The sequence below is a fragment of the Rhinatrema bivittatum genome, chromosome 5, assembly GCF_901001135.1.
Source record: "Rhinatrema bivittatum chromosome 5, aRhiBiv1.1, whole genome shotgun sequence".
Classification (NCBI taxonomy): Eukaryota; Metazoa; Chordata; class Amphibia; order Gymnophiona; family Rhinatrematidae; genus Rhinatrema; species Rhinatrema bivittatum.
In genome coordinates this window covers 386,656,874-386,801,052 of record NC_042619.1, presented here as the reverse complement: position 1 = coordinate 386,801,052, position 144,179 = coordinate 386,656,874, and the positions used below count along the sequence as shown (strand labels likewise).

Below are 144,179 nucleotides of genomic sequence, written 5' to 3'. Positions count from 1 at the left end.
AATATGGATGTTAAAAATTTTTTACATATAGCCTAGAGTCGAGCAAATTTTGGCGAGATAATTAGCGGTTCCATTAATTTTATCCAGATCTAGCGAGGCAAACCCCAAAAAAAAAGAACGCAATGAGATAAGAGCTTTTTTCCTTCTGAAATTCTCATGTAAATGTATCATTAAGTAATGGAATGTGTCCTATATTTTTTTTTTTCCTACTGGCACAACTTTCAGCCTTTTTGTCTGATAAAGTTTTACCTGCTACTAATCTTGCCTCTTCTCCTAATGCCTTAGATGGAGTATAAAAGCCTAGCATTGACCCTATTGCGAAATAGGTATGATCCCTGAATGCCTGTCTTTCTAATTATTTTGGTGTTTCCTGAGGTAGTGATATGGATCCTCATGTAGCGGACTTGGTTAAGAGATCATAATAATAATAATAATGATAGTAATAATTATCATTGTTTTATTCTTTTCTGTATATTCCTGGAATGATATTCATGTTATCTCTTATTTACAATTCAATTGTATTTCTTGAAAATTATGTAAAAAAATTTCAAAAATAAAAAATTATAAAATAAAAAAAATGATGTCAGCTGCCTGAAGGATGTGCCACAGTGATGTCTTTGTAGTTCCTCTTGAGCGGATAGCACCATTTTGATGCTGGTCGTTGAAATGTACGGCCATACATCAAAATTGTGTTGTTTGCTCATGTTGAAAGTGGTGTCAATGCGGTGCATCCTTCTGGCCAACATCATCATTTTTAGGCAATGAAAGAAGAAAGAAAACAGTTGAAGGTTCTACCCTTGGCCTCCAGGCCTGGGTCTCAACGATAGGACCCTGCACTGGGCTGGCTCCTGCCGTAGAGCCTAGGCCTAATCCTTGTTGATGGGTTACAACCTCAGACAAGTTCCTGGTGTCAGGCCTGGGCTTGTATATCGATGATGGGCTTGTGTATCCAGTGTTGGGCCTGGGTCTTGGCAACTGGACCTAAGTGATGGGACCTTACCTCAGGCCAGGCCCAGTGTCAGGCCTAAGCTTGGGTCTTGGTGATGGGATCTGGCCTCAGGCTGAACCCTGGGATTGGTCATGGCCTAACCCCATGCCTAGGCCCAGGTCTCAGTGATGGTATCTGGCCTTGCGCTGGTGTCGGTCCTGGGTCTAGGCCCTTGTTTTTCTTTGACATTAAAGTCAATGGGACCTATGGGTTACTTCCTTCATTGAGTTCAATGTAAAACAAAAAAATGACTGACAAGAAGAAATGAATTTTTTTTGTTTGAGATGAATGACAAATGACTGAGACCTACAAAATGAATGAACAAAGCGAAATCATTTTTTTTGTATCTGCACATTCCTATTATGGCATGTATTTAGAAACTTCTTTCCCTCTGAGACATTTATAATAATAAAGTGAATAATGTGCTCCATAAATGCACATGCAGCTTAGATCCTGGGCGGAAAGATATGTGTGGCCAATGGCAAGTGAAGGACTGGGGGCAAGACGGTGCTGGTGAAAACTGCACAGCGGGGAAGAGATGGTGGCAAAAGGTAACGATTGCGCGGAAGGCATGATGTTGGCAAAAGTTGACCAAAGATGGCAGCGGTACAGTGCAAATCGCTTCTTCCCAGCCAGCCCTACCTTTCAGTCAGTCAGCTAGTATGAAACAATTGATTGCAATACCAGCAAATATACGATTGACTGGCAGGCAAGTAAGGCCATGAAGTCCAGGACCTACTGATTAGCAAGTATAGCACCTATTTCTGCAGAGGGGCCTTGTTCAGCATGAGACCTAGGGTGCATTTTTTAGGGGCACATGGTATGTAGATCTGTACATACACTTCTCCTTGCTGACAGTGGGGTACTAAGAATCACTGAAAGCAAGAATGCTCATGAACGGTCCAGTGATGATGCATATAGTCTTGGTTTGCACGTCTTAGATTGGTACAATATTGGCAGCTATAAGAATGCAATCGTATTAACCCCAGTCTGCAGTAGTTACCATGGGGTTTGGTTTTTTTTAGTGCAGTCAAATCAGAATTCTTTCAGACAGGTCACAGTTGTAATTGCAGTATTACATTGCTCTAAAGACATCCATTTTAACTAATCACATTTAACAAATAACTGTCCCCCTCATCATTCTCCCTCCTCCCCCTCCCCCAATCTATCCTCCACCTTCAGACAAGCTATTCATCATTTTAAACCTTCCTGTTGACTTTGAACAGGCTTCCCTGCTATTCTGCCGCAACTGAAAAATAATTAGCCATGCCCAGACAAATTCTTCATGCAAATGAGGGAAAGCCGTTTGCTCGGCCTGCAACAAAGGCCTTTGCTTCCTTCCCAGCCACGGAAGGTTTTATTCAAAATATTGTTCCTGTCTGTGAGTGAAACACTGCCCTTCTGCCCGTTCCCATAACCCACTGAATCAGCTCCAAGAACCATTGGAACGGTTTGCAGAATCAATACGAGCATTTTATTGCTTGTTATTTCTTTCAGGGCTACTTTACCTCTTCGTTTCCCACTGTGTGTGTTGTTGTCCCATGAGTTCATGTTACTGCCCTAGTGCTTCGGCCCTTCCCCCTTTGCTTTTCTGACAGCACCTCAGTGAACATCCTTTCGGGGGCTGGCATCCAGTTTGCCTTACGCCTTGAAGAGAGTTATTGATGCAAAATGACTAAATCTGATTATTATTTAGTGGCGCGAAGGCTGGGATTGCACTCGCTGAAGGGGGTATGTGTGTGCGCACATGGGTTTTCCGGGGATGAGAAGGTGCATTGTGTGCTGCTTGGCTCCCGAATGCCCACTGCGTGTTCATGAGCAACGTGGAAAACTCCTGCCCCCTCTCTGCTCACAGAGCGATTCCTTCAAGTAGGAGGGCATTGACTAAATAAAGGCTGAAGAATGGGCTTCTATAAAGGCCGGGGGGGGGGGGGGGGGGGTAAGTCGGGCTGACAAAAGAGGAAGCTGAGGATGCAAAGGAGGTTGGAATTAATCATAGGAATTAAAGAGCCTGGTGTGTGGGGGTGGGGAGATCTCCACTGTAGCCCTCCCACGGAGCTCTTCCTTTTAACTCAAGGTTTTGAACAGAAGGAGCCACACAGGACGTTGCCAGGCAACTAATTAGTGTGGGCCCATGCAACCGAGGGTGCGTAAAGACACCACGAGAAGGAGGATTTCCCGCTCTCCACATAAAACCAAGCAAGCTTATTAAACGAATATGAGATTCCACCCAACCTTAGTTTATGGGTGGGCAAAAGGTAGAGAAAAGCTGCCCTGAGAAATATGGGCTATACAGAGAGAGAGCCGACCCTGGGAGAGGAGATTGACGGGACTTGTCCTGAGGAGTTAGAGAGAGAAAGCAGAAAAGAGCTGTGGGAGATTTTAATCTTTTGGATGTGGATTAGATCCTTGAGGGCCACCTTCCCATGTCTTCTTTTGAAAAAAAAAAAAAAAAATAGTTTGAGTGATTTATGTAATTATTGTCTGATCCCATGGCTCCTGTTTCGGTCCAAAATTATTGAAACTGTTGTTTTAAAACCACTGCAGTCATTTACTGATGATCTAACATAAAACAACAACTTGTAGGAAATTACACAGATATTGGTTGTTGAACAAGTGACAATTATTAAAAGACATAAAGAGTATTAAGACAACTCACTGACTACCTCGTGAAGGTTATTTAAAAGGAACTTATCTATCGTGAATTACTTTTTGATGTTGGTTGAACTTTAATGTGAAAGTTGCATTTGTAAATCATTGTGATCTTCTTTTGGAACAACAGTATAATAAAACGCCTAAATAAATAAATAAAAATTAAAATAAATTGACGATCAGAATCTTCTTGACGTTCATCAGTTTGGTTCTTGTAAGGCTGATAACACTGAAGTGTTTCTGTTATTGAATTTTTATGTGTTTTGGTAGGGATTTGATGGCAAACAACACTTTTCTTTTTTAGTTTTATTGGATGTTTCTTCTGCTTTTAATATATTGAACCATGATATGTTATAGAGTCGGTTCCAACAATCAGGAGTTGCTTCTATTGTGTTTTCTTGGTTAAAATCATATTTATCTGATTGTTCTCAGTGGGTGCAACTAGACATACTTATTGTATGCCTTTATCTACTAGAGTTAGGGTTATATATTTTTGGTGTTGAGTGTCCAGGCCGTGTAGGTGTCGTGACCGGGCCTGCTCACCTCGAGTTGCCCTCGACCAGCTCCGGTCTCACCGCTGCTGCCAGCTCCTGCCATCCCCTTCAGTCACCATGGCCTTCTCCATCTTCCTCCACACCGCAGGCCTCGCAGGGGAGCTCCGTGTCTTCGGCCGCCTCGGCCCTGCCCCTAGGCATGCGCAAGGCCGACATGCTCCAATTTAAAGGGCCAAGCATGGGAACACCGATGGGGGCACGGATTGATGACATCACCTAAAGGCCCTATATTTATTTATTTTGAACTTTTCTATACCGACATTCATGTGGCAAGATACATATCATATTGGTTTACAGTGTAACACAATATTGCAACAAGCATTACCTATATATAGCGAGGTCCTGTCTCCAGGACCTCGCCTTGGCAATTGGGTCGACACCATGGTGTAGTAAGCTTGCAAAATCCTTGTTCATTCGTTTAATTCGTTTCATACGTTTCCCATTACATGTCAATTAGATGTGCATTCGTTTCATACGTTTCATACGTTTCATATTACATGCTTGTATAGGAAACGTATGAAACGAATGCACATCCCTAGTTTACGTGGACTACCACAAGAAATCGTATCCAATCGTGGCCTTCAATTTTCTGCTAAATATTGGAGGTCTCTCTGTAAAAAGTTAAATATATTAAACTTAACATCAGCCTATCATCTTCAAGCAAATGGCCAGGCCGAGAGGACTTTGAAAACCTTCCTGCGATCATATGTCAACGACCAGCAAGTTAACAGGTCGGACCTCCTGCCATGGGCAGAACTATCCCATAACACTCATATCGCTTCTGCCACGGAAGTTTCACCTTTTGCTGTAGTCTTTGGCTGGCAACCACGTCTACCCCTGCCAGTTCCACTCACTGTACCCTCGCCTGCAGCCGAATCTATAGCACAAACCATACGCCGCCTCTGGAACCAAGTAAGGGAGCGGCTCTGCCAAGCAGCTGATCGGGCCAAACCCTTCACTGACAGCTATCGTCGGACCGCGCCTATGTTCCTGCTGGGACAAAAAGTCTGGATCAGTACTAAACACATCAGGTTACGATTAGCTCCAAAATTTATTGGCCCATTTCCCATCCTTCGACGCATAGGAGCAGTCACCTACCAGCTCAAGCTTCCAGCCTCCATGGGAATTCACAACACGTTCCACATGTCACTCATTAAGCCATTGGTCCTATCCTGGCCTTCCCAAAGGCCTCCTCCACCTACACAACTTTCAGCGAAACCTGAAAACACCTTGAAAGTCAAAGACGTCCTGGACATCCGACACCATTGAGGCCACTGGGAGTTCCCCTGTCGTGGGAGCCCTCTCACCATATTTTTGACAAAAACCACCAAGATCATTCAGTAAAACCCAGACCAGTAAGGGGGAGGCCTAGAAGGGGGGGTACTGTTGCATGTCCCGGATGTGTGGGTGCCGTGACCGGGCCTGCTCACCTCGTGCTACTCTCGACCAGCTCTGGTCTCGCCACTGCTGCCAGCTGCCGCAGTCCCCGTCGGTCACCATGGCCTTCTCCGGCTTCCTCCATGCTGCAGGCCTCGCAGCGGAGCTCCCATCGGGGCTCCGCATCTTCAGCTGCCTTGGGCCTTCCCCTAGGCATTCCAGGCCGATGTGTTCCAATTTAAAGGGCCAAGCGCGGGAACACCGATGGGGGCGCAGATTGATGACATCACCTAAAGGCCCTATATATAGTGAGGTCTTGTCCCCAGGACCTCGCCTCAGCAATCGGGTCGACACCATAGTGTAGTAAGCTTGCTTAATCCTTGTTCCAGTGTTTCCTTGTTCCAGCCTCTCCTTGTTCCAACGTCTCCTTGTTCTAGCGTCTCCTTGTTCCTGTCTCCTACTCAGGTAGTACCTTCTCAGACTGATCTCTGGTACTGACCTCCATTCTCTTGCCTGTGGTTGGAACTGACCTCTGCCTGCCTGACTATTCTCTTGTCTGCCACCTGGAACTGACTTCTGCCTGCCTGACCATTCTCTTGTCTGCTGCCTGGAACTGACCACTGCCTGCCTGACCAATCTCCTTGTCTGCTGCCTGGAACCGACCACTGCCTGCCTGACCACTCTCTCGTCTGCTGCCTGGAACCGACCCTCGCTTGCCTTGACTACACTCAGACTGACCTTGGTATTGACCCCTGCTTTGTCTGACCACTTCTGGACTGATACTCTGGCTCTGACCCTTGCGCTTCACTCGGATACTCTCTTCTCGCCTACTGTGACTGCCAGACCAACCTGCTTGGAATTTGCCCATGGCCTTCACATGACTAGACCCGCAGGCACCGTCTGCCTCATCCGGAGTAGCTTCCTGAACTGTTACCTCCCTGAGGTCTCCGGAGCTTCCAGTTCGGGTCTAGTCCAGCCTCTCTTCATCAGCCGCGCACCCTTGCTCATGGTGGGCACACCCCTCCACTACCTCTCCGGGAGACCATCTGAGGCCCACCTAAGTCCAGGCGGTCCGGGTACCCAAGGGCTCAACCTGCGGAAACTCCGGACTGTTATTGGCGAATCTCCAGCTAGCCTCTGCTCCGCCTCCTGGTGGCAGGCGCTCTCTGGGTCCGACCAGAGGGCCGTACCAATCCTGTACTAAGCCAAGGGTCCACCTCCAGTGCAACATTTGGCAATTCTTTTTTAATATTTGTCAACTATTAGAAATATCTGGGAGTCAGTTATTGCTTGTACACCAAGAATACCCAATTTTTTGTTCTACTTTTGAAAAAGCTTTGCCCTCTAAAATATGTTAGATTGATATATAATAGATTGATATTAAATCTGAAAAAAAAAATTTTGTTTTTGTCATGTTTTCCTGTTGGGGGTCTTCCGGTGAGCTCGGCTGTTAATGATATCTAAATCTTTAGTTCGTAATTTAGGAATGCAGTTGGATGGTGCTTTATCACTTTTGCCCCAAGTGAAAGCTGTCGTAAAATAGACATTTTTTAAGTTATGGCATTTATATTCATTTCTGTCTAATCATGATTTGTAAACTAATTCATGCACTTATGTCCACATTTGACTATTATAATTCATTGTATATTGGTTTGCCATAGGTCACTGAGTGCTATTCAGTTGATTCATAATGATGCAACATGAGTAGTGACCAGTGTTCATACTCGTAAACAAATCATGTTTATTTTATTTAAGTTACACTGGTTAACTGTAATTTGGTTGGTCAAGCTTAAGATTTTAATGTTAGTTTTTAAGCCTTGCAAAGGCATGCTCCTCGTTGTTTTAATTTGGTTTAAAAAAATGTATCAATGTGTATGATGAGCTCTGCGTCTTGTATTGGATGTACTTTCCTTCAAACTAATCAGACTTGAAAAGTTGCGGGATCGACTGTTCTACCTACCTGACAGCCTTAGAGAAGAAACATCTGTAATGTCTTTTTGGAAGGTCTTGAAGGCTCATTTATTTCTTTTTAGCATTTGCTGATTGCTTTGAATACGTGTGGCCTGTTGAGCTGGCTTGGTTAAGCTGTATTGACGAGGTCAGTGGCTGATGCTGTGGTAGCGGGCTGATGAGATTTTGGTGCAGAAAAAAATGGGAAGAGTAGATCAAAAGAGAGGATAAAGCACAGGATAGTTGGGAAAGACTCATGGCTCCACAGCTCAGAACAGTTTTGTTTCTGATAAGGAGCAAAAGGAAAGTGCCAGGCTATAAAAACCTCCCTTTTTCCTCAACTCTATTACTATTGCTTTCCAAGGTGTTTACATGTAACAATTCTAGTTAGTTAGGTGGAACTGACTTATCCAGCCAAGTTTTTAGCTGGATAATTCAGGGATACGTTTGCCAACTGGCTCCAGATTTTCAGGACAGGTTGATCCAGTCCTGGTTTTACTCCCCCTGCATGCAGGTACTTAGAGTCTTCATTTTCTTAGGGAATGCAATAGGTAAATCAGAGCAAGTCCCAGCATGCCATGGGGAAAAAAACCAGGACTGGATCAACCTGTTCTGAGAATCTGGAGCCAGTTGGCAACCCTACTCAGGGGTGGGGAATGGGTGGATTGGGAAGGAGTCAAGTGAGTTGGATAAGTTGTCTGGCTAACGCCAATATTCAGGAGTTATGTTTTATGTATTATGTTTTATTTATTTCTAAAGCATTGTTCTATGGGACTATCACTGTGGTTCACAGGCATTTACATTCATAAATTAAAAACATGGTAAGAAAAACATATATATAATCAATGAACATTGAGTCTGATGCTTCCTTCAATAAAATACAGTCCCTTTTCCCTTTTTTATTGATGAGCCTAGTCTATTTCAAAAGCCATTTTAAATAGCCAGGTTTTTAATCCATTTTTAAAGGCTTTAAGATCTTTTTGTGCTCTTAGATCGTCTGGTAAATTGTTCCATAATGTTAGTCCAGCAATTGAAAGAGCTCTGTCTCTCACCTCAGAATCGATGGAATGCTCAATAGGCCCTTGTTGGCTGATCTTAGATTTCTTTGTGGGGTGTGAAGGTGTAATGCTGCTCCAAGCCAGTCTGAATCTTTATTATTTATGATTGCATGAATTATCAAAACCTTATACTGTATTTGATGTTTTATTGGAAGCCAATGTAACGACCGCAATACTGGAGTGATGTGGTCATAATTTTCCCCTTGGTGAGCACTTTTGCTGCAGTGTTCTGTAGGAGTTGTAAAGGTTTTAAACTCGGAGCTGGTAATCCTAACAATAGGACTTTACAGTAATCAAAACCAGAAAATATCATGGTCTGATTTCCGTAAAACTGTACGGAAATCATTTGTATCTAGCAATGGTTTAATAATTTCAACAAGCGGAATTTATTGTACCCCCATTTGATTGTCATATTGATATATTTTCTCATAGCTAGATTGTGATCAAGTATGACACCTAAATCCCAAGTATGCTCGACAAACCATATCTCATGTGTTCCAACTGTAGTATGAGGGAGAGTTAACATTTTTCTATTTAACCAGATATTTATGTTTTTTCATGTTTAATACTAATTTAAGATATGAACATTTCTGAATAGTAGATAGATAAATGCTAATTGTCTTGAGTTCATGATCAATATAGTTGTCTACGGGGATGATAAATTGTATATCATCAGCATACATGTAGAAACTAAAGCCTAATCCAGATAGCAATCTACATGAGGGTAGGAGGTGTATGTAAACAAGATAGCTCACAATGATGATCCCTGAGGGACTCCTGTAGACATCCTCATTATGTCAGATAGTGTATCACCTATTTTAACTTGAAAAGAGCGATTCGTTAAGAAGGATGTAAACCATTGGTTATACCAATTTCTATCAGTCTTTGCTTCAAGATAGTGTGATCTACGATATCAAATGCCATGGTTAAATCAAGTAATATTAAAAAATAAGACTGACCTGAATCAAATCCTCTAAGTACTGTATTGGATAAAGAGAGTAATAAAGATAATGTGTTATTTTTTTTTCTAAAGCTGTATTGATTTGGACAAAGAATGTTGTTTTCAATATATTCAGATGTTTATATACTATTTTCTCAATGAGCTTAGTTAAAAATGGTAAGGTGGATATGGGTCTAAAATTATTCAGATTATTTATATCTGCTGAATTTGTTTTTTTATTGGTCTAATGGAGGCACATTTGAAAATTGCAAGTAATTCACCATCCTGTAATGATGGGTTAATTATCTTTTCAGGGAGATGTGTTATGTATCTTGTTAGTATAACATCTATCAGATGATTTGCTGGATTGATCTATCTTTTAAGACATTGAACTTCTATTTCAAATGAATAGTCAAATTCAGAACAAATGGTTAGGCCACATAGTTGTGTAGAATTTGGGTTTAAATTGGTTGGTGCAAAAGAATTAACTAAGGCCTAGATTCAAAAAAATGCAATAAATTTTGCGTGTGATATGGAGAAAGAGAGAGAAAAAAAACCCCTCTTTATAAAGCTCTCATAGTAGTCAATTATTTATATCACTATAGGAGGGCAAGCTAGTAACACAAGGTGAGGTTTTGGTTGTGGTCTAGGGTTTTATGGACAGTTTTAAATGCACAGTGAGATGACGAACAGCACAGTATACCTCAGTGAAGATTTGACAGGATTTTTGAGTGAGGAAAGTCACACAAAGATGAGATTTCTACAATGTTTTCTTGCCCTAGCTTGATTTTATTTATTTAATATTCCGCTTTTCGCACTTTTTTCAGTGCTTCAAAGTGGATTACATTCAGGTACTGTAGGTATTTCCCTATCCCCAGAGGGCTTAATCTAAGGGTTTTTTTTCTAATTCGTGTTATGGCATTTTCGCATGCGTAAGACACCTTAACGCATGTGAAAAGCACCATAATGCAATGCTAATTTTTAAAAGGGAGGAGTCAGGGGCGGGATTTTTGTAAAAGTGGGCTGGCTTCACAAAGTGCGAAGCCATAACGGATGATATAGCACAATTTTAACACCAAAAATAACTGCACCTTTTTCACTGACTTTAAGCTGTGTGATATGCCCATAACACAATTTGCATTTTTAGGCTGGGTGGGGAAAGAGAGAGAGAGAGAGAAAGAGTGTCTTCTCAACCTGGCTTGATGGACTCTAACTGGGTAACATCAAGCTAGGTTCAGAGAACGATGAGATTTGTACAATGTTCTCTCAACCTAGCTTGATGGACTCTCTAACTGGGTAACATCAAGCTAGGTTGATGTTATCTCATCATTGTGTGAGTTTTCTCACTCCAAAGGACATCACATCTTCACACGAGAGCACTGTTCTGTACACATCTCACTCTGCATGTCAAAGTGGCCCCTAACCCCTACGCTACCTAAACCTCACCTTGAGTTACTAGGTGGGCCTCCTATAGAGATATAAATAGCTACTACAAGGGCTTTATAAATAGGCTTGCTCTCTCTTCCTCCTAGTGGTTGTAGGTAGGAAATGTTATGATTGTGGTATTACGTCAATGTCCAAGGTCATAAGGAGCAACAGTGGGATTTGAACCCTGGTTTCCTGGTTTGTAGCCCACTGCTGTAATCACTAGGCACTCTTTACCAGGGTAGTATCAAGCTAGGGCAAGAGAACATTGTAGAAATGTCATCTTTGTGTGACTTTCCTCACTCAAAATCACATCAAATCTTTACTGAGGTATACTGTACTGTTTGTACATCTTACTGTGCATGTAAAACTGCCCCCAAAACCTCACCTCGAGTTACTAGATAACCCTGCTATAGTGGTATATATAGATGACAATTATGAGTGCCACCCCAAAGGCTCTCTCTCTCTTTTGCACAGCTGAATGCCAGGAAAAAAAGGTGTGGTCATTTCCAGTGATAACATGTTATGCTATCACATGCTGTGTTAATGCCCCTCATTTTCATAGATCCCATCCCAACTTCTCCCCTTTTAATAAATTTGCATTTGTGACATGAATAATAATGCATGTGTTATCATGGGTATTAATGTCCTAATGCATTTGATGAATGGTCCTGTTAGATATTTTGTTATTGCAAAATTTAGCAAATTTGTGGCAGGAAGTGTTGCATTAATTTCTACATCAGAGGAATTATTTTTGATCAAGTTGTTCACTGCATGTGAGAGAGCGCATGTGACAGCCTGTGTTTTTGTGTGGGAATGTAAAACTGTGTGTGAGACAGAATATAAGATTGAGAGCTTGTGTGTGTCTGTGAGGGGGAATGGGAGCCTGCATGTAAAAGGCAGCATGTGAGAGTGAGAGCTTGTGTGTGTGTGTGTGTGGGGGGGTGGCAACCTGAAAGTGAGCATGAGAATCTGCATGCGAGCGAGAGCATATGAAAGTGGGAGCCTGATTGAGAGAATCTGCATGTGAGAGAGAGCATGAAAGAGAGGGAGCCTGTGTGAGAGAAAGCATGCATGTGAGAGAGCTTCTGTGGATGTGTATGAAGGAGGAAGGAAAGAAGACAAGAGGAGAGAGAAGAAACAGAATGAATAATAAGAGACCCTGAAAAGGAATTAGGAAAAGACAGACAAGGGGAGAAAAGAGACTGGGACCAACAGATTAGAAAATAAGATCAGACAACAAAGCTAAATAAAAAAAATTATTTTGACTTTCAGTGATTGAAATATGCCATCTTTGGGAATGCATTTCTTATATATTTGCATTTTGCTGTTTCTTCAGTATTCCAGTGTTCACAGAGTTGTTTTTCTGCTTGATGAGTTCTTTATCGAGAATATTGGCTGCAGGCTCTCAGCTATTCTCTTCGGGCCCAAAGCCCTCCCACGAGATCAGATATTCACATCATCTTCCTCGCTTCAGTACATCCAGGATGTCCTATACTTGATATGTGATGTCCTCCTCCAACGCCAGAGGTTGAGGTTCCGGTGTTTTTTTTGGAAAATTTGGACAGGATGAGAGGCTTAAATAATGAGACGTGGAAGGCATTATGAAGCTTGAGTGATGTGGGCATAAGAACATAAGAACATAAGAAAATGCCATACTGGGTCAGACCAAGGGTCCATCAAGCCCAGCATCCTGTTTCCAACAGTGGCCAATCCAGGCCATAAGAACCTGGCAAGTACCCAAAAACTAAGTCTATTCCATGTAACCATTGCTAATGGCAGTGGCTATTCTCTAAGTGAACTTAATAGCAGGTAATGGACTTCTCCTCCAAGAACTTATCCAATCCTTTTTTAAACACAGCTATACTAACTGCATGAACCACATTCTCTGGCAACAAATTCCAGAGTTTAATTGTGCGTTGAGTAAAAAAGAACTTTCTCCGATTAGTTTTAAATGTGCCCCATGCTAACTTCATGGAGTGTCCCCTAGTCCTTCTACTATCCGAAAGAGTAAATAACCGATTCACATCTACCCGTTCTAGACCTCTCATGATTTTAAACACCTCTATCATATCCCCCCTCAGTCGTCTCTTCTCCAAGCTGAAAAGTCCTAACCTCTTTAGTCTTTCCTCATAGGGGAGTTGTTCCATTCCCCTTATCATTTTGGTAGCCCTTCTCTGTACCTTCTCCATCGCAATTATATCTTTTTTGAGATGCGGCGACCAGAATTGTACACAGTATTCAAGGTGCGGTCTCACCATGGAGCGATACAGAGGCATTATGACATTTTCCGTTTTATTCATCATTCCTTTTCTAATAATTCCCAACATTCTGTTTGCTTTTTTGACTGCCGCAGCACACTGAACCGACGATTTCAATGTGTTATCCACTATGACACCTAGATCTCTTTCTTGGGTTGTAGCACCTAATATGAAACCCAAAATCGTGTAATTATAGCATGGGTTATTTTTCCCTATATGCATCACCTTGCACTTATCCACATTAAATTTCAACTGCCATTTGGATGCCCAATTTTCCAGTCTCACAAGGTCTTCCTGCAATTTATCACAATCTGCTTGTGATTTAACTACTCTGCACAATTTTGTGTCATCTGCAAATTTGATTATCTCACTCATCGTATTTCTTTCCAGATCATTTATAAATATATTGAACAGTAAGGGTCCCAATACAGATCCCTGAGGCACTCCACTGTCCACTCCCTTCCACTGAGAAAATTGCCCATTTAATCCTACTCTCTGTTTCCTGTCTTTTAGCCAGTTTGCAATCCACGAAAGGACATCGCCACCTATCCCATGACTTTTTAGTTTTCCTAGAAGCCTCTCATGAGGAACTTTGTCAAACGCCTTCTGAAAATCCAAGTATACTATATCTACCGGTTCACCTTTATCCACATGTTTATTAACTCCTTCAAAAAAGTGAAGCAGATTTGTGAGGCAAGACTTGCCCTGGGTAAAGCCATGCTGACTTTGTTCCATTAAACCTTGTCTTTCTATATGTTCTGTGATTTTGATGTTTAGAACACTTTCCACTATTTTTCCTGGCACTGAAGTCAGGCTAACCGGTCTGTAGTTTCCCGGCCCGATGTATCTGGGAGCGAAGCAGACTGAAGTTAGTTTTAGGCGAATAAATCGAGTACCAAACCATACTTTATCACCAGGATTGAATTAAGGGGCTGCCCGATGATGGGTATCATAGCATTTCTTGGACATCTGGGCAGCTTGTTGTAGAAGTCATTTAGTGTCATCCCAAAGTTGATGCAACTCTTGGGCAGTGGCCTGCGCCGCAGGAGAGGCCACTGACAGCAGTAGCAGAAGCGGAGGCAGGGGCTGACATCCATATACCACTTGGAAGACCTTTTTGAGGAGCTTTGGTGTCTCACTCTAGTGAGAGTCCCCATTGGGTTTGCTACTAAAATTCCTGAACTTGCAAGCCAGGTAGGCCGGGCCCGTCTGATATTTCCGGCTCAGGAACCTGCTATACAAATTGCCTTCATTTCATGGCTTGTAACACCTTCCCTTTTCCGTTTTTATTCAGTTCTGATTTTTATTCATCTATGATTTTTAATGTTACTTATTTTATTTTCTATTTATTGGTAAGAATTGAATAAAAATATGTTTTATCTATTACAATGTTTTTTAATTAGTATTTTTATTTACATTACATTCTCTACCTATTGGATGAAACTGAATAATCCTTAAATTTGTATTTTGTGGGGGGTTTTTTTTTGTTTTTTTGTTTTAGATTTTGCTTCTCAGTGCTTCAAAGCAGATTACATTTAGGTAGTTCTCTGTCCCCAGAAAGCTCACAGTTAGGAGGAGTGAGCGAGAGAGAGAGGAAGAGAGAGTGGGTTTGGGGATGGTGGCTTTACATACACAGTCAGAGGAATTAACTGCACATTTGATATGACTGATGAATTCCTATCATTTGAATCAATGAAAGGTACCAACAAGAGGAGTAGATTTGTACAATGCAGTAGAGACCAATCAGAGATGGTGAGGAAGTTTGTGACTTTCTCACTCATGTGGCCACTCCCAGATGCTCACCAGTGTGGCCTGAAAGATGCTTGCAGAATTTCAAAAAAAGGACATTTACTATTTTCCTCGTGCACTCTTAAACATCACACAGGAGCTGTCTCGGATTTCTTTTTAAAAATGGCAAGGTTCCAACATATGAAGGCCTGTCTAGTTTTAAGAGAGCTGTGTTATCAAAGACTTACACGCAAGGCCGTCGCAAAGAATGGGGACAAAGGGTTACTGCCCCGGGTCACCAAGCTGAGGGATTGCACGCAAACCGCCCTTCTGCGTTAGCCCTGCGAGCCTGCAAGATCGAGAGGGAAGGGGGTTGGGGGTTTTGAAGGCATCTCTTATCTGTGGCACCATTTTGTTCACCAACTGCCCTACTTGCACGCCAACAATAGTGTTATTGTGGTGCACTCACCTGGGCCACTACCTGTCCTCAGGTCATTAGCATGAGATGCCGTGACTTTGCGATCGTTAACCCTTTTGATTGCCAGAGGACTTAAAAAAACTTATTCGAAAAGGATATAATGGAGAAAAACCATCGTTGAAGAGAATGATTAAATATTTTGGGCCGGGTATCTTCTCAGCCGCACTTTCATTGTGATTGAACTCATGCATCAACGACAGCGATTGGTAGGGGATTTTATTACATTATCTATTACAGGATTCAGATGGTATATGCTGTTTTGCCTTCAAAGATGGCTTTGAGGGAAAATCATGCCCATGTGTTTATGGTGCAGGTGGGAGGAGGAGCATATACGTTGTGAACATTGTACAATATCCTTGCAGTTTCATGCAAAATGGTGAATAATAGAGAGCATTGTCTTATTGTCTAATACATGTGGAGGGGAAGGAAATAAAGCTGTGGGCGTTACGTTGCACTAATAACAGATTACAAAAATACCACAGGCTTTGATTTTCAGACTTTTTTTTACTGCTTTGTTATGGGCTAAATGCTCACTTAAAAGTCAGAAGCAGCACCATTGTAAGGAAAAATAATGGCCATTCTACACAAATATAAAGAGTTCGGAATAACCAAATGCCCTCATTCCCCCCCCCCCCCCAAGCTTTTGAGGTTTCACTAACTTGTGTTCTCCAGAGCTTCAGTTGTTGACATCCTTAGCAGAAGGAAAAAAACAAACAAACCAAATTCTTTACTGAGATGAAAGAGCCGTGTTCTCTGCATTCTCCGCATTGGCCCTTTGATGTGAAGGGGTAATGTTGTGTGATCCCTTTCTCCTTCCAGCAAAAAGAGAACATGGGATGCACGGGAGGGGGGTGGCAAAGCCTTCATTTTAGTGTTGTACCTGCAGAAAACGTGACGTGATGCTCTTTTTCTATGATCACAGTAAACACGTATGTACATGCACACACACACACACACACACACACACACATATATATCTATATATATGCACCTTTGCACAGGGCTTAATCTGTAGACAAAAAGCGAATGGAACTGTGGAGCGGTTTGTTGGGGTGGGAGGCGGAGCAGGGCCAGGGCCAGGTACGATCTGTACAAAAGGGTGTGCCGGGACAATGTGAACTCTTGCTCTCTCTCACACACACACATAGACGTGAGCACGCTCGTCCTCTTCCTTCTATGAGGAGCACTGGTGGGCGAAGGCTGGCTGTGGGTTTGAATAGTGGGAGGAGCTGTGCATGGAAGAAGAAGTAGAAAGAATGGGGCCTTTTCTCTCTCTCTCCTCCTCCTCCTCTCTGCACTGATCCCAGTTCCTCCATGATTCCTCCAGTGGTCCTTGCCCCCCCACCCCACCCCCCCGAGTGGTCCTAGAGCCCACAACTTTCACCCCCAATCCTTGGTGATTCTCAAGCCCCCCCTCTCCATCTGATGGTCACTAATTCCCTCTCACTGGAAAATTACTCTCTCCATCAACTCCTATCCATCCTTGGCCAGGAATCAGCTGACTCTCATCTGCCTTGGGGAACAGGACAGACTGGTGTGCACTACCCGCGTGCCTAAGCCTCCTTAGATGGGAGGTAGGGAGGCCTGGAATTCAAAAGCATGGCTTGGTCTTTGTCTCTTTGGGGGACAAAGGAAGGGGGTAGCATCGTGCGCTCTCCTCACTCACTACCTCCTCTTTCTCTTCCCCCTACCACACGCCTCCTAACCCTTCCCTTTCCCTCATTCATTCTTTACCCACTCCTTCCAATCAAGTCATTTACAGACTGCCCCCACCCCCACTCTGATCACACCCCACAATACCTTCAATGCACTCTTGCACTGCCCTCCATCGCAGCCCCTCCACATCCCCTCAGTCAATCACCCTCCCTTCCCTCCAATCTCCTCCATCTCCCCCCACCTTCGCCTTCTTCTTTTCCACATCTTCTCACTCATTCCTTTACCCCCTCTGCTAGTGTGGCCACCAGTAGATGAGGCAGTGGGGCCAGGAAGCTGACACGGCCAGCAGTGACCCTGGCCATTCTCCCTCGTGGCATCCTCAATTGTGCTGGGAAATCACACCAAAAAAATCAAGACCATCCCAGGGTAAGCAGCTCCAACGCTCTCTGCTCTGCTTCCTCCAAGGGTTGAGGCGGGGGGGGGGGGGGGGGGTGTTCCTTAAATGATCCATGTTGCCACCAGCTCTGTTATGTTTCTGTGGGGGAGCTGGAAATGATCTGTACTACTGGCACCCAAAATTATTTATTCTGTTGGTTCTACTCTGCTTCCTCTGGTCATAGAAAAAAAGATGGCAGCATGCTGTTCTGGGCTGTTCCACCCGAAATTAACAGACACAAAAAGTGATTGAATTAGCACAAGTGTAAGCAGTAGTGTCAATCATCAAGGCAAGGGTTTAAGCCTTGAGTCACTTGTGCTAATTCATCCCTTTTTTTATGTCCATCCTTTGCTCTGCAATATCTGCTCCTCTCCTGCTCCTTGCAAAACAGGAGGAGGAAGGGCTGGATTATAGGCAGCAGAGTGATTGCTCTCTGTCCTGTCTGCTCCGGGCTTACCCTTTTCCCTTCTCTTCCATACAGGGTGCCTGGAGGAGAGGGGGATGGAGCAGAACACCCCTGCTGCTTTGCCTCTTAAGTCTGAAAAGATGTGGTCTTTCCCCTAGAAATTAAACCATGTAATTATATCTCAATATTTATCTATCAATCTATCTAAATATATATAGAGTAGAGAGAGATATCTACACACACACACACACACACACACACATATGATTTGTGCTTAGCTTTGCATCCCACTTGGTGTGCACCTATGAGAGCTGATAATGCATATGCCAGATTTAAAATTGAGCATATTGTCAGTTGTTCAAGTCCCTGTGCAGATGGATTCTGGGAAAAAAAAAAAAGCAAGTAAAAAAAATTCCCCTCCAACAGCAATACGAGATTATGCGCAATATTTATTTTAGAAAAAAAATGACATATTCTAGCATGTAGGCAGTTTCTCATTACATCTTTTCTTTACCGTCTCGTGCAAGATTCCTTTTCCTTGGTAGGGAGATTGGGAATGAAGGAGGGCGGGGGTGTGCTGGCTGTCGGAATAAGCACAGGAATCTTGTTTGCTTATCTAGCCTGGTTGGCAGAGAATAAGGATATACTTTTGATGGTTTCATGTTTTTTACTGCACCCTATTTTTTTTTTTTTTTGTGTGTGTACTAAATCTAATTAGTGCACAGTAAATGGAAAGAAAATGAAAAAATATGAACAAAAATAAAACTAGTATTAATAATAATAATAATAATAATAATAATAATAATAGATATTTTTAGCCACACACTCTTAGAAGAGAATCAACGAGGAAGACAAAAAAAACTGATTTCTGCAAGGAGTGATATCCTGAAAACAAACCTCTACCGCTGGCAGCTGGGATTATATCCTTTCAGTGTGGACAGGATTAACTGAGCAGGCTGGACGGGTCAGTTGGTCTTTTCGCTGCTCTCAGCTACTGTGTTACTTTGTACGATCTTTTCCCCTCTTATTTATTTATTTATTTTAAACATTTCTATACCATTTTACCAGTAATGTTACTGTTCAAAGCGGTTTACAATAATAACATAAAATAGGAGTAAAGTTAAGTAATAGTAAAAGCTAAAAACCAGAAATCAAAAGTTACGCAAAAATAAAACAAGAATGCCATAAAGTAAGAATAAAAATTACAACGGGGGAAGTTATCAATAATATAACTTATCGTGGTATAAAAGAAAAATTGGTGACTATTTTATAAAAAAACTCAAAGAGCAGAAAAACATAGGAAAAATAATTGACTTAAAAACTTTTATGTAACTAAACAAATATTAAATATACAATACTCGTCTGAAATTGTTATTCCGGTCTAAGAGTGGCCATATCTTTAAAAGTTATCTGAAATAGATGAGTTTTCAGTGCTTTTTTAAACTCCTTTGCGCTATGTATTTGCCTTCCCACAAAACAATGGCAATCTCTACTGTGCCAGGCTTAAAAGCATCAGCCTTCCAACTGTGACAATTAAACCGCTCTCTGGTTAGCACCAGGTTATACAAGATGATGGAAGAGATTGCATAGGCTGTTTTCCTTTTCCCCATGGGGACAATCACTTTCCTTGTCACAAAGGCAATAATCTCCTCCCAGTGCATCTGTCCACAGACACCCGGTAATAAATACGGAGCATTTGCACTGGGTTATTAATGCTTCCCATTAATAAATTTTGCTGTGCTGCAGTAATAAGCAGGAACAGACGACTCGATTCACCCAAATTGAGGACTTAGAAAAATTTCCCATCCAAAAATTATTCGCTGACTTCAGCAAAGAAAAATAAATCGCATCCTAATGTTAAGAAAGAGATGTCACTTGGAGGCCCCTGCATATCTCAGGAAAACTGGTTTTTAGATTGGCCCCTATTTTGAATCACGGGATGCGTTATACGCTTCATCACATAATGCAGGGCCATCAATGTCCCTTTCTTGATAGGCAGAGTTGCTGACTTGAAGTCACAAATATTTGGAAATGGGTAAAAAAAGGCGCCAGCAAAATATGCTCCAGTTGTGATGTCAGGTCAGATTAAGGGCAACACACCAACATTGTTACTGTCTGAATATAGTCCGACTAATTTGCACGGGATATTCAGCAGCACAGAAATGCCGCTGAATATAGCCAGTTAAGTAATAAGTTAGCCTATCTTATCCAGCTAACTTACAGGTCGATCCAGTAAGGCCGCGGTAAAAACAGTGAGGTAGTGTCAGGCGCACCCTTCCTCCCCGCACGCACAGTTCTCTTCACTAACTCCCCGATACTCTCCTCTAATCGCATGCAAATGCATGCCGCGGCTGTGAAGCGTTAGGGAAGGGTTATGCCCGCGCAACCCATTTTACTGTATAGGCGCTGTAACAGCGCCTATACAGTAACCTGGGTGCGCTGGTACCTGTCATTTCAAATGACATTTGAAATGACAGGCACCAGGAAGTGTAAAAAAGTTTAAAAAGTGTAAAAAACAAAAAACCTGTGTGTTATATAAAAAAATAAAACAATTTTAAATACCTGTCGGAGGGCCGTGGGTCCCGGTGGGCGGCGGGCAGCCATCAGCGGCATCCGGTAGTCCCTTCTCTCTTCCTCCCTCCCTCCCCTGCCTGGATGAGCGCCAAAATCGCAGGGGGGGGGGCGGCAGCAGGATCCAGGAGCGGCGGGTAGGCGGCAGCGGGGTCCGGGGGGGCAGCGGCAGCGGGGTCCGGGGGTGGCAGCGAGATCCGGGGAGCCAGCAGCGGCAGCATGTTCGATCGGGCAGGCAGCTAGGTGGCAAAGTAAAGATGGCCGCCTGCACGGGAAAATCGTGCAATTGGCCGCTGAAGACGTGACGTCACACCCCGTGACGCCAAACGTCGTGACGTCACGTCTTCAGCGGCCAATTGCACGATTTTCCCGTGCAGGCGGCCATCTTTACTTTGCCACCTAGCTGCCTACCCGATCGAACATGCTGCCGCTGCTGGCTCCCCGGATCTCGCTGCCACCCCCGGACCCCGCTGCCGCTGCCCCCCCGGACCCCGCTGCCGCCTACCCGCCGCTCCCGGATCCTGCTGCCGCCCCCCCCCCCCGCTGCCGACCCGCCCGTGCGATTTTGGCGCTCATCCAGGCAGGGGAGGAAGGGAGAAGGGACTACCGGATGCCGCTGATGGCTGCTCGCCGCCCACCGGGACCCACGGCCCTCCGACAGGTATTTAAAATTGTTTTATTTTTTATATAACACACAGGTTTTTTGTTTTTTACACTTTTTAAACTTACCATAGCAGGCCCGAGCCTTGCTACTTTTTCGTTTGTTTTTTTTTGCCCTGGTCCCGTCCGGTCTCCTGCAGCCCCGTCCGGTCCGGACGGGGCTGCAGGAGACCGGACGGGACCAGGGCGGGTAAGCAATGTTTTTACCCTACACTACACTACACTAACTCCTACTAGGGGGAGGCGGTAAACTAGCAGGTTAAGGCCGCGGCAGAACAGCGGGTTACGGAGGAGATAATATCAGCGCCCGTTACAGTATCGCAGGGGAATAGCTAATTCCTTCATTATACAGCTTTTTCGTTCATTTACATGCCGGGTGCGGAAAGGGTTATGCGTCTGTTTTCAGAAGCGATACGGACGCGTGAAACTGGAGACTGTATCGCCGAATTGCCTTGCGCGCCCGAATTGTGCGCTACGAGCACGTTACAGACGGGCAATCCTCGAGCGGACGATACTGGATCGACCTGTTAACCAGACAAGGCTGAATATCACTACTTAGCTGGATAAGTAGCGTCGCCCATTTACGTCTACTGACTTATCCACTGACTTATCCACTGACTTATCCGGCTAAGTAGTGTTTGAATATGGACCCCAATATGTCATAGTATTCAGCAACTACGAAGGAGTAGCCTAAAGATTAATGCTGCAGTCTAAGAGCAAGGAAGCTAGGGTTTGAAATCCTGTTGAACGCTCCTTGTGGCTTTCAGCAAGTCACTTCTCCCCGCATGGCATCAGGTGCAAAACATCCCGCCCCCCCCCTTCCCCACTAAGATGGAAACTTTCAAATGGGTACACGGGCACACACATATACGCATACGTGTCCGCGCCCCCAGAGACGCAGCAATGTTATACCACGCGCGCACATACACGCACGTTCTAAAGTAGCCTAAGCACGTGTATACGTGCGCCCGATTTTAAGCTTCTGCACGCCCAGCAGTGTAAGTCGGGTTTGAGCCCCATATGTCAGGGAATTTTATGGCAGGAGAACATCCACGGCGTGACCAGTTCATCCATCAGATCCCCCAGCCTAGAGCAGGTCCTTCAAACCTCCCCCCCCCCCTGGTTCTAGAGCCTGCACTCTCTCCAGTTACCCCAGACCCCTTAAACCCCTCACAGATGCCTGGAAATAAAGACTTACGCCTCCTCCACTGCAGAAGTAAAGTTACGCGGCACCGGCCCTGAGCGGGCACCCAGGCGCATAGGTTCTTGCCTGTACATCTCTTGGTGCCGCCCAGGAATGCCCACGCCCTGCCTACACTGCAACCCCCCTTTCTCGGCCGGTACAAGATATGCCTGCATCGGCAGTTGCACCCGCATCCGAGATTCTCATAAAATCAGGTGGGCACGGGTCAGGGCCAGGATGTGCGCCCATCTCCCGATTTATTTTTTTTTTGGTGCCTGCCCAGCTTTTAAAATTCTCCTTTATGCATTTTTTTCCCCCGTAACGAGAGGAAGCCTTTCGTAAATAAACCCCTTAGGTTGCAAGCTCTCTGGAGACGGGGAGATACCCTACAGTACCTTCATGTAACTTGCCTCGAGCTGCTACTGATAAGGCGTGAGCTAAATAAAAACATCTTCATTATAAAGGCATCCTTGGGCGGCATGCACCGAGAGCTCTGTACAGCACTGTACGGAGAATCCTGTCGCAGGATAACTAGGGATTCACATGGCTGTCCAGGACCACACATATATACATGAACATTTAATTATAGTTTACATTTCTTATAGTATGGTCGTGTCTCACCAATTGCACTTCTTATATTCAGAACTAGTCTCTTTAGGCAGTAGGACTTGATGACCAATCAGGTGCTGTGAACTGCTTTTTGGTAGGGATGTGCAGAGCAAAATTTTATGTTCATATTTTTTATGTCCGAAAGGGGGTCCCACTTGCGGCAAATATGGACATAAAAAAAATCCAATGAGTTGGGTATATGTACATATGTGCAAAAAAAAAATTTAAACCCCCTCACCCTCCTTAATCCCCCCCCCAGACTTACCACAACTCCCTGGTGATCGAGCGAGGAGTGAGGACGTCATTTCTGCAATCCTTGGCGAGAAGCATGTGACGTCGGTGGCACGTCGAGTGACGCGGCGTCACGTGATTCCCGGCTCGTTCGCGCCGGACGGCTCGTTCGGCCCAAAAAGAACTTTTGGCCAGCTTGGGGGGGCCTCCTGACCCCCTCAAGCTGGGGGGGGCCTCCTGACCCCCTCAAGCTGGCCAAAAGTTCTTTTTGGGCCGAACGAGCCGTCCGGCGCGAACGAGCCGGGAATCACGTGACGCCGGCGTCACTCGACGTGCCGCCGACGTCACATGCTTCTCGCCAAGGATTGCAGAAATGGCGTCCTCACTCCTCGCTCCATCACCAGGGAGTTGTGGTAAGTCGGCGGGGGGGGGGGATTAAGGAGGGTGAGGGGGTTTATATTTTTATTTTGGCTCAACAATCGCGATTTCCCACATATCAAACATATCTATGTTCGATATGTGGGAAATCCGATCGTTTATGTCGAATCAATTTTTTAAGTAAAAAAAAAATATGAGTTGCGTTTTACTAATGCGGTCAATCCGAATGCACACCCCTACTTTTTGGAAAAGCCACAATTATTAACTCATTTCTGTTACCTTTTATAGCTACTGGGTTCTAAAAAATACATGCTCATTACATTGGTTTCCACTATTGCCTGCACTGCAAGACCTTTCCGACTTCTCCCCAGCTTCATTTGACCTCGGATCCTCTGATGGCACTCCTACCCATACTGGTACAGAGTTATATATAGTTCCTCTGCCCTGTTTTTGAAAGGAGCTGATGTGCAGATAATGCCTTGATCCTAGATTATTATGAAGGCATGGAATAAATGTTGTGATATGCTACGTCTTTCAATATTTGTCGTACAGGTAGATGAAGCAAACACACTCAGGTGGAGGTTAGTACGGGGAAGGACATAGAGAGGATAGCAGGGTGCTTCTATGGTTGCAGGAGTAGCCGAGAGGGATACCCTGCCCCAGATAAATTCAAGTCACATGTCCCTTTCTCCCTCCCAGTGAGTGCTTACTTGAGTGTTTGCATAGCTGTATTTGTGCAGATGTTGCTTTGTTTTCATGTTATAGGTCTTTTTTTTTTTTTCAGAAAATGACCACTGTGGATAGTTTCTGTGGCTGAATCTGTGGTACTTTGGCGGCAATAACTATCACTATATTTTGTGATGTAGTCACAGAAACATTTCAGCGTTCTGAATGTATAACTTTAAACCCTTTCATCAAACTTCCTGTCTCGGTTCATCTGTTGCCCTGAACGCACTGAATATGCACGGCTGTACACAGCACAACCATATTTCAGCTCATGCTGCTAGCGCCAACAGCTTTGGACAATGGGGAGCTGGGGGGGGGGGCAATGGAGGAGGCGGTGGCTATGCATATAGATATGATAGAGGTGTTTAAAATCATGAGAGAATGGGTAGATGTGAATTGGTTATTTACTCTTTCGGATAGTAGAAAGACTAGGGGGCACTCCATGAAGTTAGCGTGTGGCACATTTAAAACTAATCGGAGAAAGTTCTTTTTTACTCAACGCACAATTAAACTCTGGAATTTGTTGCCAGAGGATGTGGTTAGTGCAGTTAGTATAGCTGTGTTTAAAAAAGGATTGGATAAGTTCTAGGAGGAGAAGTCCATTACCTGCTATTAAGTTCACTTAGAGAATAGCCACTGCCATTAGCAATGGTTACATGGAATAGACTTAGTTTTTGGGTGCCAGGTTCTTATGGCCTGGACTGGCCACTGTTGGAAACAAGATGCTGGGCTTGATGGACCCTTGGTCTGACCCAGTATGGCATTTTCTATGTTTCTTATGTTTCTTATGTAACTCTCCTTCCTGCCCTCTCTTCCTAGGTGCCTTCCTAAATCCCGGTGACTGATCTACTTCCAAGCTCTGGTCCCCCCTCTCCTCTTCACACCTATGATACCTCTCAGTATTGCTCCTCCTCCGTCTCACGTCCCCCCAACTATCTTCCTAGCCTATCCCACCCATCCCAATGAAAACTCCCAATGCCGGTACCCATCAAGTCCATTCTCCCTTCCGGGGGAGAAAAAACGGGCATCAGTACTGGAAGGGGAATCGAAGAGAAATATTCTTCCCATTACAACCCTAAAATTATTATTTTTTTTTTTACCCCCAAATCATTTTTATTGTCATAATGGCAAAGAACATATAATCATGATATTTTACCTATCCCGTTCAATTGTCCTCTGTGAATTACAAAGAAACACATGCATAATCATATTATACAATGCAAAAAAAACAAACAAAAAAACCCAATTCTGACATGACCGCAGACATTATAAACCAAGGGAAGCCCATAAAGACGACTGATCCACGTGAAGATTGAAATCTCCGAACAGTATGGCTGGCGTGTCCGAGTTGATGTGTCTAGCGATGTATTCAATTAATGGAGAAGGGTCTGAATCGAGACGGCCTGGAGGAGAGTAGATGAGGCCTAATTGTAGGTGAGGGGATTTGAAGACAGCAAATTCTAGAGAGGGGGAAGAGTTAGTTGTGATAAGGGATAATCCAAGAATTTTTTTAGATGCTAATAGCAGACCGCCTCCTCGTTTTTGTGGTCTAGGGATGGAGAAAATATCAAATGTTTGGAGAGGAAGTTGGTTGAGCAGTACTGTGTCTTCTGGTTTTAGCCAAGATTCGGTGATGGCACAAAGATCTGGTTGCTCATCCTCGAGATAGTCATAGAGTAGGTGGGGTTTTTTTGTTAGGGATTGAGCGTTCAAAAGGGTTACTGAGAATAGGGTAAGACCAAGGAGTTGGTTTAGAGGAGAGAGCATGATTGGTAAAAGCCTTTTTTGTCGAGATTGTAGATCGGAAGGTGCGACTTGTTTATTTGGTGAGTATCTCCTTCTTTTGTATATGATTGGAATAGCATTGAGTCTCATGTTTGTTGAAAGAGAAGGATGGATGGGATGGGGAGTGAAGAGTGAAAGAAAGATTTTAGTGGGGGAGCCGAAGCAAGATATCAGGCAGTTAGAGTGGTGGCTAAGCAGTAAGACTTCTGTGTGGTGATTCGGGGCTTTTCTTGGTGCTGTACGGAGGGGCGTACACAGGTGGCGTAAACAGGTGCAGGCCCCTTTAATCTAGTGGCCAACCTATAGGGGTGCCACTCCTCTATAGCTGCAAGGTTACTAAATAATGCTCAGTATCACAAGGTTATCTAAATTTATGCCACTGATATTCTATCTTACATAACTGATACTTTTCCTTGTTTCTTTGTTCATATTTTCATTTGAGCAATAAATCTACAAAGTAAAAATAAATTCAGTACTTATAGCAAAAAAATAAGCAAAACTAATCAAACAGAAGAAAAAATACCTTCTTTCATATTGCATAACTAGTTCAAGTAAACAAAAGGGGGAGGAGGGAATTAAGAAGAAAAATAAATCTAAAAAGAAAGGAAAGCTAGCAATTTATTTTTCAGGGAGAGGAAATGTCTCCTCTTAGCCTGAGTGGCTCTAGAGACATCAGGAAATATATATATTTTCTGACCACAGAAACTAAGATCTTTATGTTTAAGAAAATCCTTAAACAATCTGTCTTTATCAGACTCTAACTGCAAAGATACAAATAAAGTTGCCCTTTTCTGAATAAGGTCTATGGATTCTTCTAGAAATGTTGAGACACCTATAGATGATGTCTCTATTTTCTGCCCTCTTTGTACCTCAGCTTTATCTATAAAATAAAAAATCTTAGATACCAAGGGTAGATCTTTATCCTCATACTGTAATATGTCTCTCATATACTTTTTAAACATTTCCATTGGGGATAATAGCCTAGTCTGTGGGAAGTTGTTTATACGTAGGTTTTTATACCTCATCATATTTTCCAATCTCTCCATCTCCCTATGTACAGATAGACTATCTTTTATATGTGCTGTTTCTGTTTCCTCCAACAATCTAATTTTAGAATTTACCTTTCCTAGATCTTCCTTTAAACAGGTAATATCCTGTTTTTGTTCACCAATTTGCAACTTATTTGAATTCACTATGACCGATAAAGACATATTCATTTGGTTAACATTTTCATTCATTTTTGCCATCATTGTCCAAATATCCTTTAAAGTAACTTCTTCAGGGGGGTCAATAGGCCATTGATATGGCACTCTTGACTCTCCTTCCGGGTTCTGTAAAGCTTCTGCATCACTAGGTACTGCACAGTCCTTTCCCTTAGGTTGACTAGCAGTCTCTAGATGAAGAAACCCTTCTGGTAATGAAGGCAAAGGTTGGAGGGGGGGTGATGGTCCCGCGCCAGGGCTCAAGGAGGCTGAATACTGACCTCCTGAGATATCCCCTATTGGCGATTCTACACGTCGAAAGACGTGATTGTCCATTGGGCCCTTAGGTGTTATAGGGGATATGGGGAAACTTTTGACTTTTCTTTTCCTCCCCATTACATGGATCGAATAAGATGTAAAAAGTTTCCAATATCCAATCTTCAGTGTTGAGACTCACCTATAGGTCTTCCGGGCTTCCGGTCTTCACCGGGCTAAGCCGGGCAAAGCCGGGGCTAGTTTTTTCCTTAAATATCCAAGTACATGTTATGTAACTTTTCAGGGAAATAGATTTAGTTTTTCTGACCCGTCACATTTGGAGATGTTTTTACAGGATAAAAATACAGAAGGTGGAAATGTAGATGGTCAATAAGTAAGAGTATTCTCCCTCTCCTCTTGAATCTTTTTTTTATGTTATGAATTAAATATTTGGTTTTTTTCCCCCAATTATGAGGCGTAATTAGTGAAACTAAACTTACTTATGTTGATGTAAAAGAATTATTTTAATTTTATTGTATTCACTATTACATACGGTATATTTTTGTTTGAAATTGTTTTGAATGAAAATTGAATAAAGAATAAAAAGAAAGGAAAGGGAAAGGCATCTAAAGGGAAATAAATCTAAAGGGAAAGGCAAAATTGCTACTTTTCTAAGGCAAAATCATGAGACAATCAGGGGGGTCTTCCTTTTCAAGGCCACCAAATCATAGGATTAAGCTGGAATTTGGACTCAATGGTTAACCGACTTAGGGCTGGATTCATCGTTCTTCACAGAACGATGAATCCAGCGAAAAAGGGGGCAGGGGCGAAGGGGGGTGGAGGGCTTGCGAAAGGCCGCAGCCGTTCACACCCCGGCGGTGTGATTTCGTCGGCCGCGGTGTGACCGGCTGCAGCCTTTCGCACAAATAGCGCGCCAGCGTAAAAGGTGGTGCTATTCGCCGTGCTACTGCCGGCAATACCGTCCGTCACATTATCGCCGGCAGCGGTGCCGCTGCCGACTCCTCTCCCCTAGCCGCCCCGACTCCTCCCCTCCCCGCCTCCTCCCCTCCAGCTAATTAACATCCTATTGCACGCATTTAGAAAATAACCGCCCTTAGTGACAGAATCAGAAACTGTAGTAGCAAACAACCGAGACCACTGCTCTGAAATGTTTTTAGTTTGACCTTTGCACTAATGGCCTGATATTGAAAAGCATCAGCTCTAACAATATTAGTCATATCATCTTTACGTTCAAGTAAAATCAAAAGTTGAGTTGACCCATCACTTGAAGCTACAACTGATGAATAATGCCAGCAGGTACCAGAGCATCTTGACAAAACAATGAATCAAGCACATGACCTGTCTCATGTGTGAGAAATGCAATTAATTGAGCCATACCCGCAGTAACCATAGACACCAATAATTCCTCAGCAAATGGTGCTGAGTGATTATCTATGTGTAAATTAAAGTCCCCTATTGCAAATAGGTTCTTAGTATTAATCTGGAATAAAGCAAGAGCCTTAACTAAATGCTTTTAATTAATAGCTTGAAGGCTTGGAGGACTATAGATCAAACATAATGACCACGTTAATGCTTTAACTAAAAGGCCTTCAGCCCCTGATTCTAATTCCAATGGTAAATGAGCTATTGCCACAGTTGATGGAAAACCAACACATTTTCCACCTCCATATTTACCAAGATGGGTCATAATTGCTTAAGTAAAGGAGTATCAGAAGGAGAATGCCAAAATTCTGTTATACAAAGTATATCTAAATTAGAGTCCAGTATCAGTCCAATTCGCAGGCCCTTATTTCTAACTGAACGTTCATTGATATAGCCTATCACCAGGCTCAGAGGTTTAGACCTAGGCAGAAGTATTTAATTAATATCTAGCTTGGGAAAGACACTGTTTTATCGTCGTTCGTCAGGCTATTATAATGACCCCACTAAGTTAAAGCAGCAGTACCTTGTCCTTCAAGAGACTTAGACATCACAGCATATAATGATATAAATATTGAAATGACAACTAAATATATTAACACAAAATGACTCACCGAAGCATTCTGCCATTTGCAATGTGCAAGACCTTTGATAAGCGGTTTTACTGCTTTGTTTCTGGCTATTTTATACATTTGCTGTCTCCCAGTACCACGGGTCTTTCTTTCAGGTCCTTCCGTTTAATGTTACCATGCATAGGAAGAGGCATAACCAGCAGAAAAAGAGAAATAATAATGCCTCTTTACAGTTTGTTGGTGAGGTCTCACCTGGGGTGCCACGTTCAGTTCTGGAGGCCATATATCAGAACGGATATAGAGATGCTAGAGATGGTCCAGAGAAAGGCAACCAAAACAATACAGGATTTGTGCCAAAAGTCCTATGAGATGAGACTAAAGGAACGTAGTATGTATGCCCTAGGGAATATGATACAGATGTTTAAATATATATTTACTATGAAAGTCAATCCACACTAAATATTAACAGAAAACAAGAGAACCTTTGATTGATTCTGTGCTCATTTCTTTAGTATAATCATCAGTCCCTTAGGTTTCCAAACTACTCTCCACCATGAGCAACCAAAAAATGTAATTTGAGACGTTGTAGAAATAATCCAATACTTATCTTGTCTTATTATCCCTTTTACAGATCCCAAAACGAGACCATATTTCTAAACCAGTTCCTGCTTCAGGGGGAATTTATTATCTTCTCAAAACAGTGCCAAACCTCACAGGTGTTTTCTATAATAAGATAAAAAAATGAAGTCAAACACAGTTGTAGAGTTGGAATGCTCCACCGATAGAATAAAAAAAATGTCAAAAATGGAAGTTATACACATGTGGGTACATTTTAAAACCCGTTCGCGTGCGTCCACGTGCGTGCGGTTCCCAGTGCATGCACATGGACGCACCTATTTATAATCCTCCTTCTCCCAACGGGGGGAGGGATTTTCTAAAACAACGAGCGGCGACGCGAGTAGGCCTTTCCCAGTTTCCTCCCAGTCCACTCTAATTAAGAAGTGGACTGGGAAGGAACTTCCTATCCCCTAACTACCCTTCTCCTCCCTGACCCCTAACCCTTAGCTATCTAGCCTAATTTTTGTTTTTTGTTTTTCAGCTTACTTCATCCTAGAAGTTGAAGTAAGTTGTGTGCGCTGGCCAGCTGCTGGTGTGCAAATCACCGGGAAAGCACAAAATGGCGCTGTCCCAGCCGGCCCCCACCCTGCTCCCCCCCCCCCCTCGGCCCACCCCTTTCACTGAGCCTGGCACTTCCGCTCGTATTGGGAGACACGCGTGGGGATGGGCCTTCTATGCTCGGCGCGCGCACGGGCTGGCCACGCGTTCTACCGCCCAACATTTTCGCGCACCGGGCTTTTATTTGGCCCACACCTGCTCGGAAACACAAAATTTAAAAATAAAACATGGGTTATTAACATTGCCCCCATCTGCAAACAAGATTATTAAATTGATGTTCAGCCAGCAGCGGAGCAATGTGACTCTGGCATTGTGTTTGGAGCAGACCAGCGCATTCAGGCTGCAGTTTCTAGTCAATTTGTGAGTTCATCGGGTTTTTCATGTGGCCCTTCTGAAGCCTTGAAAAAAACTGAGCCCTTTCCAGGAAGATGGCCCTCCTCCTCCTCCAACACCAACCTCCCACACTAAAAGGGCACCAAGAGATTGTTGTCCACCAGATGCTGGATGCCAGATTTCTCCAAGGACGCTTACTTTATTATTTGCTGGAGTGGAAAAGGTATGACCCGGAGGACCTTTTGGGAACTGGCCCAAAATGTCCAGGCAAAAAGAACTGGGAGCACAATTTTACTGAGAGCACCAGGAGAAAACAAGAATGAGATCCCCACAACAAGCTACTCCGTATTCATAACCAAGGGATCTTGCGGTGGAACCACAGGGACTCAGGCTCAGCAAGAATCCTCTAGAAACCGTGAAGCTATTTTCTTTTTCCTGATGTCTCCAGACTTACTCAGGCTCGTAGGAGACATTTCCTGACCTTGAAGTACAGAGTTTTAGGTATTGATGCTGCATTCTTTCTGAAATTTCCTTGTAGATGTTTCGTAACATTTCAAGGTAAGAAATTCACATTTTCTGACCAGTCACATCTTGAGGCTTTTTTGACAGATAAATCTGAGGAAAATGTGAGTCCATCTGTAGCAGCTCAATTTAGGACCTAATAGGACACTTTTGTCCTCTCTCCAAGATTTTTTTTCATTTCTTTGATATATTTTCCTAAATTGTCCCCCATTTATTGTTGGGTCCTTGTGATGCAGTAAATGCATTGTTGCTTTTAATGTGAGAACTGTATACAAGTTTTCTTGTACAATTTTTAATGTTTGTTATTAAAAAGCTTAATAAAGAAAAAAACAAAAACCATGAAGCTAAACAGCTTTAGGCAGACCCACCCCCAAATGCTCCCTATTGGATGAGCATTAGGTGTGTCCCAAATAGAGGGCTATTATTTATAAGGAGCCCTAAGCTGCCACAACCTTTGCTGGTCCAAAAGTCCTCATAGAGTTTTGCTCTTTGAAACCCTGTTGCCTGGCTTGTTCATGAGTAGTTCCTATTGTCTGCTGAATCCTGACACCTACTTTGCTCCTTATCCTTGGCTTCCACTCTGTTCTTCAGCTCTGATCCTGGGTCCTGCTCCAGTTATGGTTTTCCATTCTACCTGGTAAGTCAATGCTGGATGTCTGTACCCAAAGGCCCAACCTAAAGAGAATGGCAGCTACTCCATGCAGAAGACAGCGGCTCCAGGTCACTTGGCCTCTCTAAGGTATGACCTTGCCAGGCTATGATACATTTTCCTTGTTCCTGTCAGAGCGGGCCATGACACCTTTTATTTGCTAACCAAGAAGTACTGCAGAGACCTACCAAATGTGTGTCTTTTGAAGTGTTATATGGGCATCGCCTCAGGCGTCTCTTAGATATTATTTGAGAATCTCAGAGCCAAAACTGTGAAACTGCTTGTGCAGAGCTGGCCAAGCCATTATTAAAAACTTGAGAAGGAACAGAAGTTCCAGCACATATGATGAAAGAACCAAAGCACGATTGCATCAGTTGGAGACCAGGTGCTGGTTTTGCTTCTCCTCCTCTGAGATCAAACTATTGGCCTTCTAGCACGTGGTACTTAACATATTTGAAAAACGTAGCCATGTGAACTACAAGGAGAGGGGGGTCCAAGCTCATCATTTCAATCTACTGAAGAAATATATACCACCAAGATGGAGTCTGATCCAACAAAAAGCCTTAAGGAAGAGTTTGGAACAAAAATATCCTAACAGACCAACAATCCTGCTTGGACTTTGAAGACCACCTGTCCCCTCAATAGAGGTAGGACATACAGCAAATTTCCCATAGTACCAGCAGGCCTTTACAGAAGTCCCAGGTCAAATCTTCATTGTTATTTACTCACTTTGTATCCCACCTAGGGTAATCATAGGACAGAAGATGTATAGGATCCCTGAGGTAAACAGAATGCCATAACCTGCGAGGTAGCAAAAATGCTATTCTTGAAAATCAACAAAGAATGTTAGTGCAACTGGCTTTCCTCCATCATCCTTGTGCTGAGGCTGGACAATACACTGCACTTCTGCATTGTTTTTCAGTGGGTAAATGAAGTCTTCAAACTTGATGCTTTCCCTATGCACAGGGTCAATTGTTAGTTTAATGGATGATCCGAGCCCAGTTTATATCTGCCCTTCGCATAACCAAAGACTATTGGCAGGTACACCTCAATCCTGAAGCAAAAGATAAAACAGCACTTACTATGCTTGAAGACCTTACATAGAGCCCCTGCAAACTTTCAGCACTCCTATGAGGTCAGTAGGATTAAGTGGTCATTTAGCTAGATGATATAGTCATAAAGAGTCAGGAATAAGAGAGCGATATATAAGAACATAAAATATTCCATACTGGGTCAGACCAGTATTCTGTTTCCAACAGTGGCCAATCCAAGTCACAAGTACCTGGCAAATACCAAAACATCAAATAGATCTCAAGCTACTATTCCTTATTGATTAATAGCAGTTTATGGATTTTTCCTCAAAGAACTTATCCAAACTTTTTTTAAACCCAGTTACACTAACTGCCATAACCACATCCTCTGGCAATGAATTCCAGAGCTTAACTATTCACCTGAGCTAAAAGATTCTAATTTATCTCTGTCAACTCAAAATACAAACAAAAAACAAACTTTGAAATGTTTGTATGCTAATGCCAGCTAATACCAGCGCGTAAACTTTGTGTGACCTCAATACTCGCAGAAGTGCCAGACCTGAAGAAAGGGGCAAGCCGGGGGGGGGGGGGGGGGGGGGGGGATCTGGGTGGGGAGGGGAAGTGCGGGGGGTTAGGCCAGGACAGTGCCATTAGACGCTGTCCCAGGAAGCATGCGCAGGCAGCCGGCTGGTACGCGGAGTTTACTTGTGCTCTGGAGGAGCAATAAGTAGAAAAACAAACAATTTGTGGATAGCTAGGGTAGGTGTAGGGGTCGGGGAGGACAGGGGAAGAGGGAGGAAGGTTAGGGAAGTTCCCTCCCAGTCCGCTCCTTATTTGCCGCGCTCGGAGGAGGCCACCCGCCCACACAGGCTCCTGCGGACATGAAAATCCGGCGGGTGATTGTTATAAAATCGGTGCGCCTTTTTAAAATCGACTCCATAATAAACTCTCGGAAGGCACACACAGTGCTGGTCCAACAAACATCTTGGCATCCGCACCGTGGAAGCTCTGCTTGTCTGACATCTGATTCCCTTTCCAGTGTTCCTGCCCTGGAATTCAGTTCTGCCTCTGTCTCCTGGCTCCTATTCGGCCCCTGGGCTCCACTGTGCTAGGCCTCGGGCCTAGCCTTTCCAGGCCTGCGTCTCCTGACCGGCAGTGGCTCCTGATAGCCGAGCCCTGCTAGCCCGACTCTCCAGTCGTATTCTAGTCTTAAAAACTGACAAAGACCTAGTGTAGGTTATTGTATGCATTCCACAAACCAAATGAAGAAAAAAAATACGTCAGGCAGTTAGAGGTTGCCAATTACCGCCTTCCTGGAATTCTTTTGTTGGATGTGCTTCGTGGTCTCTCTTGCAGGCTGATTTTAACATTGTGCAGTTTGTTCACTTTTTTTTTTTTTTTGTTATGTGTTCTGAAGTCAGCTCTGCTATTCTGGGCCATCCTTGGCAGAGATCTTGTCTTAACTCCTTCTTTGGACTTCACGGGGTGTGTGTGTGTGCGCGCGCGCGAGCTTGACAGGTGAGGGAATCTGCTTGACATGAGCGTGGCGTATTTGCTTTTAATTGCCGTCCCCTGCATCATTAGGGCTGGCACAGCGCCTTGTCTCCTGGCGAAGCTTTTGTGGGCTTCCCGGGCTGCGTTTGAAAGCCCCCTCGCATTGTTCTTCCTGCCACTTTCTCTTCCCGTGGCCTTTCACCACACGACACACTCTTTCGACTTTCTTAGCACATTTTCCACATACCCCTTAAAGCCTGCTTGTAATTTTCCCTTTTTGTTCTTTTCAACCTGGCCCCCATTGCTTCGTTACTCGGTTTTTTTAGTGAATTACCGGTTGAACCTCATTGCTCTTCTGCAGCAGGATATACTTCCGTGCACACGTCCCCTAGGTATGTGCCCTTATCCTTCATTAAAAACTCTCGTTCCCGGCATTTCATCAGGAGCAGCATCATTATCTCTTTTTTCTCTGTTTCTTTAAATCTCTGAAGCAACCTTACTTCATTTTAGTTATCTTAAGGCTGCATCATGGGATGTCGGACACTTAAAAGAGAAACGTTGTGCCTTGCTAAACAATAAGGAAGGTACCCAAGAAGGTCTCTTAGAATTGTCTTGCGGTACAACATGCATGATAATGTAATTGAACCATTGCAAGCTACACGTAGATAATTAAGCATAATGTCATGAGCAAAATGAATTATTTTCTTCTTTCACAAAATGTGACAAGATGCAGCTGGGTAAAGTTCACAAGGAATGTGCATAAATGGCTATTAGATGATGGTCATAAATGCCATAATATATTCCAGCGATTCCCAGCCCTCTTCTGGAGGCACACCCAACTGGACTGGTTTTCAAGCTAACCATATCGAATATGCACGAGATAGATTTGCATACTTTGGAGACTCAGTGTATGCACATCTATTTCGTGCATATTCATTGTGGTAATCATGAAAACCTGACTGGCTAGGTGTGCCTCCCGGAGAGGGTTGGGAAAACACTGCTATATTCTGCCATTGGTGCTCCTCAGTACTGTAGAAAATAACTTACATGGTTTCAATGGCCAGGCCCGAGAGAGCTTGTAATCCAAGGCTGAGCATAGGGAGGTTAAGTGACATGTTCAAGGTCATGTCGTAAACTAAATCCTGGCACGCTGACTTCCACATGTTTTTTATTTTAAACATCTTTTCTGCTGAAGAAACCCTCATTCATAATATCATCATTTGACATTTGGATTACTCTAATTTCCTGCTCCTCGCTCCATGAATCCAGAATGCTTCCTCCCTACCCACTGATGAGTTTCTGCCAGGTCACCAAACCTGGCACCTTTTTTCAGCTTGCTCCCTTTTCCCATTGGGACAAAAGTGGAAGGTGGATGCCGCCGCTGGACCTAGCCCAGTACCTTTTTCACTTCGAAAATGGCCACCAAATGCTTTGAACCTCCTTTCTTGAACCTGTCCAAGGGCTGCCTATTTCTACTTAAATTCAAATAGCCCATGATCTCTTTCGAAGTTCTCTTCCCCATTGGCCCATCCTATATTTCAATCCCAATCTCTCCACATTTTTCCTTTCTCCTCACCTCCACTCTGGCTTCCTTTCCCTCAGCCCATTTTGTTTCTTCACCATTGTCTCATATAGAAAGATGAGGGCAGAAAAGGACCACATGGCCCATCCAGTCTACCCATCCGCTCAATGAATGTAGCTTTACAATTCCTATCACTCCCTCAGAGATCCCCTGTACTTACCTCATGCTTTTTGTTCCCACCACCTCCACCGGGAGGCCACTGCATGCATCCACATTCTGTCTGTAAAAAAATATTTCCGAAGATTATTCTTGAGTCTACCCCCCTTTCACCCTCATCCCATGACCCCATGTTTTAGAACTTTCTGTTGAAAGAGGTTCTCCTCCTATCCATCTAATCCTTTGGGATATTTAAATGTCTCTATCATATGTCCCTTTCTCACCTTTCCTCTATACATCTTCAGATCTATGAGGATCTTTGAGGATCTTTAGATCTTTGAGTTGATCTATGAGTTGATCTTTGAGTCTATCCTCATATGCTTTACACAAAGACCAGTGACCATTTTAGTAGACACCCTCTGGACTGGCCCCCAACTAGTTTACATCCTGTTTTACATCTGCCCGGGGCAGTCATTGGACCTGGATAAAAGTTGCTTTCGTCACCCTCACATTCCGTTTTGGGCTAGCATGCTCACAGATTCAGAGACCAACTCAAAAGGATAACAATAACATAGCGCCCCCCCTCTCCAGCTTGGCACCTAGGGTAGTTGCCCTTCTTGCTCAACCCTTGTGAAGGCATGCAACTGCCTCCATTCCTTCCTTTCCACTTACCTCTGGAATTTACTATCCTTTTCTGATCACTAAACCTCTCTCTCATGCTACCTTCAAATCCTACTCTTTTGCAAGCATTTTGCTAATCCCTAAATCATTACTCCCCAATTATTCCTGCTTTTACTGCTGTCTCTTCTAGTCCCTCGGTGTCTTATCTGTTACTATTATTTTCTCTTAGATTGTAAACCCTTCAGGCAGAATCATACAACTTTTTGTGGCCTATTTGGGCTTTTATTGTAAGTTATAAATTTTGTTTATTTTATTTAACTCCTGTCATTCTGCTCCTCTTACATACATACGGCACTGTGCAGATTGATGAGGCTATATAAGTCTTATAATAAAAAGCCAGTTTCTGTCTTTTTTTTCTTTTTGTTCTTTTATCTATTTGTCAATAATGCTCGGTACCAGATCTCAAACCAATTCAAACCAGCAGCATAGGAGCCACAAAGTCAGGGGGACCATGTCAAAAGGGATAGGCCGAATCAGTCCTTGTTTTACACTACTGCATGCAAAGAAATAACATGTAGACACATGTTTATGTAAATGTAGTTACCTCCATTCCCCATTACAAGAACAGACTTTTGATCGGGTTGGGTAGTTTTGTTAGAAGTAGCATTTGCACGTGGTCAGTTGTGTGTTTCACGAGCAAGACCAAGATCAAAAGGTAAGACGGAAGTGTTTTGTTGTAAGCAAAGGAATCAAGGGGGCCGATGAAATAAAGTGTGCTCGGCCTAGCGCACAGGTAAGCGCGCGGTCGGACGCATGTTTTGGACGCGCTAGACTAACTCCTGATGCAATAAGGGAATCAGTGCATCCAAAACATGCATCCAAACAAAGGCATAGCTAATAGTGCTTATCACGTGTAAATGCCATGTAGATGAGATTATTAGCTATCACTTCCCGCCGCGGAAAAACGCTATTCACCCAATGCACCCTTTTTAATGTGGCAAATTTAATGGCAGCCCTGGAGCTGGTGTTAAGACATACCGCGAGCCAAGGGTGCATGAAAAAAACAAAAATACTGCTCTCTTTGGTTCCTCCTACTTAGTATCATTGCGATACTAAGATCTACTTGCTTGCAGTGATGAAAATTAAAAGAAAATGTAATGGGCTGATAACCAAAAAAAATAAAAAATTTCTGGTCTCACAATGCATCCGCACAATATACACGCACCAGAGCAATGCTATTGTGGGTGTATATTGTGCGTGCAAATCAACTGTGGGGCAAGAAAACCGAAGCTTGTATTGAGTGCCCGTTTTCCTGACGCGCACACATTACAGCTCCTGAGCGCCTAATGCTTTTGAACGCTAGGGACGCACAACTTCTCTCTAGCGAGCCCTTTTTAAGTGCAGCAGCTCATTATAATATAGCACGAGAGCGGGAGATTGGTCCCCGCACCCCCACTGAACCACCAGGTAATCGTAAAAAGTTTTGGGGGGGTTCGGGAGGGTGGGGGAAGGTAAGGGGTTAATTTTAAAGGGTCGGGCCTCACTACAAAAAAATAACGATGTGAATTGGAACCAATTCCGATTCACATCACCCACGATCAGATTTTTCCCCCCCTCTAGCCGAACCCGATCGTTAAGACGATCGGGCACACGATTCACATCTCTAGTTTCCGCAAGTTCTTCAGCACGGAAACCCTATTAATCTCCCTCACTGACACTGTCCTCAGAGGATTAGATAAAGGATATTCCTACATTCTAGCAATGCTAGATATCTCTGCAGCCTTCGACACCATTAGCCACAAGATTCTCATTGACAGGCTAATCGAAATTGGACTATCTGGCATCGCACTACAATGGTTCATATCATATCTGGAAACAGATATTACAAAGTCAAAATTGGCAATAGTGAATCTGAGCCCATCAAACTAACTCAGGGCATCCCCCAAGGCTCCTCCCTATCATCCACGCTATATGCAAACTACTAACTGACCTAGGACTCACGTTCTTCATATGAGCAGACAATGTCCAAATTCTCATCCCCATCACTGAATCCATTTCTAAATCACTCCAACTCTGAGGCAGCTATCTTACTTCCATTAACCAACTACTCACTCAAATGAACCTAGTGCTAAATACCACCAAAACGGAACTCCTAATAATAAGCCACAAATCAAATGAGAAAATCCTCTCTGGCATCTCCTCCAACCAAGCAAAACTCCCAATTGCAAATGATGTAAGAAACCTAGGCATCACCCTAGACAGTGAATTGAGCCTAAAAAATTCATAAACACAACAGTGAGGGACTGCTATTATAAACTTCATGTTCTAATAAAACCAAGGCCCCTCCTTCATCACAATGATTTCAGAACAGTCCTCCAGGCACTTATCCTCTCCAAAATAGACTACTGCAATTCCATACTCTTAGGACTCCCAGCATCAACACTCAAACCTCTTTAAATGCTACAAAACGCCGTCGCTAGAATCCTTACAAACACAAGAAAAAACGAACACATCACCCCTATACTAAAAAACGTTCACTGGCTTCCTATACATCTCAGAATACACTTCAAGAGTCCTGACACTAATACACAAGACCCTATATAATCAAAATATACACTGGTTCAACACTTCCTTCCACTTTCAATCCCCTCGAAGAGCCACCAGATTCGCCAATATCGGCACATTACCTATAACCTCACCCAAACTCACACACCTATCCTCGACTCCGGAACGTGCACTATCCCTTGCCAGTCCTTCCATCTGGGCAGACTGGATGGGCCGTTTGGTCTTCTTCTGCCGTCATTTCTATGTTTCTATGTTTCTATGGAACTCAATGCCCCAAGACCTAAGACTAGAGCCGAACACACAAAACTTAAAAAAGAAATTGAAAACCTGGCTGTTTAAACTTCCACACACACATGCACCCAGACCCACAAGCTCTAATACCTCCTCGCAAGCCCTTATTTAAAGTTGTCGTTTCCTCCTCTACCGGGTTATTATCTCTACAGTTATGAACATTATAGTTACATGTTCCTATTGTCTTCCTACCTCTAAACTCATGACCACTTCTATACCTCTCCTGTAACCCCTCTGCCCTAAAATACTGGGAAGTTTAAAAGGTTAAGATGTAATTTCCTTTCATGCCTTAAATTGTTTCACTGTAAACCGATGTGATGTGCAAACGAATGTCGGCACAAAAAAAAAAAAAAAGCGATAAATAAATAAATAAACAAACAAACAATGCTCTGTGTTTACAGAAACTTTGATTTAGCAGAGGTGAAATGGGTCTGATGAACGCACTGCTCTGGTTTGCATGGAAAGCAGAAACTGAATTTTCTTTAGCACAGTCAAGCTGGAGTGTTATCACCATGGCAGCACTAGCTAAGAAGAGATCAGAGGATTACAGAGCATTTTGACATAATAATAGCTAATCAGTTGGGCAGGCTCAGAGTGCCCATGACCAGTTGTAATGGGTAATGGGATTACTACTGAAAAGCAGAAAATTAAAATGCGAGGCACACTACCTAATGAGGAAATGAATAAAAGGCAGGAATGTCTTAAAATATTACAGCATTACCATACTGAAATATTTATGCAGAAACTTAGCACTTTACTATTATTTATTATTATTTTTTTTTTTAGCAATTTGCAAATAGCTTAAGAACAGGAATGCTTCTGCAATGTGCTAGCTCTTTGATATGATGTATCTTACGTAAGCAGAAGTACAAGCCCCAGCGATTCAAAATCCGTCACCTAGACTGAATGGAATGCCAGTAGTCTGCATGCTCATTTTAAGTCTGAAAACCCCAAACCGTGGCCTGCAGGCTGGATCCAGCCCTCCGAACATGTTTTTGCTGTCTTACCTACCTTCCTGGGACAGCATCCAGCCTTGCATGGCTAGGACAGAAACGTCATGGCAACATCACAAAAAAAGACACCTTCCTCCACAGGAAATAGTAGTTGCAGGTCTGCAACCTGGACAGCAAGTCATCGGATGGTGCCTCATAAGAAAGGGGCCACCAGGGCAAGCGCTTCATAGGAAGAGGCTGCCAAATGCCTGTGCGTTGTCAGAATGGGGGCTGGTCAGGGTTGGCTATATGCTTGCATTGCATATAGCCTGTTTATTCCCCCTTTTGGTCCTGCTGCCGCTGTGCATTCTCACCAGAGAATATCGGCTGTATCCCAGGAGAGCACATGAACGAAAATAATCAGTGGGAATCACAAGAAAGACAAAGAGCATGGAAGCAGGTGAGGGTAAGGAAGAGGCAGAGGAGAGATGCGGCAAGGGACGGGAACATGCTCTGTAAACTACTGGCAGGTTTAGGGATAACTTTCTTCTTGTATGCTGATATAAAGATTTACATTCCACTCTATCGGCTGGATTTTGAATTGGCCACGTGCGTAGAAATGGCCACTCACGAGTGTGGCCGGGCCCTGCGCGCGGTGCACGCATTTTAAAAAGAGCCCAGCCACGCGCGTAAGTGGCCATTTGCTCATAAGTGCCGGGCCCTGACAAATGGGCGATTGGGCCAGGGAGCGGGCCGGGACAGTGCCATTCCTCGCTGTCCCGGAGCCTCGCGGGTGATTTAGGTCAGATGAAAACCTCACAATGAACATCAATAACTTAGTTAATATGGGTTACACAACGTTGCGCATGCTACATCGGTTGAAACCTTTATTAAAAGGATTTCATACAGTATTACAAACTTATTTTCTCAGATTAATATAACTCGCTATTACTGGGTCTTCCCGCATGCAACTTAAAACCATTACAATCACTTCAAACCGCTGCTGCCAGGAAGTAAGTAATTGGACCACATAAAACCAAGATCCTTGACTCGCCTGCTCCGATACGCCCCTTCCCCCCTCCCACAATTTAACCTTAACAAATAGACTCCAAGACTTTATGGATGAAGAGGCCGCAGCTTTATTTTATAACATCAGACTACCGTATTTGGCACGAGCTGCTAACTACCATCTGACACCAACCGTATCACCGGTGCCACCCGCCGTGTCTCCTAGCAAGCCATCCCATCCAACGCAGCCCCCCTGCCATGGCTTCTGAGCAAAACCTACCAGTTAGCCCTGGCGACTCATGCCCTTGCCACTGGCATGAGGTAATACCACTTGCTTCATACCCCCCTAAAGCTGCTGCCTCTTCAGTTTAGGAATTTATCAATAGCTTCTTGAATTGCATTGTTAAAGAGGTCGTGCCCAATGTCCAACAGGTGAATTTGGTCCGGCCTATCGTTTGCCCATTCATGGAAGATGTGACTTCCGCCTAACCTCTGGGTCCACCATCCCACCTGCCAGTTGACCTTTTTGCAACCTCTTTTCTATAGCTTGCTGTCTCGCCATTTCAAACGATGAATGATATCGGACCACATGAAGCATGTTTTCGGGAACCATGACACCAATTCCTTCAAGTCATTCTTCATGCATCGTATCAGCTGGACACACGACTTCCCCAAGTTATTTCCTCCTAGATGAATGACAAAGACCTCTGGCCATTCTTCTTGAGCTGTATATACGGCAGCAGCTGATCCCACGTCATTCCTCGTTCCCCCAACCAATATATGTGCACATTCCGTGGCATCAAACCCAAATGAACTCAGTACGAGCAATCCTGGGCCTTTTTTGCTGCCCAATGAACAAAGGAATGTCTGACGATCCAGACATCCCTTTGCCGTTTTATGCTCCTGTGAAGAGAGTTCAAGAAAGGTTAGAAACTCCTAACCGACCTGTTCTGATGAATGTGTATACCGCGTCTGACCTCCATCTTCCTATTTTTTGAATGGTTTCTATCGCCAACCCCGCCTTGGTGGCAGCTCCTATTCTGAAGGAATATATCCCAAAGTCTTTCAGGTTACAGCCAATTTCCACTAAAGCTAAGTTTAGAACTGCCACAAATTGATATCTGGTAGTGCGCCAAAGAAGGCCAATGTGAACGCAGTTCTAAACAATTTGACTTCGAAGTCAGAGTGGCACACGGCTGGCAATCCTAGCCATAGCCACACAAGCTAAGCCGTTCATGTGTGATTGGTTGTCTTGGAACGATTGCTGGCCCTGTCTTCCTAGCCCATCCCGTGAGCATCTTTTTAATTAAGAAGCTCCTTGTCAGGTCACCCCGACCTTGTACTTTGGCGAAGAAGGTGAACCCTCCCAGCTGTTTAGTTACCGCACCCCTAGATTTACCACTCTCTTTTGCCCAAATAAACCTGGTAACAAACTCCTCGGGCATCGGTCCCTCCATCCAGCCCCGCTCTTTCAAAAAATTTAGATGTGTTCTCATAGGCCCTACGGTAAGTGTTCCATGTCACTGGGGCTATTGATCACTGCATGTTGCGGGCGCTATTAGCTTCGGGGGCATTGTATAAGGGGTAAAAATAGCGCATCGAAAATGAGTGGCCATACCGGGGCTAAAGGTGCGCTCCATACTGAATCGCACCATACTGAATTGCACCATACTGAAGCGGCCAGTTAGAAAATAATCGGCCCTGAATTTGAAAAGCATTTACATGCTTAAAACTGGGTTTTACATGTGTAAATGCACTTTGTTCATGAAAGTGGGCTTCTGAAAATTGCTATAATATATGCCATTGAATTGTCCATAGGATTTTCATGTGTAAGAGCACTTTTCAAAATTGCTATAATAGAAGTGTAAATGTTGCATACTAACTCCTTTTCAAATTACCTCCTAATCATGTAAGTCTTGGCTCCACTCCAGAATGCCGCTAGACCATCCCTTATTTGAGCACGTAAATGTGATAATGAAACTGAAAATATGAGGTGAATTTTGAACGAGAAGCCCACATCCAAAATCGGAAGATGGGCGTGCATCTAGCACCTGATTTTATAAAGCGGGGAGATGCGTGCTCATGTGCCGATGTGCGCACACCTCGCATCCGAGAAAAAAGGGGTGTGGTGTGGCCAAGGGATGTGCGCGCAACTACCTTCTCATCTGGGAGCACGCCCAGGTCCAGGGCTGTGTAAGTTTACTTCTGCTACGGAGGGGGTTTAAGTTAAAAAAGAAAACAGGCATCCCTGAGGATTTTAAGGGGTCTGGGGTAAGTGGGGGGAGTGCAGGCTAAAAAGCGAGGGGGGCGTTTGGAGGACCTAACTCTAGGCTGGGCGAACTGGTGAAACTGGTCATGGCATGGACGTGCGCCTGCTATAAAATCCCACCACTTGTGCAGCTCAAACCTGACTTTATGCGGCTGTGCGTGCCCACTTGCAAAATTAGGCACACACATATGCGCGCCCAGGCTGTTTTATCATTTTTATGCATATGTTCAAGTATATCATAACATTGCCGTGTCTCTTGGAGCGTCAACACACACACACACATGTACATGTGCGTCCGCCTGCCCATTTGAAAGTTACCATTCCTGCGCGTACTTTTGATGTATCTAAAATAGCATATACACCAATACAAGCTACTTGCACGCATATATGTTAATTTTACTCATATATGTCCTTTGAAAACTAACTTAATTTTTTTTCTAAGTATGGGCCTGATTTTAGAAAGAATTTGCATGCTTGAAACTTGTTTTTACTCATGTAAGTGGACTTTTGAAAATTGCTTTATTATTTGCCATTGAATTGTCCATAGGATTTACTCATGTAAGTGCACTTTAAGCATGTTAATGGGTTTTGAAAATAAGAACATGCCATACTGGGTCAGACCAAGGGTCCATCAAGCCCAGCATCCTGTCTCCAACAGTGGCCAATCCAGGTCATAAGAACCTAGCAATTACCCAAAAACTATCCCATGTTACTGTTGCTAGTAATAGCAGTGGCTACTTTCTAAGTCAACTTAATTAATAGCAGGTAATGGACTTCTCCTCCAAGAACTTATCCAATCCTTTTTTAAGCACAGCTACACTAACTGCACTAACCACATCCCCTGGCAACAGAGTTTAATTGTGCGTTGAGTGAAAAAGAACTTTCTCTGATTAGTTTTAAATGTGCCCCATGCTAACTTCATGGTGCCCCCTAGTCCTTCTATTATCCGAAAGAGTAAATAACCGTTCCATCTAACATTTTACCAAAGCTTCAGTGAATTCCAAGGTGGCTTGTGAAAAGGGCTGACGATTAAGATATGCAACACTCTTGTGTTGCTCCCATGTTATCTCCCTCCTGCACCAACTGCAGTGGGGGGAGAGGTTGCCTGGATTACCAAGAACCGAGGGGGGGGGGGGGTAAAACGTTCCCAGCTGATGTGCCTGGCAGCGGGGCCGCTCGCCGAGATGCAAGCCTGCGCCACCTGGTCTCTGCCTTGCCCTGTCAAGAGTTTGAGCAATCCTTTAAGCTAGAATTTAATAAAGAAACGAGCACGTATTGATTTCTAAGTGCTTGCCCTTTGCAGGAGGCGTTGACGTGAGGCATGCCTCGTGGTTCTACCTTCTCCATCACAACTATATCTTTTTTGAGATGCGGCGACCAGAATTGTACACAGTATTCACGGTGCGGTCTCACCATGGAGCGATACAGAGGCATTATGACATTTTCTGTTTTATTCACCATTCCCTTCCTAATAATTCCTAATATTCTGTTTGCTTTTTTGATAGCCACAGCACATTGAGCCGACGATTTCAATGTGTTATCCACTATGACACCTAGATCTTTTTCCTGGGTGGTAGCTCCTAATATAGAACCTAACATTGTGTATCTATAGCATGGGTTATTTTTCCCTATATGCATCACGCTGATGGCAGTGCACTGTAGACCAGCTTGATTTTATGCAGCCAGACGCGGTGATGTTGACCTATACCTTGGAAAGTAAAGGAGGTACAAGAGCTAGTCAGGGTTCCTGCCCCAAAGAGTATAAATAATATTATGGCCTCACCCATGCTGGACCTGCACACTGGGATGGGGTTACACTGGCTTCCGTAGAACTGATCAAAGGCTTTTACTTACTGAATTTTTAAAGATGGCGTGGTGGAAGGCGTATATAAGTGGGGAAGACTGATGTCTAGAGCACCTCTGTGTCCAGCTTCCGACCCAGAACACCTCTTCTCGAACTTGGTCCTTGGGCTCCGGTCACTGGACCTGATCTATGCTTGCTTTCTTGCTGGTGGTGCCTTTCCTCCCATTCTGTCCAGTATGACATCTTTTTCCATTCAGAATACCTCCAGTCTTCCAGAACTTGGCCTTCCTCACTCCTTCCTACTGGTCTGCTTGCACTTTATAAACCTGGATTTTCTGGCTTTGGAGTGTTGCTGGTCTGGCTGGAGCTTGGTCCTTCCTTCTTCTGAAGCGCCACCCAGTGATGCCTTTTTAGCTTTCTGTCTCTCTTTTCTTTTATCAAACTTTATTGGCATTGATTTCTCACCAGCAAAAGTCTACCCAGAAATCAGACTGGGTTCCTCCTAAAACACAAAACCACTAATCACATCTTTACCTTTCAAACACTGATCAAGAAAGAACACCTTATTAGGGAGAATATTTGCATATTTTATTGACTTTACAAAAGCCTTCAACTCTATCTGGAACCCTGCCCTCAACTTTAAATTACTACAAACTGGAATTGGGAGAAAAATTGATGATATATAATTGATATCCATGTATCTATCCATCAACTGTTAGGTAAGAATAAAAAGCATGCAAATAGACATTCAGAAAGGAGAAAGGAATGAGAAAGGGATGTATCCTGAGTCCCATCCTCTTCAACATTGACATCAATGATCTCCGTACAATTACTAGAGAGCTCCACAGATCCAGGGCTAAAGCTAAAAGACTCGGAAGTCACATGCCTGCTTCGACGCATGGAGTCTTTGAAAACTTTCAAGGCACTTCTTAAGACCACCTTATTTAAGGTTGCCTTTGACTGATGGATCTTTTAGAGTCTGCTCAAGGACATGGTTTTATCAGTTTAATTGTACTTGTCTTATTTGCATTTTAACTTTGGTTTTGTTATTTTGTACCAGTTTTGACATTTGAGATGTGGTTTTGTGCATCCCCTCTTGTTTCGGTTGAGGTGATCAATAAATCCTAATAAGCATAAACATGCAGGTTTGATCATTCTGTCCCGCCACTGCAGAAGGTCTGGAATCTAAACCTGCTAGAGACCTATTGTAAAATCTTGGGCCCTACAACTAAATCCCGGACTAAACAAAAATTTAGATTTTTCTAGGAAAGGCCATAAATCTTCAACACAAAATTCAAACTCTTCCCAAATAAACAAGAAGATCATACCCTAAACTGTATATTCCATGGCTTGAGATTAAGTGCATCTGGAGTTTTAAATTGCCTATAAAGACATTACAAGAAAAAGCTCTACCCTTTATGTAACAAACAAACCTCTGGCCAAATACAACCCCTCCTCCCCCAGTAAAAGTACTAGAAAAATAATTTGCTAACATTATTCATACAATCCTCTTATATGTGAGTGAGAAGTGGGGTCTATCATTAACCCCAAACGATAGAGGATGAGATTGAAATCCTACACTTCCAGTTCTGCAATCAGAACATCTCTAATGAGCGCAAAGCTAAATAAGGACACTTCCCCATACTACTCACCATGCAAAAAAGAACATTTACATGCTGGTGTCATCTCAGAAACAGAAATGCTAGAAAAAAACACAGTCAGCACCCATGCAGCAAACCTGCCATAAGAATCTAGCACCAACATCCAGAATTCAAAGTACTACAACCCAGCATACAGAAAGACAGCAATGCAAATAGTGCAATGTGCTCTAGAACACCAATACAATTGGGTGGAGCAAATTCAAAAGCAGCACACGCTGGACTGTTACTGATCCCTGCATAGAAAATGCATGCTAGCAGAATATCTCACCTCATTCACAAATGCAAAAAAAAAATAGGCAGATCCTCACCAGCTACAGGATACATGATCACAGACTAGAAATAGAAACATTCAGACAAAAACAGAACTGGAGTGACCCCAGGAAGACATTCTATATGCAATATAACACTGGAGAAATGGAAACAGAAATGCATTTCCTCCTGTGCTGTGCAAAATACAAATCGAGCAGAGATGCACATTTTCCAAAGCTGGCAGAGCTGATCCAAGAATTCCCACAGCTGCAGATATGTGGAGGTCGATATTCAGATATCAGGTAGCTGGATAAGCAAGACTTATCCGGCTAGCGAGTGGCCACTGAATATTTGGTTATATTCAGCAGCTGCTAGATAGCCAGATATGTAAATTATCCGGCTATTAGCCGGTTAAGTTGTGGGCGGGCAGTGGGCAGATCAGGATGGCATTACTTAACAGGATGAGTTATCCGGCTAAGTAGCAATGTTCAGTCTTAGACAATTTAACCAGCTAATAGGGTCATTCACTAAAGCTTTATCGCGTGCGTTAGGGTCCTAACGCAAGCGATAAGGCCATATTGCATGCGAAAAGGGACTTTTCGCATGTGATATAATGCTAATTAGGGGGAGGGGAGGAGTCGGGGTGTGGAAGGGAGGAGCCAGGGCAGGGGGAGGGAGGAGTCGGCAGTAGCGCGCCGAATAGCGCCACCTTTCACGGTGGCGCTATTCGGTGCGAAAGCTGGCAGCGATGACACCGCGGTGGTGCGAAGGCTGTGGGCTTTTGCCGGCCCTCCCCCCCCCCCCGCCCCCTGTTTTCGCTGCTCAACTGCTTCCATGGAGATCTTCAGCAGTATAGCCATACTGCTGAATATCCCATCTAACCCCTGGAATCATCATTCCACTAGAAATATAAATATAGTGGAATGATGAGCTGCGGCCAGAAACAGGGTGTGTGTGTGTGTGGGGGTGGGGCGATAGTAAGCAGGCGGCACATCGCAGCGGTGCATTTTCGTCCCACCGCAGTTGCGGCCGCACTGCACATTGTCGCCCGCCGCAGCCCCCTGCTTTGCCTAAACCCCACCCAAACTCCTCCCTTTTCCCTAATTTGCATTTTGAAATCGCGACGTGGCAGTCACCGCGTGCGTTAGAGCATTATCGCGATTTGATAACGGCCCGTCGCGATTTGAGGAATAACCCCGTAAGTTAGCTTGTTAACTTAGATAACCAGCTAGGTTCTGAATATTGACCCCTGTGGTATCCTGCCATCAGGACAGAAATGATCCCTGACCAGGGACAATATGAACCAGTACCAAAACCAGAGCCTCGTCCCTGATCCTGTACTTTCTGAAATCTGCATCTTTACTTGACTTATTACCATTCTGTAATTTTTCCCCTTCTTTTCCTATCTTTAATTGGAATCTTGCTGTATATTATTTTGTCAACACATGTAAAATTGTCAATGCAATAAAGGTGTCTGAATCTGAATCTCTGGGCTGCTGTGGCATTCGTTCCAGCTGTTTGTCCCTGGTTTCTGTGTGCATGCTTGCTATAGGGTATGTTTTTAGTTTTCAGCACACTGGCCATGTTTCTATGTAGGATGGGCATAGCTTGATCAGATGAAAAAGAATTCTATTTTTCGATATAATTTGTATATATTTCCCATTCACTTAGCTCTGAGTCCTGTGTTGCTACCTTAAAAGATAAATCATGATACTGTATATCAAATATAATGCTGAAGGGCAGAGACATTATGGTTGCCAAGTATCGGATAGAAAGTATACAAGGCATTCACATTAATTGAGAACCTTTTCGTTACCTTTTGAAAGGCTGCAAAACGGTTCCACCCTTCCAAAATTTGAATCAGTGGGTTATTTTGCGTTTGAGAAATGTTTTGTGATTATTTAGTGAAAACTGCATGTTTGTGGAAATATTTCCAGTGCAAAATTCATCACAGTTTACAACTTCTTCAGCTATTTGGTAGTTTAAAGAAAAAAAAAAAAAAGAAAAAACAAAGGGTTAGGAAAGTCAGCAGGCAAGCACTGCATATTTTACGTTTGTTTGGCTTGTTTGTACTTAACCTTTTTGCATTAATTTTTATGTTTAAAATTAGTCAGCTTAGTTCCACCTTTTGGATTTGTGAATCTTGCTCTCAAATTTACCTGGGTGAACAGTCAACTTTGACCTACTTTGCAGCTGACTTAGGTCAGGATTCATCTAGAAGGCCCACCTAGTAACTCGAGGTGAGGTTTAGGTAGTAGTGTAGGGGTTAGGGGCCACTTTGACATTCAGAGTGAGACGTACGAACAGAACAGTACACTCGTGTGAAGATTTGATGACCTTCGGAGTGAGGAAACTTAGATAAGGATGAGATTTGTGCAATGTTCTCTCAACCTAGAATGATGGACTCTCAACCTGGGTAACAGTCATGTCGCACAGCTTAACGCAAATGAAAATGGTGCAGTTATTTCCCACGTTAAAACTGTGCGATATGGCTTCGCAAATTGCGAAGCCAGCCCACTTGGCCAGAAATCCCGCCCCAAACCCCTCCCCTTTTCTAAATTAGCATCACAGCATGCGTTATGGTGCTTTTCGCATGCATTAAGGCGTTTTTCGCATGCGAAAAGCCCATAACGCAGCTTGGAAAATAACCCCTTAGATTGTTTGATTTTATTTTCCCTAACTACAGAATTGCCTGGATTGACTCAGACGGATGTAACTATTTACACATTTGTATTGAGATAGTGAATTTGTGAATAGCTACAAAAATGGCTAGAAAGATCCATACTGGGCAAATAGTCACGAGTCACGCCACAATTACTTGGATATCTCTTTTTCAAATGTCGGGTGTCTCGAGCCCCTTTCCAAACTGGGCCTGGATTTAAACCAAGCTTGCTCCCTCGTTCCTGGTAATGACCCAGCAAGCGTTGAACCAAGCAGAAACAGATAAAGCACTTACAGTTGCTTCTTTTTTTTTTTTTTTTACAAATAGTATTATTGATTTTATTAAATCCTATTGAGATAAATATTAGTAAGTTGGCTCTTAAATAAATAATGAAGAGTTGCTTGATTCACATCCTACATTTCTCTGTCGGTATGTTTTTGTACCTCAGTGTGAAATATCCTGTTTGCTGACCTCTCCTATGAAATAAATACGCAACAATAAAAGTAATAACTTGAAAATGCAATTGTGATCTCTCTCTCTCTCTCTCTTTTTCTCTCTCTCTATCTATACATAGAGAGGTAGAAATATTGTATTCACACGGAAGCTGACTAGACAGCTGTTGTTATACACAGAAACTGGCAAAACAGGTTCCCATTTTAAAAGAAATCAATGAGTCTCAGCTGATCTGAAGACATGCTGCGGAAAAGCTTTTAATAGCCAAGAACATCCTGGTGTAATGATGATCTTCAGAAATCCAAACACTCATTTCCCATATGACTTCCAAACTCCAGGAAAAGAAAGCGAACGCGTTCCACCCCCCCACACAGCCCCTTGGAACTTTGCGAATACGGTGAACAGCTCTGTAATGAAGGGGCAATAGGTCACGGCAGGGTTAGCAACTCAATCTTATTTCCCATCATTGTGGAATTAACACTTCTGTAAACAATGCAACTGGGAATGACAGCACGATGCCAGAAAATGCAGAATGGAGCATAACACATCAGAAGAATCTCCCCCATACATTTAGGACTGCTTCCAAAACATGGTGCCTCCACTCAACACGTTCAGAGACCTTTTCTTTCTTTTCTTTGGTCTGATATGGTTCCTCTTTTCTCCTTTTTCTTCCAGCTGAATTGGACCTGGTGCCAGGATCTAACACCATGAACCTTCATATGCAGCTACTCTGGGATTTTTCCCCCTACCCTCCCCACTGTTAAGAATATAAGAACATGCCATACTGGATCAGACCAAGGGTCCATCAAGCCCAGCATCCTGTTTCCAACAGTGGCCAATCCAGGCCATAAGAACCTGGCAAGTACCCAAAAACTAAGTCTATCTCATGTTACTGTTGCTAGTAATAGCAGTAGATATTTTCTAAGTCAACTTGATTAATAGCAGTTAATGGACTTCTCCTCCAAGAAGTTATCCAATCCTTTTTTAAACCAAGCTACAATAACTGCACTAACCACATCCTCTGGCAACAAATTCCAGAGTTTAATTGTGCATTGAGTGAAAAAGAACTTTCTCTGATTACTTTTAAATGTGCCCCATGCTAACTTCATGGACTGCCCCCAGTCCTTCTATTATCCGAAAGAGTAAATAACCGATTCACATCTACTCATTCAAGACCTCTCATGATTTTAAAGACCTCTATCATATCCTCCCTCAGCCATCTCTTCTCCATGTTGCGTCGGAGGTGAACCCTTGGGCCGAGGTGGGGTTGACACAACCCGTAGGTGAGGACCTATGGGTCCCTACCGTCGGCAGGTGGAGTGGGCTGAAAGGCAGAGGCCGCTGGAGCTTCATATATACCAGCCCTCGTTCCCCGCGGGTTGAGCTTTTGGGTGCCAGGGCCGGCAGGACTTAGGTGGGCCTCGAGATGAAATAGCAAGAGAAGTTGGTTCAACCCAGAGACAACAGACGAGGGATGGTATAGTCCTACTCTGGACTGGGTAAGGTTCTGGATCTCAGGTGCCAATGGAACAAAAGCTGACTGAGGGCGCTCTAGCAAAGGTAGGCCGAACCTAATGTCCAAATCCAAGGAGTAGGCTGAAGAGGCATCCAATGGTAGGCTTGAATCAGGGCCTGCGGCAATCCAAGGGCTGTGACAAGCGATGCTCAGGTCTGAACAGGGAAAAGTTAAATATTATAAATCAAAGCGAAGGTCAGGGTCTGGAGATAGGCAACACATGGTCAGGCGAAGCAGAGGTCTGGGTCTGGAGATAGGCTGCACTGCACATTGTCGCCCGCCGCAGCCCCCTGCTTTGCCTAAACCCCACCCAAACTCCTCCCTTTTCCCTAATTTGCATTTTGAAATCGCGACGTGGCAGTCACCGCGTGCGTTAGAGCATTATCGCGATTTGATAACGGCCCGTCGCGATTTGAGGAATAACCCCGTAAGTTAGCTTGTTAACTTAGATAACCAGCTAGGTTCTGAATATTGACCCCTGTGGTATCCTGCCATCAGGACAGAAATGATCCCTGACCAGGGACAATATGAACCAGTACCAAAACCAGAGCCTCGTCCCTGATCCTGTACTTTCTGAAATCTGCATCTTTACTTGACTTATTACCATTCTGTAATTTTTCCCCTTCTTTTCCTATCTTTAATTGGAATCTTGCTGTATATTATTTTGTCAACACATGTAAAATTGTCAATGCAATAAAGGTGTCTGAATCTGAATCTCTGGGCTGCTGTGGCATTCGTTCCAGCTGTTTGTCCCTGGTTTCTGTGTGCATGCTTGCTATAGGGTATGTTTTTAGTTTTCAGCACACTGGCCATGTTTCTATGTAGGATGGGCATAGCTTGATCAGATGAAAAAGAATTCTATTTTTCGATATAATTTGTATATATTTCCCATTCACTTAGCTCTGAGTCCTGTGTTGCTACCTTAAAAGATAAATCATGATACTGTATATCAAATATAATGCTGAAGGGCAGAGACATTATGGTTGCCAAGTATCGGATAGAAAGTATACAAGGCATTCACATTAATTGAGAACCTTTTCGTTACCTTTTGAAAGGCTGCAAAACGGTTCCACCCTTCCAAAATTTGAATCAGTGGGTTATTTTGCGTTTGAGAAATGTTTTGTGATTATTTAGTGAAAACTGCATGTTTGTGGAAATATTTCCAGTGCAAAATTCATCACAGTTTACAACTTCTTCAGCTATTTGGTAGTTTAAAGAAAAAAAAAAAAAAGAAAAAACAAAGGGTTAGGAAAGTCAGCAGGCAAGCACTGCATATTTTACGTTTGTTTGGCTTGTTTGTACTTAACCTTTTTGCATTAATTTTTATGTTTAAAATTAGTCAGCTTAGTTCCACCTTTTGGATTTGTGAATCTTGCTCTCAAATTTACCTGGGTGAACAGTCAACTTTGACCTACTTTGCAGCTGACTTAGGTCAGGATTCATCTAGAAGGCCCACCTAGTAACTCGAGGTGAGGTTTAGGTAGTAGTGTAGGGGTTAGGGGCCACTTTGACATTCAGAGTGAGACGTACGAACAGAACAGTACACTCGTGTGAAGATTTGATGACCTTCGGAGTGAGGAAACTTAGATAAGGATGAGATTTGTGCAATGTTCTCTCAACCTAGAATGATGGACTCTCAACCTGGGTAACAGTCATGTCGCACAGCTTAACGCAAATGAAAATGGTGCAGTTATTTCCCACGTTAAAACTGTGCGATATGGCTTCGCAAATTGCGAAGCCAGCCCACTTGGCCAGAAATCCCGCCCCAAACCCCTCCCCTTTTCTAAATTAGCATCACAGCATGCGTTATGGTGCTTTTCGCATGCATTAAGGCGTTTTTCGCATGCGAAAAGCCCATAACGCAGCTTGGAAAATAACCCCTTAGATTGTTTGATTTTATTTTCCCTAACTACAGAATTGCCTGGATTGACTCAGACGGATGTAACTATTTACACATTTGTATTGAGATAGTGAATTTGTGAATAGCTACAAAAATGGCTAGAAAGATCCATACTGGGCAAATAGTCACGAGTCACGCCACAATTACTTGGATATCTCTTTTTCAAATGTCGGGTGTCTCGAGCCCCTTTCCAAACTGGGCCTGGATTTAAACCAAGCTTGCTCCCTCGTTCCTGGTAATGACCCAGCAAGCGTTGAACCAAGCAGAAACAGATAAAGCACTTACAGTTGCTTCTTTTTTTTTTTTTTTTTACAAATAGTATTATTGATTTTATTAAATCCTATTGAGATAAATATTAGTAAGTTGGCTCTTAAATAAATAATGAAGAGTTGCTTGATTCACATCCTACATTTCTCTGTCGGTATGTTTTTGTACCTCAGTGTGAAATATCCTGTTTGCTGACCTCTCCTATGAAATAAATACGCAACAATAAAAGTAATAACTTGAAAATGCAATTGTGATCTCTCTCTCTCTCTCTCTTTTTCTCTCTCTCTATCTATACATAGAGAGGTAGAAATATTGTATTCACACGGAAGCTGACTAGACAGCTGTTGTTATACACAGAAACTGGCAAAACAGGTTCCCATTTTAAAAGAAATCAATGAGTCTCAGCTGATCTGAAGACATGCTGCGGAAAAGCTTTTAATAGCCAAGAACATCCTGGTGTAATGATGATCTTCAGAAATCCAAACACTCATTTCCCATATGACTTCCAAACTCCAGGAAAAGAAAGCGAACGCGTTCCACCCCCCCACACAGCCCCTTGGAACTTTGCGAATACGGTGAACAGCTCTGTAATGAAGGGGCAATAGGTCACGGCAGGGTTAGCAACTCAATCTTATTTCCCATCATTGTGGAATTAACACTTCTGTAAACAATGCAACTGGGAATGACAGCACGATGCCAGAAAATGCAGAATGGAGCATAACACATCAGAAGAATCTCCCCCATACATTTAGGACTGCTTCCAAAACATGGTGCCTCCACTCAACACGTTCAGAGACCTTTTCTTTCTTTTCTTTGGTCTGATATGGTTCCTCTTTTCTCCTTTTTCTTCCAGCTGAATTGGACCTGGTGCCAGGATCTAACACCATGAACCTTCATATGCAGCTACTCAGGGATTTTTCCCCCTACCCTCCCCACTGTTAAGAATATAAGAACATGCCATACTGGATCAGACCAAGGGTCCATCAAGCCCAGCATCCTGTTTCCAACAGTGGCCAATCCAGGCCATAAGAACCTGGCAAGTACCCAAAAACTAAGTCTATCTCATGTTACTGTTGCTAGTAATAGCAGTAGATATTTTCTAAGTCAACTTGATTAATAGCAGTTAATGGACTTCTCCTCCAAGAAGTTATCCAATCCTTTTATAAACCAAGCTACAATAACTGCACTAACCACATCCTCTGGCAACAAATTCCAGAGTTTAATTGTGCATTGAGTGAAAAAGAACTTTCTCTGATTACTTTTAAATGTGCTAAATGCTAACTTCATGGACTGCCCCCAGTCCTTCTATTATCCGAAAGAGTAAATAACCGATTCACATCTACTCATTCAAGACCTCTCATGATTTTAAAGACCTCTATCATATCCTCCCTCAGTCGTCTCTTCTCCATGTTGCGTCGGAGGTGAACCCTTGGGCCGAGGTGGGGTTGACACAACCCGTAGGTGAGGACCTATGGGTCCCTACCGTCGGCAGGTGGAGTGGGCTGAAAGGCAGAGGCCGCTGGAGCTTCATATATACCAGCCCTCGTTCCCCGCGGGTTGAGCTTTTGGGTGCCAGGGCCGGCAGGACTTAGGTGGGCCTCGAGATGAAATAGCAAGAGAAGTTGGTTCAACCCAGAGACAACAGACGAGGGATGGTATAGTCCTACTCTGGACTGGGTAAGGTTCTGGATCTCAGGTGCCAATGGAACAAAAGCTGACTGAGGGCGCTCTAGCAAAGGTAGGCCGAACCTAATGTCCAAATCCAAGGAGTAGGCTGAAGAGGCATCCAATGGTAGGCTTGAATCAGGGCCTGCGGCAATCCAAGGGCTGTGACAAGCGATGCTCAGGTCTGAACAGGGAAAAGTTAAATATTATAAATCAAAGCGAAGGTCAGGGTCTGGAGATAGGCAACACATGGTCAGGCGAAGCAGAGGTCTGGGTCTGGAGATAGGCTGTAGCGTAGTCAGGCGAAGTGAAGTCAAAGTCCGTGTAATCAATCCGAAGCATGGACAGGGCAGGAACGAAGAAACAGGAACCAGGAACAACGAGGATCAGGAATGAAAAGTAGAGATGGATCTCTTAGTAGCAATGAATACGCGAGTAGCGATGAGACCTATTGCAAAGGCCTGAGCTTAAATACAGTGAAGAGGTTGTCGCCATCATCAGGGGCCATGGCCAGGTTCCCGCCACGGTCACTTTATAAGGATCAGCGACGTGCGCGTGCCTAGGGAGAGGCATGGCGCCGGTAGTGGCGTCTCTCCGCGGGCCACGCGGAGAGGCCCGATGAGCAATGGTATCCTGACCTGGAATGCTGGGGACTATGGCAGAGCCGAAGGCACCGGAGGTGACCCTAAGTCAGAGCTGGCGGCCCACTGCCGCTAGCGAGGAGGAACCAGAGGCTGGATTTCTTGTAAAAAGGTGAGGGGGCCATGCCGCGGGTCTGCCACGGACGGCACGCGTAACACTCCAAGCTGAACAGCCCTAACCTCTTCAGCCTTTCCTCATAGGGGAGCTGTTCCATCCCCTTTATCATTTTGGTTGCCCTTCTCGGTACCTTCTCCATCGCAATTATATCTTTTTTGAGATGCGGCGACCAGAATTGTACACAGTATTCAAGGTGCGGTCTCACCATGGAGCGATACAGAGGCATTATGACATTTTCCGTTTTATTAACCATTCCCTTTCTAATAATTCCTGTTTTTCTTTTTTGACTGCTGCAGCACACTGAGCCGAAGATTTCAAAGTATTATCCACTATGACGCCTAGATCTCTTTCCTGGGTGGTAGCTGCCCCTTGTCTGGCCATTGCAGTGACGGTGCTGGATCAGGGCACATGCACCCGAGACTTTGAATCGGAATACCCCTTAACGATGACCATGACATCTTCATCCAGAGAGAAACGGTGTGAGCACTTCTTCAACCGTAGCTTCCCCAGCCCCGCTGCCCTGGGGACGTGGAAGACATAATCTGGAAATGGAGCCCAGGTCCCTCGGCGGCGTGGCAGCACTGGACCTGCCAGGCCAGCATCTTCTTAGGATTTTGGAGCAGTTTAGGGATGTCCATGTTTTCCACCATGAAGAAAAAAAAAAACACACTAGTAAACATCAAATTGTTGAATTTTCTGAAGAAAACCACTACTAAAATAATCTTTTCCTTTCGCGCAAGCCTTCAAAGCAGGAGCTTGCATGAAGAAAGAATAGGCCAAGCAACATGATTTTCTTTTTTTTTTTTTTTCCCCTTTTGCAAACTGACCTTGCAAGCTAATAAAGTCATCCTGTATTTTTCCACCACTGCCAATTTACAGCGTACAGGAAACTAATCCTGTACAACGACTGCCTTCCTGTATTCAGTTCCTAAGTGCAGCCAAATGGATTTGGTGGCGGAAAGGGGGCTGCCCAGCAGTTCCTGTGCAGCGGCGCTGAGCGCAGCAAGAACTGATAGATGCTTGCTGCTCTTATCGACTTTGACAATGTAATTATGCTCTCGTTTGGTTCCTTTAATTGTACTTTAGGGCTTGAAAAGACAAAAAAAAAAAAGAAAAATCTCCAGCCCAAGGACAAATTAGAAAGTGCATTTTTTTTTATCATGCTAAATGTATGTGGTCGAAACTGTTTATGGCAAAATATGTCTGCCGTCTTCTGCATTCTGGATCTTTTGGTTAAATGTCAGCAGTTGACACGAGGTCCGGGCTCTGTACTGGGCTACTGAAAGTGGGCACTGGTGAGAAAGTCAGATTCTCTTCAGCATTAAAGTGGAAACTGATTATCAGGTAAGGCAGCACAGTGGTGTTTGAACTGGTCCTTGTCCCTTCCTTCCCCCCCGCAGGGGGTTTTCAGGATATGCCTAATGAAAGTGCATGAAATATATTTACATACACTGGAGGCAGTGCATGCAGCTGTATATCATGCAAACTCATTAGGGATATCTTAATAACCTGACTGGTTGGGGGAAGGGGGCGGGACAAGGGGGGGGGGGGGGGAGAAAGACCAGCACGTTTTCAAATAATCTGCACCTGTTTGTCCCATTAATCAGAAAAGTTTATTTAATGAAAAGCCAGGCACCTTCATCGGGAGCGTAAATCATTAAGCCTTAGAATAGTTGTTTAAGCCAGCGGTTCTTAAAACAACCATCCATCCAGTCTGGTTTTCAGGATGTCCACCATGAGCATATACGTGAGATGAATTTGCATGCACTGCCTGGAGAGTCCTGATAACTGATATTTCTATTTTTTTTTTAAATTTTTTATTTATGCCATTTCAAAATACAAAAAATATAAATTTTAGGAATACAGATACATTTATAAACTATATACCATTACAATATTTAAATGGAGATCATATTTCAAGTCTGTATATTAAGGGGTAATCCCCAGGATAAGAAGATGCATTAATAAGCGGTTAAAGGTAAATTTAGGGAATTAACCCCTCTTAACAATTGAAAATAAGAGATTCACATAGTATATATCTTCTTTGGCTCAGATCCTGTAGCTAAAGTCTCACGGGTATGAGAATAGAGAAAGGATCATAATTGTGATATTTCATAAAATATATATTTCTGATTTTGATACAGTAGCTCACATCTACATGGGAATTTTAGGGTCATTTTACCCCCCTTGTTTTACTGCAAGAAATTTCCTCCTCCTCCTCTCGCGTGAATCTAGAGAAGTCGGGGTAGATCCAAGTTTTTTCCCCATGAAAAGTTCCGTTCTATTTCGCATGTAGAGGTGAAAAACTGCATCTCTATCTGAAGCGAAAACGAAAGAGACATGCAAAGTAGATCCCATAGTAATAATTGTTTCAGAGGTAGCCTCAATAATTGCTGTTAAGTTTAATGAGGTTTCTCCTGGTTTGCCATCTGATGGTATGGGTCCCTTTGCTGTAGTATAATATATCTTAGAGAAAGCTGGCATAGCTTGTTGTGGCATTTTTAATACTTGACTTAAAAATTCCTTGAACATATCTTGAGATGTTATTAATGGATGTCTAAGAAAATTCAATACTCTAAGATTTAGATATTTCAATGAGTTTTCGATAGCTTCAAGCCTCTTATCATATAATATCTCAGTTTTTGTAAGTCTTTGATGAGAACTTTCCAAGTTAACCATTCTCGCTTCCATCTGCTCTCTTTCTTTATCCGACTTTAGAATAGAGATTTCAATATCTGATATTTCTATTTTTTAATCAATAAAGTTTTTTATTTTAAAAAAAGAATGTTGCTCAGCACTTTTTACACTGCAAGGTTGAGATCTTGGGCAGGATGGATGGCCTGTCATACTGAAATAAAAACATAGCTGCTCTAGAACACTCGTAATCTGTTGTAAAGAAGTGCATGTGCCTTTCAATTATGTTCAAGAGTTGAGTAGCCTCTAGTGTAGAAACTGTAGAATGTTCTGAGCAGTTCCAGGAGACTAGCTCAAAGCAAAACTGACCCAGCATGAGGAACTTCATCCTGCAGAATTTCCTTTTCCAGGAAATGTCTTGGTTTATCAACTAAGAATAACTATTTTCTCTGCTGTTCCTGAAGGAAAGTTAAGATAGTTTGAAGGCCTAAGCACTTAAGGAAATCCCTGGATAAGTGAGATAAAGGCACATCAGCCCATGGAGGTCGTGCTGAATTCCTCTCTTACCAACTGAGAACCTGCATTCTATCTTGGGCCTGGTACATCTGAATGTGTGCCCATTGGGATATATCAATTGTTGTTGTTGCTGTTGTTTAATAATGAAAGTTATCAGTCTTCACTATGAAAGTGCTGGTGGGTGGGGATCTGTAAATATCTGTAAATAAACTTTGCACTGTGTGGAACTCCTACTATGGCTGTTCGTTTGGACGTTTTGCAAGATACCAGTCTGGGAGTGAAAGTTTCTGGACAGGACAGGAGAGCTAACCCCTCATCTACAGAGGGGTCTGGATTACCCTTTCCAGTGAGAGAATTCACCCCTTCCCCTCCCTCCCACCCCAGTCCACTACCATCCAATATCAGAAAGAAACCCCCAGACCCTTGTAACTAAGACATAGCCCCAACCTGCGGTCACTCAAGTATCAGTGGTTCTGTAGGGTATGACTCAAGTTTCAAGAAATTGTTTTCACTCTGCATGTTGCGTTCATGCCTCTTCTCGCCCCTCGCTCCACCCTCTCTACCTGGGATGCGACTCCCTTTGGCTCTGACGGACAGATGAGGCCACGGCTTCGCCTCTTGGTCCCGGTTCCCCCGGGCTGGCCTGATGCTACGGAGCCGCCATGTTCCCGATGACGTAAGGGCGCACGCGCGCGCTCCAGACTTTGTACCACCAAGGGCGTGAACCTCAGGGACGTCCCCCCGTAGTGACATCATCCATTTGTTCTTTAAAGGTCTTTGTTTGCTAACCTCTAACGAGTTAGCAAGGAACTCCGGGACTTGCTTCGGCTGTCCATGATACTTGCACCAACGATCCGAGTCAACCAGGGAACCCGTCTCCACTGCTCGGCCTTTTCAAACTTACCAGGAGTACCCGCTCCACAGGGGCTCCGCTTTCTCTTCTTGATTTCAGATTGCCAGAACACTCGGAAAACTCCTCATTGCCTGGAGGCAATCGCAGACGTGAACACAGTGAGTTCTATTACATAGGAATCGGTACTCGCTCCATGAGGGTCTACATTCCTATTTGCTCTGAGGACTCCCTTCCGTCCATGACGTTATCGCAGGTACAGAGATCAAGAGTTTCATTGGCAAGACTACAGATAGGAATTGGTACTCGCTCCATGAGGGCCCATGTTCCTAGAATCTTATACAGCTATTGTGAGTTCTTATTACAGACTGTTTGTGGGAACCAGTGCTCGCCTACGGCTCCTGTTCCTGCATGTACTGAAGACTCGCTGTGGCATAGAGACCATTGCAGACATCTACTATTGTGAGTGTACCATCTTGTATCCAGTATACCCTGTCTACTCACTACTTCTAGTCTCTCACTACAGCTCAGGACCCAGAGATTATATTCCAGTATCAGAAGGACTTCAGCTTTGCCAGACACAACGACTCACTACTGCCACCCTTGGCGGTCCAATTTTGTGTTTATCTCATATTCTAGCCTAGTCAGTGGTTCCTCTCAGGAGCTCCTCCTGGGGGTGCTGTCATCTGCCATAGGTCCAGAGATTCACCATTTTCTCCTTGGTCATTCTTTTCACTATTGTCACCTTGTGGGAGTCAACCACTACAGACCACTAACTCCGCTCACGGAAGTATTATATAGACAGCTACTCCTCTTTCTCTGAGACTTGCCAGCAGCTTATATATATATATATACAGATTGCTACTCCATAGCGGGGGGCATGATAGATTGCTATCTCAGTAGCGAAGTACTATATACCTATTGCCAACTCCTCTCCCTTGGAGAGTTGATCCATAACAGATTACTACTCTTTAGCAGATTGGTAACAGCTTGCTACTTCCTTCCTTACAGGAGTATCTACAACAGTTTGCTAACAGATCTACAGCTAACTCCTCCCCTCTGGAGGAGCAGGTCATGTCATATCGCTACTCCTTCCCTTTTCAGGAGAACAGCAGAACAGTTTGCCAACTCCGCCCTCCTGGCGAAGTGAGTGACAGCAGATTACTAACTTCTCTCCTCTGGAGGAGGCGAGCGTAATAGATTGCTGGCTCCTCCCCTCTGGAGAAGGAGAGCGTAACAGATTGCTAACTCCGCATTCCTGGCGGGGTAAGCATGACAAACTGAACCGAATCGATATGGACTTGCTCCAGTTGGTGGCTGCTAGGACTATTTCTTTCACATTTGTGTGATTAAGATGACTACCTTGATGAACCTTTTCCACATGAAAGGAAACAGTAGAACTAGGGGTCATGAAATGAAAATCCAGGGGGAGAAGACTAAGAACCAACATAAGGAAATATTTTTTCATGGAGAGTGTGGTGGATGCCTGGAATGTCCTTCTGGAGGAGGTGCTAAGGACGAAAACTGTAAACAAATTCAAAAGGGCATGAGATAAACACTGTGGATCCCTTAGGCTTGAGGATAATAATGAAGAAAGGGGTACATGGGGGTAACCTGCACGGAGCAGCAGTTAGTACCCTTAACCCGAAGGCATGGGGGATTTCTCTACCCTTAACAATTAGCCTTAATGATTTAGACACAATTGCAACTTTGCTTTGATGGTAGGGCAGTGAAAAAAGGGTATTGGATTCTGAAAACAGCCAATGCTGAGTCCTGACTTTTAGGGTTTGTGACACTTTTACATTGACATTGGGGATAAAGCTTCTGCGACCAGGTCCAGAAGGAAAGAACGTTCAAGCAGCATTGTCTGAATTATCGGAAAGGCCGTTCACCATGTTAAATTGTTTCAGTAATTTTGTTATTGGGTTTGACAGTTGCTTGGTTTGGCTTGTACGTATTTCTTTCCTTAACATAAGGCATGGGGGGGTAACTTGCACAGAGTGGCAGTTACTGTCCTTGGCGGACACTTGGGGGTAACCTGCATGGAAGAGCAGTTGCTGCCCTAGGAATCTTGCTGGGCAGACTGGATGGACCATTTGGTCTTTTTCTGCTGGCAATGCTATGCTACTATGTCATGTTACTCTATTACATAATAGATTAGATTGGAGCAATCAACTTTGCCTCCAGGGTGATGCAATAGGACTGAGAAGGCAGGAAACAAATTGTTGTGGTTTACTCCGCAGAAGTTTCTAAATTTGATTTTCAAGCTTTTCTAGATACCTTGCCTGTCTTCAGATAAATAAAAAATGATAAAAAAAAAGTAATAGATGTGAATGCAGACGTAGCTGTATTATTAAACAATTGAATAATAAATCTCAAATGGTCTCACTGGATGGGTTAGGTTTACTATGTTACTATGCTCACTTTTAGTTAGATTTCAGTTTGCAGTTTTGCAGAATAGCTCAAAATCATTCCACTCAAATTCCTCTCCAGACCTACCTTCTTTTCTGGATCCTATTTTCTATATCATATGTCAATAGAATGGGATCATTTCTGTTTGCATTGTCAGTTCTGTTGATGAAGCTACTGTACATATATATATATATATATATATATATATATATATATATATGTATGTATGTATATATAGCAAGAAAAATCATGAAGGAAAATTCTGATGTTAGTAAATCAACACCATCTTGGATTACATTGTTTTGACCATTAGAGCTTACAAATCTCCTGACTTGACTTGCTGCAACGTTATAGGAAAGGTCAAAGACTGAGCAGGGTTCACATGGTGTTCTCCAGGGAACAGTGCATGATAGCTTCCAAGCGGTGGCTGTCATTATTGTTAAGCGTTTATGAGAAATTACAAGGGCTATTCTACTAAAATGGATTTCTTTCTCTGCAGTAGTGTCTACTGAAGGTCGAGCAGAAGATGTGGTTAGGAATTCAGTTGCCATGACGAGACAACACAAAAATAAGTTGGTTCTTTCTTTTTTTTTTTCCTTTTTATAATGCAGTTGGTTCTCCGTGGCATTTGATATAGGTGCAGTGCTTTCTTTTCAGTCAAATGTCTTCATTTAGGTCCAAATGGAAAGCCAAATGATGCATATTGCACTAATTTCTCGAAGTGCTAGATTTGTTGTTTCGTATCACTTGTGATGGAGCCATTTACAGGGCGATTCATGATACTGCTCCATAGGAATATCGTGTAATTCCTTGAACTGAGCTTGCAGTTGTACATATATGGAGTTTGGATAAGGTAAGACGAATAGAAGTTGATAACTTAAAGGATGCTTGTGTTCTTGGAAGAGAGAATGCAAGTCCACTGCCACTGATCTCAGTGACTTTAGTAGGCAGCAACTCCGGCACCTCGCTTGCTATTCTGCTAGTGTAAATCACCATGGTGGGTGAGGGAAGGGGATCAGCTCTGCCTCAGGGGGCCAAGCAGCACCCTTAAGAGGTGATATTTCCCAAACTGGCTAAATATATATATATATATATATATATGTTTTAACATATGGACAAGTTTTCAGGTTAGTATGGCCATGCTTTGCAGAAAATACATTGATTTTTGTATTGCTAATGCACTCTATACATAAGTAATATATTCTTTCTTTTTAATTCTCCTCTCAAATATTACTGGCTGGGAATGTCATGTGATTTCTCATAATTTTCTGCCATGGCCTGAGTAATGATATTCTAGTTCCTCTTTTCTCGGCTGTGGCGTGATCTATCTTTATGGTACATTTTCCCTCCAAGTTCTTAATTATTACCAGCATCTTTCTTTAAAAAAATAAAATAAAATTCTTTTAAGGTGGTGCTCAGCAAGGAAGAAGTTAAAGTATAGCTCTTGCATGGTTAATTATCCTGCAGATTAAACTTTTTAAAAATTATCTACTTTCAAAAATATTTTTTAATCCTGCTGGTGGACTAACTGTTGAGGATTTCACTTTATAGAGAAACTAAGGAAAATCTAAAAATCCAACCTACTGAAGAGAAATTGGTGTCTCCTGATTGTCGTTGTGCAGTAGCAAGCTGTCTACACATCTTGCTGGGGGGAGGAAGCCACTGCAGCTTCCTTGTCTGAAGGTGGTTGACTGACGCTGATTCCTGAGTGTTTACCCCCAGGAGAGAAAAACCTCACCATGATGTGGAGGCAGTTCCGGGCACTTGGCTGGCTGGACCCAATGTTTCTAGTTCTTTGCTGCCAACAGTTGGAATAAGGAGGTTGGAGGGAGCTTCCTTGTGGAGAGAAGTGGAATTATTGACAGTGGCAATCAGACTTGAAACTTGGGAATTATTTCTCCTACCACCTGGATCCCCTCCTTTACCCTCCCTGCTCCTGGAGGATCGCGCCCGTGCGGTGCCTCGGGCCTCTTCCTCCTTTTCGGCTGCTGGAGCCTGAATGATGTCATCAGGCACTGACAGCAGAGGAGAAGGAAGCAGCTCATGTGGCAAGGCTGAGATCCTCTAAAAACAGGTCTGGCTGGGCTGCCATGGAGCCCGGTCCCACAGTGGCCAATGAAAGGCTGCCCAGAACCCATCCTGCGGCAGCCAAAGAAATCCAGGACCCCGCTGCTGAAAATGAGACCCTAAATGCTGTCCTGCCAGCGTGCATGGGAGAGTGCCTGCCTGCCTATGTGTGTGTGTGAGAGTAGTACCTGCCTATGTGTGTTTGTGTGTGTGAGAGAGAGACAGTACCTATGGGTGAGAGCGTGCCTTCTTGCCTACCTGTGTGTTTCAGTGCCTTCCTCTGTGTGTGTGTGTGTGTACGTATGCCTGCGTATGTGTTGCACGGGCTGGCTGCACGGCTTACCCCGCTTACCGGCACGACCGGGCCCCCGTCAGGCTCCCTCCTCGCTATGGGGGAATCCCCATCACTGTTCTCCGTGGGCCCTCCCCGCTCGGGGCGCTGACATGGATGCTGGCTGACCCATGTGTCGGCAGGCCCCCTAGGTGCGCGCACACGCGCGCGTCCCCACCTCTTAAAGGGCCAGCGGCAAGAGAGTGCCGCTGGCCCGGGGAGATGACGTCAGGGCCAGGGCTTTATTTAACCTGAACCATGGCAGTCTGGATTGCCTCTGCAACAGGTCCTTCTCCTCGTGAGCTGCTGGTTGCTGTGTGTTCCTGCCTCCGTGTCCTGGTCCCTGCGCCTGTCTCCCGCTTGGTTTGTCTTTTGACCTCGGAACGTCTCTCGGATTCTGCTTGTCTGCCGCCCGTCCTGACCTCGGAACATCCCTCGGATTCTGCTTGTCTGCCGCCCGTCCTGACCTTGGAATGTCTCTTGGATTCTGCTTGTCTGCCGCCCATCCTGATCTCGGAATGTCTCTCGGATTCTGCTTGTCTGCCGCCCGTCCTGACCTTGGAATGTCTCTTGGATTCTGCTTGTCTGCCGCCCGTCCTGATCTCGGAACATCCCTCGGATTCTGCTTGTCTGCCGCCCATCCTGATCTCGGAATGTCTCTCGGATTCTGCTTGTCTGCCGCCCGTCCTGATCTCGGAACATCCCTCGGATTCTGCTTGTCTGCCGCCCGTCCTGACCTCGGAACATCCCTCGGATTCTGCTTGTCTGCCGCCCGTCCTGACCTTGGAATGTCTCTTGGATTCTGCTTGTCTGCCGCCCATCCTGATCTCGGAATGTCTCTCGGATTCTGCTTGTCTGCCTCTCGTCCTGACCTTGGAATGTCTCTCGGATTCTGCTTGTCTGCCGCCTGTCCTGATCTCGGAATGTCTCTTGGATTCTGCTTGTCTGCCGCTCATCCTGACCTTGGAATGTCTCTTGGATTCTGCTTGTCTGCCGCCCATCCTGATCTCGGAATGTCTCTCGGATTCTGCTTGTCTGCCGCCCGTCCTGACCTTGGAATGTCTCTTGGATTCTGCTTGTCTGCCGCCCGTCCTGATCTCGGAACATCCCTCGGATTCTGCTTGTCTGCCGCCCATCCTGATCTCGGAATGTCTCTCGGATTCTGCTTGTCTGCCGCCCGTCCTGATCTCGGAACATCCCTCGGATTCTGCTTGTCTGCCGCCCGTCCTGACCTCGGAACATCCCTCGGATTCTGCTTGTCTGCCGCCCGTCCTGACCTTGGAATGTCTCTTGGATTCTGCTTGTCTGCCGCCCATCCTGATCTCGGAATGTCTCTCGGATTCTGCTTGTCTGCCTCTCGTCCTGACCTTGGAATGTCTCTCGGATTCTGCTTGTCTGCCGCCTGTCCTGATCTCGGAATGTCTCTTGGATTCTGCTTGTCTGCCGCTCATCCTGACTTCGGAACGTCTCTCGGATTCTGCTTGTCTGCCGCCCATCCTGATCTCAGAATGTCTCTCGGATTCTGCTTGTCTGCCGCTCGTCCTGACTTCGGAACGGCTCTCGGATTCTGCTTGTCTGCCGCCCGTCCTGACCTCGGAACATCCCTCGGATTCTGCTTGTCTGCCGCCCGTCCTGACCTTGGAATGTCTCTTGGATTCTGCTTGTCTGCCGCCCATCCTGACCTTGGAATGTCTCTCAGATTCTGCCTGTCTGCCACCCGTCCTGACCCTGGCCTGCTGATCTCTCCAACGCGTCACGTCATTGGATCTTCTTCAACAGGAACCCCTCGCCTAAGTCCTGCCGGCACCCAAGGGCTCAACCCTTGGGGGAACGAGGGCTGGTATAGGTGAAGGTCCAGTTTGGGTTCCTGATACAACCTGCGGGGCCTGTGGGGCCTCCCCTACAGGTAGCGGCAACCCCGCCTCGGCTAAGGGTCCACACCCCGGCTGGCACCAGCTAACAGTGTGAGAGAGTTGCCTTCCTGCCTGTCTGCGTGTGGTTCCACTATTACAAATGGACGGACCTTGGAGCAGAGTTGGGGGGGCAGACCTGAGGCAGAGCTTGGGTAGCCTCCCCAATCAAAAAGGTGTCCCGCTGCCCTTGAACTAAGGAGATGGAAGACTTTGCTTTACAGATAACAATTTAGTGAGCGACAATGGCTGACTGAAAAAGAAAATAAATTTAGAAATTTAAAGAACAGTTAATACTCTTAAAGTCTCAAATATCTCGGATAGTCAGTTGTTTAAACACTACATGATTGAAATGTTTCAAATATCTAAAAAACGCCTGCTTCCATTCTCCAAGGTATTTTATCTGCTTATTACGTTGATCGAGATAAATCTCAAGGAAATTCAACAGATGTGGCTTTAAACCTCACACAAGAACTGGAAAGGTCTATACACGCAGCGTCCAAAAAACAATTTGACTTGAATTACTTGTCTTTCCAAACCTGTACTCAAGATGAGTTACAAATTCAGATCCAATAGGTAGGTCCTTCCCAAGAGGACTCTTAATCTAAGTTGACGCTCGAGGCAAAGGAGGGTGAAGTGTCTTGCCACAAGGGCATCAAATGTGGGATCCGAACCCTGGCTTTTCTGAGCTTTAGCCCCCAGCTCTGCCCAGCGGGCTGCCCTTTCACTTCTTAGTTAACAAAGAATGTTGTTAGATCTGGACAGAGACGGACTCATAGTACTGATTTTTCCTTTAAACTATGCCTGTAAAGGTAAAGCTAGATGTAAGGATTCGGTTAAATTACTTTTTTCAATTCCCAGAAACTACCTGCTTTCTTGTCTGGGGGTAGTCTAAGGAAGCTTAAATTGCTGAATATATTCATACATGGGAACCTTTGATTTCCAGTCGCCCTGAGATTGCCATGGATTAGTAGGGGTGGGAAGGAGGGTTCACAAACTCTCTTCTCTCTCTCATACACACACACACACACACACATGTACTCACTCTCTGTCATACACACATATTTTCAATCTCTCTCACACACATGCTCTCTCATTCACATGCTTCCTCTTACATATGCTCACACCCACACATACACTCCCTCTTTCTCACACAAACATGCTTCAACTCACACAACATTACCTCTCTTATACACACATGCTCTCTCTCTCTCATTCACATGCTCCTTCTTTCACACCCATGCACATACATCCACTCCCTCTCTCTCTCTCACACAGAATCCCCCCCCCCCCCCCTCATGTACACATGCTCTCTTACACACAAACACTCCTTCTCTCTCATACACACATACTCTCACACACACGCTCCCTCCGGGTCAAATCCGGAGAGTTCCCAGGTATGAGTATGTTCACAGTATTCCTAGTAGCTCTAGCTTACTTGAGCTCTAATGAATATCCGAGGGAAACAGTCTGGTAAACTATGAAGTAAACATGGTTTAATTGCAGTCTGCTCTTCTGGTTTAACCTTCGTGGCTTAGCATTAGGATCAGATGTCCCTGGATGGCATTTTGGATAGCTGTATTTGTATGCCTACTGAGAATTATACTACAGCCACCTGATTATTTTATAATTTATTACCGCTTGACTTCCCCTTCCTGCAAACCTGGAAGATTTACTCTTGAAATAGATCATTTTTATGTTGCTTGGAAGATGCGATTTGTTAATTATGTCCAATTCACGATGGTATGATTTGTTAATTAACTATCTAATATGAATGAGATTCCCTGTGCACAACTGAATGATCTGTTATCTTTAACCGAGACTGTGTCTTGATGTATGTCAATTGATAAAAGAGAAAGGAAAGGAAAAAAATAACAGTGATAACCTCTTGCTTTCACTTTCCTATCGCTGCAAATTGACTGGTAATCTGTTTTTTATTGAATATTTTTGAACAAGCTACCTATGGCCTTCTTTCACTTTGATCCTTCCTCGAATTACTATTTCATTTTCAGCTGCTTAACTTTCCTCTCTGCTCCCATTTTTCCTTGACTGAAACTTGCAGAATTCCATGTTAAAGTTCACAGAACATCGGTTTAAAGGAGCCCTGGTCACGTCGGACATGTGAGATTCGATTTTACCTCGGGGAATGTAACGGGCAAACAGAGTTTTCCTATTCATACAAAATGTATGTAATGTGCAAATGCATTGCCCTAGGTTAAGAACTGTGTGAAAACATTTTGGGGTAGATTTTATAAATTTGCGCGAGCGCGAACAAAAGTACGCTGGATTTTATAAGATACGCGCGTAGCCAGGGTCGGCGCGCAAGGGGGTGCACATTTGTGCAACATGCGCGCGCCAAGGCCGGCGCGCGCTGCCTGTTCCCTCCAAGACCTCTCCAAAATCGGAGCAGCCGCGGAGGGAACTTTCTTTCCACCCCCCCGCACCTTCCCCTCCCTTCCCCTACCTAACCCACCTCCCCGGCCCTATCTAAACCCCCCCTACCTTTGTTGCCAGATTTACGCCTGCCGAAAGCAGGCGTAAATCTGCGTGCACCAGCGGGCTGCTGGCGCGCCATCACCCGACCCGGGGGCTGGTCCGGAGGCCTTGACCACGCCCCCGGGCCGGCACCACGCCCATGGCCCCGCCCCAAACCGCCCCTGACCCTGGACACGCCCTGGACACGCCCTCCCCGCCCCTTTTACGAAGCCCCGGGACTTACGCGTGTTCCGGGGCTCTGTGTGCGCCGGCGGCCTATGCAAAATAGGCGCGCCGGCACGTGAGTGCCCTGCACGCGTAAATCCGGCTGGATTTACGCGTGCAGGGCTTTTAAAATCTGGCCCATACTGTTTTCTTTTTTAATGAATATTAAAACACCTGGTCTTTTAGGGTGGGGAACAAGAGAAAGGCAAAGAGGCCCTGTTGTGCTGTGCGGCTTCTCTCTTTCTTTGCTGTTAGGCAGCATGGGCTCCAGCAGCCACTCTTCATGTGTAAGGATCTGTTGCTGAGCGCTCCTCTGGCCTGCAGGCAGCACTGGGAACCACTTGAACTGTCTGGCTAGTCCTCCCAACTCTGTGCTCCTTGCTTCCTCCCAGTGGCCATCTGGTTTCCTGTACAGATTTGTACTTATACTGAGGCAGTCCCAGTCAGCAGTAAATTACCAGAACTGGGTCCTACCTTCCAGCCCTCGTGCTCTGGCTCCGCTCCTGTATCCAGAAGACTTCAGCTTCTACATTCAGTGCTCCTGTTTGTTTTCTTTACTGGGTGCCTGGATTTCTGGTTCATTCCTGCTTCTTACCCTGCTGCAGGCTTCTCATTCCCTGTCCGTGTTGGGGGGACTTTCCTGGTTTTAATGCCTTGCTGTCCACCAGCACTGGAGGGTTCAGCCTGAAGGGAAGGTGACTGGCCTGGGCGGAAATCCACCTACCATTAGTGGCCTGGATATGGCTTTCCTGGGATTAGGCCACTCATTTCTTGCACAGCACACAGCTTCCTTAACTTCTTCACGTGCTTAATGAGATAGACTCTGGTCTGTCGACACTAATACAGCTCCGCTGTTTGTCTTCTACCTGGAATTCTGGTCTTTGGCTCTTGCAGGAGTTTCCTATTTCCATGTAGTACTGGGGCGGAGGAGATTGGTTTGTAGATTTCATATATTTTTAGTGTACTTAGGGCTAATTTTACAATGGTTTGGCTAGGGCTAATTTCTGCAAGTAACTTGTACATGCAGATTTTTAGCCGACATTTTCAAAGCAAACCTATGTGCATAAATTTGCTTTGAAAATGGTGGGTAATTGGCCTGGTGTGCATACAGATTAACTTGCACAAAGTTGCTCCTCCATTTCAAAGGGTATAACTTGTGTGGGTTTACTTCCCCACATACTTTAAAACATTTTATGGTTTCAGCCGCAATGCACCTTCCCTGAGCCATGGTTTCACCTGCTGCATAGTCTCCCCTCCACCAGGAGCTCTCAGCAATGGGTGTAGCTCTTTGAGTCCTTGTATCAAAAAAGCATCCTTCATACCCTTTCTTCTTCAGACCACTCAGGCAATCAGACTCTTGCCTCAAATCCTCACTCTTGTCCCAAATCTTCAGGGATACCAGGGGTACGCCCTTCCCTTCAAACTGGTCAAGTCAAAGTCTAAAAATCCTTTAATGCAATGCAAAATGTGATGAGGAGAGGCCCATCCAAAAATAAGCTTGGAAGACACATCGTTTCACACTCAGCTTTTCTGGTGTGGGGAATCAGAGGACCTAGACCACAAAGTAAAAGAGATTTTAGGAAAGAATTGTGCATCATAACAGTTGTGAGGTTTGAGTACTGGTTTGATGTGATGCTTCTGGTGAAACCTGGGTAACAAAGACAGGAGTTAAATTCAGAAAGTGTAACAGAGTACCGTAACAAATGTTGTATTGGTTTGTATGATTTAGCTGCAAGAAAAGAAATACAAAGAAGCTAGAGCTTTCAGAGCTAACACAGATTTAAATAGAAAAAGTGAAAGGTCTGCCTCAGGGATCGATTCTTGGACCAGGGACTTTTGGCAAGTCTTGGAAAGGTCAGGAGTCCCCCCAAGACTTGCCAAAAGTCCCTGGTGGTCCAGCAGGGGTCCTGGAGCAATCTCCTGCACTCGGGCTGTCGGCTGCCGGTATTCAAAATGGCGCTGATAGCCTTTGCCCTTACTATGTCACAGGGGCTACCGGTGCCATTGGTCGGTCCCTGTCACATGGTAGGAGCACAAGATGGTGCCGGCCATCCATTGTTCCTACCATGTGACAGGGGCCAACTAATGGCATCAGTAGCCAGCAGGGGCTGCCTTAAATAGGCCCTCCTTGCTGACGTGTACATCCGGGAATCGTGGGAAGTTTTCCCACCGCGGCCCCTTTAAGTGTTGTGGGGAGCCGCGCGCGCGCACCTAGGGAGGGCTGAGGTTGGCAGTGCAGCGGCGGTAGTGCCGGCTCCCCGCCGCGCAGAAAGATAAGCAGCAGTGGCGGCTCCGGGGTATAGGAGGCCAGGCAGGGCCAGTTCGGGGGGGTAAGTGTGGCTGGCCGTGTGGTGCCGGGGCCAGCCATCACAACATCACCTCGGGCTTAGACTACTGCAAATTGGCTCTTCACAGGCTTCCACTGCAATCTGTTCAAAATTTGTCTGCATCACCTAATCTTCCTTCAACATCCTTATCATCATGCAATCCCTCTGCTCAAGTTTCTGCATTGGCGTCCTGTCCGCTTCCTCATACAGTTCAAACCTCTCTTCCTTGCCTAAAAACGTGTTCATTCTGCAGCTCCTCTTTACCTATCTTCTATTCTCTCTCCCTGCACCCTTCCTTGTGAATGCCATTCATTAAGCAAGTTGCCGATACCTGTGTCCTTCTCCTCCACTGCCAGCTCACACGTTCTTCTTTGATGCACCGAATGCCTGGAATGGACTTCCCGAGCCGGTGTCTCGTGCTCCTTGTCTGATCGTGTTCATCTTTTTAAAGCTCCCCTCCAATAAATGCTCTTTCCAAAGACTCAGAGATGGATTTAGGGTTTTGGTGCCTCTCAGCCCTGTCGACTCCTGTTACCCTCTCTCCCCGGCTGGACAACAGGGAGCAGAAGGGTCTAAGGCACAGTGGCAGCTCAGGGTTAGATTCTGTGGAAAAGAATTACACATTCTGAAGCAAACCAGCAACCATGTTCATCTTTTATATATTACATTATAAAAATAAATTGGCTTTACAGTATATTTATTGGTATAACTGATTTCATTTGTATTGGGTGAAGAAAAGTGATCTCAAGAATCCGTACAGGGAGGAGACTTCAGGGATGAGAAGGAGGAAAGGAGGAGGAGGATCAGACAGAGGGTGAGGAGAAAGGAGGAGGAGTGTGAGAAGGAAGGAGGAATAGGGATGGGGAGGATGAGAGCTGAGGAAGAGGAGGGGGGAGTAGGAAGGGTTGGAGAAGTGGGTTTCATGATCTGAGGGAGGAGAGGTAGAAAGGAGGTTCCAGGATTTGGGGGTTAGAATCCAAGATCAAGGCAGGGAGGATCTGAATCGCAGTGGGTGGGGAGGAAAGGAGGGAGGGGTCCCCACCATGCTCTGGGGTCTTGCTTCTCCTTTCATCCCCCTCGCTGACATCCCATCAAATATGACATTTACTTATACACTTGGAATCAATCCTTTGTCTCTCACATACACACACACAAATACTGCCCCCTACCCTTATTCCCCTCCCTAAAACAGACTTACATTCCCCAGCTCACCCCCCTCTCATCTCCCCACTCTGCTCAGATGCTCCTAATATCTCAAAATGATCACCTTTGTTCTGTCTGTTGCAGGGTCACTCCCTCCCGTCTCCTGTCCCGCGGACCCTGACTGGGATTAAGAAGCAGGGAGCTGGCTGAAAGGCAGCAAATCATCAGCCAGCCTGCTGTACCCCCCCGATTTGTTGGCACCCTAGGTCCAGGCCTAGTGTGCCTACTGACAAATCCAGGCTTGAATAGATGCTTATTTCTCATGTACGTTTGTCTTGACGGGATTGTAAGCTCCATGTAGCAGGGACTGTCTTTATGTGTATGGGTACAGCACTATGTATGGTTTAGTAGCACTTTAGGAATGATAAATAGCATTAGTAGTAGTTTGGCCTCGAAGGGGTCCAGCAAACTTTGCTTCCAAAATATCTAAGGAGTTCTATTAAGTCTGTTTATAACAAGATGGCTAGCAACCCCATCTGGGTAAAGCCATGTAGATTTATTTTCACCTTGGGTTGCAACCTTCACCCATCCGGCCATCATCCCATTATAAATGAATTTTGCAAGCCCTGAATGGGATTGCACTCGCTCTATACTAAATATTCTTATGAAGTCTAAATCAGGGTGCCCCCAAGTCAAGAATGGATTAACGATGGTGTCGTGGAAGCACCGGCCAGCGATTCCTGGCTGAAAGAGCACCCGAAATAAGACAGGAGAAGAGGAGGTGGATCTGAGCCATGGACCAGCATTTTTCCCAGCACGATAAAGAGAAAGACAGAGAAGCCAATTCAGCTGTCTGTTAAATATTTTCTGGAGTTATAGGTACAGTGGGGTAGGGTAGGCAAAAGTTCTCAGGGAGCTAAGAAATAAGCAGGGGGTGAATTAACGATGCGAGTGGGAGATTAGAGTTGAGGGCTCTGAAATTTCATGGATCGGGGGAACAAAATTCCTTAAATAAACTCTGCCCTCAGGAAGCGGAGTACTTGTTAATTAAATCATTCTATGCCGCAAATTGTTGCCCATGAGATGGAGACATGCAAGGGGTTTCCACCCCAGAGATCTTATATCCTGAAAATAAAGCATTAGTTGCTAACCCGGGTACCAGTCCCACTTTATCTTTGACGGAGACAGTGTGTCTCTGCTTGTTGTTGTTGTTCACCGGGCCTATGCTTCAGGCTGAACTGTGATTCCTGCTGTTCTGCCTGGATCGTAATGTCAGCCTGTGCTTTAAAACCTATTCCCGTGTGTCACACTTTGATTACTTGGGGAAAGGGACAGCATTTGGCTTCCATTTATTGTGTAATTCTCAGTGACTATTATGGAAACAGCCGTTGACCCATGGCCCATTTCTATATCTACATGACCAGACTAATAATGCCCTGATCAGCCTCCTGGAAAAAAACAGGCACCTCCCCGAGGACCCTTGATCATTGAAGTATCGCAGCCAACCTTCAGCTATGATAAAAAAAAAAAGGACAACAAGAGAAAAGCAAATAGTAGTAAAATCAGAAAGCGAGGGCAGCGATATCCTACTGTAAACTGAAAGCAGAGACAAGAGAAAACCCGAGCAGCAGAGCAGCACCGCGTGATTAATTAGTGAAAGTAATCAGGCCTGTGATATCTTAGAAAACTCCAGTGCCCTTGCTTGCTTCTCTGTGGTAGCTGCCTTTTTGTTTGGCTGCTGCTGCTGTGGTGGAGCGAATGAGGGCCTGAGGGGGTGGTTGCCATGGGCCGGTAAGAGAATGCCAGTCAGGAATGAGTGATGAGGAGGAGGAGGAGTGTCCGTGGCAGGTCAGGGGGAGGCTGGTGGATGTAGTCCAAACAGAGAGGAGAGATGCTGAGGCGTTGAAGAAACCTGGACGTTGAAATTGCCGATCAGGTGACATGCCGCACAAGACTCCTCTGTACTGTTGACGTGCATCATGACCTGCATCATAACCTCTGTGTTTTTTTTCTTCTTTTTAAATAATTTTGCTGCAAATGGTCCTCTTTTTTTTTGTTGTTTTGGCCATCATTTTCCTTTGTTATGTACCTGGGTACATGGGTGGGGAAGGAGAATTGCATTGTTGACAGTTGTTTGGGTTGCTATCAGTTACTGTACTGATCTTATCTTCTAACCGAATTAATAAAAGGCAAATAAACAGAAAAGGAGAGTCAGCGAGTCCAGATGTAGACAGCTGCCGGAGTTCAGGGAGGGCAATCCAGGTGAGGCAGAGCCCTGAAAAGCCTTTTACTGTCTGGATGCCCCATCCTTAGCCAGAATACTATCCTAAAGCCTGCGGGGCCTTTCCTCGTTTTAAATACATTTACAGTGCTGGATTGAACTAGACATTTCTTGACTTTCTTCTTGCTTGCGGGGTGGCTGGATTGATAAATCGTGTGCATTTCTTTCTATTGAAATGTGCATGTATAGGAGGACAATTTTTAAAGGCATAGTGCTTTACACCCAAAAATGGGCGTTTTAAAAATTGGAAAAAGTGGCCAGGCAAATAGTAGGTTATGGGGGTGCGTGTGTGCATTTCCCAAATCAATTTTCAAAAGGTCGATGTAAAGTCTGTGGGGTAAAATATAGCTGCAGAGTTTGCACTTCTGTGCAGTTTGAAAGTTTCCCCTCTACTGGTCTAATTATTCACATCCGTGGCCCGACATAATGCCATGACCAATTGACCATTACTATGGGCTAAGACCGATAAGCCCAGGGCAGGGGAAGGCAGTGATCATGGGGGCTGGGAGGGCTTGAGGACAACCAGGAATTAGGGAGAGACTCGTGGGCTTTAGATCCACTGGGGGGGAGGGAGGGGAATGAGCTTGGGATGGAGAGCTGAGATCATCAGGGCAGAAAGGAAGTGGGCCCCTGTTTCTCTTTACCTTCCCTCTCTTCCTCTCTTCCTCGCCTCAATCGCCCGCCATCCGTAGGCCTGATCAATGTTCAGTTCCCAACTGTCCTTGGCTCGCCAGTGCTTATCTAACACTGGTGGCTGGAGAATGGCTAAATACTGAGTACTGGTGGGGGCTGGGGGGTGGAGGATTACTGGGGAAAAAGGAAGAGAGCGAATTTGACGAGCGTGTTCACATATGTGGGCAATGTACAAAAATAAAGTTTTTTTTGCTGCTGCTTCTGTGGCAGGGAGGGACAGGGACAGGCTGGAGCAGATAAGTCACAGCCACCAGCTGCTGCCAGAGGACCTTCCTTGTCCCTCAAGGCCTTCAGAAGATCGGAGCAGGAGACTCTATTGCTGCCACGGCCATTCGCTGCCACGGTGGAGCAGGGGGGAGAGGTGCCAGCAGCCCTGGGAGCATGTCCTTGCCTTCCGTGGCTCTAGCAAAGAAGGATGGGGGGTGGGGGGGGGGGAGGAGGGGAGAGAGTCGGGCCCCCTGCTGCAACTCATCAAAGCACGGGGGGAGGCACAGAAGTGGCAGGAGGGACCTGAGCAAGACCCCGCTGCAGCGATAAGGGTCCACCCTGGCCCGGAATGTACCGCAGCACACGGGGGATTGGGATGCAGCAAAGGGCTATGGGTAAACACTGCTGCTGTGTACTGAATGCCAGGAAAACCCGGAGGCAGGCAGCAGTGCCACACTAAGGAATTTGATTTAAATTAATCGAATGGGCCAGGACTGGTGATGGGTTGCCTATTACTAACCCCATCACACGTTGCCAGGTAGTTGGACATATTTTCTTGGACAGGAAAAGTTCCTTTCCAGGGCTCTGGGTCATGTAGGAATCTATTTATTTTATTTATTTTAAGTTTTTCTATACCGGCATTCGCGATGGGTATCGCATCATGTCGGTTTACAATTAACAAGTGAAAAGGTAACAGGAGGTCATAAATAACAATAACATAAATTAAAAAGGTAGTAGTAATAGTAACAATATACAAGTGAAAGTTAAGGGTTGCAGTTACAATAAAACAAGGTAGTAATATAACTTGGAGCAGAGAAAAGAAGCAGGGGTATTTAACTAGATACATATGATACATATATGCCTATCAATGCATTTGAGGTAATAACGAATTGCCCTAATGCTGTGGAGTTAGTGATTAGTCAAAGACTGATTAAGGTTCAGTTTACGTCAGGAAATGCTTTCATTTCCTGACGTAAACTGATTTCATTTCCTGATGTAAACTGACGTAAACAAGATATAGGAATCTAGTCCAGGTTTCACCCCGTGGATCACTGTCATTCATCCTACAGCTCCCTTAATGGACAGCAAGGTTACCAACGCAGCCCCAGAAGCATGAAGAATGGTCTCATGACTTTTGCTAGTGACTTGGTCCGTGGAAGGACACCAGGGGAGTAAAATGACCAGCCCTCCCCTGGGAATTTTTGAGACAGCACAGTTATTTTAGAGGAAGATATAGGTGGCTGGCACCTGTGTCATGATATAGAGAAAGTTAAGAAGAATAGGGGTATGAAAAACTTTTAAAATTGCATTTTTTTTTTTGTGATGTCACCGGAGCAGCATTCTGATCTCTGGAGAAAAGAAGAGGCTTCCCATGAAAACTTGGGCAGAAGATGGGTGGTGTTGAAAGAGGGTGGAAGTGTTGTTCACCAGCTCTGTCAGACTCCAGGGAAATCTTGAAGGAGCCAAGGACTGGTAACACCTCTATCAGTGGGTGACTGGGAAGACTGGAAGAAGAAAAAGTGAATTTAATTCAAAGCGGTTCCTGTGCCCTGTGCCGAGGGAAGGGGACAGGTTAGTTAATTGTAAAGGAATTGGACGGGAACACAGAAGGAAGGTTGTGAGAGAGTGAATGCTGTTCCCCCTACTGGTTTAAGATAGGAAATTCTTGCTTATCATTTATTTTTTTATAGTTAACTGATAAGTTCAACAAGCCATTAGACTCCTCACTAGGGAACAGCTAGCTGGCGGAAGATTCTTGTGTCAGGGAGGTAGGCATTGTGATTGATTTGGTACAGTCAGGAAGTAGGTATCCCTGGAGGAAAAAAGATGGAGGAAGAATCAATGCCCGGTGCATCTGGACTCATTGCCCTGAGGATGCCCACTGCATCCAGAACCATCGCCCAGGAGACGACTGCTGCATCGGAGCTTTGGCAATAAAAGGATCAGAAATGTTTGCACACCCCCCATTTGAACAAGAACATACTAGGTCTCGCCAGGCTAGTAACAGTATTGAGATTAGAGCAAAGCAACATAAGAGAGGGAAAATAAATTCACAAAAATACTTACCCTCATGGGACTCTGTACAAGAAGAGCCTGTAAGGAGAAATAAAATGCAAAGACTCAATTTCATAAGGTACAAATTTAAACATCATAAGAGAAAATTAAAGAGAAACACAGACAATACCTATCTGACTCTCAGCTGAATTCGGTGTAAGGTTGTACAAGAAACAAATAAATTAGTAATAGTGTTTAGTGTTGCTATATTAATAAGAAAAAGTTTGAATGTGTTTAAAATTTCAAATTGTTGACTAAGTATACATATAAAAGAGGAAAAGGTAGTTTTTTTGGAAGTATTATTTTTACAATTTTTTAAATCTACGCTCTACCCCTCAATAAGGAAACGCGCCTTCTCTACAGCCGGACCTACCCAGTGGAACAATTTATCCCCAGAGTTATGCCAGGAACAATGCCCGCTTACCTTCAGAAAGAAATTGAAGACCTGGTTATTCATACAAGCCTTTCCTTAATCTCCTGCGACACAATTACGGATGCCTGATGCACGTTCTAAACCTGCTGTAATAACGCTTAATGTCTTTCCCTCCCCCTACCCTTAGTGATATTATCTCCCCACTCCTCGCATAGTTCCTTCCCCCTGACAGCCCCTCCCTGCCACCAGTTCCAGCCCGAAGTTTTCTATATCTTCTTCGAGATTAACGCAGTTATCTTGATTAACCCTCGTTATACGTCATTTTATACGCTTTACTTATTTTGGATTTATTTATTTTATACTCATGTTATTTATAATTTTATATGTAACTTTTTCCCAGACTTGGTTCGAGGATGTTCGATGATACTTGCTATTACTTCAAGAATCGTTTATTGCAAGGGTTTTCTGGACTAACATGTAGGATATTTACCTAAATTGATCCCTGCTTTCCCTCCCCACCCCCGGGAGACAAGGTGGGTTATACTTGACCACACGAAACCTGGCAAGAAAGAGGGTTTTTCAGGTGCGTACCCTCAAGGAAACATCTTGAGTATCTACTTGCCTTCGGTTCTTGAGCCCGGGATACCAATGCATGAGGGATTCCACCCTGAGGCAATTACACATATATGAGTGTGTGAAAGCATGTTAGGAGAGAGAGAGTTCACATATCATCCCCACCCACATAGTTCCACTTCTTTTGTCTACAAATGAGCCATGATGTTGGGGGGAGAGAAAGTATGTATGACAGGATTCGCAGATCCATGTTGACATGGTAGCATAACCCGTGAATGCAGCCTTGTGTGCATTTACACAAACACAACACACCTTGTTTTTTCTTCCCACCCTTAGCAGGAAGAGATAAACAGATAAAAAGGCTGCTTTGCACCTGCTATCGGGTCAACGCTGAGAAGCAGGAGGAGAAGGACAGTAGCTACACCAAGGAGTAGAAAGGTTTTTTTTTTTTTAAAGTTAACAGAAATTGCAGGTAGGTGTTTGGCCTTCAGTGGCTTTAGAATGGGGTGTCTTTTTTGAGTAAGGTTACCAGATATTTGCTGGATGAATCTGGGACATTTGTTCCTCATAATATTAGTAGTTAGTGGGTTGGAGGGTGGGGTGGGGAAGAAGAGGTGTTCAGAAGGACTATCCTCAATTCTTAAAATGTTCAATTTCCTCAAACCTAAAAGTATATCATTTTATTATTCCCCGGCTTCCATCCTCCTCCTTGGTTCCATTACCAGTCAGGCCCCCCCCCCCCCCCACACACACTTCCCCTCCCTTCCCCCAGGATCACCTTTCACTGTTCCACCATCTCTTGCCCCCCTCACAGCCTCATCCCTATTTATCTCTCCTTTTTGAATACCCTTCTCCCCCTCCTCATTATCATCAATCCCTGCACCTCCCTACCTAGTTCCATTACCACTTGCCTCCTCAACCTCATCCCCTGTCTTTGTTCCAATAATCCCTGCCCCCTCCATCCCCAGTTCCAACACCCCCTCACCCATACTCTGGTATCCTCCCTGGTTCTGTCACCCATCTAAATTACCCCCCCCCCCTCCCAAGCTGAAGCACCCACTCTCCATACACTCTGTTTGGTTCCTTCATTCTCTTCCACAAATGCTCTCACTACTCTCAGATCTCCTGCTCTATGAGTTTTACAACTTCCCCTCCCATTGTGTCTCTGGTTCTCCACATCTCCCAAACTGTGGTTGCATTTCTTCTGATGCAGGAATCCTCCGCTTCTTCCTGCCCTCGTGGTCCTTTTCCTGCTTTTGCCATGGGGTGTGACCTGGAATCCTTCCGTGCCCACTGCCATCCTGCCAAATCTTGCTTCTTTGGCCCCAGGGGTTGGTGAAAAGAAGGGTTAGGAAGTCTTTTGCTGCTGGCCAGCCATGATGTTCCCTTCCTTCAGTGGTGGCTAGAGGACCGGTTCTTCCCCCACCCATCTTCCAGGGATTGTGGCCAAATCCTCCGGCTGCTGCTCCGTTGACTGATCTGGCTGCTTCCAATCTGGGAGGGGGTGGGGAGCAGGTGGAGTTGAGATGCTGAGTCCTCTTGTTCTTGCTCTTAGGGCTGGAAGGAGGGTAATGTCCGAGCCCTTTTGCTCCCACCAATGGCTATATTGAGTTGTCTGCTATCAATGCTTATATGTCCTCAATGCCATCATGTCTTGCTGCCCCTTTATCAATATTAAGAAAATGGATTGTTACAAATTTAACCACAATTTAAGTAATCTGTTAGAATTAGAGTTAATGTCAGCTAAATCTAGTGGTAAACTGGATGCTATGTGGCTTGAATGGAAATTAGTTATTAATGTTTTGGAAGGTCTGTATATAAAAAATGGGTAACAAAGGAGAGCATGAGCGATTGGTTGGTTCAGTTTAAGTTTATGCCATTAACCAGTGTTGTATGAGATGAGGGGGGATAGATAATAAAAGGACAGAGGTTAGTATTTGGTCTTCTTGAGATAATTTGTGTAACCTGTGGAATAATGCAAGTTTGTAATATGAACTTGCTCTTGCCTCAAAGTAGTGCTTTTTAGAGATGCACTGTTATTTGGGACAACATAGACAATGTCAACAATGTCTATGTCATTTCAAGTCATTTTCTAAACTAAAGGATAGAAAACCCACAAAATGTGTTTTATTTTCTATCTTTTGTGTGCACTATTTGCAAATAGTTCTCTGGAGAAACTTAGTAATTCAGTAACTTCTCCGTCAAAATAGGTAATGCAGAATCTACACTTTACTCCCTTTCCCATGGTGTCCCACAGGGTTCCTTCCTCTCCTCCACCCTTTTTAACATATATCTCACACCCCTCTGTCAGCTCCTATCGGACCTCGGCCTCAAGTTCTACCTCTATGCTGATGACGTCCAAATCATCATTCCCATCCATGATTCTTTATCCGATGCACCAAAGCTTTGGGACACATGCCTTGCATCCATCAACAACTTACTCACAAACCTCCACCTTGTATTAAACACAATCAAAACAGAACAGCTCCTCATATCCCAACACCAAACCCCGAAAGCATCGATCACCAATGACCCGGCCTTCAGTACCATATCCGTTCAGCCTTTTGTAAGAGACCTCAGGGTCTTCTTGGACCAGCAACTGAATTTAAATAAATATATTAACTCTATTCTCAAAGAGGGCTTCTATAAGCTCAACGTCCTAAAAAAACTAAAACCCCTACTCCACCGTCATGACTTCCGGACAGTCATTCAAGCCTCTTCCAAGTTGGATTATTGTAACTCCCTTCTGCTAGGGCTCCCCTACTCCACCATAAAACTGATACAAATGCTCCAGAACACAGTAGCGAGGGTCATCACAAATGCCCGGAAATCCGCCCATATCACCCCCATACTCAAAGACCTCCATTGGCTCCCCATCCCCTCACGTATCCTCTTTAAAACACTATCCATCATCCATAAATCCATCTACTGTCACAACTCCAACTGGCTAGATGAATCCTTCTGCCTCACATGCTCTAACTGTCCCACCAAGGCTATCAATAAAGGAACCCTCCAGGTACCCTCTCTTAAAAAGGCTCATCTCTCCTCCACAAGGGATCGTGCCATTTCCATTGCTGGACCCACTTTTATGTCAAGCGAACATTACTAAAAATAAAATACAAAGAAAGAACAATCAGAATGAAGTGTCCAGAAATACATTTAAAATAAAGCACTGACCTCCTTTCCCACAGCACAACATAGTAACAACATTTCAATGGAGAATTAAGGACTGTCTGATCCTACCTGCAAACACAGACATGTGGCGCAAAAAATTGACAACTAGAAGTGAACGTGATCTCTGGTTTAAGGTTTTTATACTGCTTTAACGTGATTGATAGGTACAATGTAATTAGTTCAAACTATTATATACCAGTCATTTTTAAGGTTAAGACTGTGAAGTGTAACTGAATTCAAATAGAATATCCAAAATTGTTCATGGAGATTCAAACACGATATCCAATTCTTTCTAGTGGTGTCTCCAACGTGTTCGAGAATCCCCCATCTTAGGTCCAAAAATAAATGTCCCTGTTCCACACAGTGAGCTACAATTGGGGCTTGCAATTTCCGGGTGGAAATACAGATTTTATATAGAGTTAGATGTGTTCTAATGGTACATTTAGTGCATCTAATATAGATCTTTTGATATGGACACAATAAAAATTTACCACAAAAGATGAAAGGCAATTAGTTGTTCCATAAAAATTTAAATCCTTCCCGAACTTGGATTAATCCACTGTGTGCCAGTAATACTAGAACTGCAAAAACTACACTGGCCACATACTTTGTGGCCCACATCAGAGGTGACACTGGAATTTTCAGGGAGAAGTTCTGAATGGACCACATAATCCCGAATAGTCTTAACTCTTTTAAGCTATTAGTGGATGATCTGAAAAACAGGATGCAAGGATAACACATGCCAATAATTGTGGATAATTGATACAATGATGGAAGAAAAATGAGAATATTGTATCGTGCATACCAACTGTACTGCATCAGTAGGCTGGTTATCCAGCAAAAGCCAAGACCTTTCAACATGATAGACTCTTGAGTCTTGAATGCTTTTTAAAAGGATAACCTTGAGCCAGCAAACAAGCACTAAGGTCTTGTGCATGTTTCAAAAATTCACTTTTAGTAGAGCAAATCCGACAGATACGGAGAAATTAACCAACTGGTAAATTATTTTTAAGAGAAGGGGGATGGTAGCTGGAAAAATGAAGCAAGTTATTTCTCTCTGCTGGTTTACAATAAAGTGTAGTACAAATCTTACTTCCTGTCTTAAAAATACAGATGTCCAAAAGTGATATCTGGCAATAATTACATTCAAAGTAAACTGCAAATTTTTATCCTGAAGATTCAGCTATGTTACAAATTCAACCAGATGTTCTTTTGTAGATGTCCATAAAAAGACTTCCGGTTTGAAACGCTGTCCAAACACGTTTCATTACGTGCTCCAAAATTCAAACCAGACACTCAGATGGGGTATACACATTTTTAAAAAACATTATGCTTTACAAGTTGGAGACATTTGTAGTTCCACTACTACTTGATATGAATTAGCCTATGAAGAAGCAGATTAATTTGTCTATGCTTAATCTATAACCAATAATTTAAATATTCCAATAACAAATGGTAAAGAAAATGAGGATAACAAGAATCAAACAATCATAACTTCCGGTATATAAAAACCTAAAATAAATAAATAAATAAATAACATCCTCAAATATATTCTAGTATTATTAGCATACAGTGGATTCATCCACGTTCTGGAAGGATTTTAAAACAGTATAAAAGCCTTTTTCCAGAGGTTACTTTCACTTCCAGTTGTCAATTTTCGTGCCACATGTCGGCATTTGCAAGTAGGATCAGACTTGGGGGGAATGAAGAAAAGAGGATTTATATTCATACAACAATCAATAAGAACTGAATTGCACAGACTGGGTAAACAAGCGTGGGAGTAGCTTGCTTATTACTACCCTTAAACAATTAGCAAGATACTTCACTTAGATTTATTTATTTATTTATTTATTTCTTTCTTTATTTATTTATTTAGAGAGTTTTCTATACCAACATTAGTTGAAACATCACATTGGTTTACATGAAAAACGAAAAGGAAGGAAATTACAAAAAACAGGGGAGAGGGTAGGGGGTACAATGAACCAATAGGAAAGCAAGAAAGGCATAGGAACAAGTCAACAAGTGAACAAGCGAGCCTTAATGATGCAGCACCAGCACTGCTATCTATATTGATGGTCTAGGGGTGAAAGGGAAATAGAACCAAAAAGTTACTTGTAAGGGCCAAGAGTAACAGCTAAGTATGAAAAAAATAAGTGCGAAAGCTTGCTGGGCAGACTGGATGGGCCGTTTGGCTTTCTTCTGCCATCATTTCTATGTTTCTATGACAGTCCTTGATTCTCCATTGAAATGTGTTGTTACTATGTTGCGCTGTGGGAAAGGAAGTTGGCGCTTTATTTTAAATGTATTTCTGGAGACTTCATTCTGATTGTACTTTCTTTGTATTTAATTTTTAGTAATGTTCACTTGACTTAAAAGTGACTTCTTCAGAAGAATGTATTCCCCATGATGCAGGTTTCCGAAACATGACTCCATGTCAGGGTTTCTGCAATATTCCCGATATCGAGATAGGTATTCAAGCATTTAAAATGAAGTTCACATAAATTAAAAAATGAAAAAATGAACTTTGGCCAATGATTAAATATAAGACAAGTGAAGGCTTTTGTTTAAAGCCGAAAGCATCTATTATACTGGCCACATTGATGGTAATAATTGAGATTATATGAAGATGTTATGATTGATTCTTGTTATCCTCATTTTCTTTATCATTTGTTATTGGATGAAAAAGTAAATGACAGTTTTTACTGTGCACACCCCTAGTGCCTTTATGTGTCTGTTATTTGAATTTGTGTTCAATAAAAAGTAAGCTAATGAAAACAGTCTTGCTTGCTCTGCGGTATCTTGCTCAAATGTATTGATTTCTCTGTGGTATTTTGAAAATCAAGCCCTAATTGTCTTAAAATTAGAATGGAAGAACTATTGGGAGTTAGTGCGCACTAAGCCAAAAACCGATTTTTTAGGGAAAAAAAATGCTGATCCACGGGAATACGAGATTTTTCCTCGGCCACACGAACCCGAAAGCGTAAACGATTGGGCATCCGATGCACATCTCTACTAATTACTGCAATGGCTCTGCTTATTGTTCTCATAACTTGAGATCTTTTCTTTTCTTTGGATTTTAAATTGAATTTATTTTGAATCTGCTAGCAGCTGACCAGCAAATGTGTTTTTGCAGTAATTTCCTGCTTTCTCTGTGAATCATAATGACAGTATGGGTAACAGCAGATAAAGTCTGTCCAGTTATTCATGTCGGCACTGCTAAAGGTATATCCCAGCTGCTAACTGTAGACTGCTCTTAGAACATCACTACTATTGGTATCCACTAGGAAGCGTGCCTTTCCTGAAATGGCACCTTTTCATTGCAATGTCCTTCCAACTGGTCTCCATACAACAGTAGAGAAATGCTTTAGGAAAGCATTAAAGATGCATTTTTAATGTAGCTTTCAATTGTTGAAATTCTATTATTTTATTATTATATTTTTTCACCTGCCATGAGTAAGATTTGATATTATGGCAGGCTTAAAAATCCTGTAAATAAATAATAAATAAATAAATAAAAATACTACTTCAAGTCAGTTTTTTTTGTTGTTGTTGTTGTCCTCTATGATTCTCTACCATCTGGATTCTTTTTGCTGTTCTGTGAGTGATAAGTAAAAGCTTTTCTTATGTCACGAGCATCTGCTATGGGATGTTTTCCCTGGGGAGCGAGTGTGAGCAGAGTTCGATGGTGAGCTTTTAACAATATCATTCATAAAGTCGCCCAGAGACCTGCAGAAAGAGTTTACACCAACATCTACAATGCTTTCTGAAGAACAGGTCATGCCTTAGACTGCAGAAGAAACAGAAAAGGATGCATCTTTGGAGGCCATTGAGAGAGGATGCAACTTGGGATGCATCCTGACACTGGCAGGTAGAAAAAGGCAAGATGGTTGTGCAACTTCTGCTTAGGTAAGGAAGCATAGTATGTACATTTATTTATTTATTTTATTTAAAAACTTTTCTATACCGTCGCTAAGTTATGTACCATCGCAACGGTTTACAAATAGGCACATAGACTAAGGTAAGTAAATGTAGGATATCGTACATTCTAACAGGTGCCAATAAAGTTCGGTTACAATTTCATAAATAAAATCATTGAGTAATGTTGGTGAAGTCCAGATATATTATTGAGTTACTATCTCTTTGAGATATTACTTCTTAAATGTAGGATTGAGTAAATTCATTCTCATCTGCATTACCCTGTACTTTCATTCTCTACCCTCCACACTCTTTAGTGAAGGCTTTTTTAAAGAGCCATGTTTTTAGATTTTTCTTAAAAGTTTTGAGATTATTCTGTAATCTGAGTTCAGGGGGCATCGTGTTCCATAGTATGGGCCCAGCCAATGATAAAGCCCTTTCTCTCACTTGGGTTAATTTTGCTGACTTTACTGAAGGGATTGTTAGTAGTGCTTTGTTTGCTGAGCGGAGGTTTCTTTGTGGAACGTGTACTCGTAAGGCTGTGTTTAGCCAGTCTGCTTCTTTATCATATATTAGTTTGTGTATGGTGCATAAGGCTTTGTATTTTATCCTGTATTCGATGGGTAACCAATGTAAGTCTGCTAGAGTTTCGGTTATATGGTCCCTCCTCTTTTTTCCCATAAGTATTCTGGCTGCAGTATTTTGAAGTATCTGGAGTGGTCTTATCGATGAGCTTGGGAGTCCTAGTAAGAGTGCGTTGCAGTAGTCAGTGCTGGAAAAGATAAGTGTTTGCAATAACATGTTCTTTCTCTTTTAAGATGAAGAGCTGGAAGGGTTAGAAGAAATGCAGAAAAAAATATTTCTGAGCCCTATGAAGTCCTATCAGCCTAGGGACTGAGGGTATGGCAGGGGAGGATGTAGGGTCCTGGGCAAATCTGCCAGAGCAGGCCTCACCCAAGATTGTAGAATGGGGTTGGGTAGAGGATGACCCCCCTGGAGGTCAGAGAAAAACTGCCGCTTTACCTCTGTTCTTTGCTGCCTCAGTAACTCCTGGCCTACTGGCTCTCTTCAAGAAGAAGTGATATCAGGGACAGAGCTGCTGGTGCTGCATGGGATTCCCTCTGAGATACAGGGCCAGGTCAATCACACCAATTCTCATAAACCCAAGGATGGCCCTGAACCCCAAGGATGGCCCTGAACCCCATAATTGTCTGTGCATCATAATTATATTTCTCTGTTGTGTTAATCTCAATAGCCTGGGTCCCTCAAAATGCTTCTCAAAAGAAGAAAAGGCGCAACGAACAACACAACGAGTAGCTGCTAACTTTGTGATGCTCCAATGCAGAGGTCTCTTCTCTGGTAACTCGTAAACTTTCTGCATTAAGAGCCTCCTCTTTCTTCTTGCCCAACCATGCAGACCACATTTATTTTGGCTCAATAAACATTTACGATAAGAAAGGGTATTAGACATGCCTAAAATTAGCACACAATGAGTGATAAAGGCTAATTTTAGACGTCTGACAAATATTTTCCGTGATTACTATGTGGTGGAAAATTATATGACCACAAAGATAATTTTGTTCCCAGGTACTAAAAATAAAACAAAAACCTATTTAAAAAGAGGAATTTAATGCAAGATCTTGAAGGAGCAGAAACAGGACAGAACAAAAACATGGTTTAATAAAAAAAAAAAGAAAAAGAAAATAGCCAAGGTAAGAAATAGATCTATGACCTATTTTTGCTATATTTATAGGTGGCGCGTTGTAAGTTTTTTAAAATTGTCAACAAACCGATAGCATTTTTATTGCGAATTAAACACCACCATAAAGAAAAGGCTGTGAGGTGCCATGACATCTCTCTCTCTGTCAAAAGCAGAAAATGGTACTTTGTTACATCTCTTGTGACTTATAAATGCTTGAGCAGGCTTCTTTTTTTTTTTTTTCGCAGGGATATTTGGGGAAGTAAGCTGTGCCATCAGGGTTGTCTTAAGGATGGATTGGGACCTGGTGTAATAATGAAAAAGCAGGGCCCTTCATTTCTTTACCACACGTAGTATATTTAACCCTCTCTGTTTTCTCTCCCTTGTCCCCTGCGTACACATCACTCCTGCATTTCTCTCCACCCTCCACGCCTGCTTATTTAATTTCTCACAGTTCTCCTCTCCCCGCACCCCCTACGGCTCACTCCTCATTCCTCTCCTGTTTATGCCTCTCTCTCAACCTCCCACTCACCTGGCTCCTCCTTTTATTACTCACCGCTCTCTCCACTCCCCTACTCACCTCTCTCTTTGCCCCTTCTGCTCCTTTCTCTACCCTCTCCCCACTCCTTCACTCATCTCTTTCCCCTTTCACTGTCTCCTTTCTATCTACCTCTTGCCCACCCTCAATCCTGTCTCTCTCTTCTGGCTCTTCTCTCGCTTACTCTGACAATCTGTCTCCCCCTTGTGCGACGTCCACACCCCCTTTCTTTCACCCGTCTCTTATTCTCCCCCCTGCCTCCCAGCAGCAGCACTTACTGTCAAGATTGAAGAAGGAAATGCTTCCCAAGCAGGTCGTTACTTCACTACCTCCAGTGCTCGATTGGTTCCCTGGAGCATAGCAGGTCAAATGGCTCTGGGAGGCGGGGAAGTAGTAGCCGCTTCCTACCCAGTGCTAGATCTTCTCAGTCACATACCTGATGCCATGACTGAGAAGCCACCATGCTAGGGGGTATAGAAAAAGCAAAGCATCCACTTCCTCCTGCAGCCGCTGAACATAAAAACACAAGATATGCCCTACTGGGTCAGATATGCCATACAAAGGTCCATCAAGCCCAGTATCCTGTTCCCAACAGTGGCCAATCCAAGTCACAAGTACCTGGCAAGTACCCAAGCATTAGACAGATCACAAGGTACTATTGCTTATTAATTACCGTAATAGCAGTTTATGGATCTTTCCTCTAGGAACTTAGCCAAATCTTTTTTAAACCCAGTTACACTAACTGCTGTATCCAGATCCTCTGGCAGTGAATTCCAGAGCTTACCTATGTGCTAACTGAAAAAGAATTTTCTTTGATTTGTTTTAAATGAGCTACTTGCTAACTTCATGGAGTGCCCACTGGTCCTTCTATTATCTGAGAGATAACTTGTTCAAGCCCTTTCATGATTTTGTAGACTTCTATAATATCCCCCCCTCAGTTGTCTCTTCTCCAAACTGAAAACTTCTTTAGCTTTCCCTCAAAGGGCAGCCATTCCATGCCCCTTATCATTTTGGTCGCCTTTCTCTGCACTTTCTCCAGTGCAGCAATAACCTTTTTGAGATGCGATGACCAGAATTGCACACAGTTTTCAAGGTGCATGAGTGATACAGATGAATTATGACATCCATCATTTTATTTGACGTTCCCTTCCTAATAATTCCTAACATTCTGTTTGCTTTTTTTGATCGACACAACACACTGAGCCGACGATTTCAATGTATTATCCACTTTGATGCCTAGATTTCTTTCCTGGGTGGTAACTCCTAAGATAGAACCTAACATCGTGTAACTACAGCATGGGTTATTTTTTCCTATATGCAACACCTTGCACGTCCACAGTAAATTTCATCTTCCATTTGGAAGACCAATCTTCCAGTCTCAGAAGGTCCTCCTACAAATAAAAACACAGGCCTCTCCTTCAGCTGCTGGCGGGTTGAGCTTTGCTGACAGTCTGCAGCCTCTCTCCTTCTTCAGCTGTCAGCAGGTTGATGTCCATCAGTGGCCTCTCTCCTTCTTCAGCTGGCGGTGGCCTCTCTCCTTCTTCACCGCCAGCAGGTTAAGTTCTGCCGGTGGTTTCCTTCTTCAGCTGTTGGTGGCCTCTATCCTTCTTCGGCCATTGGTGGGTTAATCTCTGCCGGTAGCCCGTGGCCTCTCCTGCTGCCACTGGCCCACCGCCCTGTGCAAATGCATGGTATGAACTCCAGGTCACACCAGGCCTGCATCTGATGGGACACTGCCTTGGTCCAGGTGTCTGCCCACTCCACCATGACAGGATGGACCCTGATGTCTGGCCTGGGCTGGGCCTCAGCAACAAGACCTGGGCCCTAGCACCAGGCCTAGGCCTTAGAAACTGGACCAGGCTGAGGCCTTTCCCTGCTAGAGGCCTTTTTAAAAAATAAATAAATAAATACATGAAAACAAAAATACCTGACAATTTTTAGGTATTTTCATTGGAGGCTTTTTTATTTTGTTTCGTTTGAAATGAACCGAAAATTATCTCACCACATTTTGTGCATTTGTTTCAAACAAATGCACATCCCTATTGTGTATGACCTTTTGAGATCATGAATCTCACGTGGTAGACAATGATTTCTGCCTTTAAACTTCTTGGAGAAATTGTGGAAACATAGTCGATAAATGTCGATGAATATCATATAATTTGATATTCTCTTTAAATATATAGGCCTGGATTCATCTTTCTATTGCAGAAGGATGAATCCTACGAAAATAGGGGGCAGGGGGCGAAGGGGGGGCGGGCCTATGAAAGCCGGCAGCCTTAACACCACTGCGGTGTCTTCGCTATCGGCTTTCGCACCGAATAGCGCCACCGTGAAAGGTGGTACTATTTGGCGCGCTACTGGCGACGATAAGGTTACTAACCTTATCACTGCCAGCGAAGACATCGCCGCCCCGACTCCTCCCCTTGCCGCCTCAACTCCACCCCGACTCCGCCCCCCAGCATGCTATTGCACGCGAAAAGGGACTTTTCGCGTGCGATAGAGGCTTATTGCACGTGATAAGCCTTTGAAAATGACCCCCTTAATTTGCTATGTTTGTGCATTGGTCAATCTGTGTGTCACGTTCCATGTATTTTCGAAAGATTTAATGATTGATTTCGTTTTATGCAGGTAACCACGTGTTTTCCACACAGAAAGTGATCTTCTAAGAATTGCTCAGCTTCTATACTGGCTCATATGCATGCTGTCTGATGGCACATGCATCTCTTTTCCTGTTGTGAAAAGTGAACATGCTGTGCAAGAGTATGTATACTTCTACTGGCTGGGAAAATTATGCATACAGTTACACAGTGTGTGCACTGTCCTCCACTGAGAAAAGGGCATTCCCAGAGGTGGAGGGGAAATCATCTGAATGACTATAAGCATGTAATGGCCCTTTTCTGCAATTACATTTGATGGGCAGTTATGCTAGCACGCAGAATATTTTTATCTGCCTTACAATGGCATGTTTTTGTATAACTGTCATGCCCTTTCATTTCAGAGGCCATTACTATAAAATTATATTCAAATTGTTACAGTAATTGACCTGTGAATTAACAAATAGTGCTTTTTTCAAGGACTGGAGACATTAAAGGGCCTAACCAACTCATCCCATTCATGCATAGTAGTTAATAGAAACTGCAGATACAAATAAATGAATGGCCTTCTTCACAAAGACCTAAATTCAGTAAACTGTCTGAGCTGTGTAAATGGAATATCTGACTATCTGGAGATATAGAGGACAATTTTCAATGCTATTTCCATGCATAAGATGGTGTTATTTAAATAGGGAGATGGATCTTTAAAAATTGCCCACGGCATCTGTGCATAAAATTATGTGTGTAGTACTACTATGTGCGTAACTTTACACATAATAGGAAAGGTGTTCTTCGGGACCAGTGCTTGAGGGGAGATCACATGTCAGCACTTTTGAAGTTTTGACAGGTACATGTATATATCTTCCTGGAAAAAATAGCCACTCAAGAGGCATGTGCAGATCTGTGAATATACCTTTTCCGAGACAGTTTTCAATGGCAACTTTTTTCCTTTGAAAATTGGTGTAATAGTCTGCAGGTAAACGTACCTGCAGATTGCACTCTTCTGCCCACAGTTTGAAAATTGCTTCCGTAACCTGCAGCAATTTTTCCTCATCCTGCACAAATAGATATTTGGGTCAACTGAGGAGATATTCTCTTCTGTCCCATGGAGATATACTCTTCTATGTAATTCATTTCACACCTTTACATTTTGCACAATAGAAACCTAAGAGATCTATTGTGAGGGCTGATAATGCATTTCAGATTACTTGGGGTCACTTCCGAATAAGTGGAAAGGGTATTCAGTGTAACACAGTTTCCATGAGCTACAACTGATCCAACATGGATCTGATTTAATCATGAGCTAGTCTGCGCAAAGTTGACTACAGCCGTGACAGCCTTGACTATGGATTCGCATATTTTACCCAGCTTGCAAGTCCAGACAAAAGCGCAGTGGTTAATAAACACCGTCCGGAAGACTAAAATGGGTGAAACCATAAGCAGCTTAACAGTGAATAAGGTAAAATAAGATAAAACAACAGGATTGCTACAACCTTGGCGACTCAAAACAAAATCAATAGAGCGATCAAAATAAATCATTACAATGAACTAGTTGCAGCAAAAGTAGGTACTAATGTCTTGCTCTGAATCAATAATATTTAGCTGGACTAACAGCAAATCAAATGCACAGAATCAATTCTACTACTAAAACAATATCAATGATCAAGCATAACATCACTATCAACAATGTTTTGTGTAGTTTTGTAGATGAATTCCTCCTCAGATCAAGTAAAGAATTGCATACATTGCTATATTTCTGTGTATTTCTTCAAAGACATTTTTTCATTGAAATTTACAATGAACCTGACATATGTATCCCAATTTATCATATTTACAGTAAAATAGGTTGTTCTTCATGCCTTTTTAAAGAAAGGTTTCTAAGAAATATTTTAAAACTATAAAGATGAATTTTCAAAGGTGTTCCACCCGTAAATATAGCATATCTGTCATGTGTATGCGTGCAAATGCTATTTTTATAAAGGTTGAGATTACTCACATTTTACTGAGAGTACAGGCATTTTACTGGAATTAAAAAGGAGTGGTCTAGAGGAGCTCTAGAATAGGTTTCAGAAGTACGTATGATCATTGCTATTTTAGAAGAGATTTATGCGTGTATAATTCCAAGTGTATTTGTACACTTTTAAACCTGCTTATTGACCGATAGATGTGAAATCAGGCTTGTCTGTCTTCTGCAAATTTTGGGCGGGAGGGCTGGGTGAACCAGTGGGCTTTCAGGGTGAAGTGCCAGAGGATCTAAGGTGAACTGGAGAAAGACCGGGTAGCGCAAGCGTGCGATAGCCTTAGAAAATAAGGCCCAAAGAAGCACCACTGTGAGCAGAGAGAGAGAGAGAGTACACTGACAGAAGGTAAAGTCAGTCCACTGCTGTGTATATGATTGAAAATGTGAATAAAGTTTATGTTTTAAGAAAGGCTGGAGTCAGACTAAATTTCTCCCTCCAGGCCTGTGGGAATCACCGCTTGCTCCCACACTGGCATCAATATAAAATTTGCTCTCAACTGGAGGCACAGATGAGCTCCATATTCAGCTGCTGTGCTGCTCAGCTCATATAGTTAGTGGGATAAACCTATCCAGTTAACCTAGCCTATTTATTCATCAGCACAAGTGCACCACAGAATATAACCAGCTGTCTAGCTAACTTTTGGATAAGTGTATGGGATGACCAGACGGCTGCTGCCACTTAAGCTGGATATTTTATTCAAGCATTCGAGTGCATCTCAACAATGTGACCCCCCAAAACAAGCAATCCTGTACTTCATTTCTCAGAGTCCCCTGACACGGACCATGTTTCACTGAGCTGCGTCGGGAGCTCAGCAAAACATGGTCTATAAATAAACAATATGCTCTATAAATAAACAATAAGTATATATAAAAATTCAAGAAATAGGACACAGAGGGCAAAAACTAAATCAGACACAACCAGACAAAGCGGATAGGCATGGATTGGACACTTACCAGGTCTGCAAAGTCCTTATCATTTACATACTGAATGGCACATCAAACGGAAGTTCTGGCATAATATATATTTAAATAGGCCAAAAGTGCGCCAAAAGAGGCGATCACAAGATTCCAGACTGTCAATCAAAGAGGAGGGCGGCGCCCTGAGGAAAACGTCAGCTTGTAAACAAAATGAAAAGACTAGATAAATTCAGAAGCATGGGTTCAGAGGAAGGCAAAACAAAGAAACGGTATTAAGATTAAACAGTACTGCATTATTATACTGAAAAGAAAACAGACCATCCAATGTCGCTATTAAGTCCATGAGGGGTTAGAGTGTTTTTGATATGTATCCCTCTTTGCTCATGTTGTACTAGAAGGCATGGAAAATCCCCCCTGGGTAGAATGGAAGCATAATTCAAGTACATAAAAGCGGTGTTGTGAAACAGGTTTCTGCTTCCCCTGCCAATGTTGTACTAAGGGCGCATTTTCTTGGAGAAGCCGAATGCAAGAACAGTGTCCAAATATTCTCGTCCAGCGTGATGCTTGACCGATGTAAATAAGATTATGCGACCTGACCCCACAGTCCGTCATTGTGTGCCCGAGTTCCACTTCCAGAGATGTAATAATTCTAGGAGAGCAGGCCGTAGATGTAGATTTTTGCCCGTGTTATGACCATCAGTCGCAGACGGCTGCCACCGGCCGCTATTACTCACTTCGTGCCTCGCTGCCCTCTCTCCTCTGGGAAGACTCGCGGCTGTGGCCAGCCACCTCCGACCCTCATGGCTCCATTCCAGGACTCCCCAGGGTGGCAAGGACACCTCCGATCGCCATGTCTCTCCCGGGCCTTCCTAGGCACGCGCGCGTGCTACATGGCCCTCCTTTAAGGATGCCACGGCGGGAACCTCAGGGGCGTCTCCCCTTGATGACATCACTAGCCCTGGACTCTTAAGCACCATCGGGCCCTGGCTCTAATCGACTTGGCAATGAGATCCCTCCTTGCTGAATCCTACTGATCTCTCTTCGGTCGTCGGTTCCTGGTTCCTGCTTCCTTTGGCGTGAGACACTCTTGGGTACCCGCTCCTCGGGGCCCTTGCTCCTGTCTCTGGATATCCACTCCTCGGAGGGCCCTGCGCCTCGGATACTGTCTACCTTCCCCTGCTCCTCGGGGTCTTCAGGAACTACTCTGCTCGTGAGCCTCCGCTTCGGTGTACCCTACTCTTCAGACCACTTCCAAACTACGCTTCTCGTGAGCTTCCACCTAGGTGTATTCCCGCTCTGCAGACCATTGCTGAACTGCTCTGCTTCGTGGAGACCCAGCGCTGGTGTACCCTGCTCCGCGGGCCACTACCATCGATTGTGACTAAACCGCAGCCTCCGTTCCTCGGGTCAGTGCTTGTGACTGCGTGGTGCTCCCCGCTCCTCGGGACAGTGCCTAGTTCTGGTTACTTCTTGCTTCCTGCTCCTCGGGGTAGCATCCTGCCTATCTCCTAGACTGTACCACACTCCCCCGCTCCTTGCGGTAGTGTTCCCTCGCACTGCCAGAGACCCCTGGGTTTCCCCATTCCTCGGGTAAGCCTACGTCATTCCTTCTGTGCTGACTCTCTCGGTGGCTCCGCCCCCTGGGGTCACCCTCACATGCACTTCTCCTTTCCCTGCCTGCATTCCCCTCTCCTCGGGGCCTGTTCAGCACTCCACCACTAGGGGGATCTATTCTGGTTCACTACTCCCACGGCCCAGCCTCCTACTCTCCCTGTACTCGCTGGGCTGAGTTATTTGTAGCTCTGACCTCACCTCCCGCTGGTGAGGCTCAGCGGGGCTCCTCCCCATGGGTGGTACCACCTCTTAGGGATGTGCAGAGCAAAATTTTATGTTCATATTTTTTATGTCCGAAAGGGGGTCCCACTTGCGGCCAATATGGACATAAAAAAAATCCAATGAGTTGGGTATATGTACATATGTGCAAAAAAAAAATTTAAACCCCCTCACCCTCCTTAATCCCCCCCCAGACTTACCACAACTCCCTGGTGATCGAGCGAGGAGTGAGGACGTCATTTCTGCAATCCTTGGCGAGAAGCATGTGACGTCGGTGGCACGTCGAGTGACGCGGCGTCACGTGATTCCCGGCTCGTTCGCGCCGGACGGCTCGTTCGGCCCAAAAAGAACTTTTGGCCAGCTTGGGGGGGCCTCCTGACCCCCCCAAGCTGGCCAAAAGTTCTTTTTGGGCCGAACGAGCCGTCCGGCGCGAACTCGCCGGGAATCACGTGGCGCCGCGTCACTCAGACGCGACGTCACGTGATTCCCGGCAAGTTCGCGCCGGACGGCTCGTTCGGCCCAAAAAGAACTTTTGGCCAGCTTGGGGGGGCCTCCTGACCCCCCCAAGCTGGCCAAAAGTTCTTTTTGGGCCGAACGAGCCGTCCGGCGCGAACTCGCCGGGAATCACGTGGCGCCGCGTCACTCAGACGCGACGTCACGTGATTCCCGGCAAGTTCGCGCCGGACGGCTCGTTCGGCCCAAAAAGAACTTTTGGCCAGCTTGGGGGGGCCTCCTGACCCCCTCAAGCTGGCCAAAAGTTCTTTTTGGGCCGAACGAGCCGTCCGGCGCGAACGAGCCGGGAATCACGTGACGCCGGTGTCACTCGACGTGCCGCCGACGTCACATGCTTCTCGCCAAGGATTGCAGAAATGGCGTCCTCACTCCTCGCTCCATCACCAGGGAGTTGTGGTAAGTCGGGGGGGGGATTAAGGAGGGTGAGGGGGTTTATATTTTTATTTTGGCTCAATAATCGCGATTTCCCACATATCGAACATATCTATGTTCGATATGTGGGAAATCCGATCGTTTATGTCGAATCAATTTTTTAAGTAAAAAAAAAATATGAGTTGCGTTTTACTAATGCGGTCAATCCGAATGCACACCCCTACCACCTCTCACCTTGGGCCAAGTTCCCACTAACCTACGAATCTGGTGAGGCCTCTCTGGCTCATCAGTTTCCCTTTCTGGAGGTGGGCCTCACTGTGCACAACCTGCCAGTGGATATTAGGTATTTATTTACAGTAAGGGTATTTTTTGACCTGATTCCTTTTGCAACTTGCACGCCTTGACTGAAGACCAGTGAGCCCATTCACGCCCTGAATGAGGTGAGCACCTGTGATAGCCTTGGCTGTTTGAGGTGTGTGAAGGCTGGAAGAACTCTTTTGTAGAAGGGAATGTGTTTAACCCTGCACCTTTGAAGAATGTCATCCTCACTGGTTGGACTCCGAGTACAGGGGCTGAAGATCAGTGAGACCATTCCCCCCATGAATGTGGCAAGCACCTGTGACAGCACGGTCACCAGTCTAGGAAGATTTTGACTAGAAAGTATTTCTCTTTTGTTGTGAGGCAATTTTCAAAGCTGCCCTTCCTCACTGGGAGCTTGGCTGGATCAGTAGGTTCCTAACCTCAGACTTTTCAACCCAAGAAGTCACATTTCTGAAGAACTAAAGGAATCAAGTAAGAACCAATGTAAGAATCAAGTAAGAATCAATGTAAACCGGAGTGAAGGCATTGTCAGCTGTACCTCGGTACATAAACAAATGCTAAATAAAATAAAAAATAAACCTAGAGACCCCATCATGGGACCAGAATGCAGGGCTGGGTGTTCAGGAAGACTCTGGAGCATCAGGTAGGACTTTTTGCTATGCTAGAAGGGGACCCCTGACATAGGAATCCCGGGTAAGCTGCTGGGAGAGCTTTTAGTGCACGTTACACCACCAATTGGGAAGCTCAACTAGTTTGCTGAAGAAAAGGACACAGAAGGATAAAGGTGGACCGGTAGATATAGTATACTTGGATTTTCAGAAGGCATTTGACAAAGTTCCTCATGAGAGGCTTCTAGGAAAAGTAAAAAGTCATGGGATAGGTGGCGATGTCCTTTCGTGGATTGCAAACTGGCTAAAAGACAGGAAACAGAGAGTAGGATTAAATGGACAATTTTCTCAGTGGAAGGGAGTGGACAGTGGAGTGCCTCAGGGATCTGTACTGGGACCTTTACTTTTCAATATATTTATAAATGATCTGGAAAGAAATACGACGAGTGAGGTAATGAAATCTGCAGATGATACAAAATTGTTCAGAGTAGTTAAATCACAAGCAGATTGTGAAAAAATTTCAGGAAGACTTTGTGAGGCTGGAAAATTGGGCATCTAAATGGCAGATGAAATTTAATTTGGATAAGTGCAAGGTGATGCATATAGGGAAAAATAACCCATGCTATAGTTACACAATTTTAGGTTCCATATTAGGTGCTACTACCCAAGAAAGATATCTAGGCGTCATAATGGATAACACATTGAAATCATCGGTTCAGTGTGCTGCGGCAGTGAAAAAAGCAAACAGAATGTTGGGAATTATTAGAAAGGGAATGATGAATAAAACGGAAAATGTCAATGCCTCTGTATCGCTCCATGGTGAGACCGCACCTTGAATACTGTGTACAATTCTGGTTGCCGCATCTCAAAAAAGATATAATTGCGATGGAGAAGGTACAGAGAAGGGCTACCAAAATGATAAGGGGAATGGAACAGCTCCCCTATGAGGAAAGACTAAAGAGGTTAGGACTTTTCAGCTTGGAGAAGAGACGACTGAGGGGGGATATGATAGAGGTGTTTAAAATCATGAGAGGTCTAGAACGGGTAGATGTGAATCGGTTATTTACTCTTTCAGATAGTAGAAAGACTAGGGGGCACTCCATGAAGTTAGCATGGGGCACATTTAAAACTAATCGGAGAAAGTTCTTTTTCACTCAACGCACAAATAAACTCTGGAATTTGTTACCAGGGGATGTGGTCAGTGCAGTTAGTATAGCTGTGTTTAAAAAAGGATTGGATAAGTTATTTGAGGAGAAGTCCATTACCTGCTATTAAGTTCACTTAGAGAATAGCCACTGCCGTTAGCAATGGTAACATGGAATAGACTTAGTTTTTGGGTACTTGCCAGGTTCTTATGGCCTGGATTGGCCACTGTTGGAAACAGGATGCTGGGCTTGATGGACCCTTGGTCTGACCCAGTATGGCATGTTCTTATGTTCTTATCTAGAATGAAACACCCTAACTGTACAAAGCACCATCTGTATCTGCACATTGTTTTAAATCTGGGTAATTTACCTTTAACTAATCAGTAAGGGACAGATTTTGAAAGGGTTACGTGCGCCGGGCCTATTTTCAAAAGGCCTGGCAGCGCTTGTAAAGCCTCGGGACGTGTGTAAGTTCCAGGGCTTGAAAAAATGGGCGGGGCGGGTGCAGGTAGGGTGGTCCGGGGGTGGGGTGGGGGCTTGGCAGAGGCCTCTGCAAGGCCGCTGGGTAGGGGGATCGCGCGCTGGCAGTTGGCAGGCATAACTTGTCAAATAAAGGTACAGGGGTTTTTTTTGGGCTGGGGGGCAGGGCAGATAGGGGAAGGGAGGGGACGGTGGGAGGGGGGGAATGGGGAAAGCCAGCTGGTCTCCCCGAGGGCTCATCGCGCGCAAGGTGCACTAGTGTACACCCCTTGCGCTCGCCGACCCCTGATTTTATAACATAGGAGCGGCTGCGCGTGCATGTTATAAAATCGCGCTGTACATTTGTGCGCATCGGGTAGCACGCACAAATGTAGGCTGCACACGTACCTTTTAAAATCTGCCCCTAAATTATTGTTTAACACCCAGTGTCTGGTCCTCCCTGTTTTGTTACAATAACCTAGTCTAGGGGTTGTCAGTATAGCTAACAACTTACACAAGGCAAATCATACCATTGGTCTGGGCCATAGACAAGTCTCCCCCCCCCCCAAAAAAAAAGAACCCATACCCGCCCCCCCGCACAAGGATCAGGAGTCAAGTAGGGATGAAATCAGAAAGCCAGAGCAGACCTGAAGAAATAAATTAGTTGTGTGCCCTTAGGAGGAACGATCCTCCAAAAAGGGGTTACAATTACATGGACATAAAATAGCATAGATAACTCTCTTGGATGAACAATCAGAAGCGAAGTGAAGGGGACATTTTCTTCCAGAAGCAGGATTAATGAAAGTAGACAGAGTTAATGGAAAATCGCAAGCTTTAGTGACCAATCGTCAAATCAAGAAGAGGTTGTATTGTTCGAAACTCAGATTAAATCAACAAATCACACAGATTATGGCCATGGCAGAATGCAAAAGGAAGGTGCTTATGATAAACCGGATGGGGTGCCAGATTTAGACCAGTGACGGCGAGAGATTGAGCAAATATGTTGAGAGGTAGGTGAGTATGGTAGCACACATGCAATGACTTCATCAGTGTCCCCGATAGTGTGCACTAACTCTGCCACGTTAGTGCGCACTATCGGGAGTTAGTGCGCACTAACCCGAAAATTGGGGCCCCTGAAAAAAAAATCCTAAACCACGGGAAAAACGAAACGAAGCCTGACAAAAAATTCTAACCTGAAGCACATATAACTTTGCCAGGTTTTGGCAGTTTTCATTCTTCTGTTAAATTAATATAAACGCTTCTCTGTTCCAAGTTGTATTACATCCCTGTTATATTGTAACTGCTACTTTTTTCTGTTGCACCTGTTAATGTTATTATTATTCTCCCTTTCTGCACACCTTGTTTATTGTAAACCGGCATGATGCGATTTCCATCGCGAATGCCGGTATAGAAAAAACTCAAATAAATAAATACATAAATATATAACATGTGCTTGAGCTAGAAACATGTGATGGCTATGTTGGAAACATCAGTGATGATATCAAGATTTCTGTGAATGTTTTGATGTCATGAATGCCAACCCTGTATATACAATAAAGAATGCAACTCTTACACTAGCATAAGTTCAAAACAAAATATAGGGGACTGTATTTAATGATCCATGATGGCTAACAGAAGTGATATACAATTCTGAAACCAGTGGCAGTTTAATACAAAGATCAATAAAATGTTTAAGATGCCAGTGCTGTGTGTCCTGATTGAAATTTGTCCTAAAGGTTTCAATGCTTTTTTCTTTTTTGCTTGAGAGGGGGAGTCATTATTAATTAACATTTAATTTGATAATTATAAAGAAAAGACCTTACACACTTTTGTTTAGTATAATTCTTCTACAGTATAACAGTATATATATGCAATTGAATTTAAATAAATTGGGCCCGATATTGAAAGTGCGGCTATCTTGTAACCAGCCAATTTGTGGGTAGCAGTGGGGAAATCTGAGCAGCACTACTTATTCAGTTAACTTAACCAGATAAGTAGCTATATTTGTCCTTATCCAGTTAAGTTAATTGGGTAAGTTAGAACAGCCATATAGATTTTATTTAACCGGATTTAACTTATCCAGCTAAGTAGCGCCTTGACTGTGAATATCCCTTGTAACTTAGCCGGATCAATCATATCCGGCTAAGTTACTTTCCTGGCCAGCGCTGAATATCGGGCCCGTCATTATGAATAAATGATCCTGTTTGACATAACTCAATTATTTCCTTTGGAAATGAGATGTGAAATGAGGAAAAACTATATGTGAAGATGAAAGTCACCTCCAAAATCATCATGTTACGTTATACCTCCACATTTTCATAAAAATAAGTTCCATCTGATGGTGACAGTAGAGTTGTCGCCTGAATAAAATATTTTGGAAAATCATATAAAATATGTTCTTTGTCTTCCATTCAGAAAATTCAGATATTTACCCTGAGTGTTCATCATTTCTGTGATTTATTATATAAAGGTGAAAACTTCGTATTTCCCCATCAGCGTCCATGGAATGTTTCTTTTTTTTCCCATCTTTTGTTCCTGGAGAATTTCTGAATGATTACTTGCTGCTGAAACTGTCCACCATATTAGCTAAACACAAGACCGCTAGTCAGTTGCTTCTTAATATCACTAGAACAGAGGTTTCCAGATCGGTCCTGGGGACTCCAGAGTCAGTTGGGTTTTCAGTATTTTCCACAATTAATATGCATGAGATAAAATTTGCATGCTATTGAAGCTGTTCCACTTCCATGTCCATTCACTCATGTAGATACACAGTAACACAAAGTCCAATCTGTTACCTTTGTAACACTAAGTGTTGGTGGAACAGCTTTGATAATATTCAGTCCCTGAGGAAGGCTTCTTGGAAGGTGAAACGAAGATATCTTTTGTTGGACCCATGTTGAGAAACAGTTCGGACCCATGTTGAGAAATAGTCTTGCTTTTTGTATAGTTCTCATGTTTAGAAAATATTGATATACCTTGAAATCACATATATGTTCAAAAATTGGATTTATATATGTAATCAATGGAGATGTGTAGTTTAAATTTGAATATATAAGGTTTGTGAATTGCAATTTATGTATTGTGCAATATGTATTTTAACAAGATGGGGATGAATGGTGTGGATGTGTTAGTTTAGTTTTTAGAGTGTCTACACAGGTATGTGTGTTTTGTTGTTTAAATAAATGTTATACACATTGGTTATGTGTTATCTCTCTATTTTTTGTGGATCTAGCAAGTGATTAATAGGGAGTTATCTATAAACGGTTGGCCCTCTGTATTATTTTTACCGTGTTAGTATATTTTTTGTGACATGAGCTTTTATTTCAGTCCCTATTTGAACTTGCTCTTGCTCCAAGGTGGAATTATGAGTTTTAAGGTTTACTTTATTAAGAAAGCTTTCCCCATATTCTATAACTGAATTCAGGCTGTTCCAAATCTTGATGTTCTGGTTTTGCATGAATTTTTTCTCCTTACTGAAGCTTTTATCACATTCTGAACACTGAAAATGGTTTCTCCCAGCATCTTTTCTTGTGCCTGTATTTCTTCCTTTTGACTGAGTGTTTTTGTGGGCTTTTCCCTTATTATGCAGCTGAACTCAGGGTATTTCATTTCTAATTTTCTTGATTTTCTGGGGTATGGCAGGTAGGCATGAGGCAGCATGTCCCCTTTGGTGCTATTAGACAAGAGACTCTATCTATGCCTTTGTGAATTATCTTCCAGAAGTTCTGGATATGCATATGTCTTATTCACTGGAACACTCTACTGCTTTGTGAACTAGCTAATAATTAAAGAAACAGTAAATTTGTCAGAAATAATCCAATTTACTTTTTTTTTTTCTAATTATGTTTTTCAGATTGACTTGAACAGTTTAAGATTAATTGTGATAATTCTATTTCTGTTTTCAATCAGTATGAAATGTAACTGATTTTATTTCAGCTTCAAGTATTTACTGCAGCTCTTATACTTACTAGGGGTGTGCATTCGGATTGACCGCATTAGTAAAACGCAACTCATATTTTTTTTTTACTTAAAAAATTGATTCGACATAAACGATCGGATTTCCCACATATCGAACATAGATATGTTCGATATGTGGGAAATCGCGATTGTTGAGCCAAAATAAAAATATAAACCCCCTCACCCTCCTTAATCCCCCCCCCCCGACTTACCACAACTCCCTGGTGATGGAGCGAGGAGTGAGGACGCCATTTCTGCAATCCTTGGCGAGAAGCATGTGACGTCGGCGGCACGTCGAGTGACGCCGGCGTCACGTGATTCCCGGCTCGTTCGCGCCGGACGGCTCGTTCGGCCCAAAAAGAACTTTTGGCCAGCTTGGGGGGGCCTCCTGACCCCCCAAGCTGGCCAAAAGTTCTTTTTGGGCCGAACGAGCCGTCCGGCGCGAACGAGCCGGGAATCACGTGGCGCCGCGTCACTCAGACGCGACGTCACGTGATTCCCGGCAAGTTCGCGCCGGACGGCTCGTTCGGCGCGAACAAGCCGGAATCACGTGACGCCGACGTCACGTGATTCCCGGCAAGTTCGCGCCGGACGGCTCGTTCGGCCCAAAAAGAACTTTTGGCCAGCTTGAGGGGGTCAGGAGGCCCCCCCAAGCTGGCCAAAAGTTCTTTTTGGGCCGAACGAGCCGTCCGGCGCGAACTTGCCGGGAATCACGTGACGTCGCGTCTGAGTGACGCGGCGCCACGTGATTCCCGGCTCGTTCGCGCCGGACGGCTCGTTCGGCCCAAAAAGAACTTTTGGCCAGCTTGGGGGGGTCAGGAGGCCCCCCCAAGCTGGCCAAAAGTTCTTTTTGGGCCGAACGAGCCGTCCGGCGCGAACGAGCCGGGAATCACGTGACGCCGTGTCACTCGACGTGCCACCGACGTCACATGCTTCTCGCCAAGGATTGCAGAAATGACGTCCTCACTCCTCGCTCGATCACCAGGGAGTTGTGGTAAGTCTGGGGGGGGGGATTAAGGAGGGTGAGGGGGTTTAATTTTTTTTTTTGCACATATGTACATATACCCAACTCATTGGATTTTTTTTATGTCCATATTGGCCGCAAGTGGGACCCCCTTTCGGACATAAAAAATATGAACATAAAATTTTGCTCTGCACATCCCTAATACTTACTAAGAACAGATCTGTTGGAGGGGGTTTTATTTAGCAGACATTTTCTTCACTTTTATTTATCTCTAAAAGTATTAATTAATTTGTGGATTTAGTTCTAATCTAAACTGTGTTGGTCTCAAAACTGTCCTTTATCGCAGCAGTGCACTCTGCTAGGGGCTGCACAGTCAGTGTTTGAATGTTTCCTTAACGTTAAGCTTCACAATTTTTGGTTCTAAAAAACACACTCTCAGGCCAATACAATAAAGTGTGCCCATCTTAGCAATCAGGTTTTCTCATGGTTGGCGGCCCAAGACCATAGCCTGATTCAATAAGGAGATTCGCATGTTCAAAATTTGCGCCCTAACAAATGCACACTCGATAGCACTCATCAGATGTAAATTCCATGGAAATGAAGACATTAGTAATTACTTCCCAATGCAGGAAAGTGCCCCCAAAGACTGGACACTCAATGTATGCTTTATAAAGCTGGAATTTAATTACAGCTCCGGAGATGAAGTTCTCGCAGTCAAGGGGTCGCGAGAAACATTAAAAAATATAGTCCTCTGTGCTGCAATAAATGTGTCCTCCCTCCTTAGTATCATCATGACTCTTAAATTTACTGCTTGTGGTAGAGAAAACATTATGTATATGATTCGATCAAAAAGAAGTGCACTTTTTGTTGAGAACGTGGACCCTTGAGCGCTTGGAGGATCCGCTGAAGGAAGGCCTACAGCGGGACTCGTAGCCGGGAGGTGGAACAGGACCAGGAGACCTGACAGGACCTTCACCTATACCAACCCTCGTTCCCCGCAGGTTGAGCCCTTGGGTACCGGGGCTGGCAGGACTTAGGCGGAGGTCTGGCAAAGAGGAATCCGGTGAACAGTCCGAGTCGAGGCAGGCAGAAGAACTGGGTAGACGGAGACGATCCAGAAGTCGTGGCAGGCAGCAGCGGTGCAAGACGAGGAATCAGACCGGAAGTCAGGGCAGGCAGCAGACTAGCGAAGCCAGAGGACGAGCCAAGGGTCAGGACGGGTAGCAGACAGAGAATACCAGGAGCCAAGCTGAAGTCAAAAACCAGAGAATCAACATATTGGACAAGGTGAAGCATGCGAAGGAGGCCACATAATGGCCAGTTTTATAAATTAAGGCACAATGGATAAATATTTTATTAGAGAAAGAGCCACCGATGTAGTAGATAAGGGCTATGGTACTCAAGAATGAAAAAAAAAAAAAAGGATTCACAGTACAAAGAGAATTGAAAAGGGCATTTAAGAACCTTATGAAGACTCAATTACAGCTAGAAACAAAATGCGATTAAGTTTGGGAATAGAAGATAAAAGAGATATACAGTTGGGTATATAAGTGGATCAATGACTGTACCAGTATGCAACAGTATGTAGTTTCACTTATAAATATAAATGTTTCTGTTTTACTCAGCAAAGCACCAGTTACTTCCTCTGTTCATATGGTAAAAAATGTATGACTCCAGAGACTAAAAACAAATCCTTAAATCCACACACATAAAACAAAAGTAAAACCATCTGTTTCAAGAAGCTGCTACAGTATCGGGGATGGGCAAACTGCATCTTAGTTTCAAACTGAATGATTTCTGTTTGATAATTACGAGCTTGTTGTAAATCAGCTTGAACTAAAACCAGAATTTTACGGCTGGCATAGAATTGCCGGACTCCACTGAGTTTACATCTTTAAAGGTAGTTTGTCTTTATTTGTAATTTGAACTGGCTCAGATATTTCCAGCTTGGCTGGTAGAGAGTAAATAAGGACATTTCCTTAATTTCTAAGCGATCCACCTGTCCTTTCGGCAGAAAGTTTACAGAAATTAGATTCAAGTGTCCAGATCATAGCTCTCCTGGTCAATACTAACAGCCAGAATGAAATTTGCTCTGTTAAGGCATGACTGACTTGAATTTTGAGCAGTTGCATCGTGGCTCTTTGCTCAGGTTTATACACTTTCATTCAGTTAGGTAAGGGTGATTAGAGTTTGACTCCTTTTTGGGTGTATGACTTAGTTCAGGTGGGAATCCGTGTAGATATCCTGAGTAGGGGAGGGCTTTTGGTGAGGGGAGGGGGATTGAGGATAAGGAAAGAGATGGGATTTTCTGTTTAGCGATGTCATGTTCAGAGTAGTTAAATCACAAGCAGATTGTGATAAATTGCAGGAAGACCTTGTGAGACTGGAAAATTGGGCATCGAAATGGCAGATGAAATTTAATGTGGATAAGTGCAAGGTGATGCATATAGGGAAAAATAACCCATGCTATAGTTACACAATGTTAGGTTCCATATTAGGTGCTACCACCCAAGAAAGAGATCTAGGTGTCATGGTGGATAACACATTGAAATCATCGGTTCAGTGTGCTGCGGCAATCAAAAAAGCAAACAGAATGTTGGGAATTATTAGGAAGGGAATGGTGAATAAAATGGAAAATGTCATAATGCCTCTATATCGCTCCATGGTGAGACCACACCTTGAATACTGTGTACAATTCTGGTCGCCGCATCTCAAAAAAGATATAATTGCGATGGAGAAGGTACAGAGAAGGGCGACCAAGATGATAAGGGGAATGGAAAGCTCCCCTATGAGGAAAGACTAAAGAGGTTAGGACTTTTCAGCTTGGAGAAGAGACGGCTGAGGGGGGATATGATAGAGGTGTTTAAAATCATGAGAGGTGTAGAATGGGTAGATGTGAATCGGTTATTTACTCTTTCAGATAATAGAAAGACTAGGGGGCACGCCACGAAGGTAGCATGTGGCACATTTAAAACTAATTGGAGAAAGTTCTTCTTCAGTTAACGCACAATTAAACTCTGGAATTTGTTGCCAGAGGACTTGGTTAGTATAGCTGTGCTTAAAAAAGGATTGGATAAGTTCTTGCAGGAGAAGTCCATTACCTGCTATTAATTAAGTTGACTTAGAAAATAGCCACTGCCATTAGCAATGGTTACATGGAATAGACTTAGTTTTTGGGTACTTGCCAGATTCTTATGGCCTGGATTGGCAACTGTTGGAAACAGGATGCTGGGCTTGATGGACCCTTGGTCTGACCCAGTATGGCATGTTCTTATGTTCATTTAATTGCTGGCTGGTTCAAAAGTTTCTTTTAGTTGGGCTATTGCACTGACTATTGCAATCTGTTTTTGGAGGGTTCTGCATTTGGGGTGATGTGGTTTATTTTTTTCTGCAATTGCTTTGTTGGCTATTTTTGTTAAATGTAATATGGGCACTTTTGATGCCTTATTTTATTCTCCCGTGTTTGTTGTATGTGTTGCTTGTTATTTACTGTATCTGGACTGTTTATTAATTTGCATGCTTGTTTTAATTTGTATTGATATTTTATTGAATCTCACCCTGGACACTACTGTGGGAGGAGAAATAAGCAAACATTGTACATTTTAATACGTTTGGGATTCAAGTATCTGCAGTTTGAATAATTTGAGCTGAACTGATCTTCCCCTATCCCTTAGCCTGTTTTGGGATGAAATTCTAATTTGAACCAGTTCACATTTTCCTAAGCAATATTAAGACATTTCATTTTAGAACCCCCCCCCCCCCCCCCAACACACACACACACACACACACACACACTCACACACATCCATAAACACAATTATACTACATGACTTCCCAACTCAGCAGCAGGCTTATGGGACTTTTTCTTCACATGTGAAAAATGTCTCCTAATTCATCAATGTCAGAATGGGAAAAACACATCAGGCCAAAACTGCAGTGATTTTGCAAAATTTGGAGACATCTGGCCAACAATATAATTTATTACTATTTATTGTGGCTCTATGAATTGTCATTCTGGCATTTTTATAGAAACACAGACAACAGAAAAAGCTGTAGGCAGTACCATCCTATGGGACTTACGTAATACATTTCTGACTAGCTTTCAAGAGTTAGACTTCCTTCATCAGGCCAAAGCATAATGGGCAGGCCGTATTGTGACATTAAGAAAACCTTGCTTGCACTTCAAATCATCCAAATTGTTGTCCTGTTTCCCCTCAAACCAACAGAGCTAAAGAGAATCACTGCCTGATGATTTGGTTTACAACAGGGGAAGCGTTGGAAGAATAGCTGGGGGTCTGTGCATAATACCACGGAGTTTCGGTATTGTGAACTCATTTAAACTTTACACATCGTATTCAACAGATTCCAGAGCTTCAATAACAGGTTCAAAGTGCCTATGCCTTAGTAAATCATTAACCAGTGTTTGCTGTATATGGCAGGGCAGGAATGGGCACAAAATGCCACAAGTCAGTTTGCTTCCACAGTTTTGGAATGGTGAATCTTTTGTTTTGCCTTAGTCTTTAATTGGCTGTAACATCTGAAAAGAATATAAACAACATAAGGATTACCACGCTGGGTAAGGGCAAGGTCCATCGAGCCCAGCATCCTGTCTCCGACGGTAGCCAGTCCAGGTCACAAATAGCTGGCAGGTCCCATAAAGGAGATCTGATTACTGTTTCTCACGCCTAAGGATGGCAATAGCTTTCTTTAGTCTACTTGGCCAATAATGGCCAAACCTCTTTTAAACCCCGCTAGGCTAGTCGCCTTGACCACGTCCTCTGGCAACAGATTCCACAGCTTGCAAATTTCGCTAAGTGAAAAAGTACTTTTGATGATTTGTTTTAAATCTGCTGGCTGTTAGTGCCATGGAGTACCCCTTTGTTTTAGTATTATTTGAAACTGTCCTTTACCTGTTCAACTTACACCATGATTTTATAAAATTTTATCCTGGCCCTTCTCGATTGTCTCTTTTCCAAGCCGAAGAGCCCTAGCTTGCATAGCCTCTCATCATAGGAGAGATGTTCTATCCCCTTTATCATTTTTTGTCACCCTCCTCTGCAGCTTTTCTGGTTAACGCTATGTCTTTCTTGAGATGAGGTGACCGGAACTGCACAAAGTATTCAATGAGTGGTCACACCATGGCTCGATACAGAGGCAATGTGGTATTTTCTGTTTTATTCCCCATTCCTTTCCAGAACACTCCTAATGTTCTATTTGCTTTTATGACCACCGCTGTGCACTGAGCAAAGGATTTCAGTGTATTGTCCACAAGGACTTCGAGGTCCTTTCCTGGGTAGTGACTCTCAATACAGAACGCAGCATAGTATACCTATACTTGGAATTGTTTTCCCCTATGTGCATCACTTTGCACGTTTCCGCATTAAACAGCTTCCTTTCAGTTGCTCAGTCTCCTGGTCTCACAAGATCCTTCTATAGTTCCTTACAATCTGTTCCTGTTTTAGCAACTTTCAATAGAACATAAGTACATAAGATCTGCCATACTGAATCAGACCGAGGGTCCATCGAGCCCAGTATCCTGTTTCCAACAGTGGCCAATCCAAGTCACAAGTACCTGCCAAGTACCCAAACATTAAATAAATCTCAAGATACTATTGCTTATTAATTAATAGCACTTTATGGATTTATCCTTAAGTAACTTATCCAAACCTTCCTCAAACCCAGTTACACTAACTGCTGTAACCATATCCTCCGGCCATGAATTCCAGAGCTCTAATTTTGTGTCATCTGCAAATCTGATCACCTCACTCATGATTTCCTTTGTCATATCATTTATGAATATGTTAAACAGCACAGGTCCTAGTACTTATCCCTGTAGTACTCCACTCTTTCTGTTTGGAAAATTGATTATTTAGTCCTACTCTCTGTTTCTGGCGAGCTTGATGTGAGTGCTGGGCAAAATGGAAGAAGCCATTCTTAAGAACAAAATCATTGGAGTCTCCAGGAGAGATTCCTCAGCTAATTACAACATCATGGGATATGAGGCAATGTCCTATTGTGGATTGGTAACTCATTAAAAGGCCTGCCTATTGTTTCCTGGATCATCTCTGAAACCCTTTTAAAAATTGATGTCTAAAAATCGTGGCTATTTTAAATGACAGGTAATAGATAGCAGTAACAGGTTAGCAATTTCATGTTCTACTTCTTTTAGAAATCTGGGGTGGATGACATCCAGTCTCGGTGATTTGTTACTTTTTGGTTTGTCAATTTGATCTATTACATCTGATTGCCAGCCTAATTTATTACATGCTACAGAATGATATTTGTTTTAGTTACTCAGGATCTCCACCATTAAAGGATGTTTTAGGTGTGGGAATTTTCCCAACGTCCTCCTCCATAATGACCAAAACAAAGAATTCATTCATTTTTTTCTCATATTTCCTTCTCCTCCCCAAGCATCCCTTTTGCCTACCAATCATCTAGCAGCCCAAGTGACTCCTTCATAAGCATTTTGCTTTGAATGTACTTGAAAAAGTTTTCCTATTAGTCTTTGCCTCACTGGTAAGCTTTTCCTCACTTGGCCCTCAAATGTAATCGTGTTTATTTAATTTAGATGTAATGCTGTACTATGGCTATGCCTGTTTCAAACTATTCATTTGTGTTGGTGTTATCACATTCATAATTATGGGCCGGATTTTAAAAGGGTTACGGGCGCTGGGCCTATTTTAAAAAGGCCCGGCGACGTGCGTAAAGCCCCGGGACGCGTGTAAGTCCCGGAGCTTGCAAAAAAGGGGCAGGGAGGGGTCGGGGCGTGGTTGGGGTGGGGTGGTCCAGGGGCGGGGTCAGGCTCCTGGCACAGCAGCCATATTTGCTGCTGTGCCAGGAGCACCCCTCGCGTGCGCCGATCCCTGATTTTATAACTTGTGCATGCCTACACGCGCAAGTTATAAAATCCGGCATACATGTGTGCGCGCCGGGTACCGTGCGCACATGTACGCCGCGCACGCTCCTTTTAAAATCTACCCCTATGTGTGTTACTTTGCTCTCCTCCCCAAACTTTGGAGGGTATGGGCTAAAAATATTTTAAATAAATAAATATTTTTTTACATCTAATTTGCCAGACCTTCTATTCTTTAACTGTGTTTTTTTTTCTCTTTAAAAAAAAAAAAAAAAAAGCTGGTATTCTCTGGGTTTGCTGAGCCACAGGGCTTTCCAGGGGGTCATCAAGAACTGCTTACAGGTGCTTCTAAAATATAGATTGATTTCTTCCTGACATTATTCTTTTTCTTCCGCACTTTCGTGTTTTTGCATGGTTTGAAATCTTTATATATTTGTCCTAGCTTGTTAGTAATTTTTAAAGCCTTGCTATTATGCATTCTACTGTTAGGGTCATCCATCAAAATGCAATATGTCTTTAAAGCACACAATAACGCGTTAATGCACACGTTAATGTCATAACGCATGCGATAATCGTACTATCACACGGCGCAAATGCAGATTTTTGGAAGGGGCGGGATTAGGGAGGGGTTTGTGCAGGATTAATTCAAATGAAGGGCACTATCGCACCGTGCAATAGCATAAGGACATGCTATCACTCAGTTTTGATGCCAGAGTAACTATACATTTTTTCCTGGTGTTGTGCAATATGCCCAAGACGGCTGTAACGCAATTCACGATAAATTTTGTGAGTTGCATTTCAGCTATTTCTGGGCTTGGGAGGGAGAGGGGAGAGTGGAGTGGAGTCGAGTGGAGTGGAGAGATAGAGGGCCTCTGGGGAGGCCTTCACAGTATTTAACTATTTATATGACTATAGGAGGGCCAGCTAATAGCTCGAAGTGAGGTGGTGGTGGTTTAGGGGCCAATTTTACATGCATAGTGAGGCGTACGAACAGCACAGTACACACTGGTGAAGATTTGAATTCATTTGAGGAAAGTCTTACAAAGATGAGATTTCTAATATGTTATCTTGCCCTAGCTTGATGGTACCCTGTTATAGTGTCCATCAAGGTAGGGCGAGAGAGCATTGTAGAAATCTCATGTGAGATCTGATCGAAGACATACAAAAGGTAGAAAAGAAGGGAGAAGTGTGCTTGTTGGTGATAATCTGCCAGATGTAGATTGGAGTATCTCTTCTAAGGAATCTACAAGAAGTAGTGGATACCCGAGGCTCTGCTCAAACAAATTATAATCGAACCCACAAGGGAGGGTGTGATACTCAACCTAGTACTCATAAATGGGGATAGGTCCTACCCATTGGAATTCCATGCCCCCAGACCTTCGTCTTGAAACATGTTTGCAAAAATAAAAAAAAAAGCTAAAAACATGGCTTTTCAAGCAAGCATTCCCAGAATAGTCACTTCCTCCTCCTTATCGGTACCAAGGATTTCTCTACCCTAAAAGCCCTCTCTTTGCCCTGTTCCTCCATCTCCTTTGCCCCCCTATCCCTCCCTCTCTCTCACCCCTTTAACTCCCTAATGCCAGCAAGAAATAGTCCCCGCCAACTGTACATACTTGTTGTATTGTCTTAAACACTGCTAGTCCCCTTCTAAGTTGTATTCCCCTGTTCAATGTACTTTCTCTCTTGTTACAAGTTATATGTAAACCGGTATGATGTCACCACGAATTCCAGTCTATAAAAAAAAAAAAGAAAAAGTTAAATAACCTGAGCCCCAGTGATCATCAGATGGTATGGTTTGATATCACAAATAAGATTCAAAGAAGTCACATGAAGATCCAAGTTTTGAATTTCAAAAATATGAACTTTGTCAAAATGGGGATGTTCCTGGAGGAAGAGCTAGAAGACTGGGAGAAAATGGGTGAGGTAGAACAACAGTGGGCAAAATTAGAAGGAGCTATTACCATGCCAACGAATCCATATATTAGAAAAATAAACAAAAGTAAGAAGAAAATGAAACTGATCTGATTCTTAAAGGAGGTGGCTGACAAAACAAAGGCAAAAAGAATAGCATTCAAAAAGTATAAAGGATCCCAAAAAGAGGAACAAAGGGAAGAATACCTGGCGAAACTGAGGGAGATGAAGAAAGAAATCAGGAAAGCAAAAGGTCAAGTGGAAGAAGGGATTGCCAAAGAGGTGAAGCGAGGTGACAAAACATGTTTCAGATATATCAGAGAAAGAAGGGAGGCCTAAAGTGATATAGTGAAATTGAAAGGTGACAAGGAACAAATTGTAGAGAGAGATGAAGAAATGGCAAAAATAATAAACACATACGTCAGTTCAGTATTCAATAAAAAAGATCCTGGAGAAGGATCGTTGCTGGTTGAGAAGACCATAGATGGGAGTGGGGTAGACAAACTCTATTTACAAAAGAGAACATATGGGAAGAGCTAGTATGAGAGTGAACAAGGCCATGGGGCCAGATGAGGTAATCCCAGGAAACTGAGGGAATTCAGAGATATGTTGCCGGGTCTTCTGAAAGACCTGTTCAATATATTCCTTGAAATGGTAGTGGTGCCATATGACTGGAGAAGAGCTGTGGTGGTCCCCCTTCACATAGTAGCAAAGAGGAGGCTGGAAAGTACAGGCTGGTCAGCCTCACCTCTATGGTGGGAAAATTAATGGAGGCGCTGTTGAAGGACAGGATAATGAACTATTCACAATCCAGTAGGTTGCTAGACCAAAGGCAGCATTGACTGATCAGGGGATAGTCCAGTCAGACAAATCTGATTGATTTTTTTTTGATTGGGTAACTAGAGAACTGGATCAGATGACAGCCAGTGCTGGACCCTGACTTTTATGGTCTAAGTATTGATATGCACACATTAGGGAAAAAGCGCAGGACTGCTTCTATGGTCAAGTCCAAAAGCAAAACATTTTCAAGCAGCAGCATTATATGAATTCTCAAGAAGGCTGCTCACCCTATAAAAATGTTGCCAGCAGTAATTTTGTTATGAGTTTGACAGTTGCTTTAATTGAATGATGAGTATGCTTTTTGATGGCTGATTGGTAGTCTGCTCAAGTTTTTATTTTGTATAATGGTGGCTTTAAAATTTTGCTGCTGTTATCTGTTGGTCTGGGTATATTTTTATTGTGTTTATTGGCTAATCTCAATTGTTTAGTTTTGTGTGCTGTGTTATACAATGTCATTTTATGTTTGTTTTCATTATTTTATTATTTTTCTACTATTATTATGGATTCCTTGTTTGTAACTGTGTTACTATTTTTATTTTTTTTAATGATAAGTGAAAAACAAATATAATTACATAAAATAAAACTCTGAAAGCATTACTACTTATGATCTTGTTTATGAAATGAGTCAGTAGACTTTTTGAATAAATATGCTTATTATCCATACTCTTTTCAGATTTATTATTTGTTTTTGTCCTGGCAGTTTCCTTCAGCAACTTTAGGCTTACAAAACAGCAACTTGCATGCGTGCTTCTGAACCTTGTGTTGTGCTGGAGGTGGACCCTTGGCTTGGTGCAGGATTGGTATGGCCCTCTGGTCGGACCCAGAGACCGCCTGCCACCAGGAAGTGGAGCACACGAGACAGAGGCTAGCTGGAGCTTCACCAATAACAGTCCGGGGTTTCCGCAGGTTGAGCCCTTGGGTACCCAGACCGCCTGGACTTAGGTGGGCCTCTGGTGGTCTCCCGGAGAGGTATCGGAGAGGTGTGCCCACCATGAGCAAGGGTGCGCGGCTGATGCAGAGTGAATGAGCTAGACCTGAACCGGAAGCTCCAGAGACCTTGGAAAAGCAACAGTTCAGAGAGGTCCACTGAATGAGACAGGCAGCACCTGCAGGTCTAACCACTTGGAAGCCGCAGTTGTTATTCAAGTATGTTGGCCTGAAGGTCACCGGGGACCAGAAGAGAGTGTCTGAGTGAAGTGCAAGGGTCAGAGCTAGAGTATCAGTCCAAGAGAGGTCAGATAAAGCAGGGGTCAATACTAGGGATGTGAATCGTTTTAGGACGATTAAAATTATCGTCCGATAATTTTAATATCGTCTTAAACCGTTATGGAACACAATACAATAGAGATTCTAACGATTTATCGTTATAAATCGTTAGAATCGTGAGCCGGCACACTAAAACCCCCTAAAACCCACCCCCGACCCTTTAAATTAAATCCCCCACCCAAATGACTTAAATAACCTGCGGGTCCAGCGGCGGTCCGGAACGGCAGCGGTCCGGAACGGCAGCGGTCCGGAACGGGCTCCTGCTACTGAATCTTGTTGTCTTCGGCCGGCGCCATTTTCCAAAATGGCGCCGAAAAATGGCGGCAGCCATAGACGAACACGATTGGACGGCAGGAGGTCCTTCTGGACCCCCGCTGGACTTTTGGCAAGTCTTGTGGGGGTCAGGAGGCCCCCCCCCAAGCTGGCCAAAAGTTCCTGGAGGTCCAGCGGGGGTCAGGGAGCGATTTCCCGCCGCGAATCGTTTTCGTACGGAAAATGGGGCCGGCAGGAGATCGACTGCAGGAGGTCGTTCAGCGAGGGTTCCGGCGCCTCGCTGAACGACCTCCTGCAGTCGATCTCCTGCCGGCGCCATTTTCCGTACGAAAACGATTCACGGCGGGAAATCGCTCCCTGACCCCCGCTGGACCTCCAGGAACTTTTGGCCAGCTTGGGGGGGGCCTCCTGACCCCCACAAGACTTGCCAAAAGTCCAGCGGGGGTCCGGAAGGACCTCCTGCCGTCCAATCGTGTTCGTCTATGGCCGCCACCATTTTTCGGCGCCATTTTGGAAAATGGCGCCGGCCGAAGACAACAAGATTCAGTAGCAGGAGCCCGTTCCGGACCGCTGCCGGACCCGCAGGTTATTTAAGTCATTTGGGGGGGGGGTTCGGGAGGGTGGGGGATTTAATTTAAAGGGTCGGGGGTGGGTTTTAGGGGGTTTTAATGTGCCGGTTTTGCAATTTTACGTTTTTTCGATTTTTTACGATTTTTCACGATTTTTCACGATATTTTACCCCCCCAAATGGCAACAATACGATTCCCTCCCCCTCCCAGCCGAAATCGATCGTTAAGACGATCGAGGACACGATTCACATCTCTAGTCAATACCAGAATCAGTCCATGCGGTTGAGGCGGCAGACAGAAGAATGGTCAGGCAGGCAGTGGTCAGTTCCAGGCGGCAGACAGTAGAATGGTCAGGCAGCCAGAGGGCGGTTCCAGGCGGCAGACAGTAGAATGGTCAGGCAGGCAGTGGTCAGTTCCAGGCAGCAGACAATAGAATGGTCGACAGGCATTGGTCAGTTCCAGGTGGCAGACAGTAGAATTGTCAGGCAGGCAGTGGTCAGTTCCAGGCGGTAGACAGTAGAATGGTCAGGCAGGCAGAGGTCAGAACCAAGAAGTCAGTTCAGAAAGGTACTACCTAGGAAGGACACAGGAACAAGAAGACGCTGGGACTGAAGATGCTGGAACTGGAGACGCTGGAACAGGAGACACTGGAATAGGAGACACTTGGAACAGAGGCAAACTATCACACCAACTCTGTTGACCCGATTGCCAAGGCAAAGAGTAGTCTGAGCCCTGCTTATATACAGGGCTCAGGTGACGTCATCGGGGTGCGTCACGGATGAGTTTCCCATGCTTGGCCCTTTAAATGTCCGGGAGTTCCGGAGCTGACGCCGTGGAGGACGCCAAGCCCCGACGCGAGGAGTGCTGCGAGAGAGAAGGCCCCGATGGGCCTGGAGACGCCTGGGGACGCCATGGATATGCAGCGCTGGTGAAGGCCACAAGTGAGGAGCTAGTAGACGGGCACGCCAGGTGAGCAGGCCCAGCTGCAGCACCAACGCGGCCGGGAAGCATAACACCTTGCCTCTGAACACTCCGGACTACCCTGTCTTTTTCCCTAATAAAATATATGCCATACTGCAAGTACACATGTACTGTTGAGGTTTGAAAATAGTATATATGCTTGTACATGACACTTGTACATACATATTCTATTTTTATACACAAATCCCTTTGAAAAGTCACTCCAATATGCATAAAAGCCTTTGCAAATTACCCCTCAAATGCTTTTTAACCTTTGCTTTCTGCATGTTTTTTTTCCCAAATCACCTTGGTCTCAGTGTTTGTTTTCTGCTTTCCTCTTCTTGGTCTTCTAACTTCTTTTCCAAGCTCTTGTTTCCATTTTCCTTGTCTTCTCTTTCCTCCTGTCTTCATCATTTTCTCCCCTCCATCTGGCTCTGTTTTTTTTTTTATCTCATTTTTCTCCTTTTCCTCTAGATTTCTCCCATATCACCACATTACTGATACCTGGATCTCATCCCTCCTTCTCCCTCTCTCTCATGCCTCCTTCTTTCTATCTCTCACCCTCCAGTTCTTTCTGTCCCAATGCTTCACCTTCCCAGCTCTTTCCGCCATTGCTCTCTCTCAGTCTCCTTTCAGTGAAACACTCCTCACTGATCTCCTACTGTCTGTTAAATCTCTCAACAATTACTCCCTCCTTGGCTCTCTCACCACCCCCTTTGTCCTCACACTGACTTTCTCTTATACTAATGATCTCCACATACTCTTACTCCCATCAACCATTTCAATGTACTCACCGCCTTCTGACAGAAAAAGAACATGCAGAAAGCAAAGGTAAAAAAAAAAAAGCATGGGGGGGGGGGGACATAATTTGCAAAAGTATTTATGCATTGGAATGAATTTTCAAAGGGGTTTATGTATAAAAATAGAATATGCATGCACAAGTAGCATGTTCAAGCATATATGCTATGTTTTAAACCTCAACAGTACATGCATACTGTTCCCTCCACTATGACTCTCTCATGTCATCATCCCCACCGTGACTTTTTCTCCTTCAACCACTTCCTCTCAAACTCTCAACCTATCAGTTCTTCTCACATTCACCCTATCATCCTTTATCTGATTCTCTCTGTCCCCCAGTCAATCCCTCCCATGATTTCCACTTCTTCCAGTCATCCCCTTTTTCTTTCATACCTTTCCTCATTAACACTTCTGGCTCGTTCTCACTCTCCATCACACCTCTGGATCTCACTCCCAACTCAACCATCCTGACTTTCCTTCACACACGCACATACACACATAGCTGTCATCCCCACTTCTGGCTTTCTGTCACCCTTTTTCTCCCCACACCACATTTGCCTCCCGCCCCAAAGCCATCATTAGTACACTTTCACCCCCCTTCCATCATCACATACATCTGTCTCATTTATTTCCCATCTGGTGTACTTCCTCTACCCCTTCTCTTGCAAACCTCTATCCTCCAGGCTCTCTGGAACCTCCTATTCTTTTGTACCCCACATACAATTCTCATGATCCCTTCTATCCCTTTGGCTTTCACATTCTTTGATTTTCCTTGACCCCCACACTTTTTGTTCCACTTCTACCTCACAGCTCTCTTGTATCCCTTCTAGTCCTCCCTTCCCCAACTCTCACCTCTACAGACATGGCATATTCATCACTATTGCGTGGAGTGTGCACTTCAGGTCAGCACGCACTGCAGGAAAAGAAGAAGCGGAAGAATCAGCCATGTTTCCTTCTGCCTTTGATCTGGGCCACTGGGCACCAACTGGCTAACTGTACCTAAACATAGTCAGTGACCAGTGAGAGGTAGGTACACAGAACGGAGGAAAAGAGGAACTTCGAGGATTTTAGGGATGGAGGGGCATTTCCCCCAATGTTGACATTTATGTATAGTACTAATTTTGAGTTTGTAATTTTTTTTTTTTAATTTATGGTTTCATTAAGGCAATAAACATACAACAGTGTAAGCAAAGTACGTGAAAGTGCAACATATGAATGTATTTTTTTATTGCATTTATATAGGACTTAATTAATACAGACAGCATTAGGCATGTGCATTAATTTCAAATGAATTTGAAAAACAAAATAAACAGAGACTAATTTGTTTCTATTTGGGGATCGCAAGATGACTTGAGGGTACCCCAAATTAAACAAATCCCATGTTTCATTTGTCTTGAATTGAATGATTTCTATAAGCCATTACAGTAAATGGACTAGAAATCAATAGGAGAGCAACAGGTATACAGTTAGGAATGGATACAACGTATAGAACAGGAAGCCAGCAGACATGAGTAGGACGGACATGTTGTCAAGGAGACAATAGGTATGATATTTGACAGCAAAGCAATTTTCCAAACCAACCTATTGCTGCATACTGCCCACCATCAGCCCACCTCCACCAACTTGATCAATGAGGCAGTGATGCCAAAGAGGGTGCATGGCCTACCTGACTGCATCAAAGGAGCCATCTACCGGCACTTCTGAAGCGGCGCCTAGGATGTGCTGAGAGTGCTCTCCCCCACAATGAGGGGACCACGCCTAGTAAACACTGAGAGAGTTCATCCCGGAATGAGCAGGGAGAGGAGGGATTCACCAGTACCACCTTGGACAACCCCCCCCCCCCCCTACGGCTTGCCCACCTCTACTGACATCAACATGGCAGCGATGCCGAAGGTGCTTGCGCCATGGGACGTGCACACAAATGAGCATAACAAAAGAGCCAAAATGCTTTATTCCATTGATCCCTGGTTTGAATACTACCATCATAGATCAGATGTGCTTCACTGAGCCAATACTAGGACGGGGTCAGTATGGAGATCTAAGGGGTGCCTCAAGAAAGAAGCAAAGAAGGATCACAAACTGGGTCTTTCTAATGATAAGTATTAACTCTTGCACTATCTCTTCCTGCTTAATGTTTACTCTGCTCCTATTAAATGTTCAGTCTCTGTAAAAAAAAAAAAATCCCTTTGATTTATGACCTGCTAGAAGATTTACAGCCCACTATTTTTTGCATCTCAGAAACCTGGCTGACTGATAAAAATAATGTAATCTTAAACCAAATTTTCCACCCTAACCATGGGGTATTTAATTTTCCTAGACCTAAACGAAAAGCTGGGGCTTTATTAATAATTTGTAAAATAGAACTCAAGCTAGTACCTCGCCAAGTAGAAATTAACCCTCCCTATGAAGTGGCAAATCTAAAATCTCCTCAACTAAACATAGGACTGGTCTATTGTCCTCCAAGTACACCACAAAAGATTGCTCACCCCTGATAGAATTATTTGCTAAGGTGTTCCCATCACCAGATTCCTCCTTAATTGTAGGAGACTTTAACCTCAATGTAGATAAAACACAGAGAACTTCAGCCTGTGAAACGTTTCTAGAGACAATGGAAGTTTTGGGATGGTACCAATTTGTTTCCAAAGCTACTCATAAAGCGGGACCATATTCTAGATCTAATATTTGTCAATAGCGGGAACTGTCTCATCAATACGTTTCACATCATTTTACCCTAGTCTGATCATCAACTAATAAAGGCAGAAAACAAATAACCTTTCCTCAACCCAACTCATAAAAGCATAGATAATGATCATACTTTTACCTTCAGGGAAAAGATAGACACAGAGGTAATTGCAGAATCAATCCAATGCCTGCTCAGCATTTGATTCCTGGGATCAGATTGTCAATGAAATAGCTGGAAACCTCAGTCCTGTCCAGACGAAAGCTATAACAAAGAAAGAAATACCTTTAGACATAAGAAACCCTGGTACAATGATGATTTAAGATGCACTAAACAGAACCTTAGAAAATTAGATGGCAATGGCAGAAAAGCCCATCTTCTAAATCCCCAGGAAAATATAAATCTCTCCTAACAAAATATCGCGCTCTAACCAAAAAAAGCAAAATAAGATTGCTTTGTTAAACAGATACATGGGGTAATATTTAATTCTAAATTGCTTTTTGATATTGTTAAACAACTAATTAAGGACCTGTCATCCTGCCAGAGGATGTGGTTAGTACAGTTAGTATAGCTGTGTTTAAAAAAGGATTAGATAAGTTCTTGGAGGAGAAGTCCATTACCTGCTATTAAGTTGACTTAAATAGCCACTGCTATTACTAGCAACAGTAACATGGAATAGACTTAGTTTTTGGGTACTTGCCAGGTTCTTATGGCCTGGATTGGCCACTGTTGGAAACAGGATGCTGGGCTTGATGGACCCTTGGTCTGACCCAGTATGGCATGTTCTTATGTTCTTATTACAAGAGATTATTACTTCTCAAAGGCCGCTTGCAATGAATATGCCACATCCTTCTTAGATAAAATCAATAGATTAAAAACACTATCTGTTCTCCCACAATAGCACCTGAAGGTTCACATGGCCTGGTAAAATGGTCCATGCTTGACAGAGTAACTAATCTTGAAATCAGTCAAATCATTGCTAAAATTAAGCCTGCTACTCACCCACATGACCCAATTCCAGCCAGTTCCTTGAAACAAGTACACCAGATTATCACTCCCACAATCGCAACTTTAATAAATTATTCACTATCAGAAGGAATTGTACCACATGGATTAACACAAGTGGTGATAAAACAGATTCCTAAAAATAAAAATGGTAGAATAGATGATTGGGAAAACTATCGTCCAATATCCAAATTTATTTTTCTTATCACAAGTACTTGAAAAAGCAGTAATTAACCCAACTTGTAAGTCATTTGGAAGATGAAGATATTCTCTTCCCAAATCAATTCGGATTTAGGAAACATCGTTCAACTGAGACACTACTCCTCTCATTAATAGACTCTGTTTTATGAGGATTTGATGCGGGTGAATCTTATCTTCTCTTGCTAATCGACTTAACAGCCGCCTTTGACACTGTGGGCCATATCCTGTTGTGCCATCAATTAAGCAACATTGGGATCGAAGGCAGTCTTCTCAAATGGTTCTCCTCATTTATATCTAATAGCACATTCCAATTAAACTGGGCAATCACATATCTGATACTTTCCATATTGATATAGGTATCCCTCAGGGCTCAACACTCTCGGCAACACTTTTCAATGTTTATATGCTCCCACTGTGGAAATTACTGGTGGATTTAGGAATTTCATTCTTCTTGTATGCTGACAATATACAGTTTTACGTTCCATTCTCCAAATCACTTGAAAATACAGTATCAACACTGTCAACCAGGAACAATCGCAACTTGAACTAACATTAAATTCTAAAAAGACTGAAATCATCTGGTTAAGTAGAAACTCTCCGATAGCTAAACCACAGACTCTAATCATGGGTAATTTTTAAATTACTCCCTCACACAAAATTCGGGGCTTAGGTACCCAGCTAGATGAGAACCTTACTATGAAAAAGCATATCAACAAATTAGTTAATATAGGCTATGCCAAGTTGTGTATATTACATCAGTTGAAACCTTTATTAACTTTTGAAGACTTCCTAGACTATTGTAACTCCTTATTTCTCAGTCTTCCCACATGTCTCTTAAAGCCATTACAAGTACTTCAAAATGCCTCACCAAGACTATTGTTAGGAACTAGGAAATTTGATTATATTACACCCTCGTTGATCCCACTGAACTGGCTGCCAGTACAATCCTGAATCTATTTTAAAGTATTAAAATTAATATTCAAATCATTCTTTTGAGTAACACCAGTATGCTAGGCGTGACATTACAACCATACACACTGCAGCGAACACTAAGCTCTTAAAATAAAGGACTACTAAATGTCCCCACAATACGGAGCACAGACCTGGTGCATTAAGAGATCGTGTGTTCTCCATAGCGGGTCCAAAACTTTGGAATTCCCTACCTGAGATGTTACGTTTGATACCAGATGGAAAGAGATTTAAGTGTGAGCTAAAAACAATGCTTTTCAAGAATGTGTACAACCCAACTTAAAACATCAGAATGTAGAGTTCCGCAATAACAAGAAGGATAAGAGATACTAACTGATGCATGAGGAACAAATTTAACAAGAGATTGTAAAAAGTTCCACGTAGTGACACATTTTTATTTTAATTTAAATTTATTTCTATACACATATTTTGTTCTAGATCTTTAGTTAATATGTCGTGGAACATTCCTTTGGTAGATGCTCATTCCTGTTTATGAATACTACCTCTGGAACCTGTCATTATCTGCTGATTATAGCCATAAATGTTACTTTGTAAACCGTTGTGATCTTTACATGGAACGCCGGTATATAAAAAGACTAAATAAATAAATACAGTGATGCTGATCTTAAAGCCTGAGCTTGTCAGAGATTTGCTATGCATTCTTTCTGAAGGCATTGTCTGTGAAGAAGTACACTATGGGGTAGATTTTAAAAACAGCGCACACGGCCTACATGTGCACGCACTACCCGGCGTGCACACATGTACGCCCGATTTTATAACATGCGCGCATGTTATAAAATCTGTGGTCGGCGCGCAAGGGGATGCACAATTGTGCACCTTGCACGCGCCGACCCCGCTCCGAGCCGCGCTGCCTTCTCTCGTTCCCTACCCCCCAGCCCACCAGTCACACAATATAAAAAAGTAGTGAGGCAGCAGCACTGTGTCAGAAGAGCTGACATAGTGCTGCTGCCTCCAGTTACCACGGTTACCTTTGTGGTAACTGGAGGCAGACTGGAAAGTTGATTGCAGAGCTGGTATTGTTTTTGTCTCTGCCTGGGCAGTGGGCACTGGGGTTAGTGGGCACAAGGTGAGCACTGAGGCTGAAGTATACTAGGCTGTGAAGCCTGTCAGTGTCAGAGAACTAGTGAACGGGCAAATTCTCAGTGCAGCGGTATCTCTGTGTTTCCCACACATGCACATTGACGCCGCATTGGCACAGTCGTGGGTGTTACAGCATCGTTGTAAAATATTAAATAATTTAGTCTTCACATCCCCAGTGAGAGAATCAATTAACAACAGCGTGATGTAGAGCAATAACGATTTTTTTTTTGTCATTCAATAGATCTCATTGAAACATGGTGGCAATGTGTCCATTTATAGCCACGTGAACAGTTTTTCATATTTTTCACGGGATTACGATTCATCCACATGGTCTTAACCACCCATTAAGTGGGAAGCTTTTTTTTTTTTTTGTAGCCCATGTAGGTGTCAAAGAAAAGATATCTTTCTTCCCCTTTTTTTCATACTTTTATAAGTACGGCCCTTAAATGTTTTGCTCAGAATGGATTGGCTGTTGTCCCAGTGGAAGGCGGGGGTTTTGAGAATATTTTAAGCTTCTGGCTGTGCGCGGGAGGGTTTGTAAATTAAGCCCTCTGTTAATGCAGGCGCGTCTTATCAAAAAGTTCTCTTCAGGTTTAAAAGAAGCTGGCCCGTCACCAGTTCAGTGACATCAGTGGAGACTTCAGCTTTATTAGAAGCAATTTTGGCTTTGTCTTATGTCCGCACACGAATGAGCCATCATGGCCACCTTTCGTGTTATGTAAACGATGCAAATCGTTCAGATTTTTCAGCACGAATGCTACAAGTTAAGTCACCATTTGATTCCACATTTTTTCCCCTTATATAGGCAAAATGAAGTCCTTTGTTGGGGTGCTTTAGTGTCTTTTATGTGGCAATTGTCTTTTTATGAGGAAGCACGTTGGATTAATGCACTTCATTAGGGGGACTTTGGATGGGGTTTTTTTTTTTGCCAGTAATAATTGAAGAAACATTTTGTGCCTGATAGGCATGGTTTCAGCACAACATTGCCAACAGATTACAAACTGTCTTTTTCATCTAATTTGAACATTTAAATCTTTGATATAATTCAATTATTGTGTGTATGTTATTTTATCAATTCCGGTGCACACATTTTGTGTTTGTTTTTCTGACAGTTTGTTTGGTATATTTATTGTGTAATGTGTGTAGTTTTAGTATGGAATAGTATAGGGTGTTGCAGGAAGATTTTATGGTCTGGAGGGAATGGAACTCATAATTCCTGCTGACATTTTCACAGGATCTTTTGGCCCAGATTCCAAGAATTTCAATTTATAAACTTGATTGTGGAAAAAAATAGCTCTCTTTGATTATTATAGTTAAAAAAAAAATAGTACTGATGGTAGATATAAATAGCTGTGCTGATGTCTGCAAGAAAGATATCAAACATCTCAGCTGGGCTTCATCGACTGCTGTCTATCACCTGAACATCTGATGATCTGTTTGCAGCAGCTCAGGAAAACACTGCCTCCTTTGCTTTTATCTGGATGTATAAAGGTCACTTAGCTCTTTGCTGTTATCAAGACTTGTAAAAGAAACTTCAATTTTTTTTATTGAGTTAATGTATGTACATTTCATATTTTTGCTGCTCATTCTGATCTATTGTGGCCATATACCGTATATTATTCAACTCGAGTTTATATATTATTTGAAGAATATTAGTAGCAATTAATGGAAGTTATCTGAATTCAAACATACATTTAATCATTATTGTACAAAATCTGATTAACTAATCATTGTAAAACCTATCAAATCTGTTACATTTTTACAAGTACGTGATGATTATATTAATTTATGCTAGAGCAAGTAAACTAATAATTACTGTACCAACTACTTTGATTTTTATTTTTTTGTAATTTAAAGCTGATTGCTATAATTAGTCATCAACTTATTCTTATTTTCCGAACAAGCTATGCACAGCGCACTCTTATTTACACAGCTTCATCAAAGCAAAGTATCCTAGGAACTCTCCCATTCCATTGACAGTTTCTGCTATGAAGATGTAATGGGAGTATAAAGTTTATATCAATCAAAGGTTCAGATTATTATTCTTCTTATTTCCAAGCACATTCAGGTACTTTAGGTATTTCCCTGTCCCCATAAGTCTTACAATTCTTACTGAATTTTCAAAGGGGTTTTCACATAAAACTAACATATACGCGTGTAAGCGGGTCGTACATGCATATATAGAACCCTAGAGAGTAAGAACATATTTTCAGTTTTGCATGCATATTTTACCAGGTGAGAGGTCAAAGGTGGGTCTGGGGGTTCAGAAATACACACGATAAGTGCTATTTTGTAAAAGATATATGTGTATAAATTAGTGAATCTATTTGTACACTTTTACACCTGCTAATTGACTTTTGGAAATTAAATCAGACTTCTCTGTTGCCTACAGATTTTTGGGCGTGATGAACCGGTAGATGCACAGGATGAAGTACCAGAGAGTCTTCAATGAACTCGAGAAGGCCCGGATGAACTGGTGGAGGTATCGGAGAACTGTTTCCAAGAACTCCTGCAGGAAAGTCTTTTTAAAATGGTATATGCATACTTTATAAAATACCTGCCTCTGCATTTAATTCTGGGTGTTTATTAGTGCTGAGACACAATTATTTCAAGTGTAAAATATATGTATGTATGTTTATACAATGGGTACAGAAAGTATGCATTTTCTTACAATGGAAATATAGGCACATACTGAACATACATGTGAACTTTCCAAGCAGAAATACACAGTATTTTATAACCTGTGTGGCTCCTGATGCACATTAGTCTCCATGTGCTGTACCACAGATAGTTTTGAAAGTGAGATGTAATTGTGTACTTTAGGTAACAGAGAGTATTGTGATTTGCATCAGGTCACAAGGAGCAGCAGCAGGATTTGAACCCTCATTTTGCTGCTTTTCAGCCTGATACGCTAATCACTAGGCTACTTATCCACACTACATTGAAAAAGGATTGCAAACTCAGACAGTGTATTTCTAGAAATACAAATTAATTCATATGAATTTTCCTGTGACCATCACATAGGAGGGCTATTTGATTAAGGCCTCCCAAAAGCAATCAAGCCGCATCTAAAAAAAGATATGGTTGTGATGGAGAAGGTACAGAGAAGGGCAACCAAAATGATAAAGGGGCTGGAACGGCTCCCCTATGAGGAAAGACTAAAGAGGTTAGGACTTTTCAGCTTGGAGAAGAGACGACTGAGGGGGGATAGGATAGAGATGTTTAAAATCATGAGAGGTCTAGAACGGGTAGATGTGAATCGGTTATTTACACTTTCGGATAATAGAAAGACTAGGGGGCACTCCATGAAGTTAGCATGGGGCACATTTAAAACTAATCGGAGAAAGTTCTTTTTTACTCAATGCACAATTAAACTCTGGAATTTGTTGCCAGAGGATGTGGTTAGTGCAGTTAGTATAGCTGTGTTTAAAAAAAGATTGGATACGTTCTTGGAGGAGAAGTCCATTATCTGCTATTAATTAAGTTGACTTAGAGAATAGCCACTGCCATTAGCAATGGTTACATGGAATAGACTTAGTTTTTGGGTACTTGCCAGGTTCTTATGGCCTGGATTGGCCACTGTTGGAAACAGGATGCTGGGCTTGATGGACCCTTGGTCTGACCCAGTATGGCATGTTCTTATGTTCTAATGGAATTCTTGCGAGTGTAAGGCTTCTAAAGCTCCCATAATTGTTGTGATCTCAACTCACAACTTCTTTTTCTTTCCTTTTTATCCTTTGGGCAGGTAATGTTTTGCATGCAACAATTTAGGAGACTATGTTTTGTTAGCTTAGGCAGAAGACTAATGAAATACTCCTAAAATCATACAAGGAAGTGTAGCTCTGTCCTCTGACTTTTATTATTGCTCACCACCACCAGGGGAAGGAACATTCATTAATGGAATCAAATGCTTTACATTTCAAAGAGTGCTTCATTCATGTGTGGTCATTGTGTACTAGTAAAGCATAAACAATGACATCTCTACTGTTCCAAAGCAGAGTTATTAATTATACAATATACAGCATTCACCAACTATAATTTTCAGCTGTGGCTACTGGACATTGCTGATTTATCTCAGGAAACAGACATATAGATGTGCGATCAGAGGGTATACAAATACTAAGTGATGAACCAGGATGGTTCGTAATTAGGGTTGAATATTGGAAATCTAAGCCATCTGAAGTTTGACCCCAATCTTCATATCTATCTAGCTTTCTTCTTTTTCATATACATTTTACATTTTAGATATGAATAATTTGTAGGAACTAATTCTTATTTTAATATTTTGACTAGTTTCAATCTGCAAATATTGCCATATAAAAAAAGGCAAACCAGTATAATAAAGAAGGATTTTTTTGAATTGGGTCAGAGAAGATTCAGATTGCCTTGAGTAAATGAATCAGAAGGTCACAGATCTGAACCTGGATTCAAATGGGCTTAGCTCCTCCCTAATACTAACTTATGCATTGATTCAAATCTTATCTCATTGCCTGCATTCAGTGTCATAAACTTAGATCAGAGAGCTATAATCATTAATCTCTCATAGATGATTGGTAATAGCATCAACAGCATAAGCCCTTCACTACTCTAATCAAATAAACAATTTAAATATGAGCTTAGAGAGGAAATGAATACAGAACACTGTATATTTGTCTAATAGTTGTCCTTAAGATGTCCATGGAAGCAGGTGCTTATCCTATTCAATTCTGGATCCTTATCTCATTCATGAGTACTCGTTTGTAGTCTTGCATTTGTGCATACCTGTTATGCCCGAGTAATTCTGAAGGGGTTATTTCCGGTGTTCCGGTTGCCTCAGCTGCTGGTGTCGTTTGATCACTACAGTGGCCATTGCAAGTGCTCCTAGATGTACTGAATGAACTGATGAGGTGGGATGTTCTAGTATGTAGTGCTAATGATTATGTTTCATGTTGTTCTTTTTCTGCCCTTTTGGCAAGCTGTACTTTTAGATAAATTATCCACTGACGTATGATATATCTAAGGTCTGTAGCTGGCCAATGCTCTATTCTATGGTAACGGAACATTTTCCTTCCCTCTCTCCCTATCCGGAAGGCTTCCCTTCTCTGTTTCCCCCATTGCCAATACTGTAACCTTCCTGCCCATCTCTTTTTCTTCACCCATTGCTATCCTCCATGTATTCTTTCTCCTAACTTTTCCCTTTCTCCTTTCCACCAGATCCTTTCTCATCCCTTCTTGCCAGACAGTCCCGTCCCGTCCCCTCTCTTCCTCTTCCCTCTTCTGCCTTCCTAACCCTTTTCTTACCTTCCTGTCCTCTTTTTCGCTCCCCTTCCTAGTCCCCCTCTCTCTCCTACTTTCCTCACTCTCTTGCCCCCTATTTGCATCTTCTCTCCTCAAAGGAATGAGTTCATTAAAAAAAAGAAAAAATACTGCTTTTTCATAACAGTTAGTGGACTTCGGGGTCAACAAACAAGTTGTAGATGATATCTTTTTATTAGACTAATAGAATACACTTTTGACTAGCTTTTGAGAGTTATCCTCTCTTTGTCTAGTCAATGAAGAAACAGCACAGCTACAGTGGGTTAAAATAGTACAGAGTCATCTAGATCATATGCCATTATAGCTCAGTAAAGGGAAGGGGGGAGGGAATGTCAGAGGTGATGATTGTAAAATTTTACATTTGAAAGGGCCAATATCTGATAATGGGTAAGAAAGCCATTATTGTGTCCTTTTGTGTTTGCTGCAAAATGTTTGATCATCCTGATTTCAACAGCCTTCCACTTTTGTATGCTCCTAAAGTTTCCTTTGTCTGCTGTCATTCTGTTTTTTTTCTGTAATGTTTTACGTTATGCCTATGAAGATTGATTTTTTTGTGCTTAATTTTTGGCTTCCATCACCAGTGTAGCTTCCTTTTTTGCTTTGGATCACGTGTACAATATTCAGAGAGAAGCAAGAATGTGAACCTTTTATTTTCAATGTCTTTCCCATGTGGGTAGGATACAGTCCTGTGATATGTGCTGGAAGAGCTCGCATCTTGCAGGATTGGTTTTGCATCCTTTTCTTCTATTGGGGCTTCTGTTTCAGTTTAGGTGCTCGTCAATAGGCTAGAACCTGGGAGTGAGGGTGGGGAGAGGCAGGGAACATTTCTTTCACTAATTCATCCTCCAGTTGTAATGGTGATACATCTTTTATGATTTTCTTTAGAATTTCTACTTCTAGATTGTGTAGTCCTTGCTTCATGGCTTTTCTTTCCTTGTAGAGGTTTTGGGTGAAGATGCAGTTTTCTTGGAGATGATCTTGGAGATGTTTTTTGTTTGAAGCATTCACTTAAAGGTTTGAGGTGTTTATTTCTGTCCTTTGGGTCAGAACCAATATGTTTTGTTTTTTTTGTATGTGAAGGATGAAAACTGGAGCTGTGAAGATAGCTGCATCTGTCTGCTGGGTTTCTGTATACAAATGTTTAAAGGTGTTGTTGCACTTTGGAGGGTGGACCCCTTGCCAGAGGTGGAGTTGGCGCCACCTGTGGAGGAAACCCCCACAGGTCCCCACCTTCGGTGGGCGAGGCCAGGATGGAGCAGAGACCCCACTGGAGCTTTACCACTACCAGTCCGTGTTCCCCTCAGGTTGAGCCCTTGGGTACCAGGGTCAGCTGGATTTACGTGGGGTCTCTGGCAGATGAGGAGATGAAGCTAGGACTGGGTCTGGAAGCAGGCATGAGGGCTTCATGGTAGAGTCATAGGTGAGGGGCAGAGCAGGTGGCAATACTCATAGTCGTGGCTCCAGGCAAGTCAGGGCAGGCGGCAGTACTCGTAGACGTGGTTCCAGGTGCAAGTCAGGGCAGACAACAGTACTCGAGGTTATGGTTCCAAGCGAGGGTTGAATTGCAGAAAACGTCAGAGAGAACAGGAATGCTAGAGAGATCCTCTGGGGAGGAATATGATATGGAACCTAGAAAGCAAGAAGCCAAGGCAAGATCTGCGAGCCAGACCTTGCTTTAAATAGGAAAGATGGAGCAGCAAAGAGGGGCCGCAGCCATTTCCTGCCGTGGTCCCTTTAAATTCTGTGAAGAGACGTGCGCGCGGGCCTAGAGAGACTCAGTGGGGGAGGGGCCTGCGTTGAGCATGGCCTATGCAGCAGGAAGGCCTGGCAGCAGGGCCTACTGGTGCGGCGGCAGGAGAAGCCGACAGGGAGCGACTGGCCAGGGGAGTAGGGAGAAAGGGTGGAAGAGACACTCTTACAGTGAACTTCTAGGGAAATTCTGCTCAAAATAGTTTAAACTCTGCATCTTTAAGTACTAATTTTTTTCTGTATTGCATTTTAAATGAAAGATCGTCATGGATCTTGCATTATTTTGACCAATATAAAGTATGAAGAATTTTGCAGAATTTTAAGTTTTTGTATGCTGAATTTTACATTTTTTTTTGTACAGAATCCCCCCAGGAGTAAATGATTGTAGAATGGAATGCACTGAAGGAGTGGTAAAACTGTTTTTCTTCTCCTTCAGTTCAAATCATGAAGATGTCATTGATCTACCAGCAATATCTGAAGGTTTGTGGTGGTAACCATTCAGGAATGTTTCTTCCAAATCTGACACAAAGTGGTTGGCCTACTAGCACACAGCAAAAGAGTCAAATTTTCATCAACTGATATAATGCTTCACATAAAAAAATGAGGGCAATCCAACCTAAAAGGAACTTCCTATGATCTCAGATCTTATATTGAAATTGGTATCATACAAAGTGCCTTATTGTTAGTCAAAGGAACAGTGACACATCACAGTTTTGGTAGGTTCCCGTATAGCGAATCAGGACAGGTAGCGTAAAGGAATCACACATATAAAGTCGCTGACAAGGGCAGGAATGTGTAATGATAAAATGAAACTGTTCATTCTCAAAATAATTCAGCGAATGATATATTAGCTGTATAGATTATTTAAAAAATGCTCATTTTAATTTGACTAACAACATGATAGTTCCCTACTTTTATTTTAATTTGATTGACATCATGACAGTCCTTCAATTATTTTACATCATTTACGCAATTTTAACAGTGACATATATTTTACTATAATTTAATTTGTTTTTCTATTGTGCTGATTTTATTTTATTATACTATTTTTAAATTTGTTCTTAATTGTATAAGATGCTATTAGGTTTCTTTTCTGTGAATTTGAATTGTAATTTTTATTGTATCTTAAGCTTGTAAACTGTTCTGATGGCTCATCTAAATGGCGGTATATAAAAATGTATCAAATAAATAAATAAATAAAATAAAAAGAATCACTTATGGTAAAAGTTCAATATGCTGGCTGAGCTAATATATTGATGAATATTTAATACCAATACAGTCCCCCATCATGGATGTGTTTCGCCAATGGGGCTGCGTCGGGAGGGACCCACAGACAAAATCTAGATAGAAAACAAAATAGACAAACATTAGAATTAATTAATTAATTAACAGAACAGCTGCTAATACAGCAATGGAGGTGACAAAATGCATATAAACCAATAGTCGATGATGAGTTAAAAGGAAATGTCAAGAAACAGGTTTAAAGACACTGTAAAATAAAGTAATCAAAATGTAAAAATATATACCAATTTATATCACTGGAAATACCTCCAAAAGGTAAAACTGACCAGGAACCAAATGAATTTTTAGCTTAAAGCAAAATGTCAGCCAGACTAATCCGGGGTGCCTATGTATCAAAAGAGTGTTACCTACAAGAGAGGTAAAGGCAGATATCAACAGGTGAAACGTACACAAGTGCCCAGGAAAGGGTTCCCAGAAGTCACGTGTGGCAAAATATTTGGGAATTAACCTTAAAATATGTGCCAGATTGTCAGTCAATCCAAGTAAGTCACGTAACGTACAGAGGGCCAATCGGCTGGCTGGGATTTCTAACCAAGCAAAAGAGCAAGTTACAATGCTGACTGAAAGTGAAGCCCAAGACATAACATGTACAACGGAAATACGGAAAATTATGCAGGAGATCGAAAACTAACCTGACTCCAAGCAAAATTAACCTAGGCCAGTAGGCAAGGCAAGGTACCTAGGCCGGCACATTTATGCCACAAAGGGTACTCTAAAAGGGAAAAAATATTGTTCATGTGAAAGCGTACGGATAAGGTATGTGCTGTCTCCCTGTTGATGGCTTGTACCTTTCTTCAACTTTTTTTCACTTTCTTATTAACTTTCGTATGAGCAATATCAACAATTTCATCATCCCACATTCCTGCCCTTGTCAGGTTCCTGTATAGACCACTTACAGCATGTCCTTGTACATAAACTTTTCTGCTGTAATTTTGTTTGTATATCGTTCTTGTGGCCATAAAATCCAGTGTCTCAAACAAAACAACTGAAGATATTTTACTCTATGGAATATTTTATCAGCATTTACCACCAAGCAAGTGGCAAAGCTGTCTAATGCTGCCGCTATCTGGCAAGTGGAGGAGTAGCTGTCACATCCTGCCAAAGCATAACGCCCGACGCTGTTAGTGTTTCGGCATCAACGGCCTGCATCAGGACATCGCACGTTCTACAATAGAAACAGAAATAAGAGTCACCAAAACTTCTACTGATATTAATTCAACATATTACATTCTTACTATATAGTCATTGGACTTAATGTCTCATGTCTTTATTTATATTCCACTTTTTCAGGCACTTTAAGGCAGATTACTTTCAAGTACTGGAAGTATTTTTCTGTCCTAGAGGACTCACAATCTAATAGGGAGATTTAACTAAGCTGTAATATGGAGATATCACAAGTTAAACAGTGTCCAACATGCATTATATACCATGTGATATCACCATATCACGCGATATCTAATATATTCCTCTCTCTATGGAAATAGCTTTGCATGCAATTTGCATGCATAAAATTGTCTAATATATGCAAAGCAGCTTATGCATAGGTAGTTCAATGTGAATAATGTTTCTGACTTGGAAAAAAGTCAGCCTCATTATTTTATTGTGTTGGAGGGTGGTGTAGTTATTTTTCTATGGGAACATTGGGATGCTAGCATGGGTCCCTGATGGATCCACAGGAAAATGTGAAGGGCCAAGCAGCCTGAAAACCCTTCAGACCTCTCAAATAAAACCTGCAGAGGTAGGAGAGATCCCCAGCAGAAAAAAAAATTGTTTAAACTATGTGGCGACAGCTCAGTCTCCTCCCTAACCCCTCTGATGACATCAATAAAGTACCCACCAATGACTTCAACCCTCCCTGGCAGCCACACGACCTCCTTCCCCCTCCTGGTTCCGAATAGTCAACCATCCCTAAGGTGTAGAGTGCCCCCCACCCACCAGTCTAGCAAAAAATATCCCCTGCTCCCACCCCTATCCCTCCTATCTTTCTTAATGATTGGTGGTGGCTAGTGAGGCCCCAGAGCACCCCTTGCTCTGGGAGAAGTCAATGACATTTTTCAAAATGGCGTCAATCCGACCTTGCCCCCATGATAGGGGTAAAGTCTGGGGCTCTGAATCTGGTTGAGCTTTTTAGAGATCTCATTCCTCTCTTGCCTGGTAAGGAAGCAACTCTTAAATACTTTCGTTCCCCTTGCATATTGTGTTTAATATGTTTCTTTGATTAAAGCTGATTGTGAACTATACATGTTGTGTCTAAGCCCTAACTGGTGGAGGGCTGGGGATTTGGGCAGGGGGTGTTCAGGGCTCAGAATAAATCCAGGGTAAATACTTAAAGAAGTGATTAATATAATATTATCTATGTTTTAAATTTGCATATGCAGGAACACTATCCACGTTAGGTGTAAGCTAACACCTGCATTAACCAACGCCTGTATTAACACTTGTAAATTCATAGGCCCCTTTTTAATCAGAGACCTATGAGCTGGATGCTATCAAAATATGCTCTTACCTACCTAAAATTACAAGTGAACTGAACAGTTTCCTTAAAGGAAATTAAGGTAAACTAACAAACCGAAAAGAGTTCTAAGTTTGGGGAGGAGATTGGAGGTACATGAAAAGTATGGAGCATGGTCATTGGGTATTCTATTATCTGCGACAAAACTTTGAATTAAATTGGATCCACAGTTCAATTGTTATTAATGGGAGGGGAGGAACCAGATGACACAAACATTAGGGATGTTTGCTTTGAAATTAATTGAAAAATGTGATAAAACACCCAAAAAATCCCTCTCGAAAGTTTTTTTTTGTTGATGATCATTTCAGAAAGTCAACAAAAAAAAAACCTGAGAGCCACTAAAACAGCAATATTAGCCTCCCCCAGTCCTTCCCCATAAGTTCCTTCCCTTCCACTAAAATGCCTTTTACTCCCTTCCCTGGTTCTGCGAATTAGAACGAGGCAGGAAGAAACTTCAGTTGCTCCTGAGGTAAACACCATTTTGCTGTATAGATGATACCTCCTTATAACAAAACGGCCCTAGTGTCATAGCCATCTGGCACCATTTTCAAACCAGAACTCCATGGGGCAAGTGAGGCTACATCACTTCTGCCCTATTCCACTTTTTAGACTCTCGGAAGGGGATCTTTCAGGGGGTGGGGAACTTACGGGGATAATTTTGCTGTTTTGGTGCTAGCTGGGGGGATGGTGGAGGTGGTGCAATTTCTCGAATTTTTTTTTTATTTTACTGAACCAAAATAAACTGAAACACAAATTTTAAATAACACCCAAAAGAAGATATTTTCCCTGCACACCTCTAACAAACATGAACATTTTCTAAGGCAAGTTTCCCTGTAGGAAACTAATCCAGAAATGGTGATACCATAAGAAATGAAATCACCTTCTGAGGTTCCCGTGTCTGTTCATGCATTGATTCTGTGTTCACAAACACATTAGCAGCAGCATAACAAGAGCAAATCCAAGGAATCTTTTTTTAATACACAGTTCACAAGCAAGTCAACTGGGGGAACAAAGTCTGAAAGTGGATGATAAACTTGTGTTTTGTTTTGCAGAAAACTGTGTTTTAAGCTCTTTGTTAACCATGCAGAAAAAGCCAGCAGTTGGTTGGAGAACAATAGGCTGTGTGCTTCTTAAAAATTAATATCTGCACATTGAGCAATAAAAAATAAAGCTGTCAAATTTTTGCCAGCTGTGTTTCGCTCATATGTTGGTGTTTATTTGCCATGGGTTTAAAAAGGCAGCAATGCAATTTGAGGAGAGAGGACATGCTAATAGTGATTCTTTATATAACATAACTTCATAGACAAATAATTTTTCATAGTTTTATAACCTGATGTGCATGAGCTTTCAAGACATACATGTCCCTTATTCACATGTGAGTTCAAGGCTGAGCTCCGGAGTCTCAATGCGTGGATGAGACGATGGTGCAAGAATGAGACGATGGTGTAAGGAACCTTAACCAGGGTGGAAGCAGGCTGCTGGCACTAATGTTTATCTTTTCTAGCACTGACTACTGCAACACACTCTTACTAGGACTCCCAAGCTCATCGATAAGACCACTCCAGATACTTCAAAATACTGCAGGCAGAATACTAACGGGAAAAAAGAGGAGGGACCATATAACCGAAACTCTAGCAGACTTACATTGGTTACCCATCAAATACAGGTTAAAATACAAGGCCTTATGCACCATACACAAACTAATATATGATAAAGAAGCAGACTGGCTAAACACAGCCTTACGAGTACACGTTCCACAAAGAAACCTCCGCTCAGCAAACAAAGCACTACTAACAATCCCGTCAGTAAAGTCAGCAAAATTAACCCAAGTGAGAGAAAGGGCTTTATCATTGGCTGGGCCCATACTATGGAACACGATGCCCCCTGAACTCAGATTACAGAATAATCTCAAAACTTTTAAGAAAAATCTAAAAACATGGCTCTTTAAAAAAGCCTTCACTAAAGAGTGTGGAGGGTAGAGAATGAAAGTACAGGGTAATGCAGATGAGAATGAATTTACTCAATCCTACATTTAAGAAGTAGTATTTCAAAGCAATAGTAACTCAATAATATACCTGGACTTGACCAACATTACTCAAATAATGATTTTATTTATGAAATTGTAACCGAACTTTATTGGCACCTGTTAGAATGTACGATATCCTACATTTACTTACCTTAGTCTATGTGCCTATTTGTAAACCGTTGCGATGGTACATAACTTAGCGACGGTATAGAAAAGTTTTTAAATAAATAAAAAATAAATAAAGGTAGACGGCAGGGGATCCCGGCACACGCGTTAGTATTTATGTGCTGGTTTCAATGTGAAATCCAGGAATGCCCATCCCCCACTCAGACCATGCCCTCGCCCCACTCTTTCTTTTTGTGCACGCAGCTGGAGCTAACTGTGTGTCAGGGTGGCTTTTAAAGTCCACCTGTTGTGCGCCAACACAACATACACACTTATCTCCCGTTTTTGGCGTGCATCCATCTAAAAGTATTTATTTAGATCAGCATCTATTCTGAATGTTTAAAAAAAACAGAAATTTGGAGTGCTCAGAAAATTTGAACTACGATAAAGTTCATTAAACTCTTTCCTTTCCACCTTAATCACCCACACAGTTACAAGACTTTTATTGGCCTCCTGGTGTTCCCCATTCTGATTATTTTCATTTTAGCTTAGAGCAGGGGTAACCGTTTGGACCTTCCTTTGCTGTGTAGTTCTCCTTATCTTTAATATTGGGAAAAATGCGAATTGTATTCTTTTTTCATCTAATAAAAATCATGGAAGCTGGACTATGCTGTCTTCTTTTCGTTTACTATTTCATATTCCTCCTTCCTTACTCCACCTTCATTCCATCAACTTCTAGCACTTTCCTCCCATCAACCATGCACTGATGCTACTTATCCATCTCTCCACCCCCAGCTGTTTACCCTGCCTCCCTCTTAGCCCCTACACTGATGCACCATCAACCTCTCCATCCCCCTACCAGCACTCATGCTAGGGATGTGCACTGATTTTTTTTTTCATGTTGTTTACGTTTCGGGTCATTATCTGTTTGATTTCGTTTTTAAATTGGTTCGGGAGGTGTTTATTTTGTTTTCCCTAATTTCGGAATTAGTGCGCACTAAGTCCATAAATAGGAAAACTATAATTAGTACACACTAACGGAACTTAGTGCGCACTAAGGGGTAGATTTTCAAAGGGTTACACGCGTAATATATGCGCGTAACCCCCGAAAACCTATCCCTGCATGCGCCAGGCCTATTTTGCATAGGCTCGGTGGCGCACGCAAGCCCCAGGACGCGCGTATGTGCCGGGGCTTTGGAAAAGGGGCTGTCTGGGGGTGGGGCAGGGGGCAGGATTGTGGGCATGGCGTCGATCTGGGGGAGGTCCGGGGGCGGTCCCGAGTCCTCCGGCACAGCAGCCAACCGGCACGCACAAGATATGCCTGAAAGAAACAGGCATAAAAAATTAAATAAGGTGAATTCTGTTACGAGACTGAAGAGGAACCCCATGTGGACACACAGAGATTGGCATTCTGGGCATGTTCAGTGTGCCAGGCAAAGTTCTAGAAACTTTGACAAAAGTTTTCTGTGGTGGGCTCCATCTGATTATGTCACCCATCTGTGAGGAATAACATCCTGCTATCCTAGGAGAACACCTGTTACAGGTAAGCAACTCTGCTTTCTTCCCCAGTGATGCTTTTATTTCCTTGTTCTACCCTTAAGACTATGACCCTCCTTTTTCCCGCCCCCTTACCTGTCCATCCTGCCCCCCCTGGTGTTGATGCTTATCTTCATCTGTGCTCACCTCTCCAAATGCTGATACTCTTCCTGTTCAGCATGTTATATTTTAGGGTCCTGAAGGATGAATATCCTCAAAATCCTAAAATTTGCAACACCCATGGTGAGCACTTTTACTGCATGTTACTTCCACACATGGTTGCAGTAACTTGAATCCATCTATGAATGCCAAAAGCTATTAAGAGAAATTACTTATAGTATTTCCATTTTATGCAACCAGAACTCTTCTAGTATATGTGTCTAGAGACAACTCTTTTGCTCATTGTAGGACTACATAACATTTCCCATACATCATTTATAGTTCTGCACTTACAGATGCTCCATGTTTGCCAGAAGTGGAATAATATGAAAGGGAAGCTGCTAGCTGAAGCATAGAAATCTTTGTATTCAGCAAATAAAGTCGACTGAATTCTTTAGAAAAAAGCTACCCAGTCTACACACAGCAATGCAACACAGGAAAGCATTAATTTAAGCAATAATTAATCTGCGTTTTTATTCACCTATCAACAGTGCTGCTCATTAAAATATGCATATTTATAAGGTACCCTCATGCTTTATGGACAACACAATGCTTGCCGCATGGGTAATCCAACTTGGGAATGACTGTGGAATTTGTGAACCTTTTTTATCTGACAATGGCTTTAGATATCACGAATGTTGACATTTCAAGACCCTGGGGTAAGGCAGACGTCTGCTAGCCTCAATTACAAGATAAGTTCATTTTATGCATCTTCAGATCCGCAGGAGAATGGTTACGGGTTTGTTTTGAAATACAGCATGCAAGCAAGCAAACACAATGAAATGTTTAGGTGGTTCTGTTGCAAATACAATTTATAAGAAGCACTTATTATGCAGTAATATTTCACTTATTTAAACAAGTTGAAATGTTTGTTTCTTTATATAGTGGAGATTACTGTATGCAAGACATGCTTGAATTAGCTCAGGTAATATCTTTTGTATGTATAAGACAATCCATACATATTTTAAGGATGCCTGCACCTGTAAAACCATCTCTGAATATATAGGGGTTCAATTCTGCAATGTGCTGCGTGCAGATGATTCTGGAATATTAACACGGGTATGCAGTGCGCAGGGCACAGCACATAATCAGACTACTGGATTCAAACAAATTAGCAGATGGCTCAAGTCTGGGGCTGTTGACCATTTGGGGTAGGGACAGGGACAGGGATAGAGGAACAGTTGCAGTATGATCTCCTTCCCTCACAAAACAAAGACCAAAATACAATTTTCTATATGAAAGAGTAGAATGGTGAGCATGTGAATCCTTATACCTACAAATAAAAATAATAATTAATAAGTGTACATGACGAGAACAATAATGAAAGCCCTTTCTACAGTAAAATTGGATGTTACCTGAGGAAAATAAGATTTTGAATATTGCCTGACCTCAATGGGCGCAAAATTACCCCCAGTGTTCTACACTATAGAGGCATTTCCAGGGGTGGGGTGAGGGCTGGGGTGGAAAAGCATGTATAGTTCTTTAGAATCAGAATAAATCTTTTGCAGAGAAAGTAGGTGCAAATCTCTGTGGGTAATTTTTGAGGGAGTAATAAAGCAAAAATGCATGTGTACTTCTGCTAGGGGTGTGCATTCGTTTTCGACGTATTGGCAATCCGCAACATATATGTCCCTATTCGTTATATTCGTGGGGAAGCGAAACATATCGCGACTCCCCATGAATATAACTTATCATCCGTTTCATCCGTTGCACGGCGCATGGCACGCACGTGCGCTTTTCTTTGGCGCCATTTGCAATCGAAGGACGCTATTTCGGTGTATCCACTATCCAGAGCCAAAAACCAGCCCTTTCCTGTGAGTCATCAGTGACTCACAGGAAAGGCTCAGACAGGTTGGCATGAATACCGGAATGCAGCGTATCAGCGATAACATTTTGTGAAATGCACTGAATGCAGCCAATCGCGCTGTCAATCAGTGCTCAGTGATGATTTTCCTGATGACCCACCACTATATATACTTAAGCACGCGGCGTGCCATGCACTTTCTTTGCAGGGGTGGTGGGGGGGGGGGGGGGGGGGGGGGTGGTGGGGGGGGGGGGGGAGGGTGGTCTCTGTGGAAGCAGGCTGCACTCAGAGCTAGTCTGAGTTCATAAATCTCTATTGAATTGCTAGCTAGGCTAGTTAGTAGGGAAAAAATATTTATTCTTTATTTGGCTGCAGTGCCTGTGCCAGCTATCCCTGTTTGTTTTTTAAGCAGTTTATTTAGGAGATCTGAGACGGTATCTCTGTGTCAGGGAGAGAAGCTGCTAGCAGTGCCATTTTGTTTCATTCACCCTCTGGGCTAGGCTGCAAACAAGCACCATTTGGGTGTTGTGGCTGGGAGAGATATATTCAATTTTGCTAGAGTCTCCATTGGAAAATATATTTCATTGATTTTTCTGCTGTGTCAACAATTCCAACTTTTTTAAACTGAATTTGTTTAATTCAACTCACTCTGCACTGGACTTCAGTGGGCTGGCAGTTTAGCAGACTGAACTTTATTATTGGGACAGTCTGTGCAGTGAAATCCCCAGTCTGCCTCTTTTATGCTTACAAGCAAGCTGCGTGTGTGCGCATACCACACACGTTACATTAGTGCATAGCAAGGCACTGTGACAGTGGGCAGCCAGTAGGCACTAGGCAGTGACATTAAATCCATAATGTCAGGGAAAGCTAGATGTAGTTGAGTGATTGGGACTGGCAGAGGAGGCACTTCAAAAGGCACTAGTGCCACTCCCCCATTAAAGTTAAAAAGGGACCTGTCACAATCTAAACTCTTTGGAGGGGCGGGCAGTTCCATCCAGAATAAAATGAAATCTGACCATGATGCATCACAATCACCACCACCTATTTCTGACCCTGTAGTTTTGGAGGTGAGGGAAGGGGAGGCTGAGTCATGCCAGACAAAATGTCAACACCCAAAAGCAGCAGGGGGACAGAAGTCTCGACTAACACTTAGCGTTGACAATGTAGTGCAGTCACTGTTTGCTTCTGATTCAGATGAAGAATAATCTTGTGTGGGATTCTCATCAGAAACTGAAGAAGCTTTAGGAGGATCAGTTAGCCTCCTCTTCAGTGCAGCAGGGGAGAGATGAAACTGATGATGAGGAGGAGGAAGAGCAGTCAGCGCAGGCACAGAGGGTGACTGAGGCCCCTGGCATTGCTTCTCAGGGTGCACCCACTAATTCAGCTCCAGTGCCAGCATCCACCCCCAAGGCTTTAGAGAAGGGAGGATCACGAAAGACTTCTGCAATCTGGAGCCCCTTTAAAGTGACGGATGACCCGCATTTTGATCGGTGTAATTACTGTGCCAGGGATATTAGCAGAGGCAAGCAAATGGGACATCTATCTAATTTTGGCATGACGCATCATATGAAGAGGCAACACCCAACAAGAGTACTGCCATCTGGGGATGGTGGCAGTACCAGTCGGGGACCCCTTCCAAGCAGCGTAAAGTGGTTCAAAAGCAGCAGAGTCAGCCCATGCCCTCATCCCCTTCTAGCAATCAGGTGGCAGGCCAGCAACCCCCTGACGTGTGGCAGAAGCGACAACCCACCATGGAGGAAATGGGGTGGAGTGCGGTAACGCTATCCCGGGGTAGGAGGCAGGCAGCCTCAAAAGTTGTAACCAGGAGCATTGGGGAAATGATTGCCCTTGAAGACCAGCCCTTGCAGTTAGTGGAGAATGTGGGTTTCAAGCATTTTCTGAAGGTCGTAGTTCCAAACTACAAAGTCTCCTCCAGAACTACATTTAGCAGAAAGGTCATCCCCAACCTGTACAAGCAGTGACACAGTCGCATGCAAGCGCTGCTAGCTAAGGCAGAAGGGAGAGTGCATTTCACTTGCGATATCTGGACTGCCATGAATGCTGCACACTCTTACCTCTCCCTGACAGCACACTGGTGGGATCTGGCTGAGGCAGGGGCAGGCAGCAGCTCTATTACTGAACAGGTATCAGGGTGGAGGTGGGCTTTACTGCACACCCACCTGACGGACCAGGCCCATACCACAGCCAATATTCTAGCATGCATCACACAGATGCTGGAGGGATGGCAACTACACCAGAGAGACAGGAATCCTCAGGCAGGGTTCTTTGTCATAGACAATGGTGCAAACATGGTTAAGGCAATAAACGACGGGCACGTTAAGAACATCTGATGTTTTGCACCCACTCTGCACCTGGTAGTGAAGTCAGCTCTGGGGTTGGATTCCGATGACAAAGAGAATGAATACCTGCATAGGTTAATACAGAAGTGCAGGAACATAGCAGCACACTTCCACAGAAGTGTGAAGGCGGGGCAGATTCTCCGACAAAAGCAGACTGATTTGGAGATGCCTCTGCAGCAGTCAAAAAAGCAAACAAAATGTTAGGAATTATTAGGAAGGGAATGGTGAATTAAACAGAAAATGTCATAATGCCTCTATATTGCTCCATGGTGAGACCGCATCTTGAATACTGTGTACAATTCTGGTCGCCGCATCTCAAAAAAGATATAGTTGAGATGGAGCAGGTACAGAGAAGGGCAACCAAAATGATAAAGGGGATGGAAAAGCTCCCCTATGAGGAAAGGTTGAAGAGGTTAGGACTGTTCAGCTTGGAGAAGAGATGGTTGAGGGGTGATATGATAGAGGTCTTTAAAATAATGAGAGGTCTTGAACAAGTAGATGTGAATCGGTTATTTACACTTTCGAATAATGGAAAGACTAGGGGGCATTCCATGAAGTTAGCAAGTAGCACATTTAAGACTAATCAGAGAAAATTGTTTTACACTCAATGCACAATAAAGCTCTGGAATTTGTTGCCAGAGGATGTGGTTAGTGCAGTTAGTGTAGTTGGGTTCAAAAAAGGTTTGGATAAGTTTTTGGAGGAGAAGTCCATTAACGGCTATTAATTACATTTACTTAGGGAATAGCCACTGCTATTAATTGCATCAGTGGCAT

The 144,179-nt window shown here is 43.3% G+C and overlaps 1 long non-coding RNA gene across 1 annotated transcript; it reads left to right on the top strand.

Moving 5' to 3' along the window:
* Positions 1-57,980: 57,980 nt before the first annotated feature.
* On the top strand, positions 57,981-132,761 carry LOC115091724. The gene is made up of 3 exons (XR_003856802.1): positions 57,981-58,072; positions 126,950-127,090; positions 131,963-132,761. It is a non-coding gene; the product is annotated as an uncharacterized LOC115091724 (long non-coding RNA).
* Positions 132,762-144,179: the final 11,418 nt, after the last annotated feature.